This window comes from Phalacrocorax aristotelis, chromosome 2 (genome assembly GCF_949628215.1).
Source record: "Phalacrocorax aristotelis chromosome 2, bGulAri2.1, whole genome shotgun sequence".
In the NCBI taxonomy this organism is placed as follows: domain Eukaryota; kingdom Metazoa; phylum Chordata; class Aves; order Suliformes; family Phalacrocoracidae; genus Phalacrocorax; species Phalacrocorax aristotelis.
Window position 1 is genome coordinate 138,571,773 of NC_134277.1, and position 123,905 is coordinate 138,695,677.

The 123,905-nt window shown below is 37.9% G+C and overlaps 2 protein-coding genes across 4 annotated transcripts; both read left to right on the forward strand.

The window, feature by feature from the left end:
* Positions 1-13,665: 13,665 nt before the first annotated feature.
* Positions 13,666-34,009, forward strand: ATP6V0D2 (ATPase H+ transporting V0 subunit d2). The gene is made up of 8 exons (XM_075085335.1): positions 13,666-13,890; positions 21,231-21,402; positions 23,213-23,391; positions 25,921-26,000; positions 27,843-27,920; positions 31,223-31,399; positions 32,969-33,046; positions 33,576-34,009. The coding sequence occupies exons 1-8, from the start codon at positions 13,761-13,763 to the stop codon at positions 33,735-33,737; spliced, it is 1,056 nt and encodes a 351-aa protein (XP_074941436.1). The 5' UTR covers positions 13,666-13,760; the 3' UTR covers positions 33,738-34,009.
* A 21,657-nt stretch (positions 34,010-55,666) lies between these two features.
* Positions 55,667-121,690, forward strand: WWP1 (WW domain containing E3 ubiquitin protein ligase 1). Of its 3 annotated transcripts, none has more exons than XM_075085336.1 (24): positions 55,734-55,960; positions 82,149-82,239; positions 85,852-85,990; positions 88,365-88,489; positions 91,278-91,415; positions 91,513-91,579; positions 93,733-93,914; positions 97,031-97,379; positions 99,535-99,630; positions 100,807-100,981; positions 103,241-103,295; positions 103,390-103,474; positions 103,574-103,702; positions 104,630-104,702; positions 104,793-104,864; positions 106,248-106,336; positions 109,060-109,219; positions 112,041-112,174; positions 112,283-112,423; positions 113,750-113,870; positions 115,093-115,197; positions 119,089-119,185; positions 119,507-119,579; positions 120,759-121,690. In XM_075085336.1, exons 2-24 carry the CDS (start codon positions 82,170-82,172, stop codon positions 120,856-120,858), a joined length of 2,775 nt encoding a protein of 924 aa, XP_074941437.1. In that variant the 5' UTR covers positions 55,734-55,960; positions 82,149-82,169; the 3' UTR covers positions 120,859-121,690. The 3 variants fall into 3 exon arrangements, with proteins under 3 accessions (XP_074941439.1, XP_074941437.1, XP_074941438.1); XM_075085337.1 differs by having other exon boundaries at positions 91,516-91,579; XM_075085338.1 differs by lacking the exon at positions 97,031-97,379 and having other exon boundaries at positions 55,667-55,960.
* Positions 121,691-123,905: the final 2,215 nt, after the last annotated feature.

Genomic DNA, 123,905 nt, shown 5'->3' on the forward strand with positions numbered 1-123,905 from the left:
TTTCAGAGGAAGGAATGGCATGTGCAAGGGATATCATGATGATGTAGATTTATTTGATACTCTGTCTTACAATTTTGAGCACCTTGTAAACATTCTATAGATTTGATGAAAAGGTGAGATATTATAAATTAGCCCTTTTGGTACCACACATTTATTTCTGATATTTTTCTGACACAACTCAAGCTGGTGTGTTTTGGAATGCTTTCAGCATGTGTTATATGTGGTGCAACTGGATGAAGTATACAAGATGGAATTGAAGACCCAGGTCTCTGGCCTAGTAACTAATCATAATTTTGGCCTAAGAGACTGATCAATATTAAAGTCAAACATACAGAAAGATAGATGAGGGAAGAGCAGGCAAGGCAAGGAGCTGTAGGGACAGACTTTCAGTTGCATTCACTAAAGACTTTAGTTTAAATCTTAGAGGTCAGATAACAACTAAACTTGCTCTCTTTCCTGTCTAGATACTTAAATATTTAGGCCATTCTTTAAAAGATGTAATACTAAAAGATACACATGCTTTGTTTTGTGTTTCTTTAAAAAAAAAAAATCTGTGGAAAACCAGCATTAATTAGACAAACTGGAAAATAAAAGCACTCCTAGATATCAAAATGGCTTGAAAAAGAACTCTCCATTTTTCAGATGTTCCTGTAGCAATCAGAGAACAGCACAAAACTAGTCTAGTTTTAAGGTCTGAACACATTTCATTTCATATGAAGGCCATTTTGCTCCAATTTTAACTTCTGCAAAAGCTTATACGTAAGTCCACTCACCACCTACGAATGTACCATCAATAAGCCATACTCCACCCAAAGAACATGTTGACTTGTTAATCAGGATGCTAAAAGGCAGAAAAGTAGCTCCGCTGATTTGCAGATGTCAATCAAGGTTAGGTATACCTGAGCTCAGATGCTTTCTTACTCTACACAATTCTGCACAACTAAGCTGTGTTTATCCCCTTTGAAAAGCTAACTTTACCATAGAAAGCTAAAATCTTTTTAAAAAGTCAGAACTGATTTTATGATAACAATTAAAGAGTTTACGAAACTTGCTGGTATTTTTTTTTTTTAACTGAAGGCAACGTTCTTCTACCTCTTAACAGAAAGGGGGAGAATGTGATGTCATCTCCAGAGCTAGAAGAATAAGAACAGAACAAGAACTCCAGAAATTAACCATTCTTTCCTCTGAGCTAGTTCTGCAGGGCTTGTATAGATTCCCTCTGCAGAAGTACTTCCCAAATGTATTTGTGTGTTTGTATACAGATATTAGTTCATGGAAGGCATGCTTGACCTCTGTGCAATGACTGCTGCGTTTATAACAGGAATTGCCTTTTCAGGAGGTGATTCAACTAATTCTCTTTTCTTCTCATCTCCTTTTATGCTGTTTTATCCTTAGTGGCACTTCTGGCAATACTACTAGCAGTAACTTAAATAATATGAAATGCTGCCAGTTGAATACAGTCTTTCTGTTTTACTCAGTAGTTTGTATTTTGATTTGACTGATGAGGCAGATGTAGACATAAAATCATATACAAAAATTTCCAGAAAAGGCCACCAGTTTGAGGTCACTCCATGCCAGACAGCCTGAGGCACATTTTCCAGAGACAAGTGGAAATTAGGACACCAATCTCACCAATGTCATCTGGGAGTCAGTTGTATTACAGCCTCCTTTAGCCTAGGAATTGTCCTCCATGGAGCAGATTTTCAAAGACATTTAGCATTTATAACTTTCAATACCTACAGATAAACTAGTATCTGAATAGAAATACATAGGAAAAATGAGTAACCATTTTGGAAAATTTGAGTTATATATACATTAGAATTGTAAAGTATTTAATGGATTATACAGTTCATCTTCCCCAAAGTTTTGATTTTCTGCCCTTCATTAGGGCACCTGAAATAATTCTTAAATAGTTGTATAGTCTGTGGTTTGTTTTTCTAAAGAACAACTTAGAAAGTAATCTGTTCCCTGCCCCAGATTCCTACATGGCCCCTTCAATTTGCCATTTTAACTCCTCACCTTTACATCCAATAGCTCAATTTTTAATTGCTTAATAAATAAAGAAAAAATCAACTCATAAAGTTCAAATTCATTCTTTTAATGTGTAAGTAACCAGGTTCAAAAAATTGACTGCTAACATAGAGTGAATAAATTCACTGACTTCAGAGGGATTACTTAAGATGTTTATTTGTATCTTTAATGTAAACAAGTTCTTTGTTCTAATTGCAAAGCAAAATTATGAAATTATGAAGTAACTAATTAAAAATCTATAGTTATGCTAAAACTCCCTTTATGAAACAGTGTGTTTGTATTCTAATTAATATCATGCCTGCCTGTACAATTTTAATTGTACATTCCTTGACAGTTGTCATTCACAAAAACTTGTAAGAGAAAAATCTTAGCCTTTAAAGAGCCTGCCACTGGGTAAATTGTATCTAAAATCTCAGCCCTGCAGCAAAATCTACCCAGAATTTTACTCCAAGCACAAAGACATATTTTTATAGTTAAGGATATCTGTCAGCTTGCCTTCTGAGTTAAAGCTAACGTTAGGAATTTCAAACTTTATCTGAGTTAAGAAATCAATGAACTGGCAGGGAGGCCCATCTGCATTGTTATGTCCATGGAGACTCACTTAAAAATGAACAGGACTAATGCCTTTGGCAGCTATGAGCAGACACTACACAAGCCAGACAAAGTGGGACAAATTCCCTTTTATTTAAGAACAATTAAAAAAGAAAACAATTATAAACTCGCTCAGATGTGATATAATCATTGCAGGAATAGAAAGACAGCTCTGCAGAATCCTTGGAGGCATTAATGCATAGCATCATGGATTAGAAGAAAATCAGTGAACAGAAGCAGCCTGCCAGAGAATATGAACTGAGTTGAAAAGTACTGAAGCAACATGTACTTAGGAAGATTATTTCCTTTGCAAGAGAAGGAAAGGAAGAGGAAGGAAAACATGACAATTTTAAGAAAAAAAGATAAAACTTACAATCATTTGAGTACTATTTATGGTAATTTCTGGCATGGCGTCTTGTTTTATAGTCATGAATATTTTAAAGTCATTGAGAAGTATCATCTTGTGAATATCACTTGTAAATTCTCTGGGTCGTAGGATTAAATTCCTTAAATCAAAAATTTAGTAGCAAAATTAATATACCTAATATTTTACTTAGGAACCTATGCTGAAAGATTTCATATTTCCAATTAATTTAATTTTAAATTCAAGACAATAACCAGCTGTTGTTGCGCAACACCTTTGGTTACACTTGTTTCACATTTGTACACTCTACATGACTCCTTGGGAATCAGTAGATTTATCTGACAATGCAGCAGTAGAAGTTGTAGAAAAGTAAAAGTTTAAGCAATTTTTACTGTGACAATGCCAACCTAAATTTTTTTCCAGTAAATTATCTTCTCTATAATCAGAGCTCTTTCCATATCTAATCATCTGTTCACACATGTGCCAATCAGAATGAAAAGACTGTATGTACAGTACCAGCTTAAACCTTCACTGTGTTTTGCTTTTGTGCATAATATCAAAGGCAAGGAACTGTAAATGCAATTTGCTCAAGATAATATATAGGGAGATTAGGGAATTAACCAGGCATTTCCTGGTATTATACTTAAACAAGTTCTTTACCTGTTTTCCATGATGGTTTGCATAAAATCATCACATTTTGTTATAAAGTTTAAAGTTTGAGTTTGGGGAATCTGCTTGTATATATGCAGGCAGGAATATGCTGGTTATTCATGTTATGGACCAGATCCTTTACTGTCAAAGTATTTTAAAATTTTCATACATATTTATTACAAATTGCTGTTGTGACATCAGCTACTTTATTCATTTAAGTAAGAAAACAATGATATTTAGAAAGACACAAGCACCTTTAAGTTTCACAGTTTCTTCCTCTACTTGAAGTCAGACAAAACTCTGATCTGTTTGCTGACATTCATCCTGTCTGTGGAAAGGAAATACAAGGCTGTGAAAAGTTTGATAACTCATACTTTGTATTCAGATGCACAGGGTCTGGGATTAAGAGGGACAGAGATGGAAAACTTCTGGACGTTTCATTCTATGTTACTGGCATTGAAGCCACAGAAATCCAAGTTTGCACTTTTTAAGGCTAAATCACATTCTAACTGCCCAAGTAACGAAGTAAAAAATGTTTGTACTGTCTGTCCCACCTGTCCCATGGATCCCTCTACATATGGATAATCAGGCCCTGGAATTAAAGAAGGTTTACAATCTGTTTTTCAGTAAAGGAGGTAGATCCAGAATATTTACTGCACTTGCATTACTATTACTATCAAATATTTTGCATATTTTGACCAAAGTATATGATTCTTTATGGAAGAAGATAAAAATGAAATCACTGTCCTGAAATAACATCTCCCATGCTTCATGTGCTCGTTTGGGTCTGTAGGAAAATGTGGTATTAAGAACTTTTATCCTGAATAGTGCCTGCGTTTCTTCTAATGTTTAAGTCATTACAATGGTGTGCTCTGGCAGCTCAGCCACCCATTGTACTGCAGAGTGCTGACGTAGTTTTGTTTAACCAGGAATGAATAAAGGGGCTCAAAGAACTCTACATCCAGATTTCAAAAATACACAGTAATTGTTTAAAACCAACTCTGCCTTTTTACTGAAGATTAATTTATGAATGAGATTCCATTGTGTCAGAGAGAGAGCAATCTATCAAAAAAAGAGCTTACACAGGTAGTAAGGCACTTATTAAAATGTAACAGAATATAATTTCTATGTGCCTCCTTTCTAAATTTAGGATTAATTTTACCAGCCTTTCCAGCAGCAGTCCTAAGCTGTCTTTATTGTATCTGAGGGTTATTTATTTTCTAATCCTTTTATATAATTAAACAAACACCATTTGAATTCTGCTACATATTGAGGAAATGAAGTAAACAAATGCATTACCAGACTAAATTCCTTCCTCGGTGTGTATCAATATCTGATATATTGATTTAGTTCTACAAATTAATTCTGGCCTTTACTGTAACCAATTGCTCTTTAAAAAAATTTAGACATTGAACAAAATGGGAGATTGAAAAATAACAGTCATTTCACAAATCACCAGAATAATGCACATTCCTATGTTTGTAGGCCTGAAGCCAAAGAACTGGGATAACATAACAGGAGCAAATCAAGCTGTGAACTGAAATGTATGGATTAAAATGTAAAATAAATAAGTAAACACTATTGAGCACTGAATAAAAATTAAAAATGTGACACCTTGACATTTTCTTGTAAAATAATAGTCATCTTTGTTCTGAAAAAAGATTTGTCCTGTCAAAAAGATTAATTAACCTTTTGATAAAGAATCATTATTCGTGCAGGTATCGTGGGAAGGATCTCTGCCATAAATGCCACTTCTTGAAAAATTCTAAACCTTACCACCAATAGTTCTGAATCAAAAATCTTGAGAAGATAGACTGCGATTAAAAGGCTCTTAATTTCTTTTTTAATTTAAGTATCACTACCTTTTAAAGTAACCTACCCTAAAAAGAGATTTTGAACAAAATGTAAAGAAACAATTGCAAAAATTTGCATTCAAAAATGACATTTTGAAGAATTGTAACTACGCAAAAGTCTATGTAACAAATGTGGCAGATTTTGTTCTTCTTTCTTATTACATGCATTAAACAAAAAAAGTGTGTGAATACTAAGTTGTTACGTGTGCTGCTTTCTATGTTACTTTTTTCATTAGTTACATACCATTCATGAAGAGGAGGATAAAACAGAACTAAAACTAATAATCATATATTTGAGTAATTCTTAACAGGTTTCAGAGCTAGCAAAATGCTTATCAGAAATTGAAAATAAATATTCAAATTGATGAAAAATATATTCCCAAGTTTAAATGCCCCATTTACAACATATACTGATTTAGCTCAGAATGTCCTTCCATATCTGAAGGTCCTGGCACAGCAGTTCAGGGAACACTTAGCATTTTAAGAAGGATACTATTGCTCCATCTAGTGAAAACTTTGTAACACATCAGGCTTCATGTCTGAAGCTGAACAATGTACTTTTTGAATACACCCGATTCATGTAGCCAAAAACATTGTCTTCATCCTTGAGTCCAATTCTGTTCATCCCTCTTTTAAAAGTGAGTTCTGATTTTGCAGTACATCACAGGTTTATTGACAATCTTTTCAGATTGTCAATAAACATTATGTGAATAAAATTGCTGACTATTCACAATCTTTTCAGATAAAAGCCATAAATGGAAAATTGAACCGTAATAAAGATTACAAGAAATAGGATGTAGATGCACCCCATCCCAAATGACTGAAGTCACCCCAGTGTCCTCTGTGATCACTACTGTTTATTTAGTATTTCTACCTTATTCTTGCAGTTTTTGTTGAGAACTTTTATGACCTTTCCATCCTTTGGTAGAATCCTTCTTCCTTTTTGAACTCTATTCAAAGTTATCCTCACAATTTTCAGTAGCAGCCATCTCTCTCAATGTCTTCTTCCCCATATTCATTTTCTTAAATTGTGCTTTTTTATTTTCAGTGATATACATTCATATCATCTTGACTTACTAAGCAGTGGGAAAAGCAACACAGCTAAAAGTACTAGAAAACCATGCCCTCCAGAAATATTTTTTTTTTTCCTTCCCTGGGTGCTGCATTTCCAGTCAGGTCAGGAAGTGGGAAAAATAGCTCCATGACTCGTTGATTTTCAAGTTCATTTTTGTATTGTTTATCCTACATTGAATACTGAAATGAAAAAACCCCAGCATATTCATTCTGGACTCTATCTATTATCTCCTGTTAATAGAAGTTTTTTTGGGATTTCACCTGTTAAATCACAGCCCTTTTTAGCCCATGTGAAGAGACTCATCTTGCATTTGTGCACATTATTTCCATATGATGCATTGTACGTTGTCCATTTGTGCATAATGTTTGTAGAACATAAAGTAACATAAAATGCTATGAAAACTGGTGCAACAGCCTAGGTTTCATGAGGGAAGAAACAATAGGAGGTGTCCTTTCATTTCTGGAATACACAGCTGCTCTTTCCCATTTAATAATTATTTAACCAGGACCCAAGGTAGTTAGGAACATGTTACTATCCAGTAGCTTTGAAACCAAATTTAAAGTGACAGCAAAACATGAAGACAGCCAAAATGCTTTTATTCTCTTCCATCCTGGATCTGAATATTTAATAGTTTTCACACTTGCAGCTTTTCTCTCAAGTCATAATCAGATCCAATCTATGGTTTAATTTGAGTTTTTATCTTGTTTTATGTAATCCATTTTCAAGAATATGAATTAAGATAGGAGATGGTGGTGGCACCTTGCAAAAGGAAAACAACAAACCATAATAACAATAAGAATGTTCTACATTTAATAAGTTGCTTATAACAAGGTTTAAAGCTGAAGGAGCTCAGAAACACCAAAGACCATTACATCACTGAAAGTAATTATCCATTTCTTCAATGTTTAAACTTGAATTTTGACAATAAATGTTATTACTTTATCTGAAACAATTTTTTTTAATATACAATGTATTAAAGGATACCTCAAGGTTAGCATCTTTCAACTCTACCCTTCAAGGAACTACCATTTCAAAGTACAGTAAAATCTATTTTTCCAATTCCATTTATCTTCCAATGAGCTTTGTAATTCCCTGCCATAAAAAGGCAGGTAGCAGACATCTGGTGTGGTACACGGTGTAACACCAGTACGCTCACAGTCATGTTTGGTGCTTCAGAGTGCTTAACTGCTATGTTTATAGAGCAAGAAATAAAGGATCCTCTGTAATCTATAATCACCAATGTCATGTTAAGAGAATGCTACATTTTGCAGTCATGTATATCTTTTTTGAAGTGGATAAAGTTGACAGTCAAAAAGAAATATTAATGGCCAATTGGTCTATCAGCAAAAAAAAAAAGCTGTTGGCATTTGTATCTGTGTTAGAAATCATTAGGGAGATGATGAAACCATTCCAGTTATGGGCCTCAGAGTCAGGGAGCTGGTACAGCACAGAACTGTGACTGTGGAGAAGTAATGGACCGTTTGCACCTCACGTTGACTTTTTTGCACTTTGTATTTCAAAGTTTTGTCATCCTTATTTTGCTTGCAGGATGTATCAAGGGTAAAACCTTCACGATACCTGAAGGAATCTGGATATATTACCTGTTGATTGTGAATTTTGTGACAGTTAATAACAGATCCATGAAGAAGAGAAAAGGGTGCTCACCTGCATAAAAATTTCTTAGGAAGTGGACTAAAAATTAAGATAACAGAAGAAAGACAGGATGCTGTGCAGAGAAAAGCTTAAGGGCCCTAAAGATAAACACAGAATCTGAATTCTTGCCATCCTCATTAGAATTAGCCAGAACTTGAGTCCTGAGCAGAAGGCTGCCGAGTTCATGTGAATGTCAGCCCCCAAGAGTACAAATTATTCACACCAAAGTAGCCCAATTTTGTAAGTGAGTGTGTAAATTTTGTAAAATTCCAGCTTCACTTCTGAAAGCATTCCAGAGCTTTGTTAATTCTCTCAAATCTGCTTTTCTCTAGGTTTAGATCTACTGATAATGATTTTCTCCTGGCTTCTCTCCACAGACTTACCACTTTAAGTCTCTGATAAAATCCTTCTTATTACACTGGCATGTAATTCCTTGAACAAAGACCAAAAAACCAAAAGGCTCACTGACCTACAAAGCTGCTAGATTATCTTTTGAAGTCAAGGGAGGGGAAAAAGGAAACTCTTTGATATTCTATAACATCAGTGAGCGATGTTTGTGAACCCAGTATCAAAATAACACTTCTAACAAGGAACAGGAGTAAAAGAGGTATTTTATGTACATTCAATCAAAAGCTAATCAAGTGATAGGAAAGTTGTGGGTGCATAATTGCTGTGAAGGCTCAGCAAAGACAGTGTAGATTGGCTGGGGGGTGGGTTAGCACTGGGTGTGTCAGCTGGGTACAACATTTTTGTTGGCAAAAGATTATTGTCTCCTGTGCATAAGGGCATAGCTATCAATAAGATCTGCACGGGAATGCACCTTTATTATGCTTTAAAAATAGCTAGAAAGCATGGCAGCTGGATTGTGTCTATACAGGTATAGCCTATCATAATTTTCAATTTTCATATATTTTATGAAAATACAGGTGTATTATTTATTTATTATATTCAAATTTTTAAGCAGTCACAGACACAGCTGCTTTTGGGCTGTTTCTTCATGGCTGAGAGCAGTTCAGCAAAGATCCGGAACCAGGACAAACATAACTCTGATAGCTGTAGTTGAGCTATGCTTCGGCTATCCACACTAGCACACTCTTAGTTACTTAGAGTGCTAGGGTCTACGTGGTATCTAATTGTCTTTGATATTCATCTTACAAGAGTTGCAGGTACTCAACACCCCAGAAAGGCTGAATTTCAGTTTACATATCAACAGATCATATTTTGGAAGGATTTTTAGGAATGGGCCACACCCATCAGAAATTCCAGAATGTACAAAGTTAAAAGTTTAACTTTAAAAGGGGTTTTGATGTCATTGGATTTCAATGCCAGTGCAAAGATATGTAACAAAAAAAAACCCACTGGAAACGCTCCATTCCAGAAATATCTAGATCACTTCAGATACTATTAAGTTTTGTTAGAAAACTAAAATAGTTTTAGTTTTCCGAATAGTGCACACAGCTCATAACAAGTTTCACCTAGCTGATCTAAAAAGGGGATGGGAAACAGCTGAAAGAACAGATTATATTTGTAAAAATACTTCTGATTTATAAGCAAGAGAGGTGCATTTCCCACTGACAGGATAGGAAGTATAGAGCCACTGTTAGGTCAAAAATCTCACACATCCAAATAAAAAAAGTCAATATATACATAGATGAAGAAATGTGTTTCACCCACCCATTGAAGCAGCACACATAATGCTAATTATATGCATAAGCAATTGCATAGCGAAGACTTGAGTGAATTTCGTTTCTGCATAAACAAAACCACGATTAAAGCAGAGATCTTCCTGGCTAAAGCTGCTATAAATAGACTTCTAAATGAGATTCCAAGATAAATAAAATAGCATTGTTAAGTACTTCTAATAAAAAAGAGTAACTTTGAATTCATGTGATTAAGAATCAACACCACTGGTATATCACCACTTACTCACTCTCCTGCTGATTCTTTGTCATTTTTCCTTCATTATTAACCTCGTGGCTAGGAGCTGTCAACACTGTTAAAAAAAGAAAAGAGGAAGCTCAGAGAAAATCTGTGGATATAGCAAAATACAGGTAAAACAGAAACATTTTGTTTGCCACTTCTGAGTGACAAGTATATGTGGTTTTTAGTGTTAACATTAGATTAGCTGAAAAAAAAAAATTTAAAAAGCCCAGAACTTTCTTCATATTTCTTTCCAAGTTTCTTTCTTTCAGTGGAGGTGAAAAAAAAAACTACTGAGGAAAGGTGGTTTACAACAGTATTATGGTGACCTCTTGTGGTTAAACAATATACACATTTTGTTTCACAGTTTCTCAAAAAATGTCAGTATCAAAGGTTAAATTCTGCTCTTAGATCATTTTTTTGTTGCTAATTCTGCTTAACTGAATTAATTTCTCCTCCAAAACATGCTATCAGGATTTGTTTAGCTCTCTGCTAAAAAAGTCTTTTAAAAATATCTCAACCTTTGACTCCACAAACTTAACAGGTGAGAGTATCATATTTTCTCACATGGCAATTTGTTAAAGCCAATTCACAGCTCTATATCAATAAATTCATTAATATGAAGAACTATAATTTAAAAAAAGATTACCCACTACAAAATGTTAAAGAAATCAGATGATACTATGCACTTCTTATAAGTAATTAGAACAATAGATATTGAACATGAAATTGATAGATTACAATAGATACTGAACATATATATTTTTATACAAAATTTTAGTACATTAGCTAATTATATGTATCATGTCTAAATTGCTACTAAAGCTGTCTCCTTTCAGCAATTTTTCTTGTAACAAAAATCAGAGAACTGAGCATTTTCTGATGTTGTTGAATGTAGTCTATTAACCTGGATCATATCATCTGACACCTTATCCCTTAATAGATAAAACCACTCAAGACTGTAGCCTAATTTTGCAATTTCCTGAAATCATTCAAAATCACACAGATTTCATGAAACAACTTTGCTGAGTGAGTATACTTCAAGTGACAGTCCCAACAGTATTTACGGATCTCGTGGTAGCACCTTCTCACTGAGAGATCACCAGTGGTGTTACTTGCACCTGCCAGGCAGTATTCACATGACCCTGCACCTTACTAAATTTAGCATCTATTGCAAAGCCATTTCTGCACTGTCTCTGCTGTCTGAAGTTTTGGAAGCTCGTCGGCAGCATAACCTTGGAGTGCCACCAGCTGGATATGTGCCACATTCTGATACGCTGTGATTGCAGCTGGGGGAGGCCTGAATTCAGCTGCTGCGAGACATTACTTGTTTATGTAACACACACTTTAGAGAGTGTGGGTTAAAAACAAACATTGTTCTTAGTGCACACAATAATGAGGCCCTCATATTATTACCTCTCCTAGTTTCTTTTCCTTGAAAAAATTAGTATCTGAGGTTGTCAAGCAAAACGTGCTAGAACAATAATGACAACAACAACAAAAAAGCAGGTTTAAGTTAAAATGCGGTTATTTTCATGTGTCAGTAAGGAAGCACTGACACTGGTCACCTACACTGAAAAATATCGCTGGCTTTTGAAACATCATCAGCAAACTACTTCTGACGACTTCTTGCATGAGGAAGTTCTGAGCACTGCTGACATGCAGACTTGGGAGACAAAACCAAATTGTTTGTGTGTGGGAGGGAGCTGCTTTATTTCTGTTGTCTAATAGGCCTAATCTGTCTCCTTCTTCTTTATCCGGGTTAACTCTGCAATGCTAAGAACTGACCAACTCAAAACTGAAAGCCTAATTTACAGGAAGCAAACTTCAATACTTTAGGCACCATTTCAACTCTCAGCTAATTACAGCTTGCAAATCTGAGCATATGATTTTTTTAAATGTCTAAATGCCGTGATTATTTCCCCTGCAGTCAGTTACAGGCATGGTAATAACCAGCCTGAGGCAATTTTAATTTGACCTTCAAGATGCAGTAGTATTACTCCCTTGGCTGAGCCGGGCCTGCCAGGTGGCTCGTGGACACTTCTCGCCCATTGGAGGCTCCTGGCCAGCCAGCCAAGAAGCGAACTAGCTAGTGACCTTCTTCCTAGAGGAGGCAGCAGGTGGCTGCTTGGGCAGCAAACACCCAGGCACCTCATGCCTCGTCCTACGGCCTACAAGGCCTTGCTGTGGCCAGGAGCGAGGCGGCACAGACAGGAACCACCTGGTGAGTACCAAGCTGTCTTCAGTCTCCAGCTCCCAGGATAGGGGTGAAAGTCTCATAGTCACAGTGTTGTCCCTGTGGCTGCCAATTCACCACTCTCGCTGCAGCCACATTTCAGAGCAAAGGGATCAATAGAAAAGCCACGCCACATGTCTTCAGCCACATGTGTCAGACACAATACACCAAATGTGTTCAAAGGACTGAAAACTGAGTCTAAGTGTTGAGATGTGGATGGCAGACAGCTGTTGTAGTTTCTGTTGCTGGCGTTAACTCTCCAACCGCACAGCAGTCTTCAGACACCTCACTGCAAAGTTCCCAAGCTCCAGTTAACTACATATCTAAATATCACTTAGTGTGTGATAAGACTTGCCCTTCCAGCAAAGTTTTCAGACCTACATTGCATACGTTAGTGAATTTAGGAAGAAAAGGGACTTTTTGTGTTGATTACAGAAGCATAGCCACCGTGAATTGTCAGCTTTGGGGGACGTAAATCTGAAAGATAGCAGGCTTAACAGTCCAGTATAAAAGTCACTGATAGGGTTAGCACTTTTAAGTTTAAATTGAATCAAAATCAGGAAGTCTAAAAAGGCTCTAAGTCTACATTATTAAAATCAAGATTCCTATTTTTATAATCTTCATTTTGTAAGTGGAAAAATATGAGTTATTTCCACATCTTAGTGAATATAACCGGAGTATTTTGATTGGAACTTGGACAAACTATAATTCTGAGGTAAGTTCTGGATACTCAGTTTAAAGGCTAATGAAAGTCAAACCTTTCAAAGACCTTTCACCTAAGGGCATGATTCACTCTAATTATTAGAAGGATCTTATAATTCGTATATATATCATTGATAGAGACGAGCAGCAGAAAATTTCCAGCAATCAAGAATGTTAAAAAACAAAAGGTATACAGAGGTACTACAACACCATCTAAATTCCCTGAAAAGGCTATGTTCTACCACAGTCCACCATTTTAGTGCAGAAATATTTTTTCATCAGGTATTCACAGATAACTTCCTGTTTATAAGGCATTTAAGAATGTAAAAATGCTATCAAGCTTTGCAATATGCGTTCTCATTCTCCAGTCAGTACAGAGCATTCTTGTAAGCAATGGTTAAATCTTATACTTCCTTTTGGCTTCTCTTTCAACAATAATAGGTTCATTTTCTGGCTTTGACAGGACAGAGTTGGATTTGCTGGCTGGCTGTTTTGTAAGCATCAACTATACTGGAACTACATTAGGAGCAAGAAACAGGAAGAAACCAGTTGGTAAAACACAATCATAGGCTGGCAGGAAATCAGTGACTATTTGTCACTCCTTCCAAAGAGGAGAAAAACAGTTGGTGGCAAATATTCACTACCTCCAAGTATCCAGCAGAGAAATTAAATCTCCTTTTCTCCATGCCAGGATACTCAGAGTTTTACTTCAATGTGGACCACGGCTACTTGGAGGGTCTGGTCCGAGGGTTCAAAGCCGGGATCTTGACAAGTGCAGACTATGTCAATTTAGCCCAGTGCGAGACACTAGAAGGTAAGTCTGCTGTTTATTTTATTTAGGAAGAAAAGCTGTTGCTTAGACCTTTGAAGAAGAGAAGGTAAAGACTGAAGTATTGAGAGCTTATCTTAAAAACCAGAGATAACCCTGATGTGCTTGTTCTCATATTTAAGTTAATAGCTTTCCATAGAAATTAACCTAAGATTGTAGAGACTGATTTGCAAAGCAGTCCAGATGATGGGATTTTCTAGTTTACTGATAAAGTTTGGAAATCTCATCAATAGATTTCCTACGGAGATTGGTAACCTTCTCACAGATTTTAACTATGATATAGAACTGTTCAAGTATAGAAGTTTCATATCATTTCAGTTGGATAAAACAGTCGGCAAAATCTTATTAAAAGCTTACCATTTGGCACTGAGTTTCTTTATAAAAGATATCATTTAGTACTTTATTACTTCATGGGTTTTAGGGCAGTGGGAGACATTCCACTTACCAGGAAGAGAAAACTAGACTTCACAAAGATAAAACTGAAATATTCTCAAGTTTTTTTAAAAAAAAGAAAAAAGCTTTTTTCAAGGTGACTTTGCCACAGTAATAAAGACAACACACACTAGTTTCCAAAACAGCTTTCTGTGGCCAAGACTGGTCACAGCCTGATGAAGACAGACTTGTACAAAGAAACACAACATACCTATAGACATTGGCAAGAAAAAAATGCAACAGAAAAAAAATCACCTTTCTAGAGAAAAATAAGTTTATTTTCCTGACTCCAGACAAAAGCTATGATTGTGCACTGAAATAATTCCTATAACATGCAGTATGTTAATCTGAAAAAGGAACAAGGAGAAATAATAATTTCACTCTGTTATGAGCATTGGTTGCTTTGCGTATGCAGTAATGGATTTGGGGAAATGATAAATGCAGAACCTGATGATTCCCATATACAACTGAGATTTGAGGCTCTCTAAATTATTAATAAAAAAACCTAAGTCTGGGAAGATTACATGCCATTCATCTTGCAGATTAGAAGAACTACATTTAAATAGATACATGTACGGATTTCTCTGCCAGCAGGATAAAGTTCATCTCATAGTTAAAGAAGAGATTGTCAGTACAGTCAATGGGATCTAGAGACTGTTCAACCGACCAAGTGCATGTACCTACTTCAGCTGATAAGCTGGAGAGCAGTTTAGACACACAAAACACATGTATACACTTACTCTGAGAACTGATATCTATCCTTTATGTCAGCTGGACAAAACTAAGAGTTTCTGTAGCCTATTTGTACCAGCAGTTGTGATCTATGCAACTTAAAGACTCTACAGACACTCTTCATATTGTATTCAATTAAGTCAAAAAGTTCTGCTCCATGAATATACAGACTTCAGAAAAAGCTAATACAGCTTCAAATATTTGTAAAAGACACAAAGGACAGAATGATGGAATTATTAAGCTTTGTTCTTACTCCACTTGTCTCTGCAGATGAGCTTAATAAATAATGTCATCAAAGGCTCCATGAAGGAAAAAAAAACAACTATAAAATTCTGGTTACTTTTGAATAAGATGAAAATATACAGGTTTAAATACTTTTTAAAACATACAAGAAAAAAGGATTTCCCTCATCCTTCCCAGAAAAATACTTGCTTATGTTAAGAATAGTTAAGAACAATTATGATTTATAGTAGAAAGAACATTGACTTTTTATTTTGGCACCTTCTTCTAATATTAATTCAATTTTAGAATGCATATTATTTCAGCAACAGAAGCAGCAGCCTTCGTCAACCCGCCTATGAGCACATCTCTACTACCCACTATTACTTCCCTTTTTTCTCTATTCAGCTACATCTCTTTCTCCAGTGTAACATTTTCTGCTTCTTTTAGGTATCTAACAGATTCCCACCCGTTATCTACCAAATGTATTATTCATAACAAAAATATACAAAGTATTGGATTTTTACACGAGGCTAAAAACACTTATCTCTCTGCACGTATAGGATACTGTAATATTGAACTTGCACCACGAGTGTATAGTGCACCAAAACCAGACCCTTATCTCTAAAGTAAAAAATGGAGCTTTATGCGTACATTGTATTTTGTCTCCAGTTAAAAGTTCCAGCATGTGGATTTGTACTGTAGTGCTATTGTGCTTGTCCAATAGTGCCTTCAGTTCACATCTTCACATTAAAAGGTAATAAATTTATCCCATTCTGCATTCTGTGGTATAGCACCACACCACAAAAACCGGCCTAAGTTAAAAATATTATAAATATGCTAAAACAAACAAGCAGAGGCAGAATCAAACCAACCCCAAGTAACCCATAAATAGAATCAAAAAGATCTTTTAATTTCAAAGTGGTTTTCATATCTCTAGAGGGGAAACCATAATGTCAGTACAGAAGAACCACAAGAAGAACTGTAGGTTAGTGCTTTACATCTGCTTGATAATCACAGAGTAAGTTTAACAGTGAGAGGGAAAGAAAAAAATGAGGATGCTAATTGACTGATGATACCATTGTGTCCTCTCAATTCAGGGCCACACAGAGAGGAGAGCAGGCCTTCAGCTTAACTTAGACATCCTTTTGGGCTTGAATTGTTATAATTTCCATGGGGCTACTTTGTGAGCTGAAACACTGGCTGAAACCTCTGCAACATGGCATGCTACTAGTTTGGCCCTATGTCACCATCTCTTTCATGTGAATGGGATCTTCAGAGGAACTCTGCTGACAGTCTTTGAAGTAGAGTATGGGGGGTGGTGGTTAAATCCTGTTTATTCTTTCCTTGCTTCCTCAGAAGGACAAGCAGCCCAGCTCTGCTCCCAGCATCACTGAAATAAGTTCACTTAACTTGCCAGATCCAGGACACTCCAGCATGTGGTCATGGAACTAACAGTGTAACTGAAAACTGCAGGTAGTTGGCTATCAAAGTGAGGAGTCAGACAAGACTCCATGTGGTTGATGCTGAGAGACCAGGTTAAGGTTTTGTTCAAGTTCTCACGATATTCCTTCTTTCTGATTAGCATCATTCCTGTCTTAACTGCATTCATCTTAAACTAGTCTCCCTCCATGCATTAATTCCCTTTAGACATAATGTTGTGTTTGGATGTTGTTCAATTGTGAGTAAAATCATGTGATTTAAAATCAAATTTTTTAAGTCATACGTTTGCTACATATGATTTCCCTGCATATAACTGTATGCGGAAATACACAGTGCAGGTGGATGGCAATAATACTGACAGCTGAAATACAGGAATTTTCTTTCCTAGGGATCTTGAGGATGTGCTGAAAAGCCCAGGGTCTTGCATAGGTCTCCAAGAGTCCCTGAGAAAAGGAGCTGCTACCACCACTAAAAAGTTTTGGTGAACAGGAATGTCTGAAGCCCTTGTCATGCTCAGCCATCTACTCCTGCCAGGTCATCAGGTCACATTACTAATACAAGTGTCTGACTGTGTTAGTCCCCAGGTCTTATTTATGCCACCAGGCAAGAGAATATCATTTAAGAGCAGCAGAGCTGTCTCTGAGCTGCACCGAACTCTGTCACGGTGTGAACTCTGATTATGACGTTCCTGCTATATGGTATTGGAGCTTGTGGATGTCTGTTTTCTCAATTGTTTTGGCCAAGGCCATGCAATAGGATTGAATACTGTCTCTTACATACAGTATGCATGCTGGCATTTATTAAGTTGTTTAGAAGAAATACTTCCCTAAAGCAGGCTGTGGAAGTGACAGGGTCATAAATCCAATATTCCTGGGCATAGTATTTCCTCCACAGCTTTTGAGAGTCAGCTGGGGCTATTTAATGCGTTACAGCTAATATTTTTCATGCCTTACATTAGGGCATGGATTTTGAAGCCACTCAGTCAATAAGAGAACTGAGGAAGGTAACACTCTTTTCAAACTACTCCTAATCAGTTGGGTTGGTTTCTGTTCATCTCATGATGATGTTAAACACACTTCAGAATATGGTTTGGGGCAGATATTTGGGTTTTGCAGTCTGCTTTAGGTACTAAACCTCTGAAAACCACCATGTTCGGAATGCATTTACAGAGTGTGTCACAAGGTAGTGGTTTGTCTGAAAAGGAATTGAAGGAAGCTCTCTGCATGTAATGAGGTAGTATTATCTAATCCTGCCATCTGCCAGGTATTTTTACCTTCTTTGCAATAAAAAGTAAAAATCAGTTTTCACAGGAAATGTAGGTATGATATTGTTGTGGTTTAACCCCAGCCAGAACCAAGCACCACACAGCCACTTGCTCACTCCCCCACAGCGGGACGGAGGAGAGAATTGGAAGAGTAAAAGCGAGAAAACACCTGGGTTGAGATAAAGACAATTTAACAGGTAAAGCAAAAGCCACGCACACAAGCAAAGCAAAACAAGGAATCCATTCACTACTGCCCATCAGCGGGCAGGTGTTCAGCCATCTCCAGGAAAGCAGGGCTCCATTAAGTGTAATGGTTGCTTAGGAAGACAAATACCGTCACTCCAAATGTCCCCACTTTCCTTCTGCTTCATCCAGCTTTATGTGCCAAGCGTGACATCCTATGGTATGGAATATCCCTTTGGTCAGTTGGGGTCAGCTGTCCTGGCCATCCTCCTCCCAGCTTCTTGTGCACCTGGCAGAGCAAGGGAAGCTGAAAAAGTCCTTGCGTAGTATAAGCACGACTTAGCAACAACTGAAACGTCTCTGCATTATCAACACTGTTTCCAGCACAAATCCAAAACACAGCCTCATACTAGCTACTATAAAGAAAATTATCCCAGCTGAAACCAGGACAGATATGAAAATATTAGTGATTTTTTTAAAAGTTGGTCTAACATATTTAGACTCCTTTCTGGGCATAATTCAGCATTATTCATAATAATGGACATAATTCAGCTGGGAGGAGTGGCTGATACACCAGAAGGCTGTGCTGCCATCCAATGAGACCTGGACAGGCTGGAGAGCTGGGCCAAGGGGAACCTGACAAAATTCAGCAAGAGCAAGTGCAAGATCCTGCACCTGGGGAGGAACAACCCCATGCACCAGTACAGGCTGGGGGATGAACTACTGGAAAGCAACTCTGTTGAGAAGGACCTGGGAGTGCTGGTGGACAAGGTGAACCTGAGCCAGCAATGTGCTCTTGTGGCTGAGAAGGCCAACGGTATCCAAGTGTGCATTAAAAGGAGTGTGGCCAGCAGGTCGAGGGAGGTTATCCTCCTCCTCTGCTCAGTCCTAGTGAGACCACACCTGGAGTACTGTGTCTAGTTCTGGGCCTCTCAGTTTAAGAAGGACAGGGAATTGCTTAAGCAAGTCCAGCGGAGAGCTACCAAGATGATCATGGGACTGGAGCATCTCCCTTATGAGGAAAGGCTGAGTCCTGGCTTTGTTCAGCCTGGACAAGAGACTGAGGGGGAATCTTATATATATCTGAATGGTGGGTGTCAGGATGATGGGGCCAGACTCTTTTAAGTTGTGCCCAATGACAGGACAGGGGCAACGGGCACAAGCTGGAACACAGGAAGTTCCACCTGAATATGAGGAAAAAATTCTTTCCTGTGAGGGTGACAGAGCAGTGGCACAGGCTGCCCAGGGAGGTTGTGGAGTCTCCTTTGCTGGAGACATTCAAAACCCACCTGGATATGTTCCTGTGCCACCTGCTCTGGGTGTGCCTGCTCAAGCAGGGGGGGTTGGACAAGATGATCTCCAGAGGTCCCTTCCAGCCCCTACCATTCTGTGATTTTTATTTGTCTGTTAATCTTTTGTATCTTCCTCTCTTTCTTGAATTAAGTGGTTTTCTTTTTTCATATTTGGATTCTCTTTCTTCCTCCTACATGGAAGCCTGTACTGAAACTACGGCTATTTCCTAATATCTGGCTCTGACCATTGAAAGACCTATTACCTCTGCCTTCTTTTGTCAATGGTTTTGTGAAAACCTGTATAATTTTAAGAAGCAATTAGCTTACACTGCTAACATAAGTTCAGTCTGTTGCAGAAAGGCCTAGAGAAATGCAAACCGTTTCAGAGACCTAGCTGCGTAAGGCTGTCCTATCCAAGAGCCTGTGGATATAATTGCTAAAATGAGCTCGAGCGGCAGTTGAACTGCATAGAAAACTGAGGGTTATCTATCTCAGTACGCTAGAGTGCTAGATGTAGGAGTTTGAATTTGCAATGTACTAGTTCTTTCGCTTCAAGTCTCAGTGTCGGCAACATTATTATATATGAAGAAAGTATAGACATGGGGAATTAGGAAAGAGTACCTACTATACTGACAAAAGCACACCTTGCTAACTGCATATTAACTTCCCTTATAGGTACACCTTTTTTCAGTCAGTGGGAGTGTTGCTGTCTTTTTTCCTAAACATCACTTCAGATTTTATCTGGAAATCTAACCATTATGAATGCCCAAACCATATAACATTAACCCAATCTATAATTTACAGTAGTTTTCATATAGCCTTTGAACATAATTATGCAATATAGCAGGGGCTTTTCTAAAAGGAAATGTTAAACTGCTTTGAACACTAAGAACTGATTCAAATCCTTACTTTTGCCTCATGGTAGAAAATAGCTAGCAGAGGAAATTTGTCAAATGAATCCTTTGATATTACAAAAGCTTCTTTCAACTTTGTTGCCTAACCAACCCATTTTTTTCACTTATCAGGGTTGGGAGCTTAGACAGAATATGTCACGATAACCCAGGTTTCTGGAACAGCTTCTTAGGATCTGGTAGTAGCAGCCATAAATCAGACAAAGCTGAACCAAAAATGCTACAACAGTGTAACTGTGCCCTTTCAAGTGCCCCACTGCAGAACCCATTTGGAGCACAGAATCTGAGGCAGGCAAGATTTGTTCTCTCTTCGTTGGGCAGCCTGATAACATAAGATTATAGTCTTACCTGAGATTTAAATGTTTCATATGAAAATTTAAGATCTTAACAAAGTTCAAGGATGATTCCTATTGATTGGTAACAGTCTGTAGGGATTCAGGAGACAAAACAACTGACATAATGGTGCAAGATTGGTGCCCTAAATAAATCAGAGGAATCAAAACATTGAACAAACCTGACTGGGAAGGGGCTCAGGACAGCAGTAATTAACACTGTGCCTGGTGTGGCTAGAAACTAAAGTTGCCAGTGAAACTTCTGACAAAGGTATAAATTATTCGTGCATTCGTGTGGCATGCAGTAAGTCTTACTGGTAGAAGGCAGTACAAATTCGCAGTAATTATGCATTTACTCTATGTTAAATCTATGGCAAAACCTTTTAAACAGAGTATGAGCAGACCCTTAATTTGAAAATATAATGTTAGAAACAAACATTTTAAAAGTTTTTTTATTTGGTTTGTAAACAATATAATAACAGTTTATTCCCATGATCTTCCTTGAATCTAATTTCAGATCTTAAGTTACATCTACAGACTACAGACTATGGCAACTTCTTGGCTAATGAAACTGGACCTCTCACTATTTCCACCATCGATGATAAACTGAAAGCAAAACTACTCACGGAATTTCATTACTTTAGAAACCATGCTTTTGAACCACTTGCCACTTTTCTGAATTTTATCACGTAAGAAATGTTACCACCTAGCTTACCACATAGACTCAAAGCAAAAGCATAGCTACAAGTTAAAACAGTGTAAATGCATCATACTTGAAATTGTACTATGTTTCAAAAATGGCAAAATTACTTTTATACTGCAAAATTTACATACTTTATTTGCTAATATAAGTTCTGAAAATATATATACGAAGAGCTGTTGTCTTTGCAACTACTTATTTTAATGAACACAAGGAGATCTTTTCTGTGTACAGTGACAGGAGGAGTGGTAGAGATTGAGAAAAATGGTTATCATTTTCAAACATCATTTAAGTCAGAGAACTTGCAAAACTGCAGTTTGTGGGGTGACCCATGCAAGATTAGCAATTTTATGATGTACAGGGCAGTGACTTAATTCCTAGGCATGTGACAAGTTCTAGATCTTTCTTTAAAGGGGGAAAGAACACTACCTCCCATACTTTTTATACCATTTGAACATTAAGACCAGAAAAAGGACAAATGTCATTTGATGCCAGATGAAGAAACAATTCTGATCTCAATACAGTTATAAACAGATAAAACTTGTCAATGAATGGCTTAACATTAAGAACAAGGATCTGCTTTATAACAGTATAACAACATGGATTAGTGAAATGTCAGCAGGATATTTTACCTGTTTACTCCCCTTGATCTTATCTTTTTAATATAAGAAGAACACCTGAGTGTTCAGCTTACTTTTAAGGAGTATTTTTAGCATAACAGCAAAATAAAGTACTTTTTTTGGGGGGTGAGTGGGGAGCGTGTCCAGTGTAGCTGACTGGTCTTAGGTGAATATATCAACAGGATCTTAAAGACTGCCCTAGGACAGCTGTGGTCTGAGGCATACAAAGTTTACCTTTAGCTTCAGAGAAATGGAAGTGAAAATATGAAAATTATGACAGCTCTTTTCTCACACTGATCGACAAGAATGTGTACACATGTATGCGCAATCTCTGCACACTCTTGGTTTTATTTAACACAATTATTAAATGATAGAATTACAGTTCACCAGGTCTCTGAGCCCCCCCTCCCCCCCCGATTTTGTGTGAGATCATATTAATCCCTATATGTCTCTAGCTGTGTTCTGAATCAATAATGCAAGCTGAAGACTGGCAGCCTTGTTATGAGCAACCCAAGGGAACAGCTTTTACATATCCAAGTCACTTACAAAACTCTTATCAGCCTCTCTGACAGTAAAACTAGTAAAGTTTTTTTTTTTGGCTGATAGAAAACGTCTACTGAAAAATAAACTTTCAGCAATAAAGAAGAAATCTCTGAGAACCTGTTCTTAGTTTCCTCATGCGAGGATGTTTCAAGCTGAGCATGAATAAAGCCTCAAGATTGGTCTATCTGCACGAACTCAGTTTTAGCACTGAGATTCCCATGCACATCTTCTCTGTCCAGATGGTCTATATGAAATAATGAAATCCCAAGCTAGAGAAGCTGCTAGCTCAGGTGATTTACTTTTTGATACCACTCATTGTTACTTCTTATAATGGATCTACATTTCACAGCTGTTATGCTTACTATATTCACATTTCAGTTTCCCTTTCTTTAAAACTTCTCTTCCCCAAACTCAGTTGTGTTTAAAATGAATACTGTGTGTTACCTACTTGCTATTTAAAGACTTCTGTTTGTTTTTGATAAATGAGACATTGATACAGAATGAATGTACAAACCTGGAAATACTGCGGTTGTTTCTGACTTTTGTATTACTACTAATTTTCAAGAATCTTGGTTTTGTATTTTTTTCAAAGGAAATTATAAAGCTAAGGTTAATTTCTTTTTCTTTCAAATACAGATACAGCTACATGATTGACAATGTAATTCTTTTAATAACTGGCACATTACATCAGCGGCCCATAGCTGAACTTGTTCCCAAGTGCCATCCACTGGGGAGTTTTGAGCAAATGGAAGCCGTCAGCATTGCCTCAAACCCCACTGAGCTATTCAATGCAATTTTGGTTGACACACCATTAGGTAGGAAGACTAAATTATTTCTTATTTGCCTCTTGAAACTACTCGTCCTGTATTCTTAAGAATATCTCAGATGGAGTAGCATGCTTTCCACTGGATATGCTGTGTTTTGGTAACATAAGGATGAAGTACTTCTGAAGTGGTGTTTAGGACATTTTCTAGTAACATTTATTAACAGCTTCTGTATCAACCTTGGGTAGCAGACACAAAGAAAACATGCTACTCAAGAAGTGCAATAGAGATCTTTTATACCCAAAGTAGCCACTGATTTAGAACATCTAGATTTTTATTTCAACACCTGCATCTATAATTAAAAAATGGAAGATGAAATCTTGCCTATCCCTCACTAAGGAACAAAAAGCAGACAGTTACTAATAAATATTAGATGTTGTGGTAGAACCTAGATTCCCTCTTGGGATTCGGGCATGATTTAAACACAGAGAAAATCCTTATTTTGAAGAACTAAATCTAAAAGCAAAACAGAGTAAGGCTTGGGAACATCGCATTCTGAAACCGGGATGAAACTGGGTTGGCCCCAGACAGACGCCAAACTCCCACCCAGCCACTCGCTCAACCCATGCCCCCAGTGCAATGGGGGGAGAAAACAGTGGGGAAACAAAAGGAGCTTGTGGGTTGAGATCACCCACCAAGTACTGTTGCAGGCAAAACAGATTCAACTTGGGGAAAATTAACTTGATTTATTGTTGAGTAATATTAATACATTTAATTACTGATTCAGGCATTAGGAAACAAACAGAAACAAACAAACAAACATTTACACATTTAGGGGAAAGGGAAAACACCTTTCCTCCCCGCTTTCCCACTCCTTCGCTCCAGGCTCCCCTCCTTTGCCCCTTTGTTATCACTGCAGGTTACACTCAGTCCCTTTGGAGAGGCAATGAGCAGCACAAGGAGCTGGGGGAGTTTATAGTCAGTACATGGCGGTTTCTCTCTGCCACTCCTTCCTCCTCACACTTACCCTCTGCTCCAGCGAGGGCTCTCCATGGGCTGCAGTTCCTGTCGGAGTATCTGCTCCAGCTCACGTCCTCCACAGGCAGCAAAGAGTACCTGCTCCAGCATCATGGAGGGACCCCTTCTCTGACCTTGGCATTTCTCAGATATTTTTTCCCTCCTCCTCTCTACATCCTGCGGTTTTTGCCCTTTCTTAAATGTATTTTCCCAGAGGCAGCAGCAGCTTGGCTGAGGGGCTCAGCTGTGCCCTGCTGTGGGTCTCTTGGAGCCAGCTGGAGCCGGCTGTGTCTGTACAGGGCAGCCCCAGCCTCCCCTCACAGATGCCTCCCTGCAGCCCCTGCACCAGCACCTGGGCACTGACACCATGTACAGTGAAACCAGAGAATGTACAGAGCAGGACAGCTAAATGAACAAGGCCATAGTGCCGCCGTGTGCGGACAGACTAAAAAGGCTGGACTGAAGTTTGGAGAGGACAAGGCTAAAGGGAGAGAGAGACAATGTTTACAAAGTCCTGAGGACAGTGGTTTGTCCACAGCAAGCTGCAAACTGTTGCTTACCAAATCTTTTAGATGACAAAATCACAGCAGAAAAATAGTTTTGAAACAGGTAAAATAAAAATTATTTTTTTTACACAGCTGGTAGTAAATTTCAGGAATTTTTTTTTTTTTTGCTAAACAAGTTTCTAAAAGCAGAGAGTAGTACCAGATTTTTTTAAAAATGGGACAAATCCTCAGACAATGGACCTACAAAGAGATACTAAAGGGAACTGTCAGGGCTACACCCTTTAATACTGCTCATCAAAAACTGGATGCTGGGAGAGTACAAGAGGAGAAGACCACAAAACACAGCCAGGCTCAACATCTCCCATTGCCACTGTCTGAGACACCACTCCCTGCCAGGCAGCGCTGATCTGTCCCACTGACATAGCTTAGGAACAGTGAGGGACTGGCATACTTTTTTTGGTTATGAGTACAGTATTTTTAAGCGGTCCAGCTGCACAAATGAACTTCATCCTCTACCTCCCTGTTCAAAAGCTTGCTCTTTAGCCAGTTCTGCAGAGGACCTGGAAGCACAGATGGCCAAGGTCAAAGCCGGTGCCCCTTACTAGTTGCAACCTGTTGCCTTTCCCCCACTACAGACATACCCAAAGAGGAAGAAGGAAAATAGAAGAGATGATTCTCTGTAACAATTATGGAACACCTGCATCATTTAAGAAAAAAATTATCTTTCATGTTCCTCACTAGAAAATCTCCCCAATGCCCAAACCATACACTTCAGAGAAGATTAGAGCTTTCATTAGCATTTCTCATCTGATTCTCTCTGGAGATGTGGACTCTGGCTGCAGCACTGATTGATTTCCCTCACAGCAGATTCTCATTAAAAAGGAGGGAGTAGGAGGATAAGGGGAAAATCAAGAGGATTTCTCTTCTCCTCTGTTACATCACTCTTTCTTGTAAAACAGAAACCTCAGATCCTTGCTCACACAGTGGTGAAAGGCAATAGAGATGCATATTATCAGCACATAGACTTATACTGAAATATATTAAATTCTGCTTTCAGCTGCTTTCTTTCAAGACTGCTTGTCTGAAAATGACCTGGATGAAATAAACATTGAAATAATGCGCAACAAACTGTACAAGGCAAGTTCTTGCAAGATAGTGATAATACTTGGGGGGTTTTCAAAGTGACTCAGAAAAGGAGTTCAGTATCATTAACCCTGTTTTGTGGAGGGGGAAACAGACACATGGTGAGATAAAGCAAGCTGTCTAAGGTCACCTGGTTGATGACAAGTCCCAGAATCAAATCCATCTCCTTTCATTTCTACTTCACTGGATGGAAAGTTTTCAAATTTTAGGCCTGCATCCAAATTCTAATTTAATATCTCATTAATGAAAATGCTTTAGATGTCATGCTAATATCCAGAAACATTTGTTTATGAATAACTCAGTTATCCACCAAATGCCACAGAACTGTTAGCTCCTAAGCGAGCCTAGACAGGCTTTTGGCTAACATGTATTTTTATTTATAAAAGGCAGATGTCATTTGAAAAGGTCTAATTGCTCTGAGTCTAGCTAAAGTTTTTTGTTTTTTTTTACTTAAGGATTTTGCATAGTTTTCTTCCTTTCTAAATTATCTTTAGAATTGCTACTGCTGTAAGGATATGCATCTAATGTGCCTTGCATTTGCAAAGTATTTGACAAATATTAGCACACAGGTCAACACTCTTAGGATGGTCTCTTTGAAGGCTATACATATTTCATTCCGTTAATTGTTCCTCCTGGCACATTCTCTCCAAATTCTTTGTTATCTTTCTTTTGCAGTGGATGCCCTAGACTTTAGGAAGTATTCTTACAGTGATCTGATCGCTCTAGGGGAAAAGAACTCTTCTGTTTGTCCTACAAATGATATTTATAAATTCCCAAGCCAATATTTGATTCATAAATATTCTGCTACTTCCTCTCATTCAACACAAGATCAGTTATGACCAAGTATTTTAATTCTTTCGCAGTACTACTAATCTAGACCCTCTTTTTCCATTTGATTCTTATATCCTGTGTGGATAACCATATGTTTACACTTATTAAATCTATTTTTTCTTTTTTCTTTTCACTCTTCTAAGTATCAGAGGGATCATTCTGCAAACACGTCTAAATTATTAATATATCCTGTCTCCTCTGCTTCAGCTGTCAATGTGATCAATTATGTTTCAGCTCTACTATCGCATAGCACTATACAGAAGCTAATGCATCATCCCATGCAGGAGACCCCCCTTGAGATGTCTCTACTTAAAATTCACTTAATTGCATGGTTAGTGACAGCTTCTTTTAACAAGATTGTGTGAAGTTGTAGCAAATGCATTTTTACAACAAAAATGCTTCCTAAGACAGTATTTTGGGGGATGGAGAGGCAGAGGGAACAGCATCTCTGGGATATTTAGGGTCCTTCCTGCACAGGTATTTTGAAATGGGTGCAAAGGCCAGAAACCTTAACAGACCAGAGGGCTCTGCAGACCAGTATTACAGAAGCTTTGTCCGCTGCTCTGTCCTAATTCAGGGTTTAGGGAAGAGCAGTAGGGATTAGTTTGTGTATCCTCATAGTGCTGTCCGAACAGCCGTGGCATATTCCCAAATCCCCTCCTCCATATTATAAATGAGGAGTTTCCTTCAGCCGTCTGCTTATTATGCAGTAGAAGCTCAATGGAGCTCAATAAGTTCCTTCTTTAGAGAGCAAAGAAAACCTAATATTTGTCCTGTAACAATTTTTAAAAACATTTGCACCCATATTGTAATAAAAATACATTTGCATTTTCATGTTTCGACTTTCAATCCAGCAAAGTTAATTAAGCACATACTTGAATTTAAATTCATAGGTAGAATTATCGAAGTTAATGGAAGTATTTAAAAACTAAGTTCACAACTATGTGCTGTGTTGGTCCAGGTCTTAAGTAGCATTTAAAACATTTCTCTTCTTCTTTCATGTAGTCTTATCTTGAGGCATTCTATAAGTTTTGTGAAAAACAAGGTGGTACGACAGCAGAAATCATGAGACCTATTCTTGAGGTAAGAAAAATTCGGTCTTTGTACATGAAACTACTCTACAATGTTTTAATAATTACGCTACTTTGTTTTTCCTGTTCCTTCTCTCTCCAGTTGCAAAGGTATTTGTCAAATGTTTGTTTCTCCTCTGAATAACTGTTTTTCTAAGATGTAATGAAGACTTTATTCTAGGATGACTTTTACCACTTGACTAGACAAGCAGCTAGTCCATTACCAGGGAGGAGTTAGCCTCAGTTAATATTTTTCTATAACAGAGAGCAGAACAGAATAAATGGTTCACTAATCTCAAACTGTTGCCCCTTAACATTCTTCTGTATGATGTAGAAAAACAGAAAAAGTGGATTTTTCTTATCCCTCCTAGCTCAAAAATAAATTTGGGATAGCTAAGGTATAGCATTACTGTGTACTTATTAATCAATAATCTTTAAGCTTCATGGCACTATTGTGTTTGTTTACTCTCCTATTAAAATTAGCAGTTGAAGTTAGGGTTGAGTGAAGTTAGAGTTGAGTGACCTTTGGAACTAGGTCCAACATTACATGTTTTATTTTCATCTCAACTCAGAAAAGTTTAATATTTATTTTTTCCATGATATACAAAATTCCTAACGTCATCCTCCCCAAAGCATACCTGCAGCATAGTGAATGATATTTTTATATCTGTTATTGTAATAAAAGATGCAGAAATTCCTAAAACTGGGTTCTCAGCATTCAGCTCCATTTTTTTTTCCACCTGGTTTATCACAATTCTTTGCGGAGGTTGAGACCAGATCACCCATTTTCTTCCAGGAGTCTTTTTTTTTTTCTGAATAAGCAAAACTTACACCCTGGAAACTGGCTGAATAAAATTCACTGAGCTATGATGACATCACACTAAAGGTCTACATTACAGGAGAGAGATAATAACCCTGGAAGCTTACCCTTGAAGGAAGAATGAGCCTAAATTACATCTTATGAAACAATGTCCTAAAAGGGAATGCAATTTCATGGTTTATTTAACCAGGTCATAATGTTTCAGTTTATATTCTAAAGAAAATATTCTTAATCAAGTTAAATTGACCAGAAATTAAGTATTTTGACTATTCTTTTCTGAAAAATAAAAATCAAGAGATTGGCTGGCAGAGGTAAAGACATTTTCCATAGTTGGTTCAGATTTTTCAAAAAGTTCATTTTTAGCTAGAAATTCATGCTGAGAGCAGATTACTTACCAATATTAGTTTAAGCATGTTGTAAAACTCTCTTTATAACAGTTTGGTCTATGATAAGCTTCTTTAAAATCCCTATCTAATGTCAATCAGCTAGGAGGATAAACTTTTCTGTAGATTTCCTTTTCTATAACATTTTAATAATCTGAAGACACACATAGAGCAGATTACTAATGGCTGAATTCACAAAAAGCCAAAGTTTCATTATTCAAAAGAATACTTGCTATTTCATACGTAATCTTATATGTAAGACTACCAACCTGACCCTATCAGAATGAGGCTGAGGTATTTAGCTCCCCAGCTCCTTGACCACCAGTCACAGTGCCAACCTTCCACATTAAAAGTTCTGACAATCTCTCTTCCACCATGCACAACAAACATCGCATGTTTAACCCTGAATCTGGCAAGAAGCTGCAGGATTGCACTGCAGCCAGTGCTGTGCCTGTTATCAGGGCCCCATGCTGATTCTCAAGTAGCAGACATGCTACTTCAGTTTCTCATATGGAAACTAAAGCACTTAGCAAATGGTCATCCAGTGACTCCACCTCTACCTGCAGCAATTAAATGGCCCAAATCACCAAAGAACTGCCTCATGGCCTTACTCACTATGGAAGACCGCACGTGACAATAATTCGATGAACTGAGAGGTCTGAATGGATGGGACTGATCCTGCAAATCTTCTCCATTTGGGAGCCACAGAATTAGGCCCCAAACCTGCTAGCATTATTTGCAATTGTATCTGAGCATGCCTTTTTTCCAGTAAAACATTACAAATCTAACACCTAGATCCTACAGGGCTGTAACAAGTTAAAAAAACCAAAGCACCTGTCCTTCCGAAACATTTTCACTAGGGCTGATACACTGTTCATATTAATAAGACATGTGAAATTTGGCCCTGTTATTCATTAGCTAGCAATCTTTTCAAGCACACTTATTTTCTTCTCATTATTTCTCTACTGTATATTCACTTTCCTTACTCTGAAGTCAGTGCCAGAGGGTAGCTGGGTCCCTGTTACAGTGTGTTCCAGTACACAGGAGTAGGATCTATGAGTATATACTTAACTGCTAAAGTTACAGAACTGTGTTGCAACTGCAGTCTTACTATTCAGCAGAAAACAGTACCTTTCTGCTTAAAACAGTTCAAAAATTCACAGCATAAGAAATTTTTCAAGCTGCCTAAAACGTGCATACACTGTATATCCTTCACTTGGAAGCTTTTCTTGCATAATCCCTGCAATTAGCAAAGACTCTGCTGTTCTTACAACATGAAAGTATGTAATAAAGGAAAGAAAGAAAACCACAGTCGATTTAGATCTCAAGACAGAAAAGCAGATTTAAATCAGACGGAATTAAGATTATTTTTATTTACCATTAGATTTTTAGTTCATACTGTAAGAATGGCAAGTGAAATTTTGCCTTGTACAAAAGAACAACCTGAGATCTAGACACCAGAATGACTTTCAGTCTACTGCTGCAGGGAAAATACGGATACTACAGGCATCTAAACCTGGCAGAAGAAATATAGTCCTTGATTCTATATGTTAAAAATTAACTGTTACTTGAAACACCTGAAAACTTTAACTTGGCAAGTAAATAGTCCCCTTCACATTATTCATTTTAAATATGTGCATTCAGGAACTGGTTTTTTTTTCAGAATTTCCATTCCAACTTTACTCTCAACAGCACTCTGAGTTACCCCAGAAGAGTACTGTTGATTCTTGGTCCTTTCCTTTATTATTATTATTATTATTATTATTGAGTATTATTTCTTAACTTCAGAAGGGCGTGTGAGGAGATTTTTGTTGTAAACGTCTGGGTAACAAAGTAGGGAAATGAGGAAGTAGCAGAGATTATATTTTCAGTACAAATATTACAGAATAAAAGCTGTGCTTGCAAAACACTGTTCGATTTTCTAGTTAAAAATTAACAAGTATTTGCAAATAAAGATTTACAATTCTTAAAATAAGGTATGTTTCTACTGCTCTGAAGTTCACTTTTTTTTTCAAGTTTCCATAGTTTAGCATTCCAAAAAAACCATATCCCCTCTGAATACAGAACGAGATCTCTAATAACACCTTTTTATTCTTTGTTTTGCATATTAAGTTTGAGGCAGACAGACGTGCCTTTATCATCACCATTAATTCATTTGGTACTGAGCTGAGTAAAGACGACCGAAAGAAGCTGTATCCAACCTGTGGAAAACTGTATCCAGAAGGCTTACATCTGTTGGCCAATGCAGATGACTATGAGCAAGTGAAGTGTGTTGCAGATTACTATGCAGTACGTAATCTAATTTCTTAAAACAAAAAGCCAAAATAAAATACTTTACATCTCTTGATGTCAGCAAAATTTTAAAGGGTATTCACATAAGTTAAATGCATTTCTGAAAGAGAAAAAAATTAGTAAAGATATAAAAGGTCCCATACAGTATATGAAATCAAAGGCCTTTCATATGAAGACAGAAGATATATTATTACCATAGTGCAATACAAAGTTCCTTTTACAGTGATGTTTAAGTAATCCCATTCTAGTAAACAAAACTCTTCCTACTTCATTAACCCTTCCCAAATTGAGTTTCACTTCACAGTTTCTGCCTCCAAGATTTTGGAGCAAAACCACAAGTCATTTTAAAATAAACTGACCAAACTGTTCATGTCACAGATGACTGTGAACCTGATCTACTGCTACTGTAACATAAAAATGCCCTTCTGAAAAGTTTTCTCTAAATCACTCACTGAATCAAAGAAGGAGATGAAATTGCTCATACTGATGCGACTAGTGCTGCTATTAAAGATGAACCAATATGCAACGCTTGCTCCATGAATTACCTGTGGTAGTCTGGCTACCTATAATATTTAAGCTACCTCCACGTAGGTACACAAAACAAAATTATGTCTGGTCTAACGCTTTTTCCACAGAAGAAACAAAGCTGGAGATGCACATTTGTTCCTGTGCCTGAGCAGAGTGTTAGACGCATGTGTCACCATGTCAATGTGGTACAGAGCAAGTGTGTTCATGCGATGGTGGGATATTTAGATGAATTTGGGAACCATGGTACTAGATCTATACTGCACTGCTACTTCACAGGAAAAACAAAACAAACACAAAGAAGCAAATTACACAGAAATGTAACATGTAAGAAATGAAGTCAAATATATCTGGGCAGAATATTCCACAATGACATATCAGACTAATTATTTAGATACAATATTAATGCAGATAAAACAAATCCAGCTGACTACCGGAAATAAAATGAGCAGCCATGTGAGGATCAGAGTCCAGGGTTTTGGCTCCATTTACAGCTCTGGCTCTGACGGCTACTATTTGAACAAGAAGTTGAGTACTCTCTGTCTAAAGGAGTGAAAGGTCATGTGTCATTCTACAATAAGCCTCTTTTAGTGCTTTCAGTAAATTAAGTTGTAGGAAATGATGGTAAGAAATACTAGAACAAATAGGATTTTTCTTTTTTTTTTTTTTTTGCTGACTATATGCTTTTACCTTTTGATATATGTAGAACTGTAATCTATACATGAGTTCTATACAGAAAGATTACTTAATGTAGATAGATTGATATAGATAGATTGATCTGGTCAGGCACTGGAACAGGCTACCCAGCGAGGTGGTAGAGTCGCCATCCCCAGAGGTGTTTAAAAGATGTGTGGATGTGGCACTTCAGGGCATGGTTTAGGAGGTCTGGTGGTGTTGGGCTGACGGCTGGATTTGATGATCCTAGAGGTCTTTCTTTTCCAACCTTAATGATTCTATGATTAATAAAGTAATGTAAGGTATCTGTACTGCACAGAATGCGTAAGTACCTCACTTCCATTGGATGGTTGTCTATGCTTTTAGGAATACAAGGCTGTGTTTGAAGGTGTCGGGAGTGGCACTGGAGAAAAGACACTGGAAGATGCATTTTTTGAACATGAGGTAAGAGCTTCTAACATTAAAATATCAAAATGAAAGTTACCCACCTGGCATAACATTTAAAACAAGAATGAGGTAATAGGCTTTTGATTGTACTATACTGCATCATTCAGTTTTGTATTCAAGAACACAGTATTCCTATGGCTGTCAACATTTGGCTGAATTAAAATAGAAAAATTTACCTTTCTAAACAAAGTAACTCCCAGGACATTCTTTTGAAGACTAGTTATAGAACTGTCAACCCTGACAGCCTATCCAAAAGCCAGGTCATATAAAGCACTTAATGAAATTTCTTTTGAAGAGTCTACTGAAGATTTCTCCACTGTCCTTTACTCACCTGTAATGTTGCTGTAGTCTATTACCAAAATTAATCCAGAGATGACATTTAAATTATATTTATACTCAAGAGATTCCTAAATATATTCATGGTTGCAAAGTTACATAGAAATCTTCATCATAAAAGTTACCATATAAAAATCATATTTGCCTTCTTTAATATTTTATCATAACACTTGTTTTATCTTTTCCACAGGTAAAGCTGAATGTGCTTGCATTCAACAACCAGTTTCATTTTGGAGTATTTTATGCCTATGTAAAGTTAAAGGAACAAGAATGCAGGAATATTGTATGGATAGCTGAATGCATTTCTCAGAGACACAGAACCAAAATTAACAACTACATTCCTATTTTCTAAATCTGAGAATTTATAATCCTATGATGCCTGAAAAGATGCATTATTTCATAGAAAAGAAGAAAAATCTTATTTCAAAACTTAACTCTTATCTGATGTTTTAAATTGTACTAATGATTCTCATACACAGCAGTGTAAGAAAATGTAATGTAATTAGAGCTATGAGTACTTTACAAGGAAATACTAATGGGCTTATTCATAGGTTTTTTTGCAGATTTTTTCCTCACTGTGCCCATTTTAATTTAATTGATCAATAAAAACTCCCTGCAAGGTCCTACACACATATTCTTTCTCTTTTGTGGAAGCAGGCTTTCTATCAATGACATTTGAAAAGCTCTTTAATGGCTTAATTTTGAATTAACAGTTTTCTCAAAGGACCAACTGAACCACTACTTCTATCTTACACTCACAGTCTTCATGCCATACAAGATTTTAAGGACTTAATACACAAATAAGAGAGAAACTTTAGGGTTACTCTGAGATTCCCCTTATGGAATCTTAAGAGAGAGCTTCCTGAACCTTTCTTACTGTGAGATCTCTCTGCAGCTACATGTAAGCAAGTAATTTCATTTTCATGAAAATGTTTTCACTTACTCCTTCACGGTCACATGAGGAGCACTGGAAGTGTTAAACCATGGGTGTCTGATCTACTCCACAGCAATACAAATATCTCCTCCCAGCACACCAAGACACCGTCTTATGTATGCACTAGGGGAGATTATGAAACATGAATGAAAATACCAGCCAAGTCTGTATCAGTTTTACATCAGACACAAACAACACCAGCTCTGAGCTATTTGAGGACCTGGCTAAGATTAGTAACTAAAAATAGAGTGAACAGTTGAAGCCAGATTGTAGCAGGACAAGATTAATTCTGCTGAAGAAAAAGGAAGGATTTTGAAAGCCGTATCAACATTCTCCCTTCCTACTCAATTCAAATATTTGCCCTCTTATCTTTGAAAGAGGCCATACCTTGATTTTCTGCACATCTCCTTAGTTTCAGGCTGCACAACAGCAAATCTCAGTCTTCAGCTGACTATGCCTCCAGTAATATGATACAGAAATAAAATCCATTTCCTGCTGAGTAGACAGAAGAATAAAATATATCTAATGTCAGCACCTCAGAGTTATGGAAGACATTCAGGCATCATGGTTTAAAAAACTGAGATATAATATTTCTCCCTCTCAAACATAAATAAGTACACATGCACACATATATAAAAAATAGAAAATGTTACCATTTTTATAGCTAAAAACACAGTTTCTAAACTGTAAAGGTAACAAAAAAATATCCCAGAACACGTTATACTGATTTAATAGAGAATTGGGAAGATTTTTAACATTTTGCTTTATTGTAAATCACAAGGAACCTTTCACTATTACTTTAAAAATACTTTCAGAGAGTTTCCTTTAGAAATAATTTAGTAGGAATTTAGAAAAATGGACTAAAAAGTCTATAATAAAATAATACAAATCTTATCTCTACACTGAGGGTTCTTTATTTAGTAGATTTAGTCATTCAGAAGAAAAAAAAAGAAACTGAACTGTAAGATTTGTGGATTGCAATTTCATTTTGGCATGTGTAGTTGCTTCCTTGCACTGCTTTTACTATCTTGCATTTCTTAATTTGTATTTCCCAGCCTGATCTGTGACCAATGCTTTCCAGTTCACACACGTATTGCAAACTATATCACAAACTGCAGTGAAGAAAGTAATAGGGCTACATTCTCTCAAATTTGCATTTTTCTATATTTTTTAGTAACTGCATTAAAAAATTTCTTGTGAGTGGAAGAGTAACAAAGTCAACTGGTCTGCGATGCAGAAACTGAATTCAAACGATTCAGCACAGTGCAGGAGTACTTTTCCTGTACTGATAAATGAAACCTCCCTATTCGAACAAAACAAATCAGCTGGCTTTCTGCCAAGAATTTTCTGAAGTGATTTGAAGGGGAAAGAATCTGCTCTCCACCCTAAATCATTCTGTGCCAGGGAAGATATGCAGCTGCTATTGCTACAGTCTGTGGATACTGTTGGCTCAGAAAGAAATGAGCAGGGATTGCAGCTTACATGATTGTGTTGTCAGCAGAACTGGTCTTTAGACTATGGAAAGGACAGCAACAGTGGTGATTGATGCTTTTTTCAAAACAACTTTCCAGATATTTGCTAAGTAAGGACAGGATGTACTAGGCGTGGGTTATATTCAGTTTAAGAATAAACACGAGAAGCAACAGACTAAGAAAGGAGTTAGGACTTTAAAATTGTAACTCCTCAAACACCTAGCTTATTCTATAAATAGTATAATTTACATCACTCTCGTTAGTAAATTAGTCTTCAACTGGAATGTATATATATATTTCCACAAATATATTTGTGTGTATATATATATACACACAAAAAAAAAAATATGGCCATATATCATCTCTAACAAGATCTTACAGTGGAAATCCAGATCACAGAATCACTACAAGCATCATTTACTTCTTAATGTCAGTCTGTAGGATAGGGGGACATGAGGCAATGAGCTACTTTTCTTGTTCTTTATACCTCTCAAACAACAGGAACTTGTGTTCACTCTTAAACAGCTAAGCCTATCCAGACAAATTTGTTCAATATGATTATGTTGATTATGCTCCTTTGCCTGTGTCTTCAATGAGAGATGAAGAGCAGGACCAGGAATGAGCTTCTGGTGAGTTGAGAGCTGTGAATCTTTCTTTCCCATCATTTGCTGTAGCTCAGGCTTGAAGTGCTTGCCATCTGCTCACACACAGCTGAGATGACCTATGGATGGACCAGGCTGCAGTGTTTGAAGCCCCTCCCATGCCCAGTCCCTCCTTCCTGCACAAATGACAATTTGTGTCCATGTTAGGAATTGAAGATCTATAAGATGAATCGTTTCAGAGTGTGGTCCTAAGACTAGCTCTGGACTCACAGCCAGTTGACAACAGTAGACTCTGTTACGCTGGTTCTATCAGTTCCAGTGTGACTTTCAGGTAACATGAAAAACAGTCCGATACCATACTTGGCTTGTTCTGCACATTTATGGAAATTAAAGTTAATATTGCATAACTTAATTTTCTTTCATACATAACAATACAATGCCTTCTGTTTTTATTAAGTATGCCTAAAATACAAGTATATTTAACACCTCAACAACTCTAATTAGGATCAAACCAGCAGATCCAAAGTATGTGAATGGAGCGATAGCTGGCTATCATTTGGATTTGCATCAGAATTATAAAGCTGTTAGCATGAAGATTACTATAACGGTTTAAACAAGAGATAAGACAAAGTCCGATGATGTGCTGGACAACTGGATTGCTTTACCAAAGAGTGTGGAGAAATGGTGTAATATAAATCACAGGAAAAAAAGATGTGATAAATGGCAGTAATATCTACCAGGCAGTTAAAACAGGTTACATGACACAAAAACTCATCCCATACACACAGAAAATCATTCAGTATATTGGGATATCTCCCAAATGACAAAGAGAAAATAAGAAATGGGATTCAGGAAATAGCAAGCCAAACCTCTTGAAGAACCCAGGTGAAAGTTTTTATACCCATGACACACAGGGAGAAACATTCGACTATTTGGAATCCATTTTTATTGGGACTTTCAATTTAAAAAAAAAAAAATTTCAACCCAATTAACTCAGCTGGCAATGTTAATGCAAACATTCCAGATGCGGAACACAGTCACTTACAATCCCATCCTAGTGTACAAGGCAGAAAAATGAATGCCCTATTTTCTATTAGTTTGGAGCTTCTCCAGGAGTAAAAAGAAGAAAAACTTTTTGCTCTGAAAGTATGCAACAGATAACTACAATAAATATAAGTCACAAGCCTACTGACAGGCTTTTTTTTTATAGCATAACTCATCTGTTAAAATAAAACTTTAAAGTTCTGAGCCTCTTGGAAGATATAGGCCTGAAGCACTAACCTTAAAAATTATTAAAATGTACAGTCTCGTAAGGAGGTGATTATTGCAGAATTTCTGTTTAAAGTTTTTTTTTCCCTGTCTTTGCAATTATTGTCTGCCATCAAATGACATACCCAGGGGTGGCTCTCACCCTTGCGCATGGTGGAACCTGTTGTCAACAGCATTTTAAAAGCTTGCTGAAATATTTTTTTGCTGTCTTAATACTGACATATACCAGTGGCATAATGCAGTGAAGTTTAAGAGGAAAATAACATATAAAACAGTATAGGTTATTCATTATCAAGAAAATACTAACAAGGTGAAACTAATTGTTATATTTTTAAAATGGAAGAAAACAGGCATTTCCACACAAAGGACCTTAAAACTTTGTTGTACAAACCCCTTTCCATGCTCAGCTACATGTTCAGCTCTGTCAGCGTTGGGTCTGGCAGTGAAACCCTCACTGAGTTCTGTTGCGGACGCACAGGGATACAAGGAACTCAGCAATGCTTTTAAGCATTACTTAAAAAAATATAATCTATGGAAGCTCATTATGTGTTCTAACTTGGTACTTGTAACATGCAACAGCAGCTCAGGCTGAACTTCAAAAGGAGCAGGTAGAAGTTGCAAGGTCCTTGATAAGATAATGGCCATATTTTCTTGTTTTCCAATCTAGAAAAAGTAAATATTCTTATCTTTTAGTATTATATCTAAAATGTATACACTGTTTTTCTTCTGTGCCGTATCTTTCTCTTAAACTTCTGTTTTGTTATATGCACATGCACGTACACACACACACACGCGCGCGCGCGCGCACACACACACTCATCGACTACAAAATTTTGTATTGAGTCACACACTGGCTCGAAATCCAGAGAGCCAACACTGTGTAAATCAATCCAGAACAAATTAAAGGATGTTGCTTCACAACACTTTTTTCCAGTGTAAAGAACAATTAAAACATTTAAAAGGTCTGTAATAAAATCTATTAAAGTCAAATAAAACAAAAACTCTTTTTGCATTTTCAGCTGAACTGTTTTAGATCACCAGTTCTTTGGGAACAGTATTGCATTCTCTTCATACCATACAACACAAGAGGCAAATGAGAGCACTCAAATAATCACAGGCCTGATCTAAGCTCATAAAAATTCTTTTACCTATAACAGTACTTCAGTCAAGTTCAGCTGAGCCCTATACTAGTGTTGTTTACAACTTCTGACTGTATTAACCAAAAAAACCCAAACAAGTTTGAGTATAACAAAGTCTGGGGGCAAAAGCCGTCCCTTACCTGCACAAACCAAGAAACAAAGACAAGGAGGCCACATAGTCTCTGCCCTTAATAAGGGAATTTTTAAAATTCAAAAAGCTGAAATTATTCTTCTAAAAAGTCTTCCCCCTCAACCAGAGCTTCAACAGAAATGGCTTAATGAAATATATATATATTTTAGCAAAAGATAGGATTGAACCATCTTATCTGTTACAAAACTGAAGTGTTTTATCTATCATCTGTTACATGAAGAGGGAGTACTAACACTGTTACAAACGTGCAGAAGCAAAAGGAGCCAAAATAAAACAGATGAAGCTTATTTATAGCAAATATTATGACTTTTGTGGATGTATGAAAACCACAAGCAAATTCCAGATTACTCTAAACAATATGTTATTAAATCGTTTTATGGCACAAAAAATAAACAAATGATTTAACAAAAGCATATAAATACATACAGTAAAAGCTACTGTGTAAAAGTCAACTAATCTGTTCTCATGGGAAAAAATGACAGTGCTCCTACTGAATTCAGTGGCAGCAGGGTTAGAACCTCTGGGGCGAATAAGTTGCTGTGTTCGTGTGAGCTGCATACACAAGATTTATGAGGAAAACCTGTCCTTAGAGCTGCCCAGTGTGGCAGGCCGCTGTACAGCGTCCTGCAGCAGCCAGGACGCTGAGGACTATTGTGCTAGGTAGTTAACCAGCATGGTCACTGTGCCCAGCACAGGTCACAAAGCACTGAGCAGCTGACTGAAAGAGATAACATTTTCTTAGAACCCTTAGATACATTAGTGTTGATCTAACACTTACTTTGAGCGCAGTTCTCTAGCGCTGCACGTTGGCAGGAGATAATAACTGTGACGTTCTGCCAACACTATTATCACGACTTCCCTCTCTGGTCTTCATGATCTACAATTAGAGCACTTCTGAATAGGTGCATTTAAGTTCGGGCTCAGAGCTTTGACCATCGGACTAATTAAGCAGATATATTCAATTTAGTATATTGGGAACCAGCCGCATGAACCCTCCTCATTTTGCTCAATATAAGCATGCAGAAACCAGTGAAAGCCACTGAGACCAGGGAAAGCCACGGCTATTAAGGCGTGCTAATAAAAGTGACTGCATAAAATCAGGTCATGACTTACATATCAAAGCCTTATTTCTATCATTCTAATGCAAAGAGTCTGTCATTTAAAGCTGTGAGCTTTAACGATTTTTGTAAAAAGAGCAGTAACAGTTTGCAACATCCACCGTGACACAGAGGCTCACTCTAAATTAAATCGTATCAGTGTAGCTTTTTCCTCCTTTGTTTTTTATATCAGTCCTTGCTATTGAATCATGACAAACAAGTTACGGTTTGTAGTTTATCTTAATCTCTCAGGACTTTATCCGTACCAAAGCACATGCCAAGTTTTGCATTAAAACAAACCCTCACCAAAAGTATTAACTGGATCAAAATGATTAACTGATCAAAATGCCGGCCTTTCCAATCAGACCTACTTGTTCTAATCATGTGCACTAAATGCTATTTTATCTAAGTGTCCCTCAGCAAATCAAATGTTTCACTGCAAAAGTCTTCAAAAGGTGTGGGACAGATCTTGAACTAACATTCCATCTAGCTGACCAGTCTTGTCCTTGAAGTGGGCAGCTCCACATTTCTTGGAACTAACTAAAAAGAAAACTAAGTTACTAAAACAGATTGCAATCATTCATTCAAGAACTCGGAGCACTTCGAATTCTAAAGCCCTGAACTGGATTTCAGACCTAGCAGGAAAACAGGATAGCATACAGGAAATCCAGAAAGTTCTTTCCTGTAAGTATTACTTAGGATGCAAGCTGCTGTATTCTGTGTCCAGTGGAACAACTTTATGCATGGCATATGCATTTTTAGGGGTGGGATATTTGAACTCTAGGGTTATAAAACCAGTACAAATACGAGAGTCAAACACAAAGCCAACTGAAGGTGGGAAGAGTGGTTTACTAATGGGCATTATTGACTAGAATTACACTAAGTTGTCCATATGCTGCTCTAATGATCTCAAGAATGAAAAAAAAGTCTGCTACTTTTTTAAGGAACTGCATACAGGAATAATCTCAGAAGCCCCTTTATTGTCAGCCAGGACTTCCAACTCCAAAAAAAAAAAAAAAATCACTGTAATGAGAAGATCCACCTTGTTCTTAAATCACCCAATGAATGGTATCAGACATGATTTCCCCTACAGGAGAGTTAAACAGTACAGATCACTAAGCAAACTACGCTCACTTGCTGTTTCTATAGTTTATCAGCAACAGGATGGGCAGTGAACTGCTATTTTGTGAGAAGTCACGGCGCCACGCCTGATGATATTCAAGAAGCACTTGGACAATACCCTCAGACACATGGTGTGAATTTTGGGGCTGTCCTGTGCAGGGACAGGAGTTGGACTCAATGATCTTTGTGGGTCCCTTCCAGCTCAGGACACTCTATGATTCTATGAAATAACAGACAATTAAATTGTGTAAATAAATGGCAGCTCAGAACAACAGAGGCACCTTCATTTTTGGGTGTGAAATATATGGATATGGTTTAATATCCCAGAGTATTTTTAAGCAAAACCCATAATGCTGAAGAGTTTACTGTAGTTAGTTGTAACTGTGGCTATACACATTGGGAAGGGTGGGAACAGGAGTCTAAAATAGCGACAACAAGCAAGGAGGTACAGGATCCATGCATGTACAACCATAATCAGCATTACCTTAATTGTGGTTAGGTTCAGTTTTAGCCAACTGCTGCTTTTGTTTAAATGTTGAGATTGATAATATGGGGAATGGACCTTCTGAGAAGAACGATAGAGGACAAAGTTGACCCAGCTCTCTGCCTTCTAACAGGTTTAAACTACTGCAACATTTTTTCTTCTACTTAGCCTTTGTGCTCTTAGGGAATAAACGTGATAATCTAGTTCCATATGAGTAATGAGCCTCTGAAATGCTGCAGATAAAACATATTTACCAAACAATATTCACTTGTATTCTAATGAAGTGATAGCAATTAAAATGTCGGAGCTTTCAAATATGTTCTACTCTTTGATTTTACTTACAAAATAGGTGAGGTAGGTAGGTATGTAGGTATGTTTTAATTTAATGTATTACAGTGCCTATAGCTCTTAATCAAGATAATGAGTCCCTTCACCCACCATCAGAGTACACAATCTGAGAGCTAAAAACTGAAAGACTGCCAGGTACACGGCCACTTTACAGACTGCCCTAACATGAAGATTTATTTCTCCCCATGTGCTGTCTGTACAGTTTAAGCAACTCTAAGTGGATCCTGCACATTGAGCAAAGAAACATGTACTGCTGATCAACAGCGAATGCTACATACAGGGCACAGCTATACTTCTCAGGAGCATAAGTGGACTAGCCAATGCTGGAAAAGGAGGCTGCTCCTAGGGATAGATGCCAACAACTGCATTAACTTATCAATTAAATCCCTCAGCAGGGGGATCTTGGGGTTGGACTCTGCTGCCAGAACCACTTTTCTATCTATAGCCAAGAGTGAAAGAGCTGAAATAGTTTTGGCTGGCTACTGAACAAGCCAAGCTCAATTAAATGTCCTAACCAGCATAATTTTACGGCATGAACTTTCAAGTCTGAGACACTGGAAACCAGATGAAAGCGGGCCCTGAAACCAACGGATTTAGGTCCCTAGACTTCTTGCAGATGTACAGAGTGACTCTGCATGACAGGAAATAACTTGGAGTTGCACCAGATCCTGATCCTAAGTGAGTTTAAGGAAGACTTGCCACTACCTTGTTCAGACTGAGACAACACTGGGCAAAAGACAGGCAGAAATCCAGCAAACAAACTGGAAAATTTTGAAATCAAATGGCAGGTGAATTTAGACATTTTGAAGAGCCAGAGGCTGAACAAGGTTTGCTTGGAGCAATTTTAGAATCAAGAGCTCCAAGCATGCCAGAGTTCTGTTTTCAGTGCCAAAGTCCTAATTGGTTTAAGTCCTATAAACAACACACAGTGGAAAAATATTAACACGTTAGTGCTGGCAGATCAGAGAACAGAGTGATTTCCCAAGGCCACTTTGGCAAAAGAGACAAGAACAGAGCACACATTTCTCAAGTCGTAGCCCAGCATTTCCATCAGAAGATTCTTTTTAAAAGATTTATTTCCCAAATAATCTTACCAATAATGCATAGTTCACCCCCCTAAGAGTAGGTCAAATTATCATCAAAGAACAACTACCCTGAAGAGACTCTGTCTTCTCTTTCGTTGTGCTAAACAACCTAAAGAAACTCAGCCTTTCCCTCTAGATCACATTTTCTAGAAGTCTGATAAAATCTGTTGGTTTGCTCTGGAGTCCTTCCAATTATTACACATCTTCTGAAGTGCACCAATTAAGATTAGTTTTGGCATAGCACCAGGCACACTAATGAGATTGATGATTATTAAAAACGCTCTCAAAACATTTCAGTTTGTGTACTTAAGAAGTACACAATGTAAGTGGAACGAAAAATAAATAAAACCTTCTGGAAATTTAGGTCTTCTAAAAGAGTTCTATCACCTACTCAAGGATGCTGGTAAACAAAGTCAGATTATTACTCAGACAGTATTTGATGCCACATAAAGAGCAAATAACTGACATATTCTGGCAGAATCACACAGCATCTAGAATGCGAACAATCATCTAATTCCATGGAAATAAAAACATTCTGTCTCTATGAAATCAGAAATTCAGAAATATACAGACCAAAACCTGTTACTGAAAAAAATACAATGACATAATCTAATGGTACTCTGATACATGTTACAAACTCTCCAACTTCATAGAAATTTTGCTTGAAGACAGTATTGTATTTATGTCAAATCACATGCCTGAATGAGGGAAAAAAAGAACTGTTTTTCAGAAGGTATCTGTTAACATATACAAACTTAATACTAGCTACAATAGGATGATTTTTACAAGGTAAGCAGTAATGCAGACCAAATAATATTTTGTCCAAATCTGTTTGGGTGCAGTTTCTCCTTGTCGAACAAAAATGATGCTCACACTCAGCTCAATGGCTTCTCTATCTGTAACATAGTGATTTATGAATCCTAACATAACTAACCAAAATTTCTGAAAATAATCTATCAGTTCCCTCTCACAAATGGGATCCACCAACTTAATGGGGGTTCTGACAATGTGAAATGGTCATGTATCTGTCTATACTTTCGTGGCGCAGGATACGGCTCACTCCTGTCCTCCATAGTCAGGCACTGTCTTATATTCTTAATATAAGAAAACACTCCTAAGTGAATGGATGATCCTATTTCAGACAGAAGACCAGACAACAGCAAAGTTATTCCTAAGCTGAAAAAAAACTTGTTCTGCGGGAAAAATCCTTTTGTCAAGATGAAAATTAGTTAAGAAGCAAAAACCAAAACACTTTCTTTGTCTTAAAACAATAGCAAAAAATCTTTACCTCCTCCGTGTGTAAGATATTCAAAGACAGGAGTCACCATTTTCAATAATAACAAACACAGTTAGGGTTGCTTTTAGCCATATTAATACAATATCCTGTTCCCACTTTCTTCCAGGCTGCAAGCCACGTGAAATTAATTAATGAGCTGCTTCCAAGCTGTAAGTGTCTTACTCCCATCCAGAAGCAATGCAAAATTAAATTTATCGTATTTCATGCCCTTATTCTCTCAAAGAGAGCACTGGGCAAAAGTGAACTTAGAAACGTATGTAAAACAATGAAGGTATAAGACTTGATGAATTTAAACAAAAGTAACCTATCTGGCTTTTGAAAGCCTCGCTGAATTCTGAAGCTAGATGCTCAGGAATTATACTGCCAGACCGAACTACATTACATTAGTCAGAAAATGGGCCCTCTGGCAAAAACACAGAAGGCAAAAAAATCAGAATGAACTGATTTTGTATTAAAAGCAAAATTAAAGAAAACCAAAACACTATCGCTACACATCTTGATAACTCCTTATAGAGTTCTTCATAAAACTGACAACATTTCACACCATTGAATGTATTACATACATCAGAGACATTACAGCCAGAAAGTTTACTGGCCAGGTGTAAGTCAGTTCTTTCCCTCAGTATATGACTGACTGAACTCAATGGAAAAACTCCCCATACAGTGACTTTCCCTGATCCACTTCACACTTCCTCTACCATCTCCTAACAGTGTTTTTCAGCAGTTTTTTTTAATTATAAGAGAAAAACAACAAAAAAAGTAAATATTTGGGATTTTAGATGGCAGATTTTGCATTAAAACGTGCAGAAAAATAATATATTGAACTCATACAGACCTTCCAGGCCAGAAGTACAAGAAAACAACCCTTTCATAATTGAAATACTGGCAATGCTAAAGACTAGAAGAAATTTTAATAACTGATCATCATGGCACAAAGAGTCAACTCCACTAACTAATGACTACAAAATTAAACTCCTTCACAAAGATCACTTGACTTGAGCCTTCTGATTGGAGCCTGTCCAGCTTTGTCAGTTATGTTGGTCGCAATAAAAAAACCACATCGCTACAGCTCAGTCTTGTCATCCACTATTTATTTGCAGGTATTTCAGTATATTAAAAATTACAGTTAAACTTTAGAATCCTTTTGAACATAAAAAAATTTGTAACTTCCACACTAACCCCGTATGTTCAAGCTTTTCTTTTTAAAAGAAAATGCCTTCTCAGCTCATTACAATGTAACCCAGATTAACTGAAGATGCTATTACAACATTTCAGCTGTTGTCCAAGTCTTGTGTTTGCTGTTTGGCCACTGGCAGTGCAGCAAGCACAGCTGCTGAAAAAATAGAAGAAATACCTTCAAAACAGCAAAGACTAAGTATATGGGTCACTCTTATTCATAACATTTTAGGAAAGAAATCTGATTCAATTATGACCAAGAGACTAATGTAACTGAACAAGAACCGATTGCCACAGCTTTACAGAAAGTCCAAACAGTTGTTTCCTATGAGTGAACTATTTGAGAATAACTCTGGATTATCTCTGCCTTCAAAGGGATATTTCTACACAGAGATGGCTACACCTCGTTCTGCTTTTCTTACCATTTCCCTTTCAAATAGAGGCTGACCTTGAATGTTCACAAGTGTATAAAATCACAAATCACGCAAATGAAAGGTGAGTTACCATAAAAAAAAAAGCATATAAAATCATGAGTTCTCACTTTGCTGCTACATGAATCTTTTACCCCTCATTTAATTGAATTCCACTTCTGTTAACTTTGCTCTCATTTTCTTTGCATTTTACTTTCATAAAATAAATACGAAAATAAACTTGTATCCCAAGACAAATCTACAAAATTGGTCTGTGACTTCCTGAATACAGCAAGACTAGCATGCTCCATAACAAAGTTAAGGTGATACATCTTGGAAAAGAGGGGAGAAAATAAGACTTATATTCAAGAAATGCAAGTGAACCCTCTCCTCTTAAATGCAGTTTTTAATTCATTTCATAATAAAATCTATAGCATTAGGGAACTTGGTCTTGCTAACTGACATTTTAATATTATTATATGTATTCAACACCAGTTAGAATGTTTCAGCATTTTCAAATGAACTGTTATTTTATGGGAAGTAAGTATCAGGAAACATCACTGGATATTGCTGGAAAACCAGTTTTGAACATTGTGCAGACTTAAATACAGTAATCAACCATCTGAAAAGAGTTACATCAGTCAATATACCTTTTTTCCTAGTAATTTTCTGGAAAAGGTCTGAAAATGAGTCATGTCCTTGGGGTTAAAAAATTATTTTTTTTTGTAGGTAACACAAAAATTTAACAAATTCCATGTAAATACTAATCCCTTTAGTTAATCACTCCTTCATGAATACCAATCCAGTAGTTGTCTTTTAATTCTATAGAGAAAAAATAACACACCTTAAAAAGAACTGTGCTGGTGCATGTTTCATTGCCATATGCTATATATATTGTTTCTCCCTCAGGAATAACTAGAATTGTTAGCAGGAGTAATAGTAATAGTAATGATGATGATGTATGCAGACATTAATCTTGCTGATTTCTGTTATTCCGAACAATCCATCTTCCATCACCTTTCTCCTCTCAACCCTGCTTTCATTTTTCTCCTACCTACCACCCAGTGAACGTAAGAAAGGTGATGGATAGTACTATTTTCTGAAAATAGGAACCATCCCTGAGGCCATATTCATAAAGCAGACTTTTTGTGCACAGTATCTCACGTCAGTTCTGTAATTCACTCAGTGCTTGGTAGAGAGCCAAAGGAGACGCCCACAGTTCATACGCAGAGATGTGCAAGATAGGACTCAGTCTTTAAAAATACAACAAAACAAATCTACTGGAGCTTATTCCAACATACATCTTCCACATACCTTCGCATATAGGAACCTATGCACTTGAAAATTCTGAACTAAGCGTCTTCTTCAATGTCTTACATCAGACAAAGGGCTACAGAAAAACCTTTATTTTCTGAACTAAAAGCCATGGCCTCTCACTCAGGGCAGAAGCTCACTCCTCTTCACTATATCACAAACAGCTGAGACTGCAGCAGGACATACTGACTTAGACTTCACTGAATTACTTGTGACATTGCCAATATTTTAGTGACTGTGTCACAAACTGGCCCACTAAAGCAAACCTTGTCACTTAGATGAACGCAGAAGACAAAAAAAAGCAGATGAGCAGCTCTATTTCAAACGTGTCTTTTGGCATTCTATCAGATTTGTGCTAAAAATTTTACACATTAAATTGAATGTGCAGAATGTGGAAGAAAAACTGCAGTGCATTTTAAATGCTTTTAAAGAGCAACAGTAGACTGATTTTTACAGTACACATGCAAGTGTTCTCCTGTATTAATATTTAATTGGTTAAAAAACTCCTGTATAAGTCATAAGGAAAAAAAAGTTTTAAAAATAACAATTTAAAAATATTACTCCCTTTAGTGCCTAAAAGCTTTTAAATAGCAAAGTAAGTACACATAAGTATAAATTTTATATCTTATTTTAAAATATACAACATGCACTAATCGCTAGTGAAACTTTAATAACAATCTGGGGACAATGCCTCATAGCTGCATTAAAACAGAGAATAATAAGAAAGTCAAAAGTGGCAAAGTCAAACATTCTCTAGTCTGCTCCTATTAACAGTTTAAAAAGTCATGGAAGGAACTATGTTCTACTAAGGATGGGTATTGCCTTAAAATTGAAATGCATTTAACTCACATTAAACATTGGAATTACACATAAAGAAACAAAACAGCACCATACTGTAAATACTTGACAAAAAAAAAAGACTTTCACAAGTTGTTAAAACTTGTTAAAACTTGCATGGATCTGTAAGCCAGTTTTATGATACACATGCAGTACCACAGCCTAATTTTATCTCCAGTTCAGGAAAAGAATAGAGGATTTTCAGAGACAAAAGGAGTACTGGGGCTTGAGAAAAAAAGGCCTGCAGGTAAGAATCCAAGAACGGTCAGAGGCAGGTCAGGAGAAAGCTGACTTTCAAGATCTTTGTTCTTCCTTATAATAAAAAGAAGTCATGGCAAGAGTTCTGCACAGTAAAGCAATATGCATATGCTCTATATTAAGAGAGAGCTGTCAGCTCTTAAATCACCATGAACATTATAATAACCACTGTAATGTTAAGAGAAGAAAAAATGGTTAAATCTCAGAAAATACCAAGTTGAAGACTCAGATTTCTTAGGTTTTCTGATTAATGCTCAGAGAACGATCAAGAAAAGACAAGAGTAACTTGATGGCTGACTCTGGTTCACTTAGGCCATGCTCCACCAAGGGACAAACACAAATTGCATCCACTTAAACATCTTCAGTTATGCTACCTAAATAGGGCAATGAGGAAAAAAGGGCATGTGGTCTCTTACAACAACCAGAACCTTGATTCACTGATTGTAGTCTCTAGACCACTACATTTCTCAACCTTTTAACTAAAGGAACACTTAGCCTCTAGAAGAAAAACAAACTTTAAGACCACCTCATGCTTACTGTGCTGAACTAGTCACAATGGCCTTCTTTTAGAGACAAATAAAAATAAAGATTAAAAATTTATTTTAATTGTTATTCTCCTCTTCCATTTTGCTTGTATGTATGGGAGAATATGGCTGTGCAGGAATTTCTGGTTTTGACTTGGTTTTTGAGCTCCCTTTTGATATTTTACTGACCATCAATTATCTGCAGACTATGGGCTGCATAGCATTGCTTTAGGTGGTGCTGCAATTAAATCACATCACTCAGTGAGTACTGGAACTAATGAAGCTTGGTCCCTTAAAGATTTGTTTTTCATGGTTGATTGACTTTGGTGCCTAAGAATGCAAACTCCAACTGAAGCCTTCTCTTATGGCAGGCATTTATAAGGGCTGACTGGCTTATTGTTTACTCTTTCTCTACTCCCCATCCTCCTGTGGTTAACAGTGTGCAACTTAATGATGTGGCTTTTCCTTTGTCTGTAGCCCTTTCAGGGGACATTTACAGATGCTTTCTACTATACTCCGCCATCTATTTTCTCAAAACTTTGTAGGTATTTATCAGTCTTTGTAAGACTCGTTTGAAGTTGGCCACTGAATTAAAAAAAAAAAGTAATTATCGAAATGTAAGGGCAATTGGTCACTGAACACACGCTCCATAAACATGTATCTTGCTTCCTCCATGGGGAGTGAGGCTAAAATAATTTGCCATACTTTGACTTTCTTTTCCCAAACTCATTGCCCATTTGTTGGGGAGAAAAAAAACCCCAAAATCTTCCTACTGAAATATGAACAGAACAAAACAAACCATTCCCCCTCCCCTTACTTAAATGCCCTCTCCATACCTCACGCCTTCTAGACAATCCTATTCTCTTTCTTCCCCCAGCACCAAACTGGGCTGCTGTGCTCCCAGTCTTCCGTTACATACCACTTACTCTCACACACCAGGACCAGAGTCACTCGTCCTCCATTACCTCCCTCTATCTCCTCAGACATCTAAGCCACACCTAGGCTACTTACTATCTGCTCTCAACCTCCCCCTATCTCATCCCTGCTTCCGAGCAAGAAGCGGAGGCATGCTTCAAAATAGTAACGCTGTATGAAACAAAGGACTTCAAACAGTGGCTCAACATTTCTCTGCTACAATTTCAATAAAGGTGAATTTACATTAATAAATGTCACGCTATTGTCAGTGTGAAAACAGCACTTGATAAAAAGATAACTGTACACTTTGTCTGCCTTTCAAATACATTCCAGTATGTTCACATGAAATCTGAGTGTTCTGAGTTTAAAGAAGACCTTGCATTACCAGACTTAAAGCAAATGTTTGTGTTCATTACCACAGGAGGTGAGACCTACTGGTTTGTTAACTCCCCCCCCCCCGCCCCCAAAAAAATAAGTCATACATCCTGTGCTGCTAAAAGCCCACCAGAACAGCAACACTTTGACAAGCTGTTTTCATAGATTTTTAGGATTCAGCACACAAACCTCTAGGCTTACATGAAAAACTAATAAATTCGTTGCTGATTCAGCAGTGCCTCAATGATGAATAACAGATCAGAAAAGACAACAACGTCAAGCTACTGAAATAACTGTATTCTCAAAACACAGAGCCATTTTTTTAAGACGTTTTTACACAGGAAAATTAATTTTATGGAAGTGTAGATCAAAATCAATGGTTTTTACCTCTCTCCAACATTCACTCATCCTTTAAAGTTACAACTTTTGAATTTACACTTTTTGGTCCAGGAAAAAGATTCTCCTTATAATTCTGAATTTCTAGATAAAGAAGTAATACTGTCTAAACCCAAGGCAAGCAATTTTATTGATTTCTACTATCTGGAGTCAAGTCTTTGCAATTTGTAATTTTTTAATTTCTCCACAATGCTGCTTAAAAACCCTAATCATTTTAATGCAATCAGACACCAAATTCTTGCTAGGCATCAAGTTAAATTGTGTGCCCAAGGTGATTACTGTTTGGTACTATTTACACCACTACATATGCAAAAACTTCGTATTACAGACTAGAACCTTATTGTGTCAAATATTGCATACATAATAGTAGAATCCATATCTCATACCTTAAATGAGAAGCAACATATGTATCTCTCAGAGAGATGAGAGGAAATATGAGACAGCAAGTATTTGGACGGTGCAGTACCCAAGTTCCCTAACCGTTGTAAAAAAATTACTAAAGTAGGATTCTACTTCAAGTATAATGTCAGAAAACTATATACCACCATAAGGACAAACCCTTACCCCTAACTTACCATATATATACAAGATATTTTGTAATGTCAATATATATTTAAGGTATAGTTTTACAGACACAAACATATATATGTATATAAATAAAACAAATACAAAACTATACTCAGTCTGCTTTCAGAACATAATAATCATGGAATCAGAGAGAAATATGAGGAGACTGACTGAATGCCGACAGCGCAGCCATTCAGTTGTTACAGGGAGTGTTTATTGTCCTGGAACAGGAGCCAATATTGTGCATTGAAAAGCCATTGGTTAACATGTCTGAACACTCTTAGGAAGAAGGACCAGAAACTAAAACTTTCCAGCTGTTCTCGCTATGTTCCCTAATTGCTGAGTTGTCCAGCAATGCTCCCTCGCACTACTTCAGTGTGCCTTTGTAAAGCTGCACAGAGCTGGCACAGGAGGGATAATCCTGATCCCGGATCAGACAGCACTCGCTGGTCACAGTCTGCCTTGAGAGAAGAGACTGGTTTGCCCTTAGCAGGGCACAGAACACAGATCATCTAGGCCCCAAGTTCTCTAGTCATTATGATACTGTAGGCCTGGTGATCCCTGCTACCACATTTCCCTCTGCTTCTGTCCTTACTGCAACTTCTGTACTTTGTGTTGATTTCAGACCTTTTGTGTCCTGGATATACCCTTAACCATGCCTCTCTGATCCATCCCTCCATGGATTTCAGATGCCCAGTGCCTGGAACCCAAACAAAACAGGCATAAGTCAAGCAGGAATTCTTTTGGTGCAATGAAGACGTCAGGTGCCCACTGCACATGCTTACGGACACCAAATGCATCCACTAGATGACTACATCTACAGGGTTTTGTGGCTTGTGCTCTTGAAGGTAGAATTAAAGTTCTACCTAAACCACATTTAAGGTACCTAAATGCTTTTTTTGAAGACAGTCCAAAGAAACTTATCCAAAAGTTTTCTTGCTCTGTATGAGTTTTGTAATAATAAATCTCCATGTAAAAAATAACAAAAATTACCAGAGAAATCTTCCCTCTGATCTCATTAGACACTGCTTTTTGGATTTTTCAGTTGGAACATTAGGGTGGCACAAGCAACCAACCTAATCGCTTGCATTTAAGACTTGTATTATAAAACTTTGCTCATTTCAAACAACAGAAACCACACATATACACAGACTAGTTTTGCATGCTCAGGTGAAATGAACTTGTATTGGAGTCTATTAAAGGCAGAATGATTTGGTTTCAGCCTCATCTTTTACCACTACATTACTGTTAAGGAAGTTGAATTATTACATTTATTTTTTACTTTTCTATAAAGATTTTTAAACTATTCTGTAGCACGAGGGGATTATAGTTTAACATAAGGCCTTCATAAGATGTTTGAGAAATTAAAAAAAAAAAGCAGAAATGCACATAGATGGTATTGTATAGTAATACTAGAGACATTAATTTACAGTTCTACTGGATCACTTCCCACTAAGCTCTAGAAGAGGTCTCCAGAAGTATCGTTTGAGCAAAACTACTGCCACTCACCTAGACCTTTCAATTAAAGGCTAGCAGCGCTCACTGCCAATCCTCTCCATATAGTGACAACAGCAAAAACATTCACTGAAAAGGAAAGATACAACTCCAGCCACTGGGTGCTCTAGTCTTCTGTATACCTAGATTTTGCAAAAGCCCATCCTAAAAACCCATGCTTATCAAATGTACATTGTTCAACCATGCAGGAACAGATCTACTGATACCTAAGGATAAACCCAGTGTATTCCTTAGTTTATTTTATAGGTATCTATTCTGAATCCGAGTTCTCCAAAACTCTCCTTACTTTGCAAGGAAAGAAGAAAGCAAAAGTCAGAAAAACACCCAAGGAGATGCCATTAAAAACTTTCAGTAGGCTCATAAATTACTACCTCAGGAATATTGTGTACAGAATCTACACTTATATTTATTTAAAATAAATCTTCATGCAGACGCTTTTGCAAAGTTCCAACTTCAGCTAATTTATGTTTTGGTAAGTTTAGTGGCTTATGTTAACATTGGTCAAGTCTATTTCAACCCTCTAAAGAGCGAAGCTCTGAAGCAATGAGGCAACCAAACCTGCATTAAAACCTACTAGCCTTCAGCACTGTGTGATAGAATCTGTAATCTTTGCTGGCCACAGCACAGTAGAACACACAAAGGTGGTTTATCTGCAAAATGTATAACACTATACTTTTTCAGATACTTAGCAAGTGGAACGCGTAAGTATAACTTAAATGTTTTCAGCAGGTTTTCAATGTGTGGCTTCTAACTCTTCTGTATTATTTATCACCTACTGCCTAAAAGTAGTTGGAAAAGTGCAAATATCTTGAGGTTTTATAAGACATTTAAAACCAAACTGTGACATTAACAAACTTGTGACATTTTGCATTCATAAGTGTATCAAATGTCTTTTAAGAAGGAATAATACTTGGAATGTCACTGTTCCCCAGGGTGGGACAAATGTATGACAAAGCTTGTTTTGAAACAGGGAGGAGGCAAGCCAGAGAAGCCCATAACTTGTGTATAGAGTATTGTTTCAAGTCACTACACACTTTTCATACTTCATAAGGCAAGAAAGAAGCCTTTAGCAATTTTACACATATAACCTTTTAAGAAATAATACTCATACTTTTCATGAAGTATCAGTATCAGATTACTAATACTAGTAACAAGCAAAGCCTAGGAGTAGAGAAATTAACAGTTTATGCAAGGACCGGAGATAGAAATATTGCCATTTATACCTTCACCCACCCTTTGCTGCTGGGAATAGAAGGCTGCATCCAGTGGAAAGTTCCGATATATAATAAAATTTTCTCCCCATTAAGAAGTGTTCCTACCTAAAGGTACAGGTATTTTTTTTTTCTCTAGATTTCAACTAGATTGCTTTACATCAGAAAAACAAACAAACAAGCAGGAAAGAGAGATGGAGCTTACTAGCAGACTTTGGAAGCGCTACCAAAGGATTGCAAAAGTAGTCCCTAGGAGTAAGCAAGTACCTAATCTTGGACAATCTCAGAACAAAAGCAGGACCATAGTTTTCTGTAAATGTAAGCTTTAGTTGATGTACCAAAACCAGTATTTCTTGAGTTCTGCAAATCAGATAGATTAATTAGATTGCTAATTGTAAATGGCTAGTCTTTCTGCCAATGATGGATTTTGCAAGTGTACAGTTCACGTTCTGTTACGACTGCTGCATGCAAATACTCAAAATATCAGTTTTCAGGTGCTTGTATTAGTATTACCAGTTAAGAGAGGACTAGTAGTGTTTTCTCTTAGAAAAGTCTAGTCTAAGATAGTTTTAAAAGTTGAACCATACATAATGCTTCTTTCTTTTCCAAACTGTGTGGTTTTCCTACAGATTTTCTATGAAGATTGAATAGGTTGGAAAGTAATACTTCTAAGAGCTTCCCTGTTGTCTCCTGAAGTGATACATACCCAAATCTGACTGCTGGCCCTCACGTTGTTTTTTAAAAAACAAAATACCAGACTTTGCTGGAAGTCACTTCAGTGTCTCACACTGCAAGCTTTTGTTCTTGTCAATTAACAGCGGCGCTGAATTTTCTGAGACAAACACTCAAAGGCCTTGTTTATGCCCAAAAGCTCACGCTACTGCTGCCTCCACAGCATCGCAATGTACGGTACGAAGCTGAAGCTTCGTTAGCCTTCCATGTCAGTCCCAACTTCAGCCTCACGCCTTTCTGCATAAAAGTACTTTTAGGTTTGTAAATCTGTACGGAACCGTACAGATTAAAAGAGGCCTGTGCTTCTTTTAACGCTGGGCAAGTAGAAGCGGCCTCTTGCCGGTGGCGGGGCGAGTGAGGGAGGCGTCGCGGGCCGCAGGTACCCGCAGTGCCGGGGGGCCGCCAGGCTGCCACCGGGCCCCGGGCGTCCCTGTCAGCCGCCCCACGGCTTGGGCGAACTGCCTCTCCCCCACCTCCACCCGCCTGTCCTGCGGGGCGCGGGAAAGCCTGAGTGATTCGAGGCGGGAGGAGAGGTCGGACGGCGGAGAAGGCGGCCAGCCAGACGGATCCCGCTGGCCCCCAAACGGGGCGACTGTCACGGCGGCGGCAAAACCTCCCCGCCCTCCGCGGAGCCCGGGAGGGAGGGAGGCGGCTGGAGGGGGCACTCCCCGTCTTTATCGCTCGCACACCACCGGGGTGTGCCAGGTCTCGCCGCCGCGGAGGAGCTTTCTTGGGGGGCAGCAGTGACTCCCAGCAGCCTTCCTTATCCTGCCCCAGCACACTCTCCCCCGCGGCTGACGCCCCGCCGCCGGAGCCTGGCCCCTCCTCCCCTGCCTCCGCAGAGGTTGATCCAGTCCGCTCGGCTTTTCTCCCCGCCGCAGCGCCCGAGTTGGTTCAGCCCGGGGCAGGCGCTGGGAATAAGCCCTGTCCCCTTTGAAGAGCCTCGGTTCAGGCTCTCCTTTTCCCTCCCAACGCCGCTGCGCGCTGCTCCGTTCCGACTGGGCCCTCCCGCCCGGGCGGCGGCGGCGGCGGCGGCGGCTCCGCCACAAGTTCCTGCTCCCCGTCCGCAGGGCGCGCGCACGAGGCTGGCTGGGCCGCTGGGGGCGTGCAGCGGCGGCAGCAGCGGCGGCAGCAGCAGGAGGGGCGGCAGCGGCGGGAGGGGGGTTGTTGTGCAGGAGCCGCCGATGCTGCTGTGAGATGGCATCATTCTGCGCGGCAGCGGCGGCGGAGCGCGGCGCGGAGGGGTGAGGAGCCGCCGCGTCGGCGAGGAGGAGGAAAAGAAGAAGAAGAAAAAGGTGGGAGGAAGGAGAAGGAGGCGGCGGCAGCTGTAAGGCTGCGAGCCACGGTAAGGAAACAAAACAGGCTGTGCCGCAGCCGTTTCGCTCTGCGGTCTGGCCCGGCAGAGCCCGGCCGGCCTGAAGAGAAAAAGGGCTGCCGTTTTCCTCGCTCTTCACCGCCGCCGTTCGGCCGTGGGGGAGCGGGGGCGGCGGGGGCGGGGGGGTGGCCTCTGGAGGGGTCCGAGCTGCCCCTGTCACTGAGGGGCGGGGAGGAGGGGAATGGGCGTGGGGGCTAAAATGGCGAAGGGAGCTCTAGTAAGGTCTCGGGCTCTCCTTTCCGACACTTCAACTGGTCGCACTCCCCGGGCCCTACTGAAGGGGGTGGCGGCTGTTGCTTCTCCCCCTTCGGCGACCGGAGGATCGCTGTCTTCCCCGCCGTCTCCTGCCCTGGCTCACGTCCGGGCAGGGCTAAGGGCCTCTTGGCCCACACCTGGCGAGGGGAGGGAGGGTCGGTGCTTTGGGGAGCTTGCGGAGGTGCGGGGCGGGGGGGAAGGAGAGGGGGAGTGTCGCCGGTGTCCGGTGTCGGGCGAATAACCTTGTTTATTCCTGTCTACGGCCTTTCGGGTGAGGGTGACTGAGGGCTGAGTCCTGACCTGTGTCAGCGCCGAGTGGATTGCGAGAGGCGTTAGTGACCGGGAGTCAGTGAGGCAGTTCCACGGCCGGCCTTCGCTTGCCTCGCTGCGGGGTGAAAGCGGAGGAGGAGGATATTGTTACGTTTCAGTTCACCTTCTTCCTGCGGTGAAACTGGGGAGGGAGGGGGCGAGGAGCCGGTTTCCCCTCGACAATGAGCTGCTGTCACCCCTCACAATACATGCAGTGTGCTTCTTCTCAAGGGGAGGGGGCACGGCAGGGTGGGGGGTCGCTGCGGCTACTGCTCGAGTTGTACGGGTCTGCCAGTCTCTCTGGGTCCTCTTAATGTCTGCTTTGCTGAGCAGACTCTGTGAATTCAAGACCTTAAAAGACCTCTTTATGTCACTTATCTTTGTTTATGTTGTGGCAAAATGTTACAACTCAGTGGAAGTGTTTATTTACTCGTTTTTATTTGTAGATGTCCTATTTTTGGAACAATACCAATTCTCATCCCAGTTTAACTAGGATGATCTAGCTCTGCTTCCAGATCTATAAATGTTTAAACTGTACATCAAAGAGAGAAAAGGACTTAACACTATCTAATCATTTTAATGGGAGCTCTTCAATGTTTGGATGAAACTGTAAAAAGAGCTTTTCATATTTCAGTCATATTTTCACATGGTACCTGAAAATCATCGGGTTATTGTGCATTAAAGAAACCCCAGGTTATGCAAGTTTAATAACACTGGCCTACTAGGTGATACTGTCACTGATTGCAGGTGGCTGGGTTATATATGGTTATACACGTGAAAGATAATATGGCCTTCCCAGTAATAAGAGTCTCCCCTTAAAATTCATATTCTGGTTTAATCCCTCCATGATATAGAAACAAACTGATTATTGGTGGGCTCTGATAATGCTTCACTAATTTGGGCTGTTGGGGTTCGGTTTTATTTTTATTTTTTTTAAAGTCTTGTGTGCCAACTTATCTGAGTCCGTGTTGGGCACAGTATAAACTGAACTATTACTTCTCATTGATTTTAATACTAAAAAAGATTAAAGAAATTTTGCCTGGAAGAAAATCTGAAGGATTTTTCATCAATTTGAGAAAAGTTTTACAGTTGTAAAAGCACGGTTTATCTGGGCTCTTGACAAAGATGCTTTCAAATGGGGCAACTAGAAATAGTTTCAGTTCTTGTTGCCTGTGAAACTGTGGGTTTAGAATCCCTTTGTCACCTCTCTGGTGTGTATTTTGAGCTATATTTTAAAGATTTGATCCTATAAATGCGTCTAGCTTGAGTAACTTACTACTATTGGTAGTCTTTATCCAATGATACTGTAGAATAATTCCCTTAAATACATAATTACACTTGAAAACAGGAAGGCAATTTTACATACCTCGGACTGACTTAATCTTTCGGTGTGGGACACCCTGTTACCAAAAGGATATGGATTACTTTTGTTGGAAAAATAATAGAAGTTTATTGCTGAACATCAGTGAACAAAGCATTGTAAATCAGCATGTGTGATTTTGTTGAAGGGTTAGCAATAAAATTTAAATAATCACCTGCCTACAAGTGATTCTTAAATTGTGGGAATACTGACAGAGTTCAGAGCCAGTCCCTTTTCCTGAGTCTGTGGAACCCTTGGAAGAAGGAGGAATGTCTGCTAGTTCTATTGCTTTTCATTTTCCTCTGATGTTTCCATATGAAATTGGAAATTTTGATAAGTTGCAGTTTCTACCCACTTTCCTGTTTTTTCTCTTAAAATAATATGTGCGGGGAAAGAGATTTCTCCTGGTCTTTGGATGCAAAGACAAGGTAGAGATAAGGATCTATGACAGGAAGTTGGTATTGCATGCAGTTTCTTCATGCTTCAGTATTCCTATGCCATTAAAACACTAGATTTGAAAACTAAGGTACCATAGTAAAAAAATCATGACCTAAGTGGTATTTATTAATTGGAAATGGCTGCTATTTATGCACTTGGAGCAGACATTCATTGCTAGCTTAAAAAAACCCACAACACCCCCCCACCCCCCAGAAAACACCCCAAAACACCCCTCGTGTTCGTCTTGGAATTTAGTTGGGTGAAATGCAGATAATGAAGTGGGAAGGCTTGGTGAGAGAATGGATGGAGTGATAGACAAAACCAAAAAAGAAAAAAAGTGCTTCCTGCAAACTGTGCTCAAGTGATTCTTGGAAGTTATTTTTAACTTGGTTAAAAAGACTCTCTTTATAAAGACTGAAGAGAAGGATTGAAGCTGCTGATAAAAATGTCATATCTTTTAAGCTTGGTTACTACTGCACTTACCGGCTTCTGCACAGTGTGACATTCACCTCAATTAAAAAAGTATGGCTTTCTAGCTCTGCATCAATTGCATATGACTCAAAGTCAGTAGAAAAGCTGCTCCAGCGTGCCTTTCTGTATGAAAGTGTGTAAATTAGGGCAGGGTTCCCCAGACTGTCATTTTTGCTGTCCTTATGATACTTGTAAACCAGAACTGCCAAACTCTTCCTTTGAATTCTGAGTTAAGCCATGTCTAGTGACATCCTTCTATATTGTTTTGGTCTATGTACAAATGCAGACAATAGGCTTTGGATACATCCAGGTCCTTCCTTAAAAGTTTATTCTTGGCTGCATCAGCAGGCTGCTTGCTTTCTGTGTAGTTGTTAGTTCAGGTTTGGGATAATCTGCGAGCATTCTCCCATAGTGACATAAAATAGCTGTAGGTAAGGACCATCAGAAGTATCAGAGATCTCGCTTCTGTTTTCTTGAAGGAAAAGGATATGGCTAGAGAGAAATCTCTTCTTCCTCATCAGCAGGAGTTGGAGTGTCCAGAAGAGGCATCCCAAAGGTTTTCAGAACAGATATGACTGGTGCATGGTTTTTGCTAAAGTTTGCTACAGCACCTTTTAAGAGAGGGTTTTTGTTTTTAATTGCTTTCTGTAAGTGAAAAGTTCTGATTACTGCTTCTTGGGATATGTTTATGCTGTGTTTAAGTACCTAATAGTTTAACCAGAAGCATACTTAGGTTTAGCTCTCTTTTGCAAGTGTAGTGTTGCTTTACAGAGGAACACTAGAGGTTCCAGGGAACCTGTCAGCTGCTGTAATGGTTATAGTATGTCAGAATTATTCACCTGGGAGAGTGGGAGAATGCTAGTGTTTTGGTTTGTGGGGTTTTTTTTTGTTGTTTGTATAAGGTTTTTTGTTGTTGCTTTTTTTTATTAATTTCTTAGCGTGTCAGAGAAACCTTTATGCTAGTGTTATGTGTAGACCTTAGTAACTACTACATGTGGCATGTAGTATGAAGCAATTAATCATTGCAGGTTTGCAGGACTGTATACTGCTGTCATTCAGTAACAGCAGATATATGGCAAACAAATGATCTTTTTTTTTTTTTCATTCCCACTCCCCTTAGTCAGTGTTGAGGGCTGTGTAAGTTTGTAATCTAGAGTTTGATAATTCAATATTGTCAAAAAAGCACTTTCAAAATCCCATTTAAAGAGAATTTGGATTTAACTTATAAATTCTACTGACTTTGAAGAATAAACTGAAGTTTACTTAGCTGGTTGTGTTACTTTAATGCCTTTTGACTAAAAGTCTTTAATAAAAATTAGACTGAAGTATGTGTCTTAACAAAGTGGATTACGTACTTGGGCTTTTGAAACTTTTTTTATGAATCACCTTTTTTCTTAATGCTGAAATATGTTAGAGATGCTTATATTCTGCTTTAAGTGTCTAGGGTCTGAGCATACCTAATTGTAACCAGGTCAAAACCTGAAGACTGAACATGTTTACTGTTAAGGATGTTAATTTGGGGTGATGTAACTAGTACAGCCAATAGCCTTTTCTTTTGTAGTGAAATTCAGCCTCTAATGTCCAATGCAAGGAATCTTTCATTGGCTCAAATCACTCAGAATAACTCTTTCAAATATAAACGTCTGTTACTGAAAACACAGTAGGACATTCTCTTGATTTGTCTTACGTATAAATGGCACTGAGAATACAAATATGTATTTGTAACTGACCTTCTCAAGTAGTTCCAACAGCACAGAATTACTCCATCTACTTTTATCTGTTAGGTTTTTAGAGTTACCTTGCTGAAAATCGTGGTAGAGATGGAAGAAAACAATTTTAAAAGTGACTAGAAGAGCATGCCACATTTTAAAAACAAACAGCGCAATGATTGTTTCACACATTGGAGTATCTTCACCTTGCAGCCTGAAGTGGGCAGAAGAGAGCTCTTGTCTGTGCTTCTGTGAGTACAGACAAAAGTATAGAGAGGATACTCTGGGCATATTTCTAGTTAATGCTATAAGTTTTTAAATGGAGCAGGAGATTAGAGTCCTTTAAAAAAGAAACAAATGAAACCTTTCATCTGTTCCTCATATAGGTGGGTGAAAAATATGAGAGAACTTTAGGTTGTATGTGCATTTCAAGGTAGCCAGTGATTTGTCAGTACAAATCAAATCAAAGGAGTTGTAGTTTTAGAATAGGGAAAAGTAAACAGGAAAGATAAAGTTCATAATCTGTAAAATTGCACAATATACTTGGGCATCAGAACCGAAAAAAACCACACGTCCAGTTTTGAAACAGCTCTCTGCTAGTTCTGCTAATAAGGTTTTGTTTTGTTTGTAGGCATAAACTAAAACTGCTGAACAGATCATGGTACTTTAGTCTTAAAAACTGACCTTGTTTTTTCTAACTGGTATATTGGAATTAGCTTTCTTGCATTTTCTAGCACACTCATGTCTAGTACAGACCTTAAAGTATCTGTGTGTAAACATAACAGTCAAAAAGCAAAATAAAATATAAGAGGAAAGCGAAATAGGAGAGCAACAGAATTGCCAAACTCCACTTTTTTTCTTTCCCTCAGGTTAGAAGAGTGGAAGCTGCTTTTTCTTAAATTTTAGTTCCCTGTATTCCTCATTCTTGGCACTTTTTATTTTCCACTTCTAGCTGCCTTTTTACAGTGTTATCTTTTTTAAAAATTATCACTGTCATACTGTAGTAGCTGGAAAGATTTTGTGTTTAAAAGAAAAAGGAAAAAGTATATTTTTGACTTCTGGATGCAAGTTACAAGGACAGGAAAGAAATTCAATTAGTATTGAAAATCTGGTGGAAGACTGATATTTGTATGTAATTCCAAAATAAAATAAATCCAATCCCTGGCTGAATGTCTTGTGAGAGGTTGCTGACAAAGCTGTGTTGTCATGGGATGGTGAGTAAAACTGCATTGTTAAGGGAATAACTATGGGGAAGAAAATGTAGATCGTAACATGACAAAAAGACTGCTACTAGTGAAGTGGCAGAATCTGTAGGTGGTGAAATTATTGAGTAATGGAAGTGGAACCTTCAGAGGGACATAACAGAAGCTAGTTTAGTATTTGGTGATAGGTGCATTTTTGTGTTAACGTAGGAGACCTAATGCGTATTGGAAGGAGTAATTAGGACTATTCATCAAAATGAGGTGTAAATTAAGTATTTAGGTAATAAGGGCCCAACATAATTATGATTTGCTTCATGAAAATGTCCCATTAGGAGTGAAATAAGAAGTAAATGTTGGAGTGTGTTAAAAATATGATATATACTAGCTTGTCTCCTCTTTTTATGTTAATTACATAAGTGTATTTGAAAACTGCTAAATGTTGTCTTGTATAGCAAATGGTCCTGGTACTGTTGGAGACCTCCTAGCTTTAGCTCTTTTACAGACAGACTGTTGTGTTTCTTTGTATTCCATTTTTGATCAGGAAAAAATAACTCATTCAGGAGAAAACTATCGAGTAGTACTGCTGCTGTGCAAATAAAAGCAAAAATACTGTTTATTTTTATCATAAAAAGAAGTGAGGGAAGACAGGCCTACAGCAGAGGCTAACAGAACCTTGAATGAAATATGAGTAAATTTCAACCCATGCTTTTAACCCACTGTCATACAGCTAAACAAGGAGATGTTAGAGCACACTCTGAAAAGTTGAGTAGGGTAGTCTAACAAGAAGTAATTCTTACGAGATTCAGTTGGGATTGGCTGATGTATGATTAAAAATAAGGAATAGGTTGTTATACAGACAAGGAGAAAATCTGTTGCTAAGAAATAGGAGTTTTAACAAAAAAGATTATACAGATTGCACTTCAGTGCATAAACTAGCTGCATTTTTAAATACTTCCTATGAGCAAGTTAGTCTGGACTGCCCACTACAGCCTTTCTTGGATTTTTTTTTTAACAGCTTTCAGAGTTGGTTGATGCTCTTGTCTATTTTGAGTAAGTCTATTACGCTGGTTGCTTCAGTTTCAAATCTTTAAAAGTCATAAGGAATTAAAATTAGATTAAATAAATCTGTGTTAGCAGAGACATACACTTTGGGCTTCTTTTCCTGCATAATGGAAAACTTTGTGTTTCAGTCCCTCCCCATTAACAGAGGGGAAGTAAGAACATTTTTCCAGATGTTTATTGACATCCCCTGGCTTAAAAGCTGATGGTTTCAAAGGTTGATGTAGAAGATGCAGCAATAGAATAAAGAATAAAACAGACAGCATCATCATCTGACTTGTTATATCCACACTTCATTCCTATCTTGAATGCTTTGTGCATTTTTTCATCTTACCACTTTCCACCCTGTCTCCAAAGGTATATAGTAGAACTGGAGGAGGTACAAAGAAGGACAGCAAGGATGACTGATTTATGTGGAAGACGACTTACAGAATGGCTAAAGATTCTTAATACTCTCCAGGCTGGAAGACCTGTGTGTTGCTGATGTCATGCAAGTGTATGTTATGTAGGTAAAGGGTGCTGGAGATGCTTTTCCTTTGCTTGTCTTTCCTCTGTCTCCAATATCTACCCTCAAAAGTTCCTCAAATCAGTATGAATAAGGGAATAATTATGAACATTAACTTCAATCAGTGGGGAGCTAGATGACCTTTTCTGTGCAGTTTTTGTAGTCACTTAGTTTCAAGGCAGTGTTTTTCTCAAGAATTAGCTGTTAATGATTTTAAGTTACATAATTAGTCTTGTTACCAGAAAGGATATTGACCCTCATAAGAGTATCCACATTTCTTAGGAACTCCATCTGTTCACCTAAAAATGAAAATAATATTTCAAACATGCTTTTACTGCAAAATTTAAGTAATTTTCTTATAGCCCACTGATTCCTTTGCAGCGTTGAGTTAAACTTAATATGCAATGTATGGATGTCCAGTATTGACCCTGGAGAAGTCAAGCTTTGGGCTTTGTGGTGAGACTTATGTGTTACTCATTTTCATGTTCTCAACTTGTCATTTTTGTGTAGGTAAATTTTGGAATCAGATTAACTGAGGTTGGAATAGTATTGGAAAATAATTAGAAGAAGCAGGCACCTCTGCTGAAGGGCTGAAGACTGAAGGGCTATTTTTAAAAAATAAGTGACAATGCTTGGGTGGATGCTCTCAGGAGGTAATAGGTAAGATTAATGCAGTCTGTGATGGGAATTAGGACAGACATGTTTTAGTGTTTTAACACTGGTGAGATTGACAACTGGAAAAAGGCTTGCATAGCACATTTGAAAAAGCAAATATTCAGAGAAAAGAGTGAGAACATGCAGTGAATTCTACTTATACCTCTTTGAGCTATTTTTTGAGATAGAGTTACTGAGGAGAGGTGGATCACATCAAATCTCTTACTGCTGAAAAATGTGCAAAGATCCCTTCTGCCACTTTAGCCTGAAACACTGAGTAGGTTTCTCTTCCCCTCTTCTTTGAATTGTCATCTTCTGCTGACTTACCAGAACAATGGGGAGACTGGGAGACTATTTTGTGGGGCAGTATTAATGTATTTCCCATTATCGGTATTCCTTAATCACGGTTTCTTTATTTCCCCACAAAAACAAGGGGGAGGGTGTAACAGAAACAGCAGCACTCTTGGTTAGCATTTTAATGTTGTTCTACGTTCATTTGGAATTTGTTGGTTTGTTAATTTTGCTGTGACTGCAGTAGAGATGTGCTTACGTTAGCCATGGCTGTTGTGGCTAGTAAGGTGATGGTGACAGGCACGAATTCTTGTGAGTGGATTTTATAAGGTATCTGGGCACCCTTGGTAAGTGCACAGGCTGCCTGCCTGTTCTGAAGCCCATACTTCTCCATTTTGCATGTTGTTATAATACGTTGCCTGTAGAATTAAACGTAATATGGAAGTGCCTACATGTAACTATGGTCAGGTTTTCTGTTTGCATTGTAGGTCTACTAAAATCTGCCCATATTTGAGAGAGATATCTCAGTATATTACTGTACCTTGCTCTTGATGTAAGTCTGATAACTGTTTATACCAACTTTTAGGATTATCCATAGCAGAAGGCAACCTAGAGAGGCTGAAGACTAGTGTGTAGTTAGCATAGTATGTATTCTGGCAGATATGAAGGCTATTCAGCTGAATGTTAAAGTGAAGGAGAAAATACTCTTCCCTGATTTCTTGACATATGTGCTGGACTGTTAGGCTTTAACTACTATTGTTCTGTTCAGGCAACCTGGAAGTAATTTACTCCGTTTGTTTCACTCTGCGTATGGTCCTGTGAAGCACTGTGATATTTTTCATTATGTGATTTTTTTGGAAGGGCCTAAAGGATCACTGTGATTGATTCACAAGTGAGGTGTACCTGAGAGCAGTGGAACTAGGCTTCATACAAATTTTTCTTACACCATTACAATTCCCTGCTCCCTCTGCTGCTCTAGTCCTTTCTTACTTGTAATAAAAAAGCCACTATGCACAGCTCCAGCTCAGACTGATTCAGAACTGTGTCTGTGGTGATCATGTAGTCGTTGAGCGAGGCAGTGTGGATGGCTTGAGTTCGTGCTGCAGCCCTTTGCTCAGCAAGCGCAGGAAATTGTGTCTTTTTCCACTGCCTAGCTCTTGATTTTCATGAAGCTTATGGGAACTTACTGTATCAGAGGACATTACTTCTCAGGTTATTTTAACTGAATCTGACGGTGAACAGATCCATTTAGAGGGATGGAGATGAAAGGAAGAGTGGGAAGAGAGAGGCGGACAGTAAGAATCATGCATGTGATGTTTGCTTGGGAAAACAGGCTAAAAAGGTCTTTGCCAGTCTAGATATAAGACAAAACAGAGGAGGCAGACATGTGCAGTGCAATCATAGCCTGTCATTTCTTTGGACTTCCTGCATAACACTCTGAAAAATAGGTTTCTGTAAACCTCTGTGATTGTGGTTATTTTTTTTCTTAGACCCTAATATGAGACTGGCATACAGACTATGTTGTAGATAATGCATGGATCAATATTGCAGCATCTGAAGCAATGGTCAGTGAATGTTCTTGGAAAAAATACAGAAGATGAAATATTTTTGTATGTAGCTTGCTCTCCATGCCAATATGAGTGGACAAAGATTTGCTTTCTGAGGTGGGGGAGTGGGAACTGTGTGTAGGTTGGCTTAAAAAAGACAAACATGTCTATATTTGTATCAAACCTGGTGTGTGGAGAATATTAGAATTTGTCCAAAGAAGGGCAACAGAAATGGTGAAAGAACGAGAGGGTGTGACTTACAAGGAACAGCTGAGGCTATTCAGTTTGTTCAGCTTAGCAAAGAGGAGGCTGAGGGCTGACTTCATTGCTGTCTACAGCTTCATCATGAGGGGAGGTAGAGAAGAAGGAGGTGCTGATCTTGCTCTGGTGTCCAGTGATAGGATGTGAGGAAATGGCTTAAAACTGCATCGGGGAAGTTGAGATTGAATATTAGGAAAAAGTTCTTTGCTGGAAGGGTAGTCAAGTGCTGGGGTAAGCTCCCCAGGGAAGTGGTCATGGTTCCAAGCTGTCAGTGTACAAGAATAGAATAGAACATTTCAGATGGAAGGGACCTACAATGATCATCTAGTCCAACTGCCTGACCAATTCCGGGCTGACCAAAAGTTAAAGCAAATTATTAGGAGCATGGTCTAAATGCCTCTTAAACACCGACAGGTTTGGGGCATCAACCACCTCCAGTGGTTCCAGTGTTTGACCACCCTCTCAGTAAAGAGATGCTTCCTAATGTTAAGTCTAAACCTCCCCTGATGCAACATCAAACCATTCCCACGAGTCCAGGGAGAAGAGATCAGCACCTCCCTCTCCCCTTCCCAGTCAGCAAACTTGATAATGGTGCATTCAACTGCAATATCCAGATCATTGATGAAAATATTGAACAGGACTGGCCCTAGAATTTGAGCACCAAGGAACACCGCTAGCAACAGGTTGCCAACCAGATGTTGCCCAATTCACTCCAACCCTTTGAGCCCTGCCTTTCAGCCAGTTCTTCACCCAGCGCACCCTGAGCCTGCTCATCTCACAGCTGGACAACTTGTCTGGAAGGAAGCTGTGAGGGACAGCATCAAAAGCCTTACTAAAATCCAGAAAAACTACATCCGTCGCCTTCTCTTCATCCACAAAGTGGGTGACCTTACTGTAGAAGGATATCAAATTAGTTAAACAGGACTTTCCCTTTGTGAACTCGTGATGACTGTGCTTGATGATTGCATTGTTCTTTAAATGCCTTTCGGTAATACCCAGTATGATCTCTGTAATTTTTCCAGGAACTGAGGTTAGACTAACAGGTCTGCAGTTCCCTGGGTCTTCCCTCATGCCCTTCTTGTAGATCGGAATAACACTGACTAACTTCCATTCGGCAGGGACCTCCCCAGACTCCCAAGATCTTCTGTAAATGATTGAGAAGGGTCCTGCCATAACATCCACTAGCTCCTTCAGTACTCTGGGATGAATCCCATCAGGCCCTGTGGACTTGTGAACATTCAGCTGATACAGCTGGTCCTTTAAAATTTCAGTGTCCACAAATAAAAAGTCACTGTTCCCACACTCATAGTCTTCTGTCTCAGGGGACCAGGTGCCTCAAGGTCTATTAATATTATTAAACCCTGAGGCAAAAGAAGCATTTAATGTCTCTGCTTTTTCTTTATCCCTATTAATCAGATGATCATCTTCAACAAGTATTGGTCCAGTGTTTTCTTTAGACCTCCTTTTGCTATTAACATACTTAAAAAAGCCCTTGTTATCTGACACAACACTGGCCAGCTTCATCTCTGATTGAGCTTTGGCCTTTTGTGTCTTCTCCCTGCATAAATGAACCACAGCTCTGTAATCTTCCTGCGAAGCCTGACCTCTCTTCCAGAGATCATACTTTTTTTTTTTTCCTCTTGAGCTGCACGAGGAACTCCCTGTTCAGCCAGGCTAGTCTTCTGCCCACTTGCTTGGCTTACGAGATAGTGGAATTGCCGGTTCCTGTGCTTCTAAAAGGTGGTTCTTAAAGACTGACGAGCACTTGTGCACTCCTAAGCCCTCAAAAGCAGATTCCCAGTGTACTCTGCTAAATAGCACCCTGAATAGCGTAAAGCTTGCTCTCCTGAAGGCCAGGGTAGCAGCTCTGCTGTCCTTTTTTCTCATTACACTGACAACTTTAAACTCAACTGCTTCATGATCACTGTGGTCAAGACAGCCACATACCATCATATCTCCCATGAGTTCTTCTCTTCACAAATAGCAAGTCTAGCAGCATCTTTCCTAGTTGGCTCACTGAGTACCTATGACAAGGAGTTATCTCCTACAAACTTCAAGAATTTCTAAGACCTGCTTGTCTCAGCAGTATGATATACTTAGTTGATGTCTGTGAAGTTGAAATTTCTCCTGATTGCCTGTAGAATAACTCATCAGTGCTTACATCCTGGCTGGGCGATTGGTAGAAGGCACCCACTGCAACATCTCCTTTGTTTGCCATCCCCCTAACCCTCATCCCGAGGCTCTCAAATGCACCGTCACTAACTGTAAGAGCGGTACAATCAAACGCTCCCTTACAGTGCAACTCCTCCACCTTGCCTGCCCTGCCTATCCCTCCTGAACAACCTGCAGCCCTCCATCCCAGCACTCCAGCGGTGGGGCTCATTCCACCAAGTCCCGCTAATACCAATGATACCGTAGCTCTGGGAACTGCCCAGCGCTTCCATTTCAAGAAGTGTTCAGGCAGTGCTCTTAGATACATTGTTTAACTTTCAGGTTGTCCTGTGTGGAGTCGGGAGTTGGACTGGATGATCCTCGTGGGTCTCTTCCATGTCAGGATGTTCTGTGATTTAAGAAGAATGACAGTTTGCTTTCCAGTTCGGTTCTCTGTAGGCCTGCTGTAGGGTTGCAACTTGGAAATTGTAACAAAATATTTGCAATGTATCACGGATGTTGAAGTATCTCTGGAGAAGCTGTTAGTTGTCAGGAGGAACTAATGCCTTGCCTTGCTGACAAGGCCTTACAGACCGTGAGGATGAGACTGCTGAAGCTGAAATTCTACTAATGTCAAAGCAGATCCTAAGGAAGTCACTGGTGATCTATACCCATCAGTATGTGCTATGGACTAGGGGAAAACATGAGAAATGAAATGGTGCTGTGTCCCTTACTGTTTTGGCTGGTCTGAAGATTCACTCCAAAAAGTGTGTTGATGATAACAGGAAGTACGAGGACTTTCTCATAGCTTTATTCTCTTTTGTTTTATCAAAATTGGATTTACTACTTAACATTTTTTGGGTCCTTTTTCAGTCCTCTCAACCTCAAGTAATTCCTTTTTTTTTTTTGAGAATGCTTGTAATCTACTCCTAGGTAAAAGACTGAAGGATATCACCAGTTGAAGATGGTTTTGGTAGTACTTTTGAGTTTTAACAGGAAGAAGCAAGACATTCTGCTGGCAGAAAAGGACCTGAGGGTGAGTCCTGGTGGACACCAAGTTAAATGTGAGGCAGCAATGCGCCCTGGGGGTGAAGATGGTGAATGGTGTCCTGGGCTGCATTAGACAAAGAATTGTCAGATCCTGCTCCTTTATTCTGCACTGCTGAGGCCACACCTGGAGTCCTGTTCCCAGTGCTGGGCTCCTCAGTACAAGAGAGACATGGACATACTGGAGAGAGTTCAGCAAAGGGCCATGAAGATGATTAAGGCACTGCAGTGCCTCTCCTTTGAGGAAAGGCTGAGACAGCTGGGACTGTGGAGGAGACTTGGGGGGACCTTATCAATGTCTATAAATACCTGAAGGAGGGTGCAGAAAGGACAGAGCTAGGCTCTTTGCAGTGGTGCCCAGTGACAAGACCAGAGGCAGTGGGCACACACTGAAAGACAGGAGGTTCCCTCTGAACGTCAGGAAGCACTTTTTTTACTGTGAGGGTGACTGAGCACTGGTACAGGTTGCCTGGGGAGGTTGCAGAGTCTCTATCCTTGAAGATATTCAGAAGACATCTGGACATGGTCCTAGGCAAGCAGCAGTAGGTGTACCTGCTTGCGCAGGGAGGTTGGATCAAATGAGCTCCAGAGGTCCCTTCCAACCTCAACCATTCTGTGATTTTAGGATTTGTAATTATACAGGGTGAATGTGTCATTTATGGGATGAATGTTTGGTGTTAAGAGCGCTTTCATTAGACCATTGACTTAAAAAAAGTTTTCAATGTTCACTATTAGCATAGAATATGTCCTATAATTACAAATGTTTTGAGCAGCGCTTACTACTGTCCTTTCCGGTTTTCCAGATCTATTTGTTTGTATAGGTAATATTTATAAGTCTCATGGAATACAGTGGCTTTTTTTTTTTTTACATATGTATTTTTTTTTTAAACTCACCAGTATCCAAGGAATTGTAGATCCCTTCACTACTCACTTCTACTTACTATTAGTTTCTCCATCTTGAAGGAATAAGGATAAGGAATCTTATTTTGGTAACTAAGTAAGTATTCTGTTAAATAGTTTAAAAGTAGCAGCTTTTTAATTTTCATAAACAGTATCCTAGAATTTTTGTGTTGTTGTTTTTTTTTTTTAAGGTGGAGACCTGCATTTCAGTTCATCAGTATTTGTTTGACTGAAGTTTAAAACCAGTAGTAGGCGCCATGGAAAATAATTTGTTGCTCAGCAAATGGTCTTACTACAATCCTGTTCTAAAAGTACTGCCATCATGTGTTTCCCGTGCATGGTGAAAAGTAAAATCAGTGCTTAGCAATATTATTTTAAATGATCATTGAAATACTGATTTCCATTTCTAATATTTTCTAAGCTATTAAACAAGTACTTAAGCCATTATGTATAATAGTTTTACAAATGATTCTTCATAGGTAAGGACACTGTTCAATACTACTCACTGCATTGTACAAATTTCCAAGTTAATTATTAAAGTTACTCTATGTTTTATGGTTCCAAATATGTCTTGTGCCATCTTTTGCCTTCAGTTTGAGTGTAAGACTGCAGCTTAAATTGTTTTCACAGGGATTCTTAATAGTCTTTCCTTGCTCGAGTATACTGTCATAAAAGTTAGGACTGGTAATGTTTCAGGTTCTCCTATCTTCGTGATGCATAATTTCAAGACACAGAAAAACTAACATGCATGTTGCATGGTTCTGATCTTAAATATTTTTTATTTTGTAACATATGGCTTTCATGGGTAATTCTGTGGTGGATAATTAAAATATTTCCCAGAAAAATTCTAAACGATTTAGGTGTAAAGCTCATAGGGCTGAAAGTTAAAGGTAGTAAAGGTGAAAACAACAACAAATGAGGGATTTTTAAAAACAGGAAGTCATTGAACTCATGCAGGTAAAAAAAAGAAGTGTGATTGGGAACTGGCAGCTTGTGTCAGGGCAAAAGCAGAATACCAAAAGACAAGGAACTTGTTTGTGACAAACATAACATTTCAGTGTCATATAAACAGATCTGTTGAGTTAAATTGAAATAATCTAAGACCTTCAGTGTAAAGCATTCAGATTAGAAAACAAAGGTTAGAGCTGGTTGTGTAACTTGGACTTTGCCTTCCTCGTGTGTGCCTAGTGAGAGTCACAGATCAGAGCACTAGTACTGGTTTTTGCCACTGGACTGTGTTTCAGTGTATGTATAAGAGCAACAAAACAAGGCCTGCTGCTTAATGATGCTTTATTAGTCTGTAGTTCTTGTTCTATTCCTTTACTTAATAAATTAAAAAATGTCAAGGCTTTCTATCTGATGTTAAAACTCTTAACATTTTTGCAACTTTTAGTGATTTTAAGGGTGACTTGCTGCATAACTGTTATGTTCATTTACAAATAAATTTAACCTTTTTTAAACTCCTGCTAGCTAGAAAGATGTGTAATGTGAGATAATTAAAACAATAGTATGAATAAAAAATATCTTAAAGTTTGTCCTTGTATTCAAACAATTTGGTTCCTTAAGAGTGAAATATAGTGCACACATGAAGGAAACTTTCTAAATGTCTGCAGTATGTCGAAGTACCATTTCACCACCTTTAAATTTAAGTAGTTATACAATCCTCCTTTTCAGGTAAAACAATGTATGAATGTTTTAAATTCTGGCATCCTATTGAAAGGAATCAAACCAGCAAGTATTTTGATTAAATATGTAAAGATGTCCATGAATATAGCTTTTTGCTGAAGCTTCTGTTCACAGGAGAGGGTTTTTTTCCCCTCACATAAACCGATAAATTATTGGTTAATAAAAGCCAATACCTTGACGTATATAATGTCTCTTGTCTGTAACCCTAGTCCATCATACCTAAACCAAAGTACCTACTGGGCTTCAATATATTTCTGGTTACCATATATTTGGTCAGAAAGGAGAATGGAATTGCAGGCATTTGGAATTAGCCTGCAGTAGTAGATCTTAAAAAGGAAGAGGACATCTGAGATGGAAGAGGACAGATCAAATTTTCGTGAACAGCAACGAATTAATTTTGTCACCAACACCAAGCAGAACGTTCAGTGGTTCTCACATGGCCATATTGGTGTTTGTGGAGGATATCCTGTGCTGATAAGCTAGTCTTTCCATTGCTTCTCAAAGTAACAGGCAGGCTTGTGGCATTCAGGGAAATAAAACTTTGACTTTAAAGTTCTCCATTTGCCTCGGCGTAAATATTATTGTAATTTTAGTTGTTGATGACCAAAGCTATCTGTTTAAGGAGTGTCAAGTCTTGGAATTTTTTTTTTTAGTATTGCTGTAGGTAAGGCAAGTTGTAGAAATGATCCTTTACTGTCTTGCTCAGTTTAGTAAAGGCCAGCACATTTTTGGGCCTATGGATTCTTCTCCAGATTTGAAACGGATCTGGTCTCTATTTGTGTGTAACCAGTTTCTAATATGATACTTTTCCAAAGTCAAAGGGAGATATCCTTAATTTTTTTAATGATATAGAATTAGTGGTTCTCTCAGGAATACAGTTAACTTCTGTAGCTTTCTTTTTTTTAATCAGTTAATTAGACATACATTCAATTTGCTATAATAAAATAAGGAAAATATTGTGCCTTTGGTAGAGATGTGATCAAAATATACGTAAATCTAAGGGTTTGTGGTGTTGACAGTGTTCACTTAAATTTGATGATCGTCCTGAGATTAGCAGTCATCACCATTTTTATTGAAATAGACCTTCAAATCAGAATGGCACTGAACGAAAATTCTGGACTTTGGAAGTCTGAATGGAAAGGACTCAGTTAAGAAACTTACTTGCATCTGAGATAAGAAATATTCTGGTTTTCTTTTTTCTTTCTTTTATTTTGTTCTTATTTTCACATCAAGAAAGTAGCTTCCATCCTATTACTTTGTGATTTTGTTGTGGAGGAGTCATGACTTCCCTTCCTCCCTCCTGCTCCCCACCCCCTCACCTGTTGAAGGTAAACCCTTTTTGAGAGTTGAGGAGGAAAAGTGGAAACTTAGATTTTCTTTGGTATATCAACAATTTCCTTGCTTTAAAAAGCTGTCTCTTCTATTTTGGACTATTGTATAACTTCTTTGGTATGCTGTTTTAGTAACTGTATTATCCTAAAAGCTACTGTCCTATCTCAAATTTTTTATTTCTGGTTTTACTACCACATAATAACACCTTGTTTTATCTTGGGCTTTTAAGATACTGGCCTTTTTGATAATGTAAAAAGGCCAATTGCTGCAACACTGCTAAAGGTTTTGGACAAGTGACCAGTGATTTCAGGAGTCTGTAGGTGTTCCTATCTTCTGGAGCGTGAGGTACGGGAAGGAGGGATGTTCCTGGGAGACTTTGCCTGTGGTGGAGCATGCAGTACAGGGTGACAAAGCAGCTGTGTGTGAGCACCTTTCAGGAAAAAGACAGTTGTTCCACTGTGTTGGGGAGAGTAGGAAATCATCCACGTTCCTAGTTCTGCCTCCAGGCCCTCTTTTTCCACTGAAAGAGCAAGGAGGTTGTTGCCAGCAGCATTATCCCATCTTGAAAACAAAAGTGTGTATATGTAGAGGCAGGAGTACAGGAAGGGAGTGTCTGAAGTGCAGAGCACAAATTTGTATTGCTAATACTGCAGTAGTGCACATACTGTTCAGTTTTAATTCTAATAAAATTGTGACAGTATTGTGGCAGTGACAGGTAATCCAGCACTAAATAATACTGATAAAGGCATGACTGTGGTGTTGGATAACTTGTTAATCTGAACCTAAAACATTCTGGGTTTTTTTGTTGTTGTTTGGGTGTGGTTTTTTGTTTTAATTTTAAGGATTTGTTATGTGTAGGAGTTCATAATGAAAATAACATGGCCTTTCTGGTGTTTGTGTTTATGCTTTGTAACAAGGAAAAGTAACTAATGTCAGTATTGTTGTTTTCTGATGACTCTCTGTAGAAGTATTTATTGTGTTAAATAGCCATAGGTTTTAGAGTTTTAGTTCACTTATTTCTTCCCCACCCTATCTTTCTTCCTTCAACCCTTCCCACGTTTTAGCTTGGGGGGGCAGGCAGAAAAAGTCTTGACTAGATGAGCTTCCTTGTTTAAAAAAGAAAATCTATTGAGAAAAGATTTTTCTGCTTTTCTATTCTTGTTTGCAAGATAGTCTTTTGATATAGGCAAAATAATACTTATGGTATTATGGTGATTTTACCTAGCCGATTCAATTCTTACTTATACTTACAGTAAATTGAATTAAAGATGTTAGTGGGGAGGTTAGTAATATTTAGCCATTTTGCTCATCTACTTACTTTGTCTTTGCTTATTGCATTAATACAACTAGGTCTCAAGTTTCCTTATTCCAGTTTTGGGCATTGAGGAAGACTCTTGAGTCAACAGTGCTCATTCACGGTATAATCTGTTCGTGTTGATTTTTTTCTCTTCCCTTATCCACCATGTTCTGTATTATTTCTGGAACAGAAGTGTCAGAACAGAAAGAGGATAAATCAGTGGTCATTAAAGCACCATCAGTAAGACCAAGTACATTGTGATTGACTATAACTAATTCTAAATTACAATTATATTTATTTTCTGTTCAGTCTTCTATCAGATGAAACTGCAGTCAGTTTCAACTGAGGGGCACAGTGACTTGTGAAATCCTCTACCACAGCTTTATGGATGATTTCTGAGTTCCTGGCTTTGTCATTCTGTTTGGTTAGGGTTTTTTTTTTTGTTTGCTTGTTTATTTGTGTTTTTTTTTTTTTAGTGGGTTGACCTTCTGTAGGTAGTTCGGGGGCGGGGGGGGAGACCTCGCTTCTTGGATAAATGATTGATAATTGATACTTTCCTGTTTTGAAGATCTGATTTAAAGTTAAATTGAAAACACATGCTGTGTAACTTCTTGTTTCTGCAGATTTAACACTTCCTATATTTTAACTGTTGTGTGTGATAGGTTTTTCCATCTTTTGTGAAATGAGTCCCTACTGTCTTAAACTTGGTGCAGTTTTTTTGTTTTACTCCTAGCTTGTCTCCTGTGGTATCATATGAGTAGGGAGAGGACTTTCTGTTTTGGTTGTTGTACTGTTCTGCATCTGAGTGTCATGGCTCTTCATGAAAAATCTCTTCAATTACTGATTCAAAGCATGAGTCAATTTATAAATATGTTTGCTGCTCCAGTGATATGTTTTAGCTTTCAACTGCACAGAAAATACCATCGTTTGTTTCCTTATTGCACAATAGTAAATCTCAACCAGGTGCATTCATTAACAAATGGGTAATGTAATTTAAAATGTATCAGCTTAAATTCCATGAATAAGTAAATCATCTACTAAAGATTGAAAAATAAATTAAAAGACAACCATGCTATTTCATTATTTCTGATATTTTAAATAGCATTTTGAGATTTAGAGAAAATTCTTCACAGAAGTGTACATTTATAAATGCTGTTATTGTTAACTAGACTGTCTTCCATGAAACTGTTTATTCATATGAATTACGAAATGATCCTTTAATTTTTTAATAGAGTACAATGTCAGCCATTTGCTAGGGTCTTATTTTGTCATAATTGGTCTGTAGTTACCTAAAATAATTTATACAAGGGAAGTAATACTAATTTTTAAAATACCCTTTATAGGGGTTAACAAACAAATTGTACTCTTCCAGTTGATGTCATGGTTATATACGATGACGATGGTTTAGACAGAAGTGTTGCGATAACTGTGATGTTTATGTGGCTCTCAAGACACTCTCTTAACTAATTTTTTGGTGTCCAGGAATATTCAGCAGGGGGTTGTATGTGCCAGTGAAACAGTTTTGAAAGTAAAGCTTCACACCCTTTAGACCAATGAAGTTTCACCTAGAACTTGAATAAAGAGGTGTAGCAAGTTCGTGTTTGGGAATGTGTGGTGACTGTAGCCCTGATAGAATTAATCTTCTGATTTTCAGGAAGATTATAACTGCAAGGATGGTGGCTCTTACATTGCTATATGTAATCCTCTTTTTAAGATTATGTAGAGATAACCTCAAATATTTTAACCCCTAATCAATGCCTTTAGTAGCCAAACTGGCCATTTATTTTGAGTAACAAGAAAAAGGGATTTAGGGCTGAGGGAAAAAAAAGTGTGTGCATGATGAAAGAAAGCAGTGAGTAGTGCCCATTAGTGGTTAGGGCTTATGTTATTTGAAATAAAACTTTTTAAAATTGTTTAAAACACCCGGCATCTTTCACTGCATCTTTGCTGTGTGTTTTTCTTTCTCATATAGGTTTTCTTGCAAATTAGAACAAGAAAGTACTGGTATTTTGCTTTTGACCTTCTACCTGGTTGTGAAAACTCAATCCTCCAAATGAGTATCATTGCTTTGCTTTGTGTAATTGCAATCCCACCCCTTACTTCCCCAAGAACAGACAACTTGTTTCGTTGAAATTTTGGCTGTGCATATAGTTTCTTCTGGCTCATTAGGACAGAAGACTGCTAGTCTTTGAAAATTCAAGTTTTTCAGTATTTGAAGAATATCTAGTTGTAGAACTTTTAAAAATCTTTCTCAGTTTATGAAAACTTTTGCCTCTAATGAGGCATGAGAGGGATGGTGTAATCCCATCCTAGTGCAAGTCTGTTAGTCTCTCTGCTGTGATGACTTTACTGTCCCTGCTTAGTTTCATACAGCTCGCTCTCTCTGTTCCAACCTTGCCCCCCAGAAACCTGAGGTTTTTGGACACATTTATGTCAACACTATTCTTTTGATTCAGTAGCCTTTATTTTTGTTTTCTACATGTTCCTGGTATATATATAGATGATGAGCAAATTTTATCTTTATTATTTTCAGACTGACCTTTCGTTGTCTTTATTCTCCCAGCAGTGCTCTTCATGTCATCTTCTTTTCTTGAATATGACAGTCAGTACTAGTACCTTACACAATGTCATTAATACTGTTTTTATCACTACAGCAAACAGTTCATGTGATAAATAGGGTTGTCATCCTGCATCCCATCCCTCCCTCCCCCCATGGCTGCATCATGGTAGTAATTTTCCTATTAAAGGCTGAGGGGCTAAGTTTTGGATTATGCTTCTCTTCTTTGATTGTGCAGCAGGATTTGTCATAGACCCAGACCAGCCTTCAGGGAGTAATAAGTGTCCAAAGCTCTAGATAAGATCCTTTATCTTGTACAATGTAACTTAGCCAACTTTTCTTCCTGAAGGCTTTGTTTACCTGGAGGAAAGACGTGTTCAACTGAGAGTGAGTGTGACCTATTGTGCATTAGGCAGTGAAGGCTATTTGTTGGATTTTTTTTTTTCAATAATAAGATAAGAGTAGCTTTTTGGATCTTGAATGAAAATTAGAAACAGCATGACGTGAACAGGCTCTCACTTCTCCCAGGAGAATCAACCTGCATCAAAGCTGATTAGACAGTAACCTGTTAACTTAATTTTAGAATGTCAGTAGCAGAGTTTGGATAGTTACTAATGAAAATAATGGATGACAGAAGCCTTAAATATTTTTTGACACATTCCTGAAAAAGAGGTTACTAGAAAAAAAACCAATTTATCATTTTTCTTCTTTTGACTCAGAGAAAATTTAATGTTTCCTTCGCCCTTAATTCCCAACCAGTTCTTAATTCCTAATCAGCTAAACAGGATGGGAGGGCTGCAGCTGTTGAATCATTGGAACATAATGAGACCAGAATCAGTCAGTTCAAGCAATTTGCTCTGTTCAGTAAAGCCCTTTTGAATATAGAATATGACATAACTCTTTCTTCATGTATTGTTGATATAAAGCGATGTTTGTTTAAAAAACTTTAAATGGTTGTTTTGCACTTCCATATATTTTAATTTGTTTTCCTAGATAGTATTTGACATACATGTTAATACAGTATTTTGTTTACAACATACTGAATATTTGGAACTGTAATCATTGCTATGTAAATGTTCATAGGTGTACCGTATTGGCAAGAGTATAAGATAGACTTCTGTTATAGAGGGGTGTTCATTTTATAGGGGCAGAAACAGAACGCTGGGGCACTGTTGATGTGGGATGCAGTCGTGTATTTACTGCAGAAACATGGAGCCCCTCAGGCAACCCCAAGCCTAACTTTGTTTCATCTCCGTCCTCTGTTGGGATCTCTCTGGCACTGTAATAACTTCTAGGCATCATGGTAATTTTTTCTTTCAAGGGGAAGTTGCAAAGCTAACTGTAGTGAATTCTCACTTCCCTGTTATCAGGAGATTGGCAAACATGTGTTTGCCAAATGCAGTTAGCAGCTTAGTAGCAAGCAGAGCCAGAAACTCAGGTTCGGGCAGGTGGCATGCCCTGCAGATAAATCAGCACCTGAAACCTGAAGTCTGAGGAGATTAAGCAATGAACTGTCTTCTTGAGGACTTTCGTTGTTTCTGTATTTATTTCAATTTGTGCGTGCTAGGAGTAGAATTTAAAAAATCACACAAAACCCACCCACCCACCCAAATAAAAACAAAAAAGCCCCAGGCATTTTAGATCTATGCATTTTAGATCTAGGCAGGTAGGACGAAAAAAACCAGTAAAAATAATTATAGTTTGTCAGTTACAAAAGTGTGCCTCAACTTATTTTTTTAGTGAATGATTAGACTAGATTGCAGATCTTAGTTTCTTGTGAAGAATTTGAGTTTGCTTCCCACAGACTTGATTTGCATGTGTTGCTCCTTTGATGTCTTCCATATCAGTGGCCTCCAAAGTGGGGTGTGCAAGACCATCCATTGAGGTGTGGGAATAAAATACTAGGATTTATATTTTATCTGAAAAAGAAGAAAGCAGTTAAACTTTATTTAATATACATTTTGCTGTTGGGACCCTCACTGGGTCTGTATGTCAGATGGTCCTGTGTCATATCTGGTTCATGAGGTATCCTGAGGGCAGATATAGTATTGCACAGTGTGGAGGGTTCACAGTAGCATCTTCACTTGTTTGTTTGCTTTCAACGTATTGTAATGTGTGCAGATTACGTGTGCCTGGTTAGGTGGATTTATGCATTATATTATCTAGTTTTAACTCAACTAACCCTCACAAAATGAGTAGGTGGCTTAAAAAAATTCCTGCAAAGAGACCACAGATTGAAGATAATGCTAATAATGTGAGCGTAAGTGAACAGTAAGAACATGGCAGAGCTGATGCTTCTTCTATTCCTAGTATGAACACTTGGTCAGCCACATTATGAGGTAAAAACAATGGTAATTAGATCTGAGAAGGTGTTGGCCAAAAAAATTAAGTTTATCAAGAAACTTGATATTTATTCAACTTCATATTGAAGTATGGTTGTACATCCACAATTGTATGATACACCTCACCCTAAGAGAATATTGTGCCTTGAGATATCAGCTAATGATAGTATGAAGCTATCACAATTAGCAAGGCATTTAAAAACTAAGCATCCAGAGCAGGAAGACAAACCTTTACGATTTTTTTCAGCAATGTTTAAAGTAATGCAATATTCTATCCAGTACTTCATAAGATTTTTGCTAAACTTCAGTTCAAAAGACACGGAAGCTACATACTGTTGGGGAAACACTTGATCTTCCTGCTGCAGTAAAAATGTCTGAAATAATACATTGAAAACAATATGGTGATGAACTAAAATGCATTCTTTGTCAAAAGATACTGTTAGAAGGTGTCTGGACAACATTGCCAAAGATTTGAAGAAGCAAATATTAGAAAATATTACATAGTGTGGGAGGTTGCTGTACTTGGAGGAAAGTACAGATGTGTGTAATGTGGCTCAGTTTATGGTAGTTGCTGGATTCTGTGTCGTTAATGAAATACACAAAGAACTAAGTCATTAAGGAAAGATGCACCAGAGAAGATGCATTCTTAACAGTAAATAAGTTCTTTAATAACAAGATTATTTTTAATGGAAAAACTGCATGGGGTGGCTGCTTTGAAGTAAAGAGAGTTCTGGGGTGAGGTTACAAGGGGAGCACCACATGTGGAATTTGCTCACTGCATCATACGTAGGCAAGCAGCAAGGAAGTTGGAGCCAGAAGTGCACAAAGTGCTGCAGGATGTCATCAATGTGGTTAACTGTATGAAAACAAGACCTTTAAACAGTAGAATCTTTATAATAGCAGTCTGCAGCTTCCTCACAAGGGGAGGAGGAGGGACAGGCGCTGATCTCGTCTCTCTGGTGACCAATGAATGACAGGACCTGAGGGAATGGCAGGAAGATGTGCCAGGGGAGTTTAGGTTGGATATTAGGAAAAGGTTCTTCACCCAGAGGGTGGTGGAGCACTGGAACAGGCTCCCCAGGGAGGCAGTCACAGCACCAAGCCTGATTGTATTCAAGACCACTTGGACAAAGCCCTCAGATACATGGTGTGAATTTTGGGGTTGTCCTGTGCAGGGACAGGAGTTGGTCTTGATGATCCTTGTGGGTCCATTACAGCTCAGGACATTGTATGGTTCTATGATTATAATAATTTGTAATGATAGGGGGTGTGACCAGGAAATATTTTGTACCATGCAGAGATCTGCTGCTTGTCATGGCAGTGTGCTTAGAAGAGTTGTAAAACTTAAAGATTGATTACGAATTTTTCCTTTACAAAAGGATGAGTGTTCTGAATTTCCTGACCTGTTCTCTGATGACAAGTGTACGTCAGCGGTATGCTGGCTAACAGATATTGTCAAAAAAATAAAGGCACTCAACGTGTCCCTTCAAGGTGAAGGTGAAGGTGAAGTTTTAACAATGAGCAAGAAGGTGACTGCTTTTTGAAGGATACTTGTGCTATAGAGAGCATTTTGAAAACCAATGTTTGGAATTGTTTCCGTCATTGTGTGATTTTTGTTGCCAGAAAAGATGTATGTCATCTATAAAAACTTTCATATCTATAAGACCTCCAGAAAACCTCATAGCTGTGCACAAATGAAGAGTGTTAGAGGATTTTGAACCCATTTGGTTAAAAACATAAAACTGCAACATCTTCCATTACTTTGCAATGACAACTGATTTGATATTGGGGAAGACAGAAATTTACTGGCCAAATTTGAAGAAAAACCTTTGTATAACTAGCGGATAGGAGTGAAAAATTAGTATCGTGATTTAGTAAATACAGCCAGTGATGCACTTTCATTTGGATGTACATGTCTTTTAGAACCAGACCTTCAAATCACTATTACAAAGTGTTAAGCCAACATTTTAAAAAATGATGAAGCATATTCAATCACATGGCTCTTACAAAAAAACTATTACTTTTTTTAGTGCAAGCAAAAAAGTTCTTTGTACCATTACTAATAAAAATTATATAAAAATACTGTATTTAATCTTTTTCTCATCCTTTTTAATTTCTATTTTTATGTTTTATAACAGAATATATAGTACAGTAGTACCTATATATAATTTATAAATGAATATACACATACTGGGCGGGCATGCTTAAAAACTTTTTACTGATAGAGGTGCATGATCAAAAAGGTTTGGTGACAACTGTTCTCATATTATTATTGACTCCCATATATTTATTACTGTGAATATTAATTGAAGTTCATCCAGATCATGGAAGGAGTATTTTAAATGTACGTATTCTTTTCTCATGAAAACTAGTTGCCTGATAGAAACAGAGAATATTTTACTTCTAGCTTTGTTTCAGGAGGACAGGAGTGATGTCTGCATGTGCTCATCTATTTAACTCTGAAATCAGACCATAAGCATACCTTCTGGAGAAGGAATATTGATATATCACAGCTGAATTTTTTTTCTTACCTTACATAGTTGTTCTAAACCATGTAAATGTATGCGTTAGTGAATTGACTTGGCATCCTCAAAGGTAACGTGGGACAAATTTCCAAAGTAATTGTTATTTTTAACTGGTGTTAAGAAATAATGCATTCTGCCATACCTAAGTAACATTTGGTAACATGCTGATTAGTTGAGCATTTTATTTAATAGTTATAACTAACATGCAGAGATGAGTACTTTTTAATAAGCTACCTGTGTGCCTTTTTTGTTTTTTGAAGGCTAAAGCCTAAACCTCTGACATGGCCACAGCCTCACCAAGATCTGATACAAGTAGCAACCACAATGGAAGATTACAGATGCAAGTAACAGGCAAGTAGTAATTTGTATCATGGTGATATTTACAGCAAAACATATGTATTCCAAAAAAGCAATCTCTGAAATGAGTGTAAAAATGGATCAGTATAGTTAATATTTTAATTAATAACTTGAATGTTGCAGTTAAGAATATGCCCTTAATATCTGTAGATGAATTGAAGCTAGGTAGAGGTTATCAGTGAGTTGGGTGACAGGGTTTAATGATTTCGTATTAGAAAAAAATTAGGTTCAGTACAACAGTAGGGACAAATGTAAGGAATTTTGCTTGAGAACAAGTAATTAATGGCACAGATTCTATATAGGGAACACATATTATTGAAATTATACAAAGAAGATGGGCGGTTGTAGTGAACCCAAAGCTGAAAATGGGTGCAATGTTATAGTGAAGCTGGAGAAGAACTTGAGGAGATCACAAAATCTGCTAGCCCTCCAGAAGTTTAAGGTCCTTGATTACATATGGGGTAAACATCTGTTGAGATGTTGTAGGTATCCTGCATTATCCTTAGGGCAGCAGGTTGGATTACACAGCCATATTGGAATAATTTAGGTTGGAAGGGACCTTTGAGGATTTCCTAGTTTGCTCTTCTGCTGAAGATAGGGCTACCTTTGAGGCTCGGTCAGGTTGCTCAGGGTATTGTCCAACTGAATTTTCAGTATCTCAAAGGCTGTAGATTACCAGCTTTCCTGGGCAGCTTGTTCTGGTGGTAAACCACATCACTCTGAAAATGTTTTTCCTTCTATCCAGTTGGACTTTACTGTGTTGTCTTGTGACTGTTCACTTTTTTTGTTTTTCTGTGCTGGTTCTCATAGTTCAGGGCAGAATATAGCCATCCCAGTACCTGCTGGAAGGGAAACACAGCGGGCTACAAGCAATTCTGGAAATTTCTGACTGTGTTGGGGACACTTTTTTCAACAGATGATGAACAGACCAAGTAGGAAATGCATTTTGCTACTCATGGATAAGAGCCAGTTAGGGATGTGACAATTGGTATCAGTCTTAGCTGCTCTTTCTATGGGATGGCAGAGCAGAACAAAGACGACTTGTAGTCCGAAGATAAGCAAAATGCCTTTAGGTAAACAAGTTTGATAGCTAATTGTGATGGTATTACAATAGTTAAAGGTGAAAAAGTTACCATCAAGTAGTTAGATATTCTGCATAAATATTTATACACATAAATGTATGTGTATATACGTATGTATATAAGCACTGTTTTACCACTGATAAATAACTTGAATGTTCCATGGATCCTGAGAAATCTGGAAACCCTGAAGTAAGAATGAATGCATGACCAAGAACGTATTAAGGCTATCTTGAACAAAATTTAGAAAAAACATGAGTAAGATACCATGTCTTTAAAAAAAGCTGCATCTCAGGAAAGATACATCATGCTGGATTGTCCAAAGATGGCTAGGATATCTGAGAAAAAATACATTGTTGGGAAGTCCCCAAAATGGATATTTTATCGAATTAGATAAGAGGAGCCTTAAAACTGATTAACCTTGTGTAAGGATCACATAACTTGACAACTTGATGAATCATCAAAACTGGCATAGATGGAGCCACCTGCAGATTCAATATATATAACTGTAACAGACAGAGTTACGCAAATGACCCATCATTTCAGACCTGTGTATGCACAAATTATCATTTTGATATCTTGTACTGGACTGCTCCTTCTGTAAGTAGTCTTGTATTTTTATGGCACTGGAGGTTCCCTTGACTTCAAGAGATCTGGTTCAAGGATTGAAGTGGGAAGAAATTGGTACAATTTTTAGGATTAGTTTTCTGAAGGTTTAGTTCTCCAACCAGTGTTTATTGCACGATCAGAGGAATGTGCAAAGGGAACATGCAGGGAAAGAAGTGGAAGACAGAGGAGTGTGGATCTGTAATATTGCTGACTGGTTTATGCCTGGATTAGTTTACGCTGTTGTAGAATCTAGACTTAGATTTCAAAAACTATACTTAAAAAGCACTTTTATAAATGTAGCAAGTAGCATATGCTCCTTTTGTAGACAAGGAAATTCATATGGAATGGTGACTTGTTTGAGTTTGGACAGTTACAGCATGTTGCCGGCAAGTTTTGCCATCAGTATTTTTTTCGAGTATACTTGGCGAGATACCGTGTCTTGTTAGTTCTTCTTGAAGTCTTGCTAGTATTTGTTAGTTATTCCTAATTTTTTAAAAAAGTTCTAACCAAAAAATTATAATGTTCTCCTTTCATGTTTGAGGACTCAAAACTTAATGACTTAAAACATAATCAGATGAAGGTGGGGAAACTAAAAGGAAGCTTGAATGTTATCACTAAATATGTACATTTTAACAAATGTTGCAGTTGCTTTTAGAAAGTAAAATATGGAGGAAAAAATGTGGAAGAAGTAGAGGGTGTTAAAGCTGAAAAATATGCCATGATTTCACATGAAAAAATATGACCCATGTCTGGAATTATGTTTTCAGTCTTCTACATTTAATTTTTCATTATTATCAAGGCTGCCGTTCCCTTTTATGACACATGATGCATGACTTAGACTGGACTTCTCAAATGTGAGGGCATTAAGTGTGCACCTTTTAACTGAAATTAAGTAAAAGTCCATTCTAAGTAAGTAATGTATATGTCTTAGAATACTGTAATCTAGAAATACATGACAGACCTTTTTTGTCTCCCTTTCAGACAGTTTAGTTAACTTCCACTTATTTTTGAATTGGCAAGTACCATACAGAAAAGTAACAGGGAAAGGTTATTTCCAAGTGGCTGAAAATACTCAGCTTTGCTTTACTTTGAAAGTGAAGGGAAAGAGAATCCCACTGAAGTATGGGAAGAATGAGAGAGAAGGTACAGCCAGCAGGTAGGTACAGCTGTGAGTCCATTGATGTGGTCTTCTGAAGGCAACATCTACCTAAAATAGAATTTAAAATGCTGGCAGTTAGGCTGCTGTTGGTTTTTATAGTGACTTCCTCAGCTGAGTGAGGAAGTAGGAGAACAGATTTGTGTTCAGGAGCGCTGAGGACCTCACCAGCGATTCAAAGGTAAAAAATAGCTTTATTTCTTAATTGTTGAACATATAGCTGAAACTATATGGAAAGCTCTTTAAATAGGGGAAATTTGAGAGTTGATTTCTTACTTTGTTAACAAACTGATGTGTTAAACCACAGGTTAACCACATAGTTAATATAAGCAAGGAAATGAAACTCTGTATACAGGCTTTGCTATACAGGGACATTTTGAAATAGGCCTGAACTGTATATGCTTTCGTTACTATATATAATTTAAAAAAATAAATCTTCCTGATAATCTCTCAGATGTATCATGTTCAGATATTTTTCAGTTAAGGGAAGAGTAGGAAGAACAATGAGAAAACAAGCAAAAGAACCCGTGTGATTTTCAGTGTTTATCCCTAAAATAATTGATGTGCTGTCTCTCCAACACATCCTGGTAGTACATGGAGAAAAGAATATGTCACACTTGGTTTCAACTATTTGACAAAGTAGCTTTTGAAAACAAAAGCTACCATTTTAGCATTGACCTCTTTATATTCAGCAGAAGTAGAAAAGGTGCATTTCCTGTTTTTCAGCAACAGTATGCTGTTATAGATAATGTATTTTATTAGTTTCTAGTGCCAAACTGAAACGGAAAAAGAATTGGTTTGGAACAACTTTCTACACAGAATTAACTGCAGATGGAGAAATTAAGAAAACAGCAAAATCAAGTAGTTCTTCGAATCCAAAATGGGATGAGCAGCTGACAGTGTAAGTAGATATTTTGGTTGTTTAATACTATTTATTAGGCAGACATTGCAGGCAAATATTTACTAAGCTTGGCTGCCTACACAGTTTTCCCTGGCTGTTGATGACCAAATGCAGACATAAATTCATTCTGAGTAAATGTAATCTTTTTTTCTCAATTCTTACAATGTTTCGAGGATTTTTTTTGTACAGTGTTCCTTGCATACAGTTGCTGTACATGGTACACTCTTGATGGTTGGTAGCACTGTGGTCCATTCAAGTCTAAGATTCTTCTCTAGAAGATGTTACTAATTGTAACTATGTGATTCTCAACTCTAAAAGGAAAAAATCTCAGCTGGATAAGTAGTAGTTATGAGGAGGTCACTTTTTCCTTTAAATTTCCTAATGAAGGAATGCACATATAAAAAGAGTTTACTGCAAAGTGACCTTGCAACTTATGCTAATATTTTACGTTCTTAATCTTCTTGTGGTTTAGTTTGGTTTAACTGTGCTACAGGTGTAGCTATACCTGAACGTGACTCTGAAGAACTGGCAATCTTGCACTGTGCAGTTAGCTAGAATGCATTATTATACAAGCAAGACTGTACTGCTTCAGATCTGGGTCTGGAAACAGCATAGCTACTATCAAGTGGCGTTGAGCATGGGCCAGTACATTTTACCGTGTCTGACCTGTCGTTGTGCAGTAGCCAGCTTTGTTAGTAGTAGGAACGACGCCAGGTTCTTATAACTAACAGTGCTGGAGAGCAGAGGGTGTGGTACAACATGCCAAGCTTTGGGGAATGGCTTGCTTGGGAACACTTAGTTATTAACTACAGACCTGAGCTGAAGCAAGTAGGGTATTCTTGCACCACATTTCTCAGTGTTTCAGGTTTAGTAGAGCTTATTAGCCTTTTGCAGTATTGTAAAAGGGAATAATATATGGCCTTGGACCTGATGATCATTTCCAGGAGTTATTACTAGCACAAGTACAGAGCAGTCAGTATATTCACAGAGACCAGAGTTTCTGTTGAGGAGGCAGGTTTGATTTGGCAGGATTTGGTGAGCTGATAGAAATGAAGTAATTTGGCACGTGCAGTAGAGCCAAACAGACTCATTCCATCATCAGTATTACTTATTATAGCATCTTACCCTTATATATATATGTAAGGTACTCTGGTCCCCTCTTCCTCTGTCAGAATGGTATTGTTGCTCCAGTTGCCCAGTCTATTTTAGGATAAGTGAGCTCTCTGGCTTACTAAATTCCCCTCACTTTTATCGGTCTGCACAAGCACCAGCAATATATTGTCTGTGTGTAGGAGGCTTTGGTTTTGGTGGTGGTTTTTTTTTTTTTTTTTTTCATTGTTGAGCTGTTCTTTTAGCATAACTTCCATTAGAAGGCAGCCTATTCAAAATGCAAAAATATATTTGCTCATGGGTTTCAGCAAAAATGATCCATGTTGTCCAACATGTTTAAGTGACTCCAAAGCTAGCCCTGTTGTTGGGAGGGTGGGGGGTTATTTTTACTAGTGTTCTCATCAATGCTGATATAACTTTCTGTATCCAATACTGATGGATATGTGGCCTTTGACTTTTTTCAGTACAGTGATTCTACTTCACTTTTCACAGCCAGGAACACCCTTGCAGTACTAGACCGTGTACTACAAAACTTACTCTCCCGGAGCTAGCATAGCTTCCCATTTTCCTTCTTGAGCAGGGGAGAGATCACTGCCAAAGGCTATAATAATATTACTGTAATTAGGTCCTTTACCTTTCTGCTTCCCTCCAAGTTTTACTTTAGCTTCATCATTTGATTTTTCCTCTCTGATTTCTGTGAGTATGCATTATGTTTTTATATATATTTGTGGATTCACAAATAATGTTCTATCAACACTTTCATGGCAAACTGACACCTATTAAGTGGGGTTTTCCTGCTTGCAAGTAACTGATTGATTGTGTTTTCCTTCTTTTTAAATACTTCAGTATTTTTCTTTCTTGTGTCAGACAAATATACTTATCACCTTTTTTCACATTTCATAATGTGAGTTTTTAGTTAGAATTCTGGAGTAGTGAGGAGTAAGGAAAAGATGTCCTTGATAGTAAATTAAGATATGTTTTATATAACTGAGATTAGCTTAGTGTAGGTTATTCTGACACTCCTCAAATTTCTTACGCTATCGTAGTAATGCACTTTAAGTCTGATCTTAAGTATAAATATCATAGTGTTTGCAGTTCATAGTTAAAAATTTCCCCTTGCAATACAAAAACTTCTTTCAGTTAATTAGTATCAAGAAATACAATAAATATGAGAAAGTGAATTAAATTCAAATATTCCTAATAACAAGAACGAATACTTTAAAATCTGTATATATTTTTTTTAAAAAATGTATTTTATATGCAGGCATGTGACTCCACAGACTACGCTGGAATTTAGAGTGTGGAGCCATCACACTTTAAAAGCAGATGCTTTATTAGGAAGAGCCACTGTAGACTTGAGACAAGCTTTGGAAATACACAATAGAAAATGTAAGTTACCATGAAGGATATTTTGAGTAAAGTAGAATTATTATTACTAATCTATATATCAAACTGGCAACCAGACTACTAACTACACATGTAATTGCAACTGACTTTCAGTTGATGTCTGTACTTGTCTCTTCTAGAGATGTCTGTGCTATTGAGAGCAATTTAAATGCAACAATGGGATATAACAATTTTGAAACAAACATTAGAGTATGAGTTACTACAAATTAAGTAAAAGTGGAAGTGATTAAATACAATGTTTTGTGGCAAACTAATAACTAATTTGCTAGAAGATCTGTTTTAGACTTGGTTAAAAAAAAAAGTCTAAACTTTCAGAAAAGCCGTCTATGTAATTTTTCATATTTTCCTTCTTTTGAATGACTAATAGAAAGGCTGGATATTTTCCCTCATAATTTAGCTTCCCAGAGAGCAGTAGGAACAACTCATTAATGAAACAGTTGAGAACTTCCTTTTAGGACATTAGAGGTTGTTGTGTTCTATGTAACTTCTAATTTTAATTGTCTTTAATAGAACTAAAACAGGTCATCTTTACCTAATTTCTTTTGAAATTTTTTTTTCATTAGTACAAGAAGATGGTGAATCCACACTTTAAATTCCACTCCAGAGTGGCAGTAGAATTCCAGCTAAACCAATCCCTAACCTTTCGCACAAGTTAGGTGTACAAACTTAAGAGCTCTGTTTAGTGAGGTGGGGGGGAAGGAGAGCCCCCCAAAAAGATTAATTTTTCTTATTCTTACAGAAAATTGAAACAGAATCCAAAATTAAGTGGGATTTCTTCAGCAATATTAAACAGATTCTGCCAAAGATTCCATAGTTTAGCAGAAAAATTGCTTCTTTTTTAAATTAAAAAAAAAGAAGCAACAGAAGAAACTGGGTTGTAATAATGATAGCAAAAAAATAGTTAATATCTTACTACTGTAGATCCAGGGGATGTAGGATCTAACAATTTGGCAAATTCTTTTAGGGAACGGTTGGCTGAGTTAGCTGTACATTGTACCAAAAGTAATTTGTGTGTAGTGTTTCTGATTTGGGCAAGTCAGCTGTTTGACACGTACCGGGTTATCTAATAATTCAGTGGTAGAATAATCTGATCGGTATTCTTCAGTTGTTCAATTATTGATACCTAATCTAAACTGCAGCACTTGAAAGGCTCTTTACTGAAGAAAAGTCCTCTAAATGCACAAACTTTAGAATTAAAGCTGTTACTTTCACCTGCTAAACACCACCAGTATTGAATTGCTGCCACACCCCTCTCAGCTTTCTTGCCAGCTCAGTTGGACTACAGCCAACTGTTGATCTGGTTTGGGGAGGTTACCTGTTAAAATAGCAGAAGCTAAACCAGTCACTGTTTGTGGAAATAATGATCTAGAAATATGTTAATTTAGCAACTCAGTGGAAGGCGACTTCTTTCTTTTCTTTCAGGTGGTACTGTTTTCCAAAATGTAGATTGCAAAATCATTAATTCTGTAGATTTGGGAGCTTTGTGCTTGCTCCAGTGATGTAAAGTACTTTGAGATCCACTGTAATACAGCAGTGGGTGTCTGCTAGTAACTGCTGCCCAACTACACTGCTGCCCAACTACACTGCTGAACCTGCTCTTTGAAGTAACACCTGGGGGTATCTGGCAATAGCATATGGTAGCCTTCCCTGCTTTCATGTTTATTGTTCATTTATGGTACATGTTAAGAATGAAAAGATAAGGAAATGCTACTTTAATGAATAGAAGTGCACAGTGAACTTTAACTAGCTTGGAATGCTGTCATATGGAGGGAAATATGTTGGTGTATCTTGAAAAATTAATCTTTTAATCTGAGACTGCAAATACTAAAAGGCCTTCATTTTAACCTGATTAATGTGAGCTCATAGCTGACACTGTTTGGATTTATGAAATGTAGCTTTAACTGCTGTACTAGTCATAGTTGATTCATAGAGAATTACACAGCATCCACAGCGTTTATACAGCATCCACGGTGTGTTTTACCTCTGGATTATGTATGTCTCTCTACAAATGTGTACCTTGCTTATCAGTCATACTGAGTTCTTTTACTGCACCGTGTACACGTATTTTGTATATATCAAATATATCAAAGTTTCTTTTGGAAAAAGTAGTTTGATTTAATTTTTGGTTACTTGAGGTATCCTCTTTGTTACTGTTTAATCCTTGGAGTTGGGATCTATGAAAATACTAGTAAGGATTTACTAAAAATAATTTTAAAAAATGAGGAAGGACTCTGTGCTGTCTTTGCATTTACTTGTTCCTCAAAGTGGTGTTCTTTTCAGTGGTCTCTTAAAACTAGTTTTGGAAGGTGATATGAGAAATGAACATAAGCTCTGGTTGTAGAGTGAAAGTCCCTGTGACTTGTAATATTTGGACCTGTTGTTCAGAAGTTTTTTGACTTTAAGCCTTCCCATGTTATGTAAGTAGTGCATCATTTCAAAAGGGCTTAGTGGAAACAGCAAACCTGGGAGATCATTAACAACAAAGTACTGAAACCATGTGGATCCTATAGCATATGTATAGAATGTACTATGTAAACGGCCAGTTTATTTTTACAATGAACTCTGCTTTTACCCACAGCAGATGTAAATTTACCCAGCTCCTTAGTGACGTCTGTGTTGATTTGAATCATCTGAATATATCTCATATTCAGTTTGTACAAATAAATAAGTGTATCACATTTTTGTGTTGAAAGTCTCTCTTAATGTTGTTTCGAATTTAATCTTTCCTTTATCACTTCTCTCCCCCCACCCACCCCAACTCCATTTTTAGTGGAGAAGGTGAAAGAACAGTTGAAACTGTCTTTGGAAAACAAGAGTGGCATGGTGCAAACAGGTGAACTGACAGTTGTGCTAGATGGTTTGGTTGTTGAACAAGAATCTCTTACAGATCTCAGTTCATCAGCAACCAGTAAGTTAAAATAATTAAATCAGATAGTGATATTTTGATTAAGATTTCAAACAGATATCATAGAATATTTCTCTTGAATTTTTTTCTTACTGTTCAGTAGAAGTTCAGCAAAATGGCGAGGCTGTGCATGAAAGCAGAGATGCTTCAGCAAGAAGTATATCCAGGTTGGAATTTATTTTTGTGTTTTACACTATATGAAGTATATCAGCAAATTTATCAGTTGAAATGTTTGGGTTGTTTGTTTTTTTGTGTTCTGGTTTTTTTTTTTTGTTTTTGTTTTTGTTTTTTTTTTTTTAAATTGTTTGAAGGGGCTAGACTTTAACTGTCAAGCCCTAAATTATGTTACCACAGGTTTTAGAAACATTACTTTCAAGCTAAATTTTGTAACTACCATAAGAAGAATTAAATTTACAGCCCTGTTCTTCCTCTGCTGGTAGAGTCTGCTCTCCACTACTTTATCATTGCCTCTTGGATATGTAGCCATATTGAACATGAAAATTCAACTGATTGGAAGTAAATTAAACGCTGCAGCATAGATTAGGGGGAACAGTGTTTCAGTGTGGTTTTGTGCACTTACTCAATCCGTTTTCTTCTGCTGTTTAAGAACCAGTTCTATTCATGTTTACCAACTTGTTGCAATGCACCAACTGAACGGAAGGAAGAAGACAAAAAAGCCTAAATTACTTCCCCCTCACCCGGTTCCTGTTTAAGGTGGTGATCAGGAATTTGTGTAAGAGACTTGTATGGAGTTTAGGAAGGAGTATTCAGAACACTGAGGCAAAGGTTTTGCCTGCTTCAACCTGAAGTGGCAAGAAAAAGGCTTTGGGATCAATTTAGAGCTTCATTCTTGGTTTCTGTATCTTTATACTAGCTCAAGGACTACCTGGAGAGAAGTAGGAGTAGATTGTTCACCCCCCTCATCACTAGCAAGTCAAATAGGTCAACATTCAGATCAATTTAATGTTACTGGCCTTCTCCGTTACCTTGCAGTGAATTCCTTTCTGTTTAAATTCTTGACACAGGATGGAGTGAAAAAGCATACAGTTGCTATGCATTTGAGTGACAGGGCCACATTTGTCCTTGTATGCTCGGCTTGATTCTTCTTTTGAATATGTGGAGGTTTGTCTCTGTTCCCCCATGGGTGCCCAATATGAGGGAGTGAGGATAAAAAGTTGCTTCTCCTTAATTCTCATTAGAAAGGTTTAGGGCTGTTAAAAAAGATTGGAAACACATCTGCATACCATTTTGAAACAGTAGTAACAATAATTTGTTTTCATTCAGCTATTGTTGCTGGAGGTGTGGCTTTTACTGGGACCCTGCTCTTGATGTTGATATCTTGATTACAGCACTTTTCCATGCAACTCTCCAGCAGTTTTGATTTACAGTTTTACAATTAAGAGATGAAGAGTGGCTTCTGTACATGTCTTTAGGAAGCAAATTGGGTTTGTAGTCTAGACTTGAAAAAGGATAACGCTTTAATTATCTGTCTATAATACTTCTTTGGAATTGGGTACAGTAGCATGGAAATGCTGCTTCTTCCTCCTTTACGCTGCAAAGTGGGATTTCTACCAATTCTCACACTCTTCTTGTCACCTGTTTAATTTATCTTTAATTTTTAGCCTGTACTCCTTGAGAAGATGGGGAGGTGGCATTGAATGTAATTTTCACAATATGCGTCTCTGGTGGGTGGCTTTAAGCATTTTGGGGTAGATTTAAGTAAAAACAGTGTAATTGAACAAGACTTTCCATTCACAAGCCCTTACACTACATTTATTTCCATGTGACCTATTAAAGCTGGAGCTGTCTCTGTGTATCTGTACTTACAGTGTCCCATCCTGCCTATGTGTAGAGAAGCTCATCTTACTTTCCTTTTACTGAAGGAGAGTTTTGTTACATTTTTATGTTATGACTAGAGTAATTTTTGGAGATAGAACAAACAAAACCAATTGTTCCACTTGCTTAATGAAAGAAAGTTTTCCTGCCCATAGCTGTGCTTTGGAAGGGTCCCTAAGGCAGTTTTGAAGATGTGGCAGGCGCATCAGTCTGCCCAACTCAATTGTAATATGTCATTGCAAGTAAAGATGAAGTGGAAATCTGAAATACTCAAAACCAAAATTTGCCTTTTGTTCCTTAATTGTTTTGGTCTCGCACTTGACTGTTATCTAGGCTGCAAATGCTGTGTTATAAACTTTTGTGAATTTACTGTCATTTCTTTACTTGTTTATTTAGTGTGATTTAGTGTAGGATTTGGTTTAGTTGCATAACTGTTTAACATGTTGTTTGTAGTAACCTAAAATGGTCTTTTATTTTTACCAAGATCTGCTTGTGACATTTCTAATGGGATAGACAATCAAGTACCTTCCGACTCTGTAGTACAGAATACATTCTGTATAGAAGCTGTTAATGGAGACAGCACACCATCTCCTACTCACGTTGCAGCCAGACCCAAAAATACACCAGTACCAAAACCACTTGCAGCTCAGCCTGTCAACAGCACTGGTAAGAATGGGAAAGTTATGAGAACATGTTCCATAAGGCTTTTTATCTAGTTGAAATGTATCTGAAGTTGAGCCACTTTTTCCATACATTTTTTTATTAGATTTCGAGAATACTGAAAAGATGTTTCTGGGCTTGAATTTATTATCTTGTGTGTCCACTTCTGTGAATTTTTCTGGAGCAGGTCCATTCTTAAATGTACAAACTTTCATACATACCCATCAGTTCTCTTTTCTGATGAAAAAAAGATACAAAGCATCGAAAACTTCCATTTCTCTGTCCTGGATGACTCAACCATATTACTGATTGTCTGGAGGAAAAAATCGGGTTTCTTTCACAATTGATTTGAGTAACTGTAGTTAAGTTTCTTTTGCCATTAGATAACCATAATTTTTAGTGCTGTCAGGGAACTGCTGTGCTTTGAGTTGAGATGTGTTGCAGACTCTCTTTGCCTTCCATTTTTTTCAAAAGGTATGCTGTCTCAAAAACAAGGTGTTAGCAAATACTAAATTAAATTTTCCTCTTAAACACAAAAGCTTTGATTATGACTACAAGTAATGTTCAGTACAGTAATTCAAGTGAAAAGAAAGTATTTTTAAATTTGTATTCCTCTGGAAAAACTTTGCATCTAATAATGACTGCTTTCTAAGCATTTTCTGCCTTTTCTCAGCTGTTTGAGAGAAATTACAGTGATAGCAGAGGAAAAAGATAATCTTAAATAGACATAGGCAAGCTGTTAATAAAAAGTAGAATGCAGACTGTCAAACTTTCTGTAATAGAGTGGGTATGGTGGGAAGATAGCAGACACAATTATGAACTTTAAAAGGTAATAATTAAATTAGGCCTTCTCGGAAGCTTTTCTCTATTTGAAGAATTTGAATTTGATTCCCCTCTCTTTTCAGTAGAAGGCCAGAGGGCATGTGTGTTATTCAGGCATAGCTCCCTTTTTCTTCAATAGCGGTGAGATCTGTTTGAAATCTCTATTAGGATAAGGTAACTGCAAAAATAATTGATTTGTTCAAATAGTAATATTGATGAAGTCATCGCTGAGCTGGCACTGCACTCAGGCACTGATATAACAGTTTTCAACTACTCTACTAGTTGGTGGAGACTTTTTTTAAGGCAAGTCATAAAACAGGTCTCCAGCATTTGTTGATGACAGACTTCTCCCCGTGCCCCCCGTTGTGCTTAGCAGGATTGTAATTTCATGTCATGTTGTCAGAACTGCTGTTTTAGATCTAATTGGTGAGGTAATCAGCTGATGTAATGTCTTATAGATCTGTTTTAGAGATCAGCTTACTAAAAGAGCTGATGATTTGTCAATTATTTTGCTTCTGACTTTGTTATGTAATCCCATTCACTCTTTCATGTGGGTGAATTGAATGGCTTTATTTCTAATGAAAGCTGAAATTTCAGTTGGCTTTTTTCCTATTTAAGAAAAATTGCTGCTAGTTAAAGCAGAAGTTTGAAGAAACTTGATCAGATCATCTTTAGTTATGTTTTTTTTTTTTTTTTAATGCCATACTTAACATTTGCTTGAAATAATGCAAAGTCTTGACATGTCTTAATGTAGTTAACCTGTTCTGTGTGAGGTGGAAGTAGTGATGTATTACCCTGGAACAGCTGTGTTCGAAAAGCAGTGCCTATACAGATCTTACAGATCTGCTGCTGCCTGTAAAATCATGCTTATCATTGTGCCTATCAAGAAAATATTTATGGCCCAGTGATAATTCCTTAAAGAAACTGACTCACTAATTTAAAGACATTGCTGATGACAGTTTATTTGTTCATAATTCTTTGACCTGTTTTTCTCACCATCTGGGAAAGCAAGAAATTCCTGACACTATATATATATATCAAGTAATAAATAGAATCTAGCTGGTTTTTTTATTTGTAAGACTGTTATACAGAATTAAAGTAAATGAACTTTAAATGATTGAACAGCATTTTATAGGCACTAGCCTAGGGTTAAATTTCGCAAATCTGTATCAATAAGGTTATGAGTATAGAGCAACTGTATTGGCCTCAGTCCTTAAACTTGTCAGCTGATAGTATGGTATTAGAAAATTACTTGAAGTCTCTATGATGCAAATTATATTTAGTCTCGTAGAAAAACAGTTCCAACACTAGAAGAGGTACAAACTGGTGGGTTTAAATAGAATTGTTACTGTCTGGTGTTGATAAGTGGTGCAGAAAATGAAATCTTTGAATGATGTTGCACTGCTGTTAATATGGCCTTGACTTTTATTGGGGTCCTACTGAGTGCCGTACCTGAATTCACTTGTCTAAGACAAGATATTGTTGTGCTGAGTTACTGTTCTGTTAAGCTCTGCAGATGAATGGTATTGAGGTATTGTCGGCCAAGTTGGGCTAAGAAGGCTTTATTACTCCCCCTTTCCTCCTAAATCCATGCCTGCTTTAAACCTTTTATGAGATTATGCTTGCTGGAGTTGGATGACATTTGTATTGTTCTTTAAAAGACACAAGTTGATTTACATTGCGATTCTAAAATAACTTTTTGCAGTCATTGAACTACGTAAATTACATTAGCCACACACTAATTTTTATATTTAATCCCACTTTTGGAGGAGGACTTTTTTTTTTTCCAAGTCACACAGGTGTGTTTTTGCTTAATTGTAGGGTTCTGTACCTCAGTGCTGAAAAGGGGAAAAAAATAATGTGTAAGAGCTGTCTCTTATTTTCCCAAATTTCAGAGTTATTTATCGCTCAGTATTTTTCTTTCACGTCATACTAATTCTTTTTTGAAGTTGATATAAGTTCAGTGTTTGAAAACACAAAGTACTGCTTCCTGGGAAGCAGATGGGTACTTTTTTCTAATCTAAAGAGTAAGGTGTAACATTGAGTTGAGGTGCCGAAACTAAGAAATTGCCTTAGCAGGGAAGTATAGAGAATGGCTTGCAGACTGTAAGTTTTAATTACAGCTTTAACTGAGGCAGGTACACTGTGACTTTTTGTCATCTTAGACAAAAATGCTGATTATGGCATATAGGTGCGACTTAAACGCAGTACTTAGTGTCATTTCCTCCAAAAGCTGGTCATTTGAAAAATAAATCTCATCAGATTCTGATACACAAATGTTCTTATTTCCCGTTTCTCAGTTAATGGTGAGTTGTCCTCCTCTGCACCAGAAGCTGGTAATTCTTCTGTCACAGAGGCTCCGATAGGTTCAGTCGAAGCTCCCATGTCTTCAGATTGCACTGACACTACAGCGGAACCTCAGTCAACAACAGAAGCAGCTAGTTGTTCTGAAAGCCACACTTCTGCATTACCTGTTGTGTCTGCTGGACTAGAACCTACAGCTGCAACAGACTGTGCTCAACCTAATGCTAGAAACAGTGTAGCAGCAGATGCAGCAAAACCAAGGGAATCCTCTTCCACCTCAAGTGCATCTGCAGAACCTGTAAGACAGCAGCCTGGTAACGCCAGTACAGAACCTTTGCCACCAGGGTATGTGGGCTTGATTTTAACGCTCTAATTATGTTTTGTCTGAACGTGCATATAAAGAAACAGAAATTTAATTCTGTATTGGTATTGCCAAATGCACGTCAGTTGGCTCAGACAGGGTTATTTGATCTAAAATGGGGTTTGTACTGCTGCTCTAAGTGGCTGCTAGCTCTTGTCCCAGCAAGTAACAACTGCTAACTGATTTGCTGAGACAGTGTTGTGATCTAGATGGACAAACTCTTGGCCATTATGGATGTGAAGGCTTTTCTTTTGATATATTCAAACTTATTTGGGTCATAATTTGTTACTCCTTTGGCGCTTAAACTATGAGACTAGTAGGAACCAAAATACAGAGAAGTGAAAATTAATAAAATAGTCTAGAAATACTTGTAGGTGCTTACTGTGTAACGAGTTCAATAATGTAATAGATAAAAATACAGACTTGATGTGCATGTATGTGTTCAGAAAAGCTAGAAACTTTTAATTTTAGTACTGTTAGAAACTACTTCTGTAGTCCTAAAACTTAAATGCAAAATTAAAGGTGTGCTTGAACATTAAATGAATATGTAGTATCTGCTCAAATACATATATATTGATCTTAAAATTTTTTATAGATGCTTTCATGTTTGGGTGAAAAGATGTCTTCAGTACCTAATTGGAAATATTGACACTTCTGTAATAGTCTAAATATTAAATATTTTAGCATTTTCTGAACACAGAAATTGTTTCTTAACCCAGAGTGTATATGCCTTGTATCATCATAGATGATCTTTCAGAGAGCTTGTCTTGTACCTGCTCCCTCTGAAGGAGGTTCAGTAAGTTATTAGTGACACTTCACTTGAGTTTCTGCCATTGAATAGACATGAAAACAAGCATCTAAAAAGATAGAAATATTGTAATATTGCATATATATTGTCAGGGAGGAGTTAAAGTTTTTAATTTTCAGATACTTCACAATGGAATCTCTTAACGGTGGGAATTCCTGTGGTTGTCCCCCCTCTGCACAGTGGTGTGTGTTGGTTTGGGTTTTTTTGGGGTTGTTTGGTTTTTTTTTTTTGGTGATTAATTGCATGCTTTCCCATTGAGGACAGGACCATGAGTTCGAGGCATAGTGCATATTATGGCCAAATGCATTTCTCTTCGTCTTTCTTCCCTGATCGTGTTTCTGTGGGGCTTTTTTTGTGGCTCCCTGCCCACCCCCTCCATCTAGTTGAGTCTCCTGTTATGTTTAGTCCTAGTAACTCTGTGGTGCTGCTCCTCTCTTACCTTCTTGTAATCTTAGCTTTTAACCTCCTGAACTGCAGAAAACATTTTGTATGAGTTTTATAGGATACTCTGTAATAGTGAGGAAATGCACATCAAATCCTGTGAGTAGCAGGCAAGGTGTTCTGCCTATGTTTTTAGGAGCTAATTAATTATGTATATAAGAAAAAAAACCCATATATCTGATGCAAGCAAGGGCTTCAGGTTTTTGTCTAGCATTTTTCCTGGTCTCCTTTCCCATTTATAAATACTTTTATTGCATTATGGCAGTTCTCAGCAGCATGAAACTTCAGTTGTTTATAATGTTTGGTTCTCTTTCCATCTTAATTTTAAGTTTGCTTTGCCACTGAAACTGAAGAAATAATCCGCAGGGATATCAGATAGGAAACTTACCAGGACAGGAAATAGAAAGACAGGAAAACCATCCGATAACACACATTTCAGGTTCACTCTGGAAGATCCTGTTGTTTGTTGGATATAGGGAACAGTGCTTCAAAATGTAAACTCCCTCTTTTATTGAGAGGCATGTACTTGGAAACACAAAGAATGTATCTCTAAGCACATCTTGAATGAGGTTATTTTAGCACTCAAGCCTTGAGCAGAAAATTAACTGACTTTGTTTTCAGATATCTTAACTAGAATTTGAAAATGCTGGTGAATATTGATGTATGCTCATTTTATGTACCCAATCCCTTAAAGAAGTCTTCATGGTGCTATCAATACGAGTTGGAAGTAACGGATATGTATTCTAGTGTGAGTTTTCTTTGGTGTTTTAGTTGAGCTTTGGATCATAGTATCTTTGTTCAATACCAAGGTACTTTTTTGGCTTAATGGGAAAAACATACTAAGGAAGCATTTTCACCTTGACTTACATGAAAGTAGTCTTGTCTTGAAGGTGGGAGCAAAGAAAGGATCCTCATGGTAGAACCTATTATGTTGATCACAACACACGAACTACAACGTGGGAAAGACCACAGCCCTTGCCTCCTGGGTAATGTACACTTTTTTGATTTAAATATGATAAAGGTACTACTTGTTTGTTTGGTGCAGGAAAAATACCAGCTTTTATAAACAGCTCATCGAAACTGTAATATACATCATATATTAAGAAATTATAGCTTTCAGTTAATTTATAATTAATTGCAGCTATTGTTATAGGAATATTGGCACTGTGTATGTCGCTTGTTCTGATCACTTGTTCAAATACAGTTACTAAGTTATTTTGTTCTTCCTATAAAACTGAAGCACATTTGACCGCCTTTATCTGGGTGGCACCTCTAGGTGTAGCGCACTAGTTTTAAATCTCATATTTCCAGGCAAAGTGTTTTCTGTGAAATCTGCTGTTGTGCCTTAGCCGGCAACTCAGCCCCACACAGCCACTCCCTCACTCCCCACCAGCGGGATGGGGGAGAGAATCAGAACGGTAAAGGTTATGGGTTGAGATAAGAACAGTTTAATAATGAAAATGAAACAATAATAATGACAACAACACTAATAATGCAATGAAAAGGAGAATAACAACAGAGGCGAAACCTGGGCCGATGAGGGAAAGGGGAATGAACAACCAAAACAAAGTGCACGTGATGCAGCCGCTCACTGCCCACCGACACCACGCCAGCAGTCCCTGAGCTGCAACCGCCCCGCCCTGCGCGCCAACTGCCCCAGTTAACATACTGCTCCTGGTGTCACATGGTGTGGAATGAACATCCCATGGGCCAGTCGGGGTCAGCCGTCTTGGCTGTGGCCCTGCCCCCCCGGCTCCTTTCCCACATGACAGAGCATGGGAAGCTAGAAAGGTCCGGTACTTAAAAGCAACTAAAGCATCAATGTGCTGTCGGCATTTTACCAGCTACGGTGAAGAGAATTAACTCTGTCCCAGCCAAAACCAGCACACCTGCCAATATTGCTTATGGTCACAGGAATTTACAAAGTTAAAAATGAGGTGACAGAGAGCTGAGCGTGTTATCACTTGAATTCTATGTTTGCTCAGTGTGGATTTCCTTCTACCCATAAAGTTGGGGAATACTTTTGTGTACTTCAGAAATTAAAATCATGCCTGTGACTTCAGTGTTTCATTCAAGTACTGTCCAGGAATTCAGCATAAATGGAAAATTAGTTGTGTGATATTACTGAAAAATTAGCTTTTAACATTTGTGTTTCTTGAAAGCTGGGAAAGAAGAGTTGATGATCGTGGGAGAGTTTACTATGTGGACCACAACACCAGAACAACAACGTGGCAGCGACCAACAATGGAATCAGTCAGGAACTTTGAGCAATGGCAATCTCAACGGAATCAACTGCAGGGAGCTATGCAACAATTTAACCAACGATACCTCTATTCGGTAACTTACATAAAATCTAGAAATGAATAGAGAAGTATACCTATACTTTTTGTTCTCTAACTTTAGAAAAAGTCATTTTATCACTATTCAACCATATGTGTTGTGAGACATTTGGCTTCAGAAATTAAGGTTCTGGTTCTGTTGAAAAATGTTAACAAAAAACTTCCTTAAAAGCAAAAAATACTCCTTTCTAAGCCTTGTGTACTGCATGATACTTGGGACTTTTAATGACTGTAGTAAGAGGTAAAACTAAAGCAGTCCCTTAACAGAAAAGAAACATAAGAGCTGAATTATGGGCATTTTGAACATTAAATGGCCTTCAAAACTGTTTTAATGATTAGGAGCCATTCATTAGTAGAGGTGGCAATTAGTTTACTTTGAACTCATTTTGGAGCTTATGCATCTGGTTCAGCTCTGGAATTTCCTGCATGGTTTTCCATTTCTCTCAGGTAGTTGCTCACTTCTGCCCGAAGAAAATATCATGATTAGTTTCAAAGAAGATATTTCTCAAGACAGATTTTTCTGTCTTTGGATAAATAGGATCGTTGGTTTTTCAGAGTTAAGAATGATGGTGGCTGCATGTGACTGTCACTCTTAAAACAGTCTGTTTTAAGCACTCTGCTTGGTCTCTTAAAAAGATCCAATCCCAGAGACTTTGTGTTTTAAAGAAGAAACCATTGAAGTACAAGTCTGAAGCAGCTCTATCAGACTAAGACTCTGCATCTGCAGACCTAACTCCTTTGAATTTGATGGACCTTATTCAGGTACTTCTCTGAAGTAAAGGATGCTGCAGTATTCTTACATTTAACAGTTTGCAGCCTCTTACTATCTAATTAGACGTTATATCTCATCACTAGCAATAGCAGAAACATGCATCACCACTAACTTCCGTAACTCCTGGAGCTGTGCATCAAAGTCATTTTATCTTATGCAGTTAGAGAAAGAGAATGGTTAAGGTTGGAAGGGACCTCTGGAGGTCATCTAACTCATTCCATGCCACTGCCTAGAGTTTCAGTGTGTTTTGTTAAATATGTATTAGGCAGCAGCCTCACACACAAATCCTTGGACCCCTTAAGATCATCAGAAATCTCTGAACTGTGCCACCATTCAGTTCTTTGGCAGACAGCATTTTCTGTTGCGTGCTATTCTTTTTATGCTTGTCACAGAGAAGTCTTTGTTTACAGGGTCATTGTGACTGTGTAGTTTCCAAAAGCAGAAAAGGCTAACTGCATTTACTGCTGAGATGATAATTCTCTGTTCGCATCTAGTGGCTGGTGGCTAGAACAAAGAGGAAGCTTGATTTTGAGCATAACTACTGCCTTTTCTTCTGATCCTTGCTCTGTTTCTGTTTCACAGGAAAAATATTGTAGCTTTTTTTTGCCTGAACTTGCTGTTGTAAACTCTTAAGTGGATTTCAGATTTTTGGGTTGCAATCACTATCTAAAGCAGTATTAGTAGCAAGGTGTTCCTTAAGATACTCTTTGGAAAATGTAGATTCGTTCCCATATATCAAAATGTCATTCTGCACCAAAGGAAAAAAAAAAAGTATTTTAGTGTCAAAATTTTAGGGGGTGGATGCTTTTAGTTATAAAGCATGGGTCCTGCAGTCTGGGGATTACTGCCTTTTGCATTTTACTTTTCCCATGCCTTGTATTCTTGGGAGCTACTGGGGAACTTCTGCAAGGTTACAGTATATCACAAGCTTAGCATGGTTTTACAAAATAATTTAATCTGGGTTTTTTACGTAATTTTTTTTCCTTTTAACCTTACTGTATGTTGATATAATTTTAACCATCCACATATTTTAATGAATGCAGCTGCATTTGCAAAGAATGACAAAGTCTGAAAATAGCCAAACATCCAGGGAAGACGTCGTGTACTGAGGAAGCAAAAAAACCTGTGTTGGCAGTAATCTCTGTGCTTGGAACTGTTTATTATGGTAAAGCATGTTCTGAAACAAGAACATTGTGCTTATCTGCTTGTATGAGCTTCCGCAAAACTGCCGTGGACTTTAAGACCACTGACTCAAGTTTGCTGTAGGAAGGAAAAGGGAAGGTGCATTGGGTTGGAAATGAGAAAAGTGCATAAATCATATCTTATTATCATATAATCTATGTTTCCTCACAAAACAGACTAAGAATGGCAGGATGTTCTTTCAGAATGGATAGTCTTCAGGACTAGTGGTGATCTTAAAACACATTAGGGAAAAGACTATGAATAATATTTGGCCTAACTGTTTGTCCTCTCATTTTTAAATAGGCTTCAATGTTGTCAGCAGAAAATGATCCACTTGGGCCTTTACCACCAGGTTGGGGTAAGTTAATTAGCTGTTGATTTCAGGAAGTGACAATTACAGAAATTTGGGATGCAAGTGTTGTATAGAGGGTTTTCTTCTTTTTTTCCCCTAGAAAGGAGAGTGGATTCAAATGATAGGGTGTATTTTGTAAATCATAACACAAAGACGACACAGTGGGAAGACCCTCGAACTCAAGGGTAGGTGTGTATATTGACTGTGCAGATGAAAAGATCTTGCTTGATTCTTGTATGTTATGATATGGGGGAAAAAAGTACTGTCTGCAACTTCTTCTGCAGTTTACAAAATGAGGACCCTCTTCCAGAGGGCTGGGAAATCAGATACACCAGAGAAGGTGTCAGATACTTTGTTGACCATAATACAAGAACCACCACCTTCAATGATCCTCGTACTGGGAAATCTTCTGTGTAAGTGAGAAATTAAATATATTTTTAACATTTTAACTTGTTATAGTTTAATAATGAAGTCTTCTCATACTAGAAAACAATCTATACTTTTAGCTGGAATTGGGCACTAAATTATGAACAAATTATGTCCTGTAAATTTAAACAATTTTTAAGCTTTAATTGTCAGTTTATGACACGCTTTGCTGTACTGCTCTAAGGCTCAATAGTTTTTATACCAATTACACCATGACTGTAATTGTTTTATAACTAGAGAGAGGAAGTGACTGAAACTTGAATATTGATCTAATGTAACTATAGTTAAATTTTTAAAGAAACAGCAACTGATTGTAATGAGTATTGTTTATAGTTATACACCCTCTAGCAACACTGATGTCTAAACAAAGTAGTTCTAAATACCTATCAAAAATTTTACATGCAAATCCTTTTTATAATGGCTTAGTCAGAAGTATTGCCCCAACCTATGGTGACTGTCTTAATGACTTTTGTGTAGGGTAGGGTTTACTTCTGATTACATGTTGATAACCTTTCATTCAAAGAGCCTATAGTGTACTGTACTAGAAATTCCTTCAGAGTTCCACAAGCAGCTGAATTTATGAAACCTAACTTAGCAGTCTTTCACTCAGTGAAGACAATAATTTTGATGTCACTCCTTCAGCTGGCTTGTGATTTTTACAAGACTGATAGAGATTTAAAATCCTCTAGATCCCTACTTTTCTCTCAAATTTGGTAAATTGACTAGCATCTTAAACAAAAAAAAAAAATCCAAGGGGAAGGAAGACTGGCTGACAAACCATCAACTGCATTTTGTTTCTGATGGTATCTCACAATAACAATTTTCCTGTATTTTTGAAATCTACATGCTGCTGTTTAGCATTGAGAGTACTGTTTGATGTCTGTATGGTTAATGTATCTCATATTTCCTTGCAGAAATAAAGGGCCACAGATTGCTTATGAGCGTAGCTTTAGGTGGAAACTTGCTCATTTCCGTTACTTGTGTCAGGTACTGATTAAGTAATTATTCACTTTTTGAAACTATTTGAATTTACATTTATATGTGCTGCCTTTTAACGTTATTGCCTTATGATTACAGTCCAATGCACTGCCAAGTCATGTGAAAATCAATGTATCCAGACAGACTTTGTTTGAGGATTCCTTCCAGCAAGTAAGCCTGCAAAGATTGTTGTGTTTGTTTATCGTGACAAAGCATAAGAACAAAAATGGCCGTAACTGGTTCAGACTAATGGTCCTTCAGGCACAGTAGTCCTCCTCTGGTATTAACCAAAGTGGGATTCTTAGGGAAGACAGTAAGAACAGAAGTAACATATATAATGCTTTTACCAAATGATCTTTCAGCTCCCAACCGCTTACAATTGAAATGCTTCTTGAGCCTGATGTGGTTTCTGGGTATTTTAATAATCCTTAAGGGACTTCTTTTCTGTGAGCTTGTCTGTGCTCCTCTTGTGAACTTCTTGCATCTACAGCATCCTGTGGTAAAGAGTTCCATAGCTTAACCACATTGCATACCATATTAACTTAACTGCATTGGATTTGCTTTTCTGCTTCTTGTGTGTTGGTTATATATGTTACAAAATATTGTTTTCTCCAGTTAAAACTGTTGTCCTGCTTTTGTCCTTCAAATGTTAAATCTGTGTAATTGAAGCTTACAGTTCTTGAGCTCTTACAGTCTGCAGCCAATGTATGTTCCTTCCTTCTTTTTCTGTAATAACAAAAATTCTTGCCGCTGTCACCACATCAAAATGTCTTGGGAGGGATTCTCTATAAGTAAAAAATATATTATTAATGAAAGTATATTACACTTATTTTGGATTAGACTAAAATACTTTTTAAAGTGATTTGCCTAAAACCAAAGTCTCTAATATACCAGATGAAATGCCTTTTCGCCTGTTTTCCTTTAATCGCAGAATCACACAGAATCCCAGGTTGGAAGGGACCTCAGGGATCATCTAGTCCAACCTTTCTAGGAAGAGCGCAGTCTAGACAAGATGGCCCAGCCCCCTGTCCAGCCAAATCTTTCAAGTGTCCAACGTGGCCGAGTCAACCCCTGCCCTGGGGAGATTATTCCAATGGTTGACTGTTGTCACTGTGAACAATTTCCCTCTGGTGTCCAATCGGGATCTCCCCAAGAGCAACTTGTGTCCATTCCCACTTGTCCTCTCAATGTGACTCCTTGTAAAAAGGGAGTCTCCATCTTCTTTGTAGCTACAGTAATGTAGGTACATTAATGATAATGGATGCCTTAGGAAGAGTATAAAAACAGGGCAACCATACAGTGATACTTTCCAGATATGCTCTCCCACTAGCTAGGAGTCTGCTGCTCAAGGATTTTAAGTCAGAGTTGGTATTTTTGTATGCAGGTCATTGATTGTATGTTCCATGAGGTGGTCTAATGGCTTGTCAAATCTGTGTAAACGTTTTACATATATGCATTTCTGTATGAATTAAATAAAATCTGAATAAGAAGGAGCCATTGTATTGACAAGGGATAATTTATATAACTTATTACAATTTTTGGGTATTTTTGCAGATTATGGCATTAAAACCCTATGATTTGAGGAGAAGATTATATGTTATATTCAGAGGAGAAGAAGGATTGGATTATGGTGGCTTGGCAAGGTAAAAGAAAATTTGTTTAAAATAGTTTTTATTTTGATAGCACTCTAGCCTTGATCTCTAATGTCATTCGGTTGGCAAAGAAACTGCTTTCTTTTGCAATCTGACCCTGGTTACCTTTTGAGTTCCCCTTAATGTACTAAGGAAGCGGAACTGGCAGCACTGGCTATTGTTATAGATTATAACCTAGCATTAGTAAAAGTGCGGTCTCAGTTGTTCATTTCTTTGACAAAGTTTAATGTTTAAATTGGAATTTTTTTAAATTCTGAATTATTTCAGAAACTTTCTATCAGAAAGTTCTGCTTTCCTGGAAGTGGGGACTGTGGAAAACATAAAGTGCTTATTTGGGAAGAAACAAGTGAGCACCAGATTGGGACTGATAGGAACAGGAAGGACATAAACAAGATGAGAGCAGTGCAGGCATGAAGTAACAGCAGACGCAGACTGTGTAGGCTGCGCAGGAATGCAAAACAGCTAGACTGCAAGTTTTTCTAGAATCTGAAGTGGAACTTGGAGGGGAAATTTGGTAACAGAAAAAACAGACAAAGTGTTTCATCTGTTGACCATATAGAAGACAAGCACTGACTACTGCTACCAGTTACTTGACTGAAATGTTACTATTAGGATGAAAATTTCAGTAATGCTGCAGATCTAGGGAATTAGAAATAATCATAGGTGATAGAAATTTTCTTGTTTGGGTTTTTTTTTTTTTTAATGTAAAGGTGTTCCGTTTTGGTTTTGTTCTGGTTTTATGTAGCTTACTGTGTCAAAATGAAGTTCAGTGAAAATGTATAGTGTTTATAAGTGAGGAAGCTTGCCTCTGAAGGTTGAGCTTCTTTGGATATGTGGGTGATTATGCTTCTGAATTACAATATCTGATAGGCTTTTGGGGGATGGCTGCAGGGAGGAATCCAGTTTTTGCTTTGCAGGGTTTTTGTTTGGTTGGTGTCCCTATCATGATGGCCCTAGGCATAGGATGGGAACCAGGAGAGTTTAAGTAATCTGTTCCAGAGAAACAAGGTATTGCAAAGAAGTGATGTTAAAATAATTTAACTGAAGAGTATTAGTCACAGAGAATAGCAGAATAAATAAATTACTAAGTAACAAATATATGAGTAGTATAATTTTGTAGTTTTAGGAATAAGTCTTGCCCAAGATTTTGTATGGGAAATTGAGAAGCAGTAAGGATCTCATTGTAACTTGAGCTGACAATTCTTAAGTAACACTGAGTAAATGTTCATGTACTGACTTGCATGTACATGATGCATGTAATACTGCATTAACACAAATATAGAAAGCTGATGTACCTGATTTATCACCTGTCTCTCAGCAGGCTAAACTAAGTGTTCCCTCCAGATTGTTACCTTGTGTTTAGCAGGACCAATCTGACATGATGTCCTGTGGCTAATTCTAGCTGTTGATGTGAAAAATACATTGCTTCTGCAGACTTCCTGTTGATGGCTGATTTCTTTGATTCTGCCCTTGTTATCTGGCTTTGATCTAATTTAAATGTCTATTAATGTGATGCTTCTATGCAGAGTTAATGTAATTGTCTCAGTATAAAACTTGCATAGAATGCTGTATGACATTCTTATGCTTATTAAAAGGTACACAGAACCTGGTTAGGTTTATCATATCCTGACTGCCTTTCTCGGTTTACTCTTTCTACTTGGCCTTTGGGTTAGAAGTGGATCATGATCCATAACTTGAGTTTTGTAGAACTGTTAGGAGAAACATGCCAGCAAAGCTCTTATTTCTATTCCCTGATCTCAGGTAAATATGTGGATAGAAAAGATGCCTCTTAAATGTGACAGCTGAAAGGCAGTCAGGTTGGAATTCAGTCCCTGCAGTTGTTATAGGATAGACTTGTAGCCTTTTTTGCGGCTTTTCCCTAAGCCTGGTAGTTCAGTTCCAAGCATTTAGGGCCTGATACAAAAACTCCTGAGTATATATGACTGCTTCTGAGGTTTCTGATTTTTTCTGGTTATATGCAAATACCATAAAGTAACAATTATGCTAAAAATCAGCTGTCCTAACACTGAAATACAAGGTTCTATTATTAGTTCTATTATTAGTCCAACAGCTGAGTTGGAAATTATGAAAGTGGTGAATAACACGTATTAGTTAAACCTCAACAAAAATTTATTTTCTCATTGTTGTGTCCCGTGGGCTTAACTGGTGCATGGTAATTTGTTAAGCCACAGTAACTCAGTGTGTGTTCTGCTGTCAGGTTGGGAAAGCAAATAAGGTGGGCTGTGGTTTGGGTTTTGTTTTGTTTTGTTTTTACCTAGGTTGTTCATAATAAGCACGACCCATGGAATAATCTGTAATTTTTTTGGATAAAGATTTGAGCTGCATGCAGCAAAGCAGGCCTGAGGAGGATAAATACGGTGTACTGATTGAGGCAAGGACTATGTAGGCAAAAATGTTACTAATACGCAGCTAAAACCTGTGCTGTTAGGGCGTGTTCAAGGTGACAATCTTAACAATCATTTCTAAGCTTTGGAAACCATTACTTTCTAACATGATGGTTTTTAATAATAATTTTTTTATAATTAAGAAGTATATAATGCCATATATTATTCTGTGATTCTAATACAACACTGTTTATATTATTTTTCTAAGTTTGCATATATTTTGACCATTTTGCTAGTTACCTAAGGGGAATGGTGATAAACATCTGTATTTGATGGTTTTTATGTGTATACATGTTTTTTTTTCCTTAGAGAATGGTTTTTCTTGCTTTCCCATGAAGTACTGAACCCTATGTACTGCCTATTTGAATATGCTGGCAAGAGCAACTATTGCCTGCAGATAAATCCAGCATCAACAATCAATCCTGACCATCTTTCATATTTCTGTTTCATTGGGCGCTTTATTGCCATGGTAGGTTAGATTTTTAAGGTTTTATTATTTGCTGTTAGCTATACATTTATTCCTGAACAGTATTTGTTTTTACAGTTATTAAAGGTTATATTAATCTCTTAGAAATGGAAGATTAAGGCATGTAAGGTTATTGAGCCAAAATATTCCCTGAGAGTTAAGTCTCTTACCCACTCAAGTTTCCTGGGATAGTGATAAAAGTTAATATGACATTCAATATAATATTTTATTTTTATCAGTTGGACGTGTGTACTTCATGCAAACCCACTGTTTGATTGAGTGTCTGAATACTGATGCTCTGAAAAATGTGGCTAGTATTTTCTGAAAAAGGCTCCTTGGTTAGACTTGGTATACCTTACTGTATCTGAAAAAAATAAGTTAGAAATGTTTTGCGGGGTACACTGAGCCTTAATATAAACATACGTGCTTGGAAACAAAGGTCAGATGCTGAGGAGAACAGAAGCTGGCAGGGAGCTGATTCTCTGCCATCAGGTTTCTCTTAAACGAAAAGCTGACGAGGCATGTTGTATCATTTCTTCTGGTATCACTGACTCAATTTTTGTAGTGAACTCCTGCTCTGTCACATTTCTTTCCTTCCATGTAGTGATACAGTCACCTTTCCATATAATCATCATGGTGTCTACAGGTAGCCCTCAGCAACATCCCTGAACATGGTGTATAGTGACACCAAAAAGTAGATAGAAGTGTACTTTCTAATTGAAGAGACTGCCATCTTCTCCTGTGGTTCAGGTTTTTTGTATGAAATTAGAATAAATACAAGCAAAGTGTAACAAAAATGGAAAAATACTTCCAGACTTAAAATAAGTTAGGTTTGGTGGCTTTCTTGGTTTTGCTTTTCTTACAGATGCTTCTTGAGAAACAAATATGTTCAGTTTTGATGATAACATCTCTGTTTCGAGGATTTTATGGCTAAGTTCCGCATTTCTGTGCTGTCATGAAAATTTATTTCATTGGGTTAACACTTTCAGTAGGCTGCCAACTTTTTTCTTTCTTTCAGAACCCTCAGCAAGCTATAATGCCATTTAGCAGGAAGACGTGGTAACGCCAGTTAGGTGCTAGAGCCACCTTCGGTTTGTTGTAGTCGTTGATTTTTGATCTTGTGCATAAGATAAACCCATAATTGAAATGTTAACTTTAGGAAAACTACTTCGTAAAAGTACAGATCATAGAAGAGAACTTAGTGTTTAATGTAATGAAAAGACAAACTTTTCGTTCCTGAAGTATTTTTTAATTTTTATTTTAAATTCTTTAAGCCGAGGGGAGAGAGAGAGACACCTGTGTAATGGTGCCTAATGTGGTCAGTTGCAAGGTTTGAGTATATTAATGGTTTGTAATGGATGGCGCTCCATGCAGTATTTCCTGGGATACCCTCTAGTGGCTTAAAATAGCTCAGGTGGTAATGTAAGTGGAAATCATTTTAAGAGGTCCAGATAGGCTTTTTGAGTGCAGTTGTTAGTTTCTGTCCTTCTCCCATTTCTGAAATAGTTGTGATTTTCAGATCATGAAGACTTCTTTTGGTTTTAAGTACTGAAATAACCAAAGAAGTTTTCAACTGAAATGGTGTTAAACATAAAGAATATACGGCTTACTCTGTAACAAATGAGCTGTTAAATGAGGTTGGCTGAGGCAATTTTTATGTTTTGCTATAAGATTATCATAGACATTAAATGAGATAAGAGCTTACTTTTGCAAAAAGCAGGAAATCGTATAGCTGGATGCTGCACTTGACATTTAATTTTTCAGTTTCACATGAGAAGTAGAGACTAGTTTAAAAATAAATACACAAATAAATAAATAAATAAAGGCCTCTGAGAAAACCTTTTTAAGCTCTTCTAAAGCAGAAAAAAATGCATGCTAGAGTCAGCCTTAGGGGGAAAATTAGAAGGTGGGGAAAAAAGATGGAGCCTTGCCTTTTTCTAGAGGAAATGGGGTGTTACATTGGTTCTTCTGCTCAGAAGTTCAGCTGTCAGGAAGGACTAGCAATGAATGTCATATGTGGCCTATGTTTAGCATGATTTTTTTAAAGAGGCATTTTAGTGAAGAAAGTGTACTTGATAAGTGTGAGATTAAAAAATGTTTCCATAGTTATAGCTGTGCTCTGTTAGCTCTCAGATGCGCTGAGTCACTTTAGAGGTTAACACTCTGTGTGTGTGTGTGTGTACTGGAAATCAGCTTACACCCTTTGTGCACGTGTGGTGAGACAAGTGTGCCCATGTTTTGTTTTGGTTTTTTCCAGTTTCATTTTTGCAGTAGAAGGGAGAATCCATTTCTCAGTTCTGTTACTCACTTATAAAAACATGTGATTCCCAAAGCTCTTTCCAAAGCAGTCTGTGATTGCATTTTTAAATTGTTTTTTATAGGCTGCAGCAGCATTGTGTAAAGGATGATTTTGCAGGATGTATGTATGTAGTAAAAAATGGCAGTAGTACTCAAGTACAAATCATAATATTATTATCATGTTGGAACAAATAACACTTGGCATATATACCTATCCACATAATAAAGAAGAAACTTAGTAACTTCTTCTTTTCATAGACTTCATTCTTTTATGAGAAGGGTTTTTTTAATTCAAAGAATTTCTAAATTGTAATGATAACATATGCTTGGATAAATTTTGTCAATTAATAATTTTTTTCTTCCCATTTAGTGTAATATTTTGTTCTTTCTAAATACCAACCTGCTACTGCTACTTGGTGCTTTTTATTATTTGAAGGAGAAAGGAAAAAAAAGAATTCAAGTCCAGAAATACTTCAATAATAAAGCAGTTCAATAAAAGCTAAACAGACTTTCTTCTGTTCAACAGGCATTGTTTCATGGGAAATTTATTGACACTGGTTTTTCTCTGCCTTTCTACAAACGAATGCTGAGCAAAAAACTTACTATTAAAGACCTAGAATCTATTGATACTGAATTTTACAACTCCCTAATTTGGATAAGGTTTGTAGATTTTTTGTTTTAAATTTATTTTTATTTGTGTGTGTGAGGTGTTTTATGGATTGTTTTGTTTATATAGAATTCACTGCATTTTTTTTCCTTTTCATTCAGGGATAATAACATTGAAGAGTGTAACCTGGAAATGTACTTTTGTGTGGATATGGAGCTCTTAGGAAAAGTAACCTCACATGAGCTGAAATCAGGAGGTTCAAATATCTTGGTAACTGAGGAGAACAAAGAAGAATATATTGGGTAGGAAGTTGTAGACGTTGAAAAGAAGTGTTCCATGTTTCTCCTGTTGCTCTAGTCTTTTTTTGACACGGCATATGATTTGTTTTTTTCTCCACCCCCTCCACTTCTATGTAATTCTTGGGACTGTTATTGAAATGGTATCTTGGTACACATGTTCTCTTGGTATATTTTGATCTCTCCTATTTCTGCTATTCCCTTCCCCCCACCCCCAAAAAAAACCCACAAACAAACAAACAAAAAGAAGTCCTCCTCGTACCTGTCTTGTTAATACATGTACAATGAGAGAACAGGTGAAACTGAAAATGAGCAAACCTATTTTCAGTCACTTCAGGTAACAGATCCAGGTGGAGGAAGACATGTATTTGACAGGATTTCAAGATTTTTCAAAACTTTGCTGTCACTGTGAAAACTGAAATTCAGAATGGTGTATAATGTGGTGTGACTTCAACTATTTTTTCGCTTCGTTCTCTATCCTGTATTTCTCCCACTCTTCTCACTGCCTTTCTTTTTCTGAACCTGTATTTCTGATCCATCTATTCAGAGTGATCTCAAAAGCAGTTGTACACAGATCCTTTTCTGTGATACAGTGTATGTCCAGTGCTGCACATAGTTTTCACTTAAATTAGAAGTATTTAATTTCTCAGTGAAATAGTTGATGTGGTATGTATTTCTATTTATTGCCTTTTTGTTTTTTAATTCAGAAGTGGCTTTACCATTTCAGTTGAAACTTAAAAAACATTAGCTCTTCCTCCAAGTCTTTGCATAAATCAGAAGCTCAAAACAGGAAATGACTGCTCTGTGTTGAAGCTGGCAATAGTCTTATGCTGGAAGTATTGAACAACCATAGTTATAGATAGGTATTATAAGCAACAATATTTCTTATTATTCTCTGCCTACATGGTAGTTTTTGCTCAAGAACAGAATATTTTAAAATCAGTGGAAATTTTCTTTTCTACCGTTGCAATGCTAGGATTATGCATTTTTTTAAAGTTGAAGCAAATTTTGCCATAACGGTGTCGTAATCCCCAAGCAGCATTATTTTCATGAAAAGGCTGCTGAATTTTGATTAGTGAAAGGTTAATAATTTTTTTTTTAACTGGAATGATAATTAAGTATATCTTTCCTCTTTTACCATTGTCTGAGTTTGGAGATTTGTGATTAATATTAGTGTGGTAGGACCTTATAGCCTATGGAATCATACAGTGTAAGAAAGTAAAATTGGAGGAAGCTTTTCCTCATGGGAACACACATGGAATCATACATGTTTGAACTTCTTCATGTTGAGTGCTAATTGATTTAATTTATGTATGTTTTTTTCTATCCCAGGCTAATGGCTGAGTGGCGATTTTCTCGGGGAGTTAGAGAACAAACCAAAGCTTTTCTTGATGGTTTTAATGAAGTTGTTCCTCTGCAGTGGCTACACTACTTTGATGAAAAGGAGCTGGAGGTGAGATTTTCTGTTCACATATTACCTTTGCGCAAAAGGTAAAAATGCTATGGAATGACTAAACGGATAGGTCAACCTGAATAGGTAAACCTGAATCTCTCATCTGTGGCATCCTTCATTTGATAGCTTCTGGAACATGGAGAATTTAACAGGAGCAGTGGGGTAAATCATGGTGAAGAGCCAGTAACTATTCAATTGGTGTTTTGTCGTGTTCAACAGTTGGGAATTTTAGATTCCATCTTCAGTTATTAAAATGTGTTTTGCAGGTTTCTATGAAAGGATCATAATACGAGGTCACAGATGGATCTATTAGTCATAGCAAACTTCTCCCTCTGTGGTAGATGGGTAGGATTACGTTGTAACAGATGGCACAGAAATTGATTCTGGTGTATAGCGATTGCTTAGTTTCACATACATAGTCTAGGATAGATCCTTCACGGAAGGACAGGAAGTTGGAGAAACCAACAGGGATTGAAACACACTTCTTAATTTCCTCAATATGTAACCCAAGGGCTGATAACAGGAACCGCTTGCATGCACCATATTTACTTCACGATTGGCTGGACCTGTGTTCACTGTTGGGGTTGTGATTTGGAGCAGGTGCAAAGAGATTTGTAGTGCTATGCTTATTTATTTCTGTGAGACCCACCAAGGTTCCCTGTATATAACGAGCAGTGTTCTGAAAGCTTCAGTTAAACAGGATTTTTTTTCCTGAGAAGGGACTTTGATCTATCCTATTTAGTGTTCAGTTTTCTAGGAGGTTTTGCCTTTAGCACTTTCGGCATTCATTGCCTCTTGTAATGAATGCTTTGCAGACTTACACTTTGCAGTGTGTTTTATCTTTACTAGTAGTAGCAGTAGCAGCAATGTAATCATCATCATCTGGGAATATGAGGCAAGGTTTTAATAGGATAGGTAGTATCTTCTTTAATATTACCTTTCCCATAAAAGGAAATTTTATATCTTTTATTATTGAATTTTTAGTCAGAAGAAACTAAGTTTCTGGCATGCAGGCTTTCAGATCAGTTAAATACATAAACAATTTTGTAGGAGTTCTGTAAACTTAAGATAAAGGAAAAATCTAACTGGAGTAAAATGAAAAAATTACCCGTCCTTTTTGGGGAGTGATAACTTCCATTTTTGTTAGCATGTCTCATACAGCATACAAAATTAACTCTTAATTTATGTATGTAGAGATGTGTATTGTCATTCTGTTTTTTAGGTTATGCTCTGTGGTATGCAAGAAGTTGATTTAGCAGACTGGCAGAGGAACACTGTTTATCGTCATTATACAAGGAATAGCAAACAGATCATATGGTTCTGGCAGGTATGTTGATCAGTAAAATTTCCAAATTCTTTATACTTTGTTTTGTTTTGTGACAGAAATGATGTGGAGGGATGCCATCTGAATGAAGGTTCCTGCTGCTTCCTTTTTTTTCAGAGAAGGAAAGGAGGATTACTGGGTCTTAGGGATCATACTTTAGGGTGGGAAATGGCAGATAGATACCTGCATTACATTTGGATGGCTAGCTCATGAATACTTTTCCTATATCTTGTCCTTATTGATTATTGTCATGGTTTGGCCCCAGCCAGCAACTAAGCCCCACACAGCCGCTCGCTCGCTCACCCCTGGTCAGATGGGGGAGAGAATCAGAGAGTACAAGTGAGGAAACTCATGGGTTGAGATAAAGACAGTTGAATAGGGAGAGCAAAAGCCATGCAAGCAAAGTAAAAAAAGGAATTCATTCACTCTTTCCCATTGGCAGGCAGGTGTTCAGCCATCTCCAGGATGGTAACCTGGAGATGATCGTTCCATGTTCCCCCCCTTCCTCCTCCTTTCCCCAGTTTTGTATACTGAGCATGACATCATATGGTATGGGATATCCCTTTGGCCACTTGGGGTCAGCTGTCCTGGCTGTGTCCCCTCCCAGCTTCTTGTGCAGCGCATGGGAAGCTGAAAAAGTTCTCGCCTAGTGCAACCATGACTTAACATCAACTAAAACATCTCCATGTTATCAACACTGTTTCCAGCACAAATACAAAACAGCCCCGTACTAGCCTCTATGAAGAAAATCAATTCTATGCCAGTACCAAACCATGACAATATCCACTCCTTATTCCATACCATTTAAGTCGTGCTTAGGTCCCACACTATCTAATACAACCTTATTAACCACCACCCCCTTCCCATCCTTTGATATAATACACAGATATCATTCTCTTAGTCTATGGACCACCCCTGTAAAATGTCCTTAAAATGTCCATAAATGTCCACAAAATGTCCATTTATTTCATTTAGTCCATGAGTTTGGGCTCCATCTGTTCTGGTGGTCACTCAGGACAGGAGAGGTGGTGTGTTGCGTGGAGTTCCTGGGCACCAAAACCAGCTCAGGTCAGGTCACTGATGTGCTTGCACTGCTTCTTGTAAGGCTTCTGCTCCGTTGGTTCAGGTGGTTCCTGCTGTAGTAATTCCTATAACATGCAACTCAAATCACAGGTTACAACAATTTAAAGGTAGAACCGTTACAATCTCTACCCCTGGTCCTTTTGGCCAGGTTATAGGTTTTAACATTGCAACGAACTCCTCCTTTTGCTGCTAGTCTGGCTAGCAACAAGGGGTGTCTGCTATAGTAATTCCCGTAACATGCAGCTAAATTCCTTGGTAACAACAATTTAAAGGTATTTCCATTACAGTCTCCACCCTGGTCCTTTTGGACCAGACCATTGGGTTTAATACTGTAATGAACTCCTCCCCTTGCCCCTGCTCTGGCTTGGACTTATCCACAGATTGCAGTCCCTTAGGGGTGTACCTGCTTCAAGTGGAGCCTTATCTAGCAGCCACAGTCTCTCCAGGGGTGTTACCTGCTGTGGCATAGACTTATCCAGAGCCACAGTTGCTTTGAGGTGCACCTGTTCCAGCATGGCCTTCTCCATGGGCCACAATACCTTCAGAGATCTACCTACTCCAGCATGGCCTTAACCCACAGCCACAATCCCTTCAGGAGTGAACCTGCTCCAACATGGCCTTGCCCATGGTTGCAGTCCCTCCAGGGATGTACATGCCCTGTCATGGGCTTATCCATGGCCACACACTTTGAGGTGCTCCAGTGTGACCTCATGCACAGCCACTGATGCTTCAAGGTATACCTTCTGCAGCATGGACTTATCCCTGGGCTACAATTCCCTCAGAGGCGTCCCTGCTCTGACGTAACCACGGCCACAGGCGCTTTGAGATACACCTGCTCTGGCATGGGCTTATCCACGGCCACAGACTCTTTGGGGTGTCCTGCTCCCACATGGACTCATCCACAGGTCGCAGTCCCTTTGACTCGAGTTCACACTGGAGTGCCAGCCTGTCCAGTACAGCAGCACAGAAACAGCAGCGATGCCCTGGCCACCTGCCAGCCCCGGCGCCTGGCCAGTGCTGTTATCAGAATGTTCCCAGGCACGGCAGAGTGAGGTGATAAGCAGTACAGCGAGCAGCGAAAGCAAAAAGCAGCCACTAACGAGCACTAGACTCTAATATGCAGAGAAGCAAGCAAGCCCTTGGCAAGCACAGAAGTCAGACGATTAATAGCTAAACAGCAAGAGCAGCTATAAATTTGATGTAGTGCATTCCAATCAAATCTGTTGTTATCTCAAACCCACCGAGCTGTACGTTGGGAGTCAAAAAGGGCTGTCGTGGTTTAGCCCCAGTCAGCAACCAAGCCCCAGGAAGCCTGGTGGGATGGGGGAGAGAATCAGAAGAGGAAAAGTGAGGAAACTCATGGGTTGAGATAAAGACAGTTTAACAGGTAAAGTAAAAGCCATGCTTGCGAGGAAGGCAAAACAAGGAACTCACTACTCCCCATTGGCAGGAAGGTGTTCAGCCATCTCCAGCAAAGCCGGGCTCCTTCATGCATAATGGTTACTTGGGAAGACAAACGCCATCACTCTGGACATCCCCCCCCTTCCTTCCTTCTTCACCCAGCTTTATGTCCTGAGCATGACACCCTGTGGTACGGGATATCCCTTTGGTCGCTTGGGGTCAGTTGTCCTGGCTGCATCCCCTCCCAGCTTCTTGCGCAGAGCACGGGAAGCTGAAAAAGTCCTTCGTAGTGTAAGCACGACTTAGCAACAACTGAAACATCTCTGCATTATCAACAATGTGTCCAGCACAAATCCAAAACAGCCCCTTACTAGCTACTATGAAGAAAATTAACTCTATCCCAGCTGAAACGAGGACAATGTAGTACTTCTGAAATGCTACATATTATTTATGATTATGATGTCATTATTATTATGATGATGATTATTATTATTATTATGTCATATTAACTGTGCCAGTCTGGCACTGACTGATTATAACTTGCATTTTGATGAAGCTGGCTAGGAAATATTTTCAGAAAAAAAACCTCCAAAAATGCTATACAGGCTCTCAGTTTCTGTGAACTCCCCTAAACAGAAGTCACAGCTAGGCAGTTCCTGTCTTGTGATAAATCACTATTTCAGAGATGCTTTTGACAAAATTCCTGTAAGAAGATGATGCAAATCAATTATTTCCTAACTTATTTATATTGTCAGGATAAGGTAAGATCTGATGATATGATCTCTTTTTAAGAAGCTTGGTACTGAAAGATTCTTAACCAGATGTAGAAGTAACTTGGATAACATTTTGACATTTATAGAACAAAAAAATTCATTTTGTTATCCAGGTTTTTCTGAGTGAAAATTCTAGTTGTATCAGCGCGCCTTCTCCTACTGAGATCTCTCCGTCTCCCCTCTCCTTTCTTCCTCTTCCGTTTGCCAGTGAACTTCCTTGCACTGATGCAGCTCTTCTGGACGGTGGTTTCTCTCACTGAGGCTGCCACATGCAGGGAGTGCTGCTGTCTTGAAATACCCAGAGCCTGTGGCTAAGCTGTTGCTGTGTTTCATCAAAATGGCATTAGCCTTCATATAAAGCATTGTCATGATTTATGTTTTAGTGTAGAATAAAATAGATAAAGCTTCTTCTTATTTGCTGTTCCTAGCCTTCATGTTGTAACAGTGGACAGTAGATATAATCTGAAATTGCTGTCTTCTCTCTCCACCCAATTTTGCTGAAATCAAGAAAGGTAAACTGTTTTCAAGGCGGAGTCTTTCAAATAGAGTTATACTTTTTAAACAGTGTTGTGGGTGTTTTGTTTTTCTCCAGCTACATTAAAGATTTTTATTGAGTAATTTGAATTTCTGTGCCTAGTTCGTAAAAGAAACAGACAACGAGGTTCGCATGCGACTTCTGCAGTTTGTCACTGGCACTTGCAGATTACCGCTGGGTGGATTTGCTGAACTTATGGGTAAGTAAAAGGTGACCCAAACTTTTATACTGTAACTGTTCCATTTGCAAATCAACCACGCTGAAAGTGTACAGATAGCAGGAACTTCAGGTGCCTCAGCTGGGATCTAGAAAGGCTTCTTATGTCAGAAATCCAATTAATACATTTATAAATTATTAGGAAATTAGCTCGTTTCCATGAGAAGAATGTTTGTATTCTGTAACACTGAGTAGGACCTAATGAGCTCTGCCTGCTGTATCTGACTTGTGTCTTACGTCACGTACGTATCACATGTGCTACTTTAAAGGAACAGATTACACTTTTAAAAATCTTCTTTTCTAGGAAGTAATGGTCCTCAGAAATTCTGCATTGAAAAAGTTGGTAAGGAAACCTGGTTACCAAGAAGTCACACTTGGTGAGTTGTTACATGTAAACTTTCTGTACCTTTAGTGGTTCTCTCTTCTGGTCTTGCATTTACCACATCAAATGAAATCTAATTTGGATCAGGTCTCTGTCTCCGTCTTCAGCTGCTTTGATTGCTCTGACAAGCCTGTACTGAAGACTTTTCTGGTTACCCTGTTCTTAAATTTGCACAGTTTGCCAGTGATCAGATCTATCAAAAGTATGACATCATCCTTCTTGCATAGAACTGAGAGATGTTTCTCTAATTCTTTATTTCAGAAAATATTAAATAACTGAATAAAAGTCGTGTTGGTATTAGGTATATCTGGATATTAGATACACTTATTATACAGTAACGTTATAAATGTATAGTCGTGAGGAAAAGTAGCTTGAAAGAAATCTCAGCAAGCGTTCAAAACAAGGATTCTTAGCCAAGAATGCAGATACTTTTTCCTGCCAGGCGTCAGACTGTTGTTGGCCTGGCATTCCTGTGCCAGAGTGGTGCAACAGGTACACAGATCAGTTTCCTGTACACACTGTGTGCAAAACAGACACACCTGCCTTTGGCGTCACTGTGACAATAATATTCATCATACTCCTAAGCTAAAAACGGGGAATTCCCCATTTTACCTTTTTTTTTTTTTTTTCCACCAATGCGTTTTTTTTTTCAAGTGATGATTGCAAGAGTTAAACATCCTTCTTGGTCTAAGACAATTTTGGGGGAGACATGGAATGAAACAGAATTTCAGCCAAAAGCCTTTTAGGGCAAAGTTTAGAGGGGGGAAAAAACCCAAAACCTTATATCCAGGCATGCGCAGGAGGGAGGAAAATTCAGCCTTTTCATGCTCTTGCTGGAATTTGGAGGGGCATCAAACTAGGATGATACCAAACTTTGTGGTGAATATTTCCTTTTCTGAGTATTTCTCTGTATCTTGGGCTGTCTTTTAGTCTTCAGTGGTTCTGTTTTTTATCTGATGTGATAAGTCTTTCGTTTCTTAAGGTGTTCCTCTCAAACTTTGTCTATTTTTACTGCTCATAGAAATGTCAAGGCAGTGAGATTGCACCAATTGCTATTGCCTTATTTCTAATTGTTAGAACATTTTTAACTTCTACTGTAGCAGTCGAGTTGTGTGGTGCTCTGTATGGGATTTAGATAAACTTAACAAAAGTTTGTGTGTTTTTTTCTGCTCAGTTTTAATCGTTTGGATTTGCCACCATATAAAAGCTACGAACAACTGAAAGAGAAGCTGCTCTTTGCCATTGAAGAAACAGAGGGATTTGGTCAAGAGTAGAAGTGGCTTCTAGTCAAAAAGGAGATCTTGCATAATGAAAGGCCCAGCCAACTAAAATTGCACACTTAATTGTATATAAGCTTTTTGTTCTGTACAGTGATCTTTCTGGAACTCTAAAAGTATAATTGTTCTCCGTTCTTCCACAAAGATATGCAAAACAGTTCAGCCTTTTCTACTTTTATTTATTGCCCTTCCAAAAGACCAGAAAAAACCCTCATAAATTTTGAAAGCAGACGAGAGACTTATTTAAAATATATATAAAAAATATAAATATATTTACTAATAGGCTCTAGTTTTATAGAGCTTTAAGCGTATGAAAAGTTGCAGCCATTTAAAAGGGCCTGGATTTGCTTTATCTTGGCTTTATTATTCAGAAAAATGTTTAAACTGCTCTGTGTTCTCTCTTAAGAAACATCTCCACGTTTGTTTTATTGCATGGCTGTTCTAAAAGGTGTTAAAGGCTTAGGCCAAACGTATCCTAACTATGTAGAAAGATGCTGCTGGTTTTTGAGACGACAGAATGTGTCTTTCTGTCAGTTTAATTTTTTAAAATACGTAAATAGCTGATATATCCCTCTCTACTGATGTAGCCAAGGTCATGAATAAAGCCTTTACTACTTGCACAAGAGTCACGTACAATAAGATGAATGTGATTTAATGTTGAAAGCAATTGGTGCCACTGTTCTGACTTATTGTAGGAGCTGAACAGAATATTTTAATTCATTTGAGCAGCATTGAAATTTGTTTACATACTACCTTGGGTTATTACCATGAGGATGCTAGGTAATCTTCAAAGAAAAAATAATAATAAAAGAGAAAATATTACACATTCTCTCTGTGGTCTGGTGTCTTACAGGTTTCTTTGCTGTTTTTTGTTTCCCTTTTCAACCCCTGATGTCCTTTTCACAACTTTGTAGAGTATATTAATGTAAACGGAGCTATAAGGGTATACAAAAGGTAATGTGAACTTTGCTGCTTTCTGTGTTCTTGTTCGGTTTCAGTTACTGGATCTAGTAAGCCCAAATAAAATGGACGTTACGTAACCTTTGCACAGGTAAAAATGTTCTTAAGTATTAGATACCCTCATTCCTCTTAAGTTCTTGCAGAAATTCAGATGTACCTGAATTAAGTATGTCTAAACCTGTCATTCTTTTATGTAGGTCAAGTTTGTCCTAAGTGCACAATAATTTAAAATCAGTTTTATTGGCATTGAGGGCGTTTGCTGAACTGCAAAGATGTGTTAAAAAAAAAAAATAAATTAACACCTTATTCACATGAATTGTATTAAATGCTACTTTTAGCAAACTGTGCTTCCTTACTATAGAGTAAAAACATGTTTAAAATTACCATTTGTATTATGCTTTAAATATTAACTGTAAATTCCACTACATTTAACTTATACAGAATTTTGTACACACATGAAAATGATTTCTTAGAATATGATTAAAAACACTTCTGTAGCATATCATATTGCACTGTTAAAAGTGTACATGCAGAAAAAACAGCTACATCTGTTCGTGCGTCTTTCCAGTACAGCCACTGAATTCTGCCAAACCTTTATTTTCGCACATGTTGGATTCTCTTGAGGCTTTGCAGTCAGTGCGCGCAGCTGATTGCACGGTGGAGCTGTTACCCCGTATGTAGCTTTGGTAACTCCGGCAGTGCAGCGGGCCCAGCAGCCTGCTACCTTACGTGGACGTTCTGCAGGAGTTACAAAAACTTCCACCACTCTGAGGGTTTTTCATGCACCAAATACCTTCTGCAAAAACTGTTTTCATAAATATAGCATTAAATTATTTTCAAGTGCAAATCCACTTAAATGATGACTTATGGTGGTTGGAATGGAGGAAGCTTTAAAAAACAAAAAAGTACGCCTGTGGCCTGGCCTCTGACGCCTGTGCGTGGCTTGCCTAAAAGACCATTAAGGCGGCTAAATGTCATAGAGTTGAACTTCATGAATTTGCACTAATGAATGACTCAGTGACCCACTACCAACTGCTGAACTTTGTGAATCTGTAAGTGAACAAAATAATAAAGACAGCACCTCACAAGAATGTAGTTGCTTTGTTGTTTTGATAATTTTAGCTGTCTCATGACTGCAGTAGTTTTTTCCTGTGGGTAAGCGTTAGTAAGCAAGGAAAAATCCAAGCCCAGTGGCCTTCTGTACATGTATATGATCTGTTAATTGGTTTCAATGGACTGAGTGAAAGCACGGCTCTTAAGGGGGGTGTGTGAAAAAACCCAAACCCACAAGGGTTTATATACTTGTGTGTGTGCGTGCGTAGAGTTAACTTGGACTTTTTGGGAATTCCAGTGATACTGCATTGTAACTTTTCCTGTCTGCATTCCCTGTCATTCAGCTGTACCTGGGGGAGGGAAGACAGGGAGAGAGGAAGGGCAGCAGGGGCTGGAGCTCAGATGAGGGCACCAGTGAGGTAACACTACTGTGCAGTCCATGCGTTCTATTTGTTCCTTTCTTCCTGCAAGCAACTCACCTGCTCTATAAACACTCAACAATCTTTACTTGGTACCTGGAGAGCCTCCCTCTGTGTGCAGATACTGTTTTCTGCAGCAGAAAAGGCACAGATGTAAGGTGCCTCTGTCACAAAGCTACTAGAAGTGGTTTTGTGTATGGCAGGTGTTTCTGTAGTGCACAAAACCAGAAAAGTCAAAGAATCTCTCTGAAACACTACATGTCGTGCACCCCAGGACTTCGGCATACTGAAGACTTCATTTTGATGCTCTATTAATTGAAAAGTAAGAGTTACTTGACTGTAGTAGAGAAAACCATCTTTCAACTAGTGTTGTGATCTGAGGCTAGAATTAAAGCTCTAGATTGTCTCTCAGCTGTGGATGCTTACTGCCGACTTGGCACAGGCTTGGTTTGTTAGTCTAAGCAATTAATGTCTGTCTTTGTCTTCCTCCTATAGATGGCACTATCCTTTTTTATTAAAGCAAACACTAGGTATTTATAGCCAATTTGTTCTCGATTGTTAAGATTTTCTACTGGCAACGTCATCCGTACTTGATTGCCTACCATTTTTTCA

Bases quoted from the DNA above. Each gene is read 5' to 3' on its own strand.
- ATP6V0D2 (XM_075085335.1), top strand. From the start codon at position 13,761: ATGCCAGGATACTCAGAGTTTTACTTCAATGTGGACCACGGCTACTTG. The intron at 13,891-21,230 runs GTAAGTCTGCTG...ATCTAATTTCAG, and splicing joins CCAGTGCGAGACACTAGAAG to ATCTTAAGTTACATCTACAG. The intron at 23,392-25,920 runs GTAGGAAGACTA...TTCTGCTTTCAG, and splicing joins TTTGGTTGACACACCATTAG to CTGCTTTCTTTCAAGACTGC.
- WWP1 (XM_075085336.1), top strand. From the start codon at position 82,170: ATGGCCACAGCCTCACCAAGATCTGATACAAGTAGCAACCACAATGGA. The intron at 82,240-85,851 runs GCAAGTAGTAAT...GTATTTTATTAG, and splicing joins ATTACAGATGCAAGTAACAG to TTTCTAGTGCCAAACTGAAA. The intron at 104,703-104,792 runs GTACTGATTAAG...TTATGATTACAG, and splicing joins ATTTCCGTTACTTGTGTCAG to TCCAATGCACTGCCAAGTCA.